Here is a 144,179-nt window from a genome sequence, read left to right as displayed (position 1 = left end):
TAGGAAATGTGATCAGAGATGTGTCTCTCTCTGTCTACATATACTGTATATATATACTGTATATACATAAATGTATTATTATATTTTATATAAAACATTTAAAATATATTAACAAATTACTTCATTGGAACGTATAGTACAAATTTTAATTGAAAAATTAATTAAAATCTAAAAATAATAATTACTTTAGTGACAGACTTCTTCAGGCAAACATCTCAGAGTAAAGTTTTGTTGAGCTTCACTTTGGCTCTTCAGAAACCTATTGATGACGTCACAGAGACTATACATCCATATTTTTTTCAGTCTATCATTTAAACCCAAATCCCGTCTTTAAGTAGTTCCTTCATACAAAAAGAGGGCAAGGTGGCAAGATGCAACTAAAGAGTCCTGTGCCATAACAACAAGATCCAAAGACCTTCTGAACTCATGTAATTCCTGGCTGACATGTCGTCTCTTCCATATTCAGCGGTGTCGGGACAGTTCCAGCTGGAGCCGCTGAATTCAACAGTGCTTCAAGGCTCTGATGCGCGATTCAACGCCACTGTGCAAGGAAACTGGCAGGTCATGACCTGGACTGTCGGAGGATTGTTGGTTCTCAATTTCCCCGTCACCGGTAACATAACCTCGTCCTCAGCGCAGTTCTCCGCCAGGTTGTGCTCCAGTGGTGACACCAGCTGTGTGGAGTTCACCATCCATAACGTCACCCGCAGTGGTGATGCCGGCCTGGTCGTTTGCAGGGTGCTGGGTGATTATGGATCAAAGACGGCACACCTTTACGTACAAGGTAGGGTCATCATCAGGCAGCGCTTGTTTAGGTTTGGTACTTTGAGAGATATGTGCTGCTTTGTGGCTCTCCTTTGACCTCTGACCTCACTGTGGTCAGATCACTGTGAAACATCTGGGCTCCAGTCTGGCTATGAATGGATATTGATTATTAAAGTGACGGAGCTTTATCTTATGCGGATGATTGGGACCTCAATGATTTCACACAGAGTCTCCTCGCATGTAGCAAAACCTGCACCCAAAGCTAATGAACCCACTCAATAGACCTGTCAGTTTAGCCCGTTGGTTGCTTTTCTGAAAAGGGATTTAAAAGGTTCTCTATATGAGATTCAGAGCATTAAACTCAACACTGTTAATTATGTAAAGATATAGTGGAGTAATGACCTGTACCTGAGCAGAGAATGAAGTGCTCCCTCTGTGTGTGTTGTAATCGTAATCAACACAGTTGATTACAACACACTGAAGATGTAGTTGAGTCAACCGCGCGTGCCTTTTAGTCCATGTAAGTGCATTTGTGCCCCTCTGCACTGCTTTCATATGGCGGTTATAGTTGATAACGCTGTCCTGACAGAAGCCGCCGTCAGCACTTTTCCCGTTGTTTGCACTGTTAGCTGCTAGCCGCCCGGCTCAGCCATCTCCCCTTTGAGAACCATTGAGAGGCAGTAGAAGCGCTGAGTTTCGAATTTAATAAACTTTAATGAGACACTGAAAGTTCAATAGCAAACACTGTTTAACGGTAAGCTAAGGAAAGTTTCGTATGAAAAGAAGACTTTTTTTTTAGACTGACTGATTAGTTTACCTGATTGTGGGAATGCTAACATGAAAATGATCCGTGTGCCCCTGAGTATCCATTCTAACACTTAGCTAACTATGTTTTTGTTTGACTTAGAGATCACTGAACTGTCTGAAACTATCATTATTATAAATGTTTAGCCATTTACTATCCCTTCCCAGTGTTAGCATGGAGCAGTGAAGCAAAACCAACACACAGGGACACTACATGTTCTCAACTACCACTCCTGAAGGCATGATGCATACCCTGACTTTACCTCTCCTCTGTGCCTATCTTTATTTCTCAGAGAGCGGTACAGTCAACGTCAACGGGGGAAACGTGACGGTGGTCCAGGACCAGCAGGTGGAGTTCCAGTGTGTAACATCTGCTTGGTTCCCCACCCCTACTGTCAGCTGGACCCTAAATGGCCAAGCTGTGAGCAGCAGCCTGTACAACACCACCAGCATGGCCAATGGGGATACCTTCAACTCCACCAGTGTCCTGAAGTTCCAGGCAGTCAGCAACGCCACGGTGGAGTGTCGGGCGACTGTGCCGTCACTAACAAGCCCGCAATCCAGCTCTGTCTTCTTGGTGGTTGGTAAGAAGATCTTCCATAACTTTCAATGTTTCTGGCACAAAGCTTCCTCCCAGCCTTTCTCCCGCCTCTATGTTAGAAAAATAGTTTTGCTGCTTAGTTAGTTGCCCATTGAATGCAAGGGTAGGATGTGAAAAGGTTCAATTACACCAAGTCTGCTGCTACAACATAAGGGCGCTGTGGGGCAGCATTTGGGAAAAGCTGTGCATTGAGCTAAATGCTAACATGCTCAAAATGACAATTGTCCCATGCTGAAGTTTAGCGGGTGAAATATTTACCATGTAAGTGTAGCATGTCAATATTTCCAAATTAGCACTAAACAAGGCCAACCCAGAGCCATGCAGCTAGCATGGCTAAAGACTGGTCAAGATGTAGTCAAAACCGCTTAAAGCGAGACCAAGTCATGACCAAGACCAGAGTGTACCGAGACCCGAGACAAGACCAAGACCTTAAGGGGTGGAGACAGAGTCAAGACAGAGACCAGTGCCAGTCCCACACCGCATGACACTCTTGCAATAAAATGGGGAACATGCAAACAGAAGGATCCACATTCCTATAACCCCCCCCCACAGAAAACAAATAACGATTCCTTTTATTCATTCACCACTTTCGTTGCCATATCTACCGTTTCTATAAGTGTACCATGACAATTGTCCAGATAAAATAATCAAGAGGCATTGTAGTGAATTTTATATGTTGGAATGTTCCTTTGTTTTCTATGAGCGCTCACAGTAATGATGTAAACAAATAAATCAGACAATGCCCAGGCAGTTAAGTGGAATCCCTGCAGTTGTGGTCTTGAAATAAAAGTCTTCTTTGTCTGAGACCGACACAAGGCAGGGTAAAAATATGTTTGATTCTGAGACCGAGACCTTCAAAAAGTGGTCTCGAGACCGGTCTCGAGACCAAGGCCGATCTTAAGTACTACAATACTGCACGTTACTGCTTTGCCTGATCTAGGATGATGTGATGTCTGAGGATCCACACATAGCCCCTCTCCATTCCACAGGTTTTTTAAATTAATTTAAAAAACAAACATTTAAGACATGCTGTATAAAAAAATTACATTAACGGGACAACCCTGAATGTACGGTTTCAACCAGGGGCTGCACACTGATAACATGTCTAAGCGGGATGAGCCAATAGTCATTTCTGGCAGGGAGTAAAACAGTCCTGCAGCAACCTGCATGTTGGAGGGGAAAGAGAAAGCCAGTTCTGACGCATATGAGAAACATGTTTTATTTAGACACATCTAAACAAAATGTATTAGAGAAAATAGAAAGTACCGCTTTTTGTGTTTTCAGTGTACTTCACAGTGAATATTGTGCTTCTTTTCTCGTTTTGGGAGTAGTCAGTATTTGAGTTTTGACCGTTTAATTTGACAACAATAGGCTCTTAAGTCTTTGAGTCTGCCCCTGAACGCTGGTTGTCGTCTCTGCGACAGTTCCCAAGCCTCCTGATTGGACCGTGCTGATAGCTGTGGTCGTGTCCATCGGAGGTTTCGCTCTGCTGGTTTTGCTCATCATCGGAATCATCTTCTGCTACAAGCGCAGGGAAGAAAAACGTATGGCCCTCATTAAATCTGTCTAACTTACACCGTACGGCATGTCCAAAATCACAAATGCAAAATCAAACCACTCACATGTAGTACTCAGCAAATAGTTATGTACAGTATGTCCCATTCCCATCGACTAATTTGCTATCTTACAATCCTCCCCAGAACCCAACTACCAGGATGAAATGAGGTAAGAAGCCACCAAATATGATCAATATTTTGTCAATACTTCTTCAATCGAACTTTCTTAAATCGAGTTAACGGCACGTGCTTCTACACGTTTCTATACAAAGTCCTCTGTTTGTTTGTAGCAGAAGAGTGAGGACGCACAGCCAGATAAACAGTGTCCACGCAGCGGGACAGAGACGGGGTCAAGAGAACGCAGGATACGCGCCGGAGGGTCAAACAAGTAAGACAATTTAAGTGCATTTACACAAAATCAATCTTTTACAACTTGGCACTCTATTGCCATAATATGCTACCATGCTTTACTAAGCCGGTATCTACTTGAGACACAGTAAAGTCACAACTTCTTTCTCCCGTCTCTCTTCTCCGTTCACAGGTGTGGCTCCCAGCGAACTCACTGACAGCGGCTTTTCCCAGTCAAACGGCTCCAAAGTTTATACGGTCGGTTTGTTTGTTTAGTGGTACACAATATGTGTGGACCCTGTTAGGTCATAGGGTCGAGAGTAAAGACGTACCCGTCGTTTATAGGCAATACATTTGGTGGGCACAACATTGGTGGGAAGGAAACAAAGAGCTAAGCTGTGAGAACTGTCCTCTTCCATTTGTGTTTGGCTTAGGGACTGTACACAAATTACAGGGGTGGTTAGTTTGACTTTTTTGGAGGAGGGACCTAGAATGGTTTTCTTAATATCTTAAAAACACAGACAGAAATCAAGTGATCTCAATCGAGGTGGGTGTGCTTTTCGGTATTGGGACAATGATGCTGTCTCTGTTTCAGGGATTCATTTTTTCCATCATGCTAAATGTTAGTCCTACCAAGACGTTTCCTCCACCACTTCCTTCTGCATCATATCAAAAGTTATCCTGCCATATAATTAAAGATCTGTCTTTCGTTATGTTTGCTAATTGCTAATTTCACCTCTTATTTGGTCATTGGTGGTAAAATGGTACTATACCTATATTAAGGTTCAAATGAGATTACGTCATCTTAAAATCTATATGCTTTGCTTTTTTACTTGTTAATTATCTAGCGAGTTGTACAAACCCAGTTCTATGTTCAGAGACATTAGGGGAAGGGTGTTGCGGTCAAAAGTAGCATCCAAGTACAATATTGATAATGCTGGGGAGGGAATTTTGAAAACTGAAATACAAGTTTTAGTCCCCTTCCCCACCCTAGTAACCTGTACACAGTACCTAAATTGGTATCATTTGGGATGTCTTTTTAATTTCAAGCAGTGCTTTGAGCTAAATGCTAAAGTCAGCATGCTAACATGCTTACAGTGACAATGCTAACATGCCAACGTTTAGCAGAAACAATAACTTCCATGTTCACCATCTTACTTTAGTGCGTTAGCATGCTAACATTTACTAAGTACAGCTGAGGCTGGTGGGAATGTCATTAGCTTTGCGGATATTTATCATAAAATATAACTAAAGCAACCAAAACAGTCAGTGTGTGACTCATCAATTATTTTAAAGATTTTTTAGATATTTCACAGGAGAAGTAAAAACAAGAATCTATAATGTGTTGCCTGCACTGTCCCACACTACACTGCCATACTCAATACATTATTCCCAGTAAATACGGTTTGAGAGAAACACTTTTAAAAGTGATCCTTCCCCTATGAGCTCATGCTCTAAGTCTGTAGGAAATGTGAATGTGAGATGTGGTGATTTATATGGATCCCTTAACATGGCTCTTACAAATGAAATGAAAATTACCAGCCATGTGCATTCATTATCTTTAATTACAGATGCTAATCATTTTAAGTGCCATTTATCAGGCATGGCACTGTACATATGGGTAATTCATTGCTTGATCATTCAACTAATTTCAGTGATGAATGAGGTACCTCAAAAACAAACACAGTATATCATTAGAATCCATAATTACAGCTTAGTAATTCCAAGGTGATTGCCTTTCAAGTGGAGCAATATAGTTGCACAGTTTATGTGTTCGATACATTTTTATTTGAAAACCGCAAGGAGGGAAAGTCCGGTGAAGTCTACACTGTTTGAAGTCTTTGCTATCTTTGGGAGGCAAATTAGATCCATTATTAATGTCAAATGTGTGTTGCTTTTGATTTTTTTAGGTGGCTGATGCTATCCAGGCTGGAAATGGCTATAGTGGTTCCCACATCACTGTGGGTGTATCAGGCGTCAGGAAACACAGACATGTCACCATTGTGTAAGGACAGGGAGAGCACCAAAACGTTTGGGAGCTTTGGAACAGACTTGCACAGCACCTTGGAGCTGCGCTGATTTTGGTCTCCAAACATTGGAGAAAGGTGTGAAGAAGGACTGAATCGTCCAAGACCAAAGACTTTTGGCAGAGGAGACATATTTAGTGTACTGCCTGTATAAAGCTGTATGTGCAGAATGAAGACCGTTAACACTTTCACAACTGGAGCAGGGATTGAGGCTGTACCAGCACTACCTGTTTTGGTTGGTCTCATATGGTTGACTAACGGGACAGGCTATTTTAGTTGAGTTATTTTAGTTTATATTAAGCAATATATTTGTATTAATGTGTTATGTAAATCAAATCAAATATTCAAAAAGAGACCATCATAAACCTACTGTGTTCAATGACATCTGCAAGTGTCTTAAATTGTAATCCTCTTTAAATGTAATGCTTCTCTGCTCGGTGGCCTATTTTTAAGATGTGATGAAATAATGAGTTAACCAATGAACCCTTTCACATACAGTGTTTGAAATAATCACCATGAAGAACATTTCACATGTATGAATTGTTAGCCCGTCATAACATTTCTGTTTGTAATTTATTAAAGGTGCTCAATATGGAATTCAGAGCATATCTGTTGCCTCGACACAGCTCTCGATATGGTGACAGCTGAGCCGGTGGCTAGTAGCTAATGCTGCTAACAGCGCAAACCACAGCAACAGTGCTGACATAGCTAACTGTGTTTACCTGAGGGAGAACCGGAGGGTGGGCGCTATACTTCCACGACGACACTGTGGATTCGGGCGGTGTTACCAGCTATTACCGCCGCATGAGCGCAGCGCGCAGCGCAGAGCGCAGCGCAGAGCGCAGCGCAGAGCGCAGCGCAGAGCGCAGCGCAGAGCGGCGGCCATTAGCTAGCCAGTGGGCACTGACAGCCTGGCTATGTACACAGAGCACAGAGATACTACATTTTACAGATTACTACACACAGAGGGAGAATGACTTCATTTTCAGGTAGACATTCCTTTAGCAAATTATTGTTTGAAGCTATATTAATTGTCTAAATCTCTAATTTAGACCTTTGAATTATTTTTGCACAGTATGTCTGCCTACATAAATATTAAAAATATAGGTAATTAAACTTTTACTTGTATAACCCCTGTAGCACATTTATTTCCCCCATATACACAGCATGTATTTTATCTCTCATAGGTGATAGTTATATTATCTGGGGAAATGGGAATGGAGGTATGGATGATGCATTTTACAGGGAGAAAAACACAAAACATGTACATTTTGGGGAATTCTTATTTTCAAGCAAGACCTTTATGACCCTCCTGAGATTGACTAGATACTGAATGTTGCAATCAAATAGTGGGAAATAAGCTGTTCACACATTTCTTCACGCCAGGAAAAGAATATTTTCCCAAATCCACTTTTTCAGTTTTCTTTTTCAGACAAATACACATGTATTCATGATAGGAATACTACAGATGTGAATGCAAATGACTTGTACTTTAGCAGAGTGGTTTTCAACCTTGGTTTTTCGACTTGTTAAATTGATAAATAAACTAATCTATGTATTGAAAGGTTAATTAACGAGAGTTAAATCATCAGATTTCCAATGGAAGTTGGACTTGGATGTTTCTTTTCCGATTGTCGTTCTATTTCTTCATCTGATTTACTTGATTATTTTATTATTTGGAACTATTTGGAACTTGTGTTATTATATTCAAATAACACAAGAAAAACGCGAAGATTGATGCAGTTGGTGATGCAGGGTCGAAGAGGTTGGGAATAACTGATCCAAAGCGTATCTATCATGGAAATGCATTCTATTCTCTACTGTCTAATGAAGTCAGTTTCAGTCTGACCACTCAGCATGGTTTTTGCGCTGCTGAGCCAGCTGAACCCCAATGACCTTTACTTGACAAGGACACAAATTACTGGACTTGTTGGCCAAGATGCACCAGCAGGGAACAAACTCACCCTAGTTGAGCTTTGGGATCAGATATAAGCCAGCGATGGCATCTCTTAATGTGGATCAATGGCAATGGCACAGTGAACATTGGGCCATTGGGCCAGTTAATTAGGTGTTTAATTCAATTAGTTGATTGGTGATTGGATTCAATGTTATCTTTTTTTCAAATAGCCACCGTAAGTCTGAGTGGATTGTTGGAGGGTCTGCCTCTTGGTTATAAGTTTGCTTCAGCCACTACACAAGTGTAGCAGATTTGAGGCTTAAGTCAGTAGATTCCTGGGTTCCTGGAAAAGTTCCTGCACTGGAAAGGTGTCATCACCAGCTGTCCATTTGTCCAAGGCTCACCTAGAGACATGGACACATCTCTTCTTGGTGGTCCAACAATTGTGCTTGGATAGATGGTCACCAATTCAATGAGAAATATTTAGATTTTATTATGATTTTATTCATGAGAATTTGTCCAATTGTCTAAGTATGACTATAAAGAGAAACCGACTTCAAATGATATTCGCTTCAATATAGATTATTATACCCTTGGTTTACTTAAACCTGCATTATTAGTCTTTTTGGCCACTTGGGGGCAGCAGAACCAGGCTGATTTTTTTTGACATATTATCAATGGCTAACTTGTTAGCAAGAACATGGTTACTTATGCAGATACAGAGCATATAGCATGCATTTGGAGTTGTGTTTCGGGCCACCTGATGAATGTAAGTCCACAATTCACTCTCTTTTAGCTCTGTTTTGGTCTCCACCAACTACGAGAATAAAAGCTCAGGCCTTTTTTGCCGTTAAATGCTCCACTATGATCAGAGTTACCAACTTTGTCTCTCTGCTGTTTGGTGCTAAACAGTAGGGTCGTTTTTTTAATTATTATTTTTTTTAAAAAGCTGCTTGCTGCATCTAGCAACAGTAAATCAAACAATATAGTAATGCTAAAGTTCTGTCTTGAAAGGATGGATAGGGAGTTACCATCATTCAGTGTAGAGCTCTGCATACATGCCCATTGTAAGCATAATGTCAGTTTTGCGTCTCTGTGTCTGGACAAATGATGGGAGTGATGCACATTAGAGTGCTGCTGTGTCAGCCTGACATGCGGAGAATGTTTGTCTAGACGGAGGCTCCTCTCTTACAGCCTGCAATAAGAACCCTTTAAGTCAGGGAAACGCTTACCTGCTCTATTTATGTTTCTATATTTGAGATGGGATAAATGACATAAACATGAGAGAAACTTTTCAACGTATTATCTGAGACACAAACATTGTTTGAAATGACTTCAGGTAAAGCAGTAGTAGCTTTTTGGGCTTGTTGATGTAAATATTATTTAAAGCACTGTAATTTGATCATACTTTGAGCAGAAATAAAAATAGTGCTTTCTTAGCTCTCCTACTCACTTAAGCAGCAGGCTGGCAGTAGCTGAAAGAGTTAATGAAACATCTAATAAAATGAAGCTGTGGTAATGACTATTGATAAGCCATATATAGTGTGGCTTGTCAAGTCATGCTGGCTTACAGGACCCTTCCCTAAGCACTTTCATTATCACATAGGAAATGTCTGGCAAATTAATCTCCCAAAGCACACCTCGATCCCCAAATTGGCTCTGTGCAGGGAGCCGGGATGACACGCATGCCTCCCGCTGCCATAAGCCACAGCCTGTCCTGTCAGAACATAATACAAAGTAAAAGTGCTCTATGTTGACCAGACGGGCTTAAATTGTAAAATATTGGCCGCTACGAATGAGTTAAAAGCAGCAGTTGCACCTTTAAAATCAGCATCTAAGCTGTTAACCATTTCTTTGGGCAAGACTTCTGTTGTTCCTTCATGCATGTTGGATTATTAACCTTTATCTTAATTTTTCTTATCATTTTATTCATACATTTAAAAGTAGAGGGTTTCATTTTGTAGTATCTCGGTCATAAATGACACAGAGCTGCAATAATTTCAAGGAAAAAAGCAACACAAATCAAGGTTGGTTGATGACAGTTGCTGTGGAGATGTTTCTACTTTCTTAGTCTGCTCAAGGATTTGTCTCGGGGAGCAGAAATCGCAGGGCAGCATTGACAATATGTTAACAATAGTCACGCATCACCACACACTGTATATAGAAATGAAGAGTGGAGATAATATATAATCAGGGTTTACTGACTGAGTTCAGCACAGATCAAAAACAAGAACAATCTGATACATTGTCTACATAGTCACAAAAAAATCAGCAATTCTTTATATCATTTTTTTTTTAGATGCAATTTACTGTATCATGCTGTGAGGTTCTGCAGACTTATCATATTAGCAATGCAGATGGGACAGATTTAGCTCTTACCTCACACAGTGTGATGCACTAATCAAAACTGTCGTAACAAGTTAGCCATTTTATAAAAAAAAAAAAAAGATGCTACAATACCAAAAATAGCAGGTCTTAAGGTAGCAGCTATTATCTAAAAATGCCTCAGCAACATTATAAGAGCCAGAGTGAAGCTGGGTGACAGACAGAGAGAGAGAGGGAGGGGGGGGGGGGGGTACTTTCCATGCATCTAGTAATGGATAACCCTGCAACTTGGCGTGCAAAGCTGCAGCACAGCTGAGTGCTCACTTTGTCAGATTGTCAATATGTCTTCAGTACATGGCGGCAGGAGGTTTAGAGTTTAGAAAGAGTTTGCAGATTTGATCCCTGCAAAAGCCGACATGTTCATCAACAGCTACCACTGGCTGCATCCGAATATCTCTACAACCCCCTGGATGGATATGTAGATTCATGTGAAAATATGTTTGTTGTAATTTTCTTTCAAGAAATCAAATTGATTATGATTCAAAGTCCCCTGTGTGCTGTAACACAAAGCGGTCTTCACAGCTACTGTGAGCTCTGGCTTCTTTGCACCAATGCCTCAAAATGAATGTGATAATGAATGCCAGAGTTAAACTATGGCACCGTAATGAGCCCTCACTTATTCAAAAATAAATGTCCCATCTACGGGCCGGAGCCCTGACTCATGACAGTAGATCCCTGTCAGCCTTGTTTGCATCATTATTTTACATTCTTATCTACTGCAGCTCTTTTAATGACCGCTTCGATCAACGTGCTGCAAATGAAAACGTGTCCGAGCTGTTTAAAGGAGTCCTGTGATCGCCTTTGACTCTTGCCAGCTGTGACAATGACTCACTAATATGCACACAGTCCTGTATGGGTGTCTTTACAATAATTGTGTTCATGATGCAACAAAAAAACAGATATCTGCTTGCTTCCAGACCCACAACTCAGGTTTTTTTCCATTTTGTTTTACAGTTTAATAATCAGGCTAAATACGTAGAGGGGATTACAACAGGAATGTGTTCATGGTCAGTTCACCAATGCAGTTCAACATGTGTTTCTATGACGGCAACTATTTTATCTTTTGTTACATGGTCAGTGGTCCTATGTTTCAAACTATGTTGCTTTATGTGGCCGTAGGATGGGAGTAAAGGCAGGAGTCAGGTGGCATAGTATGAAGAGCGACAAAGTCCTCATAGGGTGGGGGTCAGGGTGAATGAATAGATATAAAAACACAGGATTAACCCCCACGAGACCGCTGTCGGTGTCCAGTGTGATACCAATCATCAACATTGAGTTATTGCAACCTACGAGCGTAAATTAAAATTCATAAGTACTAAGCTAACAAATGTACTTATTTTAACCCAATCCTTGATCTTTTCCTAAATCTAAGTTGTTTCCTGTGAACACAGAAGTTTATTTAGAAAAAACAGCGTAACTGTCTGGAAACTGAAGCAAGAAGGGAACCCCAGAGCGTCATAGTTTAAATCTTCGGGCGACTGACCAAGCTGCTATATTTGATGACGGACAAAAAAATATGTAATGAGAGCTGTGAGAGTCAACCAAAACAGTCAAGTTGCTGGCCAGAAAACCAAAACAGTGTGCCGAAAGACACCAAAAACTACACACAGGTGATACTCATCTGTGTGTTTGTCAGTACAAGCAACATCTTTCACAGTCATTTGATCCACTGTTATTCTCAAAAATATGGATTTTAGCAGCGTTACGCCCACTGATTTTTCTCTTGGAAGGGAGCTGTCTCTCAGTGCCTGATCACCCGAAACTAATTCAGCAATCAGTGGAGCTTTCTATCTGCTCAGAAAAAGCTCTGTTAATCCTTGAGCCTTTGTCTTTGTCAGTCTTGGCAACTTTATTCAGGAAGCCGAGCAGGAGTTCGCTGTTATTATATTTGGCTCCTCCTTGTCTCCTGTTCCTGTCTCTCCAGGGATTAGTATTGTCTTTTTGTTTGATTCAGTAGAATAATGGTTTCATTTTCTAGTTAGTGTGGGTTTCATTTGTTTGTTATTTTGGCCTTGGAGCCCCCGTCGCCTTATATATTTCTCTGTTTGTCATTTTCACATAAAGAAAGGCCACTTATTGTCACACCTTTTTACTTGCTGTGTTGGTCCCATTTTCTGGGTTTGTTTTGTTATGATTCAGTTCTGTGATGAACTGAATCATCTCACAGAAAAAATAGACAGAAGGCCTTTACCCCACTGCAATTTAACGGTGCGTGGCACACAGTCATGTACAGTAGGAACAGGTTCACAGTAGAACAACTGTTCTGTCAGCTGAAACCTTCCACAGTGACTGTAGTCGTGTGCCCGTCCAGTAGGAGCCTCTCTTCTCTTTGAAGCGTTACACAAAAAGCCCCCTGAGCTGCTTGAAATGGAATCAATGCATTAGTGCAATGTGCAAAGCATTAGTCTTCTCACATGTATTGACAAGCAATGAGTTCAAAGACTTAAAAAACAAAATAATATTTCACTTTTTTTGTGGTGCGAGCTGCATTTCTACTACCTACAAACCCACAGCAATCTGTGACATCAGTTAATCTCCAAGTTTACATACATTTCTCAAGATATGAGGGATTGTCTGTATGACATGGCTCATGCTGAAAAACATTATTGGCATGACTTATTAATCAAATTCTGTAATAATGATGTGAACTGATGAAGAGTGAAGCTTTAATCCGAGTAGCTGATGAGATTCTGTGTCTACGGGCAATCCCAACGAATCGATGCTCAGAGTGGCTGGTGATCAATTAGGTCCCAAACACGGACCCTGAGGGACACCGGCTCAGTTGGATCTCGAAGCGGCCGAGTGCTCTGATTAAAATGTGACTTAGCGTGTGCCAAACTTAGCTTGATTAATGACTGTCCACACACACACACACACACACACACACACACACACACACACACACACACACACACACACACACACACACACACACACACACATGGAAAGATGTGGGTGTCCTCCGCCAAATCAATAAAAGCATTTAAAGAGAACTGCATTGGTTGAGGACAAGCAAAATATGTGAGCACAAAAACCGACAAAGAATTTTGTGTGTGTAGCCCCATTCTGAAATTGCTATAGAACTCTAGCGTGCTCTATAAACTATTAAAAACATATGAAGGAGCATACTGTCGGACGTGCTCTTTCATCGCCATAGATATGACGTGTCGTTTATTCCCGAGACAGCTCAGCATTTTTGTTCTCTGGAATGTAGAGAGTCCTCTTGAGAGGTCGTTAATTGGATTTGCTGATAGTAATAAAAAGATAATACAGCATCAGCTGTATGGTTTAATGTCAAAAAATAAAAAATCTGCCTCTTGAAATGCATCCAAATGAAGATGAAATTAAAAACGTGAGATAATTGATTGCATAAGTATTCGCTCCAGTCAAGTCAATAGTTATGCACCGTACACTCTTTTTTGCCCCAGTTCTTCTCTCAAAGTGCTAAGACTCAGTCAGATGAGTCAGATGTCATAACGACCATGAAGTTCTGTCTTATACGCCACTTCAGGACTTTAAACGCTGAATCAATTCCTGTGCCGCTTTGCCTTGATGTGTGGGGTCATTGATGGGAGAATCAATCTACTCCAAAGTGGCAGTTCTCTCTTTGCATTTTGCTGTACTCATTCCCCTTCTACCTCCACAAGCCTCCCAGGGCCTGCTGCTGCAAAGCATCCCCGCCATCATCACCATGCTGCTACCATCACATTGCATCCATAAACACTGCTGGGTTAAAAGCAAAGCTGGCTTGAGTCAGAAGATGATGATGCTGATGTGCTGTGTTTCCTTCCTCCTTGGGTCAGAGTCTCCCACGTGCCTCCTGACAAACACCTGCCCAGATGTCATGCGAGTTCCACGCAAACGGCCACTGAGCTTCGGCCGGTAAAGCACCACGGCAACGGTTGTTATGCACAGCATCCCTCCCGTCTCTTATGGAATCCTGCAGCTTCCTCACAGCGATAACGGACGTATTTGTGGCCTCCTTCACTACAGGAAAAGATCGGCATCCCAAAATCCTTAAATACATCTACTGTGATTTACAGGTCTAAAACATCCAAAGAAGTCCACGTGAGGATGATTCCATTTATAAACACAGTCAGTCAGTGTGGGGGTGTCTGCATGCAGATGTCCAGGAAAAGCAATACACCCTCTGACTCATTTTGTACTGTATAGTAGGTTACATGAAGAGAAAAGATGTAGCCAGGCTGTGGTGGTCCAAATGAATGGGTTTGTTAGGCTATTTAACACATGTGCAGTCTGTCAAATTTCACACCCAGTGGTCAATTTGGTCGGATTAATGTCTTCCTTACTCAATGGTGAATGTGTTTCAGTATTTTTCCCTGTATTTTCATCACCCCTCCACTGCCAACAATGAACTGAAAACAAGCCAAATAAAGTGGCAGATTATTGAAAATAAGAGGGGCTGGTCCACAGCGTGTGTACAGAGAGAGAGAGAGAGAGATAGAGAAGAGAGAGAGGAGAGAGAGAGAGAGAGAGAGAGAGAGAGAGAGAGAGAGAGAGAGAGAGAGAGAGAGAGAGAAGAGAGAGAGGAGAGAGAGAGAGTGAGAGAGAGAGGAGAGAGAGAGAGTGACAGAGAGAGAGGAGAGAGAGAGAGAGAGGAGAGAGAGAGAAGAGAGAGAGAGAGGAGAGAGAGAGAAGAGAGAGGGAGATAGAGAAGAGAGAGGAGAGAGAGAGAGAGAGAGAGGGAGAGAGAGAGAAAGAGAGAGAGAAAGAGGGAGAGGAGAGAGAGAGAGAGAAAGAGAGAGAGAAGAGAGAGAGAGAGAGAGAGCGCGAGCTGGAGGCGAGGAGACCCACGTGCCTATTGGTTTTCATGGAGACGCGGTTGAAGAGAGCGGCGCTGCCAGGGCTATAAAAGCAGACCGCGCGAGTGGTGCGGTTAGGAGAGGACTGTAGTGTATAGCCTTCCTTCAGTCAACTGGACGGAGCGCATCGCAGATCACCGGGAAACCACGCAGAAACGCACGCACGCACACACACAGAGCGCGCAGCCATGAGTGAGGTAGGTGCTTTTTTCTGCTTCATGTCATCCTGCGGTGACTCTGGTGTTTTAAGCACTTCTAAGTTAACTGAGCGACAGAAGCTGATGACATGTTAAGCTCAGTGTCGGTTGTTTTAAACATTCGCCTCCCGAACGTCGCGCTTTGCTCAGCAACCTGAACTTTTCATAGCTTTATTTGTTCAATTGCGTGCATGCCTGTATGTAATTGTGACACATTGGAGCATTTGGAGTAACAGTTTCTTTGTTAATATTGTTTTCCTGCGCACGTGCCATCGGACCGCGAAATCATACATGGCAGTTTACCCCGCCCTGCCCAAGTTGATTAATCACTCTGTTAATCACGATTCTGATGGAGACTGATTTGCAGTTGCACTCCTAACTGGCCAACAATAAATTAAGGACAGTGCCATTTGTTTATTTGTTTGAGGTAGGCAGCAGGTCTGAGAGGCAATTGTCAACTCTGAAACTTGAAATGACAGCCAGAGCATGTGACAGACTATTCGATATTTACATCCTTGTTGGTTAATATGGCTCAACTGTGACATTTCAAACTAAAGCTCAGCCCAGCATGAGCACATGCCGGATGAAGCAGAGGCAGTATTGACCTACACAGTTAGTCCATGCATCATTTCATTGGGGGCCTGAGCCATTACAACTTGTATGTAGAGTGGAGATTAGAAAGGACCCCCAGCGAGAGTCTTCCCTTAAAGATGATTCATGGGCAACGAGCACATCCAATAGTCACTGAATTATTCAAGGGGTTGCTGCTAAGCCAGAGAAATAAAACATTGTTACAAAGTGAGCCCTGGCTCCAATCAGACCCCATCATGTGTTCGTTCACCCCAAGGAGCCGGACCCACTAAAAGCACGAAATGCAGTAGAAGGCATCTTTGAATCTGGATCCTGCTGTATGTTGTTCGGTGCCAAGTCCTGGTGGTCTCTCCTCAGGTGCAGCATGTCGTCCTCTGTTGAAGCTTTATTATGTAGAAAACTGCTGAGACATTCCTCGATAATATGAAATAAAAACAAGTTGTTTGTGTGTGTGTGTGTGCACTGTTATGAACACCAGCTGCCACTTCAATCCTTATGAATCTTTTAACGCGGACTTGCGATGTCTCACACACACACACACACACACACGGGACACAGTCAGGTCGTCGACTTCTCCCCTACTACTGCTGTACAGAGTGAGGACTTATAAATAAGACATTACACATGAAAAAAAAAAAAACTCAGTTGCATCTCATGTCAGTGATGGATTCATGTGCCTATAAGGAGCCATGGCCTGAGACAAGAGTACGTTGCTCTGAATGAATAATTAAAATCAAAATCAATGGTGGTCTCCGTCTCCCTCCACGCTCCACCGCGCTGCCTTAACTAAGTAGCAGAGGGGATGTACATTTCTCTACAATCATGAAGATGTCCAGATTGGAGCATTTCCTCGATAAAACTGAGAAATCTTGCTCAATTGCTTCTCGCCGCCTGCCTTTCAAATCCTGTGGAATGACGTAGCCTCTTTGTAGCAGCTTGTTTCCCGAGGGGCCCTTTGATAATATCATCTCAGGCAAGAGCAGGCGTTTCTTTTATTAATAATCAGTTTTTTTAAAAGCCCAAAAGCCATGTTTCACTGTCACTATTACAGCAATGCACTCAATCCAAACTGCTTCACAACCAGAGAGATAACACATAAAAAAACCACAATAGTTGCTATTGTGCAAATCAATATAATTGCCAAATTAATTGTTATATTGCGCTAGGATACTGGGGCCATAACCGAGTCTCTGGTTGGTATTACTGAGGCTGATTCATCTTCAGCTGCGTCCATAATCATCAAGCAGCTTGAGGTTCCTGTGGTGACGGTAGCTTAAATGGGTGGACTGTCACCATAGTGATGAACAATTCAGCATTCCTCTGCTGCACTATCTCACAAATGATGACAACACGGAGGCCGGCGTTCACGCTTTGGAGTGTGGCTATTTCTCAAAATCAACCCAGTTTCCCACCTTATGCTGAGCGTGATTTGCAGTAGATCATCATTCATAGTTGTGTAACAATTTTGAGATATTGTGCTGTTTTGATTTAACAAAACAAGCATCTTTTCAACCCATCTGATGTGAATATTCACGCTGTCAATAGTGCCTGCTGTTGTACTGTTTGGCTCCCATGATCCTCTGGAGACTTACTCCCCCCTCTACTTGAGCCTCAGGTTGTTCAACAAAACTTTAATTAGATGGCACTCAGTGGAGAGGCTCCAGCCAGATGCCAAGCGGTTGCCAAGATATGTCGGTTCCACTTTAAAGATGTTCAGCAAAGGGTAATGATATCCTCTGTACCCCATTGCAGGTTAGCCACTCACCCAAAATCATATCTGCCTTGATCCACTGGTTCAGAAACGTCGACATTCAACGGATGCACCGTGGCATAATATTTTCAGGCGACTGGGTTGTTAGTCATCTGTATAAATCTGCTTGAAAACGCAATTATCGAGGATGCCCGCTTTAATACTGCCACAGGCGACCCTGACCTTCAATCAATGCATCAACATTTAAGTGGTCTCTCGCTGTGTTCACCCACCACGCATTGTAATTACAGTGAGAGCGGTGGCTATGGTGACTACTTGGCAAAGCCATTTGTTTCATCAACCAAAGTAGACTAGAGCCCTTCTTTTATCAAATTAATGAGATAAGAGTGTTCAAAGTTGCTGGTCAATGTAAAAAAGGAAAGCATGCTGAGATGGGGAAAAGTAGTCGGGGATGGATTTCCTTAAAACTCCCTTTTTGCTGACTGAAGACTTACAAAGCGATTGCAATCGGGCCCAAAGCGCTGATTATATTAAAGAGAAAAGGCCCTTTGCAACTTGGGAGTAAAACGTTTAAATACCATTCGAAGCGCGTTGGATTTTAATGTGATTCTTTTCTCACTTACTGAGCCGAAATGTAAATACAATTTAAATCCACAAATTCTCTGTGATTTGTTGCCAGGCTCGCAGACTTGACCTTAATCCGGCTTTAAACAATGAACAGAGATTATACATTGAAATAATCTGTAATCCATCTAAACGGTCAGCGGGCCTTCCCTCGCTGTAACACCTCAGGCTTTACGGAGAGAAAATGACAAACATCTGTGATTTAGGAGTGGGATGTGAACGGTCAACACAAGAGGAAAACACAGCAGATTACACCTCAATTGCCCAAATCAGTGCTATAGTAGCGTCACCAGCTTTTGCGTAGAACTCACAGGCTGTTCAAATGTCACACACCATTTCTCAGAGGGATTGTTTCTCATAAAGCTGTTCATATCACAGTCTGCCTCATAATACACTGATTCAATCTGCAATATTATATAGTCAGTTTAAAGGAATACAAAAAAACTGTGCTGAACACATAAGCATATACATTATCCGTATGTCTCTTGTAGATTAGTATAGTCTTATTGCACTTTAGCATGGGCTGAATGAGGATTAAAACAATAGATTCGTAAAGCTGTACTAAATTAAATCTACCAGTTGGAAAGATGTCTCCTCATCCGCTGACCCAGGCTTCACCTCCCCCTCTGTCTCCTCATGCTGTGACTGCCTGGACTGACACAAACAATAAAGTCACACTCAAGTGAGCCAGCTAATTAGAGCGGTGGTCCAACGGAAACAACACAGGATGTGGCGTACCTGAAAACCTCCTCCTCGTTTTTTGGGGGGAGGGGGGGCTTTTGATCCATGCATTTTGTTTTACAGTAGTGGAGAGTTTTTTGGACCTGGATGGAACGTGAGCCAGATCTGATCCCTGTCAACATCTGCAGATCGATTATTATAGTTACTTTGTGCAGCAGAGCAGTAAAAATGTTGCTCTTCGCCCTTTTAATTACACCCTCCAGATTGTTTCCAATTGCTTTCTGACAGATAGTGAGAAGGAATGGTCTGTGCAGTTTGATATATGCTGCTGGGAGGGCCATACTCTGCCTAATGCATGCTAATGTTCTATGGGAAAACCATGCTGCTATGCCATTAGTTTCACTTGAATAAATCCAGCTGGAAGGCAAACTGTACCTCCCTTACACTAATGATGCTGTTGTACATATTTAGGTGCTTGAAAGAAGTTTCTCCTTGGTATAGCAGATCTGTTGAGATTTAAAAGGAGCATTTTACCCAAACCACAAAAACAACAACAAATCTCACTATTACCTAGTGGTATGTATCATGCAGCTGTTTTTTTTGTGTGGCCTTTGTATGTCTCTTAAGCGTCACCATTAGAAAGGTAATAATAAACTCTATGGCATATAAGCATTACTACAATATCTAAACATTAGCCATTTTCCAGGCTAGAGAGAGTGATGGCAATGCTAACTTTATCTTATCAGTCAGTTGAGCTTCATTATAATTGCCCCCCCCCCCCAGTAGTCACTCCTTTTTACCCATCTTTTTCTTCCTCTAGAAAGCTGTCTTCAAGATTAATAGTACTAATTTAATTGAAGTCTGGGGTGTAACTGACTCACTGTAATTAGTGCATGTGTCAGCATCAGATAAAGATGAATAAGCGTTCATATTCTAACTTCTGTTAAAAACACCAGTCTCAATGCTCGAGAAGAGGACACTCTTATTATCCCACTGCTACATAAACATCCTCTTTCATCATATCTTTTTTTTTTTTACTGGGAACACAGTTTCAATTGTGGACAGACATTTTACAACATTACACCAACTTTCAGTTGACATATTTTCCTGAAGGGCTGGTAGTGAATCGGAATCGGCTTTCATTATTTTCTATATTGTTGACATTAACGTAGCAGATGAAGGAATGACCTGCTTTGTTGTGGACAGTTAATTAGTTGGGAAATGAAGTGGGTTTTGCATTCCTACATTAGAAGAAGTCTTAAATCTGGGGTCCAGTGTTCATTCGGAAGCGGTTTTGCCAGCTAATACTGTGCTAGAGATAGTAGAGCTTCACTGATTATACAGTGATAGTTTCCTAAACTACACACAGTGAGATTGTTAGAATGTGGTAACTCGACAAATTCATTTTCACATAGGCAGTATTATTCAACAGTATTAATGTTACACCCCTGTAATAACTGCATTTACAGAGGTCACACACTGCGATGCACTGCTATTCATTTTCTGTATATGAAGAGTGTTGGCATTTACTTTCATGTCTCGTTATCTCAAGTCAAGATGTCCCAGAGAGGACATCTCGTGTGAAACATTGAAATATCAAGGAAGACCTGTTGGAGTTACGTATTAATGTGTTTAAAAGCTTATCAGACACCAAAACAAAACAGTTTGTAACACAGACAGGATTTTAAAACTCTTGAAAGTAATTTATGCCGGCAAACGCGGCGTCTTGCCGGATGATGTCACATTGGGCGACGCCAAAAGTTGAATTTTGTTGCCGGGCAACACTGCATTGTTTTCCCAGAGCCACCTGCATTTGCACCATAGACTTCCTGTACAGTCTATGAACGTATTCTTCTTGACGTCCCCCATCGGTTTCTGAAGAGCAGTTGTAAAGCTAAAAGTGGGTTGCCGACATCGCCGCATGTCCACCATCTTGGCAGTGCGACAGAGCCGAAGTCCCTGCTAATCCAGAAACTGGTAAAGAGCGGAGGCAGGCCTGGGTGACAGAGCAGAGCAGACAGTTAGCCGATAGCAACATGAGAAGCCACCCACCTGTCACTCCAAATGGCCACTCCCTTAATTATGCATAACTTGAGGCCTTAATATGAATTTAACGATATATCAAAAAATGTAACCCCCGTACAGTTGTCATGAACGGGGATATTAGCTATAGAGACCAAAACCGTTTTTGTACCAAGCTGTAAACATGTTTAATTATAATGTAAAGTTTGGGATTTTAACATGGAACTTTTGGAGCCTTAAGTGGCCATTTGAGGAACTGCAGTTTTTGGCACTTCTGAATTTGATTCATTTTTCAGCATTTTTGGCTGCAACACACTGACAAAGACATTCAAAGACAAAAACTAGGCGATAGACTCCTTTCCCATTGCCAGTAGACAGGTATCCGACACGGTGGAAAACAGGGTTCGTAAACAGTAGGTTGGTTACTGGTTTTATATACGTTACTTATTTTGTCTCTTCTAACTCGGTGCTGACTAATTTGGAAGGATGTTCGATTGCAAACTGTACGGAGACAGACAGAATTTGTGGCTGAGATGACAAAGAAATTAGCTCGTTCACCGAGCTGTCATCAGTGCCGATCGGAGCTGGAGCCGATAAATACCTGTGACTAATGCAGAGTGATTTATTTCTGGAATTAATTCTTGTAACCTTTCCCACTAAACACAAAAGCCAGATGTTAGTGGGTGTTTCTGTTTTAGTTTTTTTTGTCCATTGCGAAAGGAGCGTCCGTCTTGTTTGAATAAGGGCTTAGTTTTAGCAAATGTTTTAAATCACTTATAAAAAATAGTTCTATTTTAAACTTGGTTGTAGTGCGCTGTAAATATCTCACTGTGACGTTGTTTCTTATACAGCATGTTACATCATCAAAAGAAAGGCAAGTTGCTGCTCATCTCCAAAAGCTGCTTGCGGTTTTAACAGAAGAGTCAGTGACAGCACAGTGTAGTCCACCATCGTGGCATCATCGCCCCTCGTTCAGTCAATCATCCCTCAGCAGTGTCACTCTTCCCTGCCTTCCAGTCTGCTGGTGGGGAGGCTGCACAGGAGTTACAGTGATGCTGGGATGAGCTGTCTGTGACCTAGTTTCGCTGTCTCTTCGTTAAATTGTTAATAGATCCTGAGTGCAGCATGGAGTCTCTCTGGGGAGCCCGAGCTGCCATAAGAACCAAAAATAGCCCCCCCCCCCCCCCCCCCCCCACACACACACTGGGAAGGTAATTTATTTATTTCACCAATTCCTTCCATGTTCACTCCAAGCCGTGCCAGCGTATAAGCATCACAAAAGGAAGCGGTGACAGAAGCGGCAGCAATTCAACTCATCCTGACTCTGGATGCACATTTGAGCCTTTGCTGATACTGCAAAAAACAATCTGTCAGCTGTAATTCATTTGTATGGATGCACTCTGCAGCAATAACAGTCCAAGTATTGCTGTTTCTGTTCGAAATCAGAAAACAGAAAACTAATCTAAATATATTGAACTATTATGCAATAGTCTGGCCAAAAGCATGCCATCTATTTCCAAAACATCACTGAAAATCATTTGAAAGGACGGATACTGTATTCTCAGTCATTTAAAAAAAACAGTAGCTCGAGGAAGAACAAAATCATAATTTCTAGTGTTTATCAAGCTTTGCACATCGTCAGTCACGAGCGGCAGACAGAGCCATATGTGGCACATACACTGTGCAGAAGGACATCATCATTAGCGATGTAATTATCATCATTGCCATCCATTTGTCAAGCTCCCTCTGTCTCCGGCATATGGGACCGGGAACAAGCAAACACGGTGGTTCGTCGTCGGGGACGGCACGGCATCTCTGCCTGCAAGCTGAGCACAAGCCCTGCTCAAACACCAGCCGGCAACACCAAGGGTGAGGCTCAGTTTGGCTTGCCACATTATTGGCACCGACGGCATGAGAGACTTGCCATCCCTCGTCCAGCCTCCTAATGAGGAGCCGTGCTGTTTGGCTGGCCCGAAAGAGTGTCTGTTGCTTTGGATTTGTGCTGATGTTTGTGTGTGTTGTGTAGCAGTCTGGTCTAGTATTAAATAAGCATGATAGTAGATCACTATTACGATGAATGGAGATAGTAAACTGTAGTCTGGATGTGTCCAGTGAGCTCAACCCTGAGTCCAAGCCATCACTAGACGAGAACATCAGTATTGGTTTCATCAGCTTTTTTTGTCAAGTGACAGCTTTCTTTTTAACTTTCTACAATATCTTCACATAACAACTGCAGTGTGGTTAAATGGCAATAATCAATATATTTATATTAAAGCCTCTGTAGGTGTTTTCACTTAATCTGGCTGATTCAACCTCTTCTCAGGCCTGTGTAGAGACTAATTGACTGACATCTTCCTGAGCAGGACAAATTGCACCTTCGTCATTCTTATTGGTAGATGAAGATCGACATCATGAATTACCATTAAAGCCTGAATGTCTAAAACACCTGTGTGAGTGCACAGAGGCTTTAACAATGGATCCCATGCCGCTCGTAGTGACGAAAGCGCAGAGAATCATCACCTCTGCAGTTCCTTTTAGCTCTACGGAGCTTTTCAGCTCGTCGTTTTTGGAAACAGCAGGTAGATGCTTTCAGTTACAGCTCTTAAAAACCCATTGTACACCACCTGCTCAGCGGCAAACAGCAGATAAACCAACTTACCGATACGCCGGTGCACTTAGTGGAGCATTTAGCAGCTAAAAAGTCATATATTTACCTCAGGAGACCAAAGCAGAGCTAAAACGTGAGTGAATATTGGACTTTGTGTGGCCAAAAACACGACTCCAAATAATAGATCATGCTACTCCGTAACTGCTGGATGTGTAAGTAGGCAAACTGTTTGCTTCATAACTTTGTACGGTGCATGTCGATGTTGTGTTTCAAGTTAGTTCCCGATCTGTGATTAGACCTCCAGACCGTCACTTTTGGACTCACTACATAAAGGTCAGTGGCAGGAGGGTGTATTTACACTCACACGGCTGTAGTCAGCAGTTTGCCTTCAATTTCACTCATGATAAGATGGTTTACATCGTGTTTACAACCCAGTCAACACAGAGCTGGACTAGAGGTAACAACAATATGGTGAGTTCATTTGTTCTAGTCTCTTAACTGTCAGTGCACTTGAGATATTTTTCAGTAATTGAGCTCTGATATAGTTTAAATGTATTTCATCAGCAGCCAGTATGGTGCAGCAGCTCAGATTCTACCTGGAGCAAAAATTCAATATGGCTCCTAATGTAGCGTGTTCATATGGGTTACCGGTTAGCAGAATTAGGATTTTACGAATACTGCACAGCAAAAGCTGGTATTGAAAGGAACGGATGCTAGGATGGATGAACGGTTTGAACATGTTGGTGATCCCAAATGACAGCAAGAGGTGTGAGGACAAATGAAATGTATTATTCTTAATGTCAGATGAAGATGGTGAATGTTTTAGATTGTTGGTGCGTTGAATGTGGCACTCATCCACTGCTCTAGCTCAGAAGGAGACTGATATATGCACCTTAAAGCTAAACAACATGGTATTTCTTTTAACACTCACTGCATACTGGACTATGTGGTGGCTTCCCAGTGGACTCAGCTTGTTTAATCACTCACTCAGACAGTCGGGTATCAATTCATCACATCCGCAGCACTGAGATGCTTTTCTGCCAGTCACCCCTGAAATTAATTTGGAGGGAACCTCCAGGGTACTGTAATGGGACACAGTTCTGTTGTGGTCCCACTGGGGGATTTAGGCCGATACAATGGTGGTATTTTTTCATAACATGCTGCTTTAAGCAGCTTTAGCGCATGGATAGCTCAGGCATGTCATTACACACACACACCCTTTAACCCTGTGTGAACCCGGGCAGGTTCCTACTGGCTGCTCCAAAGCCTAGATTAAAAGTGTGTAGGTCCCTCCCATCTGACTGCTCCCAAATGTAGATTAAAAAATGGAGTCTTCTGCCATCAGCGCTCTGACAGTTCACAGCGACCTGCCTGAGAGGCTTAGCTTGGCCAAATCTCATCTTCCAAATCACCATTCAAACCTGTTTTTGGGGTTAGTCTCACCTAACTCTTCATGCTTCTTCTTACCTAGCTGCTTCTAATTTGATCCGCTTTTAAAAGTCTTTTGTAAAGCGTTTTACAAAGCATTTCTAATCGCGGTGTTTCTAACACTGCTATAAACTTTCTTTTCCTTCTCCTTTGTTTCTTCAGTGTTTCTAATTATATACAGCAAAAGCTCCTGTGGCACCTGCTCCTTTGTCAGTTGCTTATCATCACGATAGCAGGCAGGCTGTGCCAGTGTTTCTGTTTCTTTTCAATAGGCTTTTAGCGAGGAACCAACGTACTGTGCATTCTGGCTGAGCTGACAGTGTTGCTATCAGTCACCACTGAGGGAAACTCCACTGCCAAACTGATCCCTTCACTGCCAATGACGAGTCAGTATAACTAACATACCAAGTACTGCTTAAACAGCAAAACCCCTTTGGGATTTTTAATATTCTAATTTTATTTTTGACATTTATATATATCGCATGAGCAAAATTCAATAATGAATTCAAAAGTAGTGTATTGCGCACTTTTATTTTAAAAGTACTGCTATATGAACAAAAGTGCATAACATTTGGTTTGCAAACACAAATCAGGTTCTTTTTCATTTTTAACAGCAGTATTCCCTTTACACAGTAGCAGTTAAAATACAGTTATAATGATTTCTGATACCTATCTACATCATGTTTTTTTCTTTTTTTTTGTTATATTTGTTAAATTCTCAGTAGCGATAACTAAATGATATGCTTATTATACATATTCCAAACACTTTAAAAACTCTAAAAAAAATAATTTAAATGAATCATTTCTTTTTTGCTTTTTTGGGTATTTTGGTCAGACACATTATGCAACGCTGATTACCGTAATAAGTGCGGTATATGTTATAAATGTACGTTGGTACATAGAGGGTGATAAGAAGCTGTACAGGGAGGGACTTAGGACCCAGGGGAATGTAGGTGAAGCATAGAACCTGTAGTCTGTACCGTGGCAGTCACGTGCAGCATGTGGAAGTTATGCTAATAAAGAGCAGTTTGTTCTCACGTGCTTATATGTTTATTTAAAACACGACAATATATATTTTGATATTGTCACGATCCTGTAACGAGACGATCGCGTATATATATATATATGTATATATATTTATAATGCTATCAGGTTGTCCGTCTGTTTATACATTCGTCCCATTCTCGGGAACGTGATATCTCAGGAACACCTGTAGGAATGTCTTCAAATTTGAAATAAACGTCCAAACCTGGACTCAAGGATGAACTGATTCTATGTTGGTGTTCAAAGGTCAAAGGTCACTGTGACCTCACAAAATCTATTTTCTTTGCCATAACTCAAGGATTGATATACAACTTCAACTTGACTGGTTGGTGGAGGCGTACAACCACAAGGCGGTAATTCTAGGTTTATTTTAAGAAGACTGTGGTCTTAGAAAAGTTACATAATCTTGCCTTAAAAACAAGACAAAGACAACGTATGAAGAAAGAAACGTCCTGCCATGGAGGAAATACCTCAAACATGGCGAAGCTTTTACTCGGACAGTTTGTGATGAGTTCAGGCTCAGAAGCTGTGCTGTGTTTGGTAAGAGGAAACATAATTTAGCTGTGATGTCGTACAGGGTATTTGATTTAAAATCACCCCCAAAAGAGGGGCAAACATTAGCACGGCTGTACCCACTCAACTACAATTTTCTCATGAGGTTTTGAGTCCTTTGTTAAAAATGCTGCTGGCAAACTGAGCGACGATACCTCCTCAGCTGCTAGAAGTGAATAAGTTATGGGAATCAAGCGGTGCTAAGCTCGAGCAAAGAGCGAGATGAGACACGACAAACATCTTATTTCAAATTCACTCACTGCTTCTGAAAACAATCAAATGAATTTCATGCAAATGCCCCTTTCTTCTCACTGTTTCCCCTTTGTGTTTATCAGGCACATGAAAGCAAAGCATGTGCTGCGATGAGAGAGATAGAACCTTCACCGGAGTGGAGCGGTTGAGCAGAAAAAAGGGAATAGTGTGGGGGGAAATGTGCTAATTATTATCCCATTGCACATTAGGACTGGAGCCGTTATGTAAGCCCCGACTGTATCCAGGCAGAAAGAGAGAATAAGAGAGCGAGAGAGAGAGGGGTGGAGGTTGCTGTAATAATGATGATCGTGATCTAAGTACTGTTTTGCTGCGAAAAGAAGAGCAGAAAAGGATTCACTCCCTCAGTATGAGAATATATACATTATTGTTGCTTTTAAGTCATAACTTTTGAGGTTTGCGGAAACAGTGTGGTATGACTGATAGAAAGACTGTTAGAGACTAAATTCATCCTTCTCAGGATACTTTTATAAACAACACCAGACACAAATAGCACACACTTGTCATCGTGGTGTGATCAAGGAGATATTTTAGCCCCCTCAAGAACTCTGCAAATATTAAAAGAAGTCTAACTCTTTGAAATGAAATAAGCTCCCCTCATATCTGTTGGTGTCTACCGCCATGGTCCATATGCTCATAGTGTGAGAAGACTATGAAGCTAAAGGCTAAAGCAGGAGAAACGAAAAAAATCACAAAAGGTTGCAGCTGGTTATTGATCTCAGCTTATGTCGCATTTGTCTTCATTTCTCGATATTGCGCCGCATCTTTCGACTGCGCCGAGAACAATCACTCAAACGCGACTGTCGCTCTGCTCCCGGAGACCTGGATTCCTTTGCCCGTGTCCTGGTGGGTGGAGGTATGATGTATGGTGCGTGGCACTGAATTCCAGAGCACAATCAAGCGACTGAGAGTCTGCGTGGTGCTGGGAATCCCGACGGCATTGACTCACTTTGAGTTCCGTGCGTAAACAGAAACAGATGGCCACGCTGTCCAACTAGTTTCTCTTCCACCGGCTCGCGTGATGGCACATGGGGACAAACAGGAGGAAGATGTCGGGTTCCTCATGCCAGTTTTATTTTTGCTTTGTTCCCACTTGAGTCGCACACATCGAAACTGCTTTGGCATTTGAAGTTCATTGTATTAATAATTCAGGTGGAGCACGGTGAGATGGAGAGATAGTCTTTGCTGGGCAGATGAATTAATGAAATACAATGTTCTCTAAATTAAATCACACAACACTTATCTGGCCTTGCATTGGTCATACAATGAATGTGGAAAAACACCAGATGTTAAGTGAATAATATGAAAATGTAAAGATGTGAATTGTGAAACTGCTGCAAACCTTCTCACACACACTGTAGCGTCTCTGCATTTGGAAGCTGAGTGCGTCTTGTAATGTTGCAGAGCAGCAGCGGCCTGTCAGGGGAGCTTTCGGGAGTTGTTAAAGCAGCGTGAGCGTGAGCGTGCCCCTACAGCAGAAACATGGATTATAGATCAGCATATCTCGTCCCAGCTCCCCTCATACAGAGCCGAGGCCGACCTGCAATATGTTCACTGTGACTGGGTTTAGTGAGAGGATGACTTCCTATGATGCTCTCTCTGTGGGGAACATAAGAAATGTCTTCCAATTTAGTTTACTGCAAATGAGCATTTTGTGGAATATTATCAAAATGAACAATGTCTAATAGAAATAAAGTTGCTAGTATTCCACTATTGACTCAGGATATTTGTTTTGTGTTTTCTTTGCAGAGACAAGCATCTGGAGCAATGACTGGAAACAGCAAACCATCTGCTGGCCAAGGTATTTTATAACCATCATGCTCATCAAGTATGCAGAAATACAGAATGTTACTAATGTTTTTTACCAATTTATTGTAAGGAGCAGCTTCTCGATTACATATAGGAAGAGAACAAAGCTTTGGCTAGTTTGCCCTTTTGTTATTTAGGAAAATATGATTTTGATTATCATGCAATAAAATACAAAACCCCACAAAAATGAAAACTCCAATTCTACAGCTCATCTGATTGTAATTTGATTTGAATAACAAAGTATATCTAGGAAATGGATAAGAATGTATGGATAGAATAGATGAAATATAATATATACTGTATATATATATTTCATACTAGTAGAATTATATCTTACACAAGCACAATCAATCACAGTAGAAATTGCATGCATTAGTTGATATAGAGACAGTATTCAAAGGTAAGGGACAATCCTTGAATCACTTATTGTTTTAGAATCATAAATGATCTCCCATCAGTCCTCGTGATTGTAGAACTCATCTGTTCGCAGATGACACAATTACGTATACATTAAAATCTCCAAACCAGTCGCTACAAATGAATTTGAATTTCATAAATGGTGTTAAGTGCAGAACTGTCATGCTGGCAAAGTTGGCCTATGCAAGAACAAAGTCCTGTTTCTATAATGAGATGAATCTGAATCAGTCGGACATTTCCTGTCTGGCTTGAATTACCAGTAGTTAACTTAGCTTTAAAAAAAACACAACTAATATTATGATGAATATACATTTAACAGGTTGTGTCCTGTTACTTGGTCTCCTAGTTTCAGCCATGCAAGAGGATACTGTATATCTTTTAAGTGCTTTCTGCAGTCTGCACATCCACAAAATTAGGTTTCACGGCAGCATATGATACAATACACGGAGGAATCACTGAGTGTAATCTCCTCCACTCCTTGAAGTGAACCTTCTCCTAACACAATGGATACGGCAGGTTAATAGCAGCCCATTCCCTGCTAAATGGCTCCGTGGCCCCATTCGGCACATAAAGCAGCCCTATGCACCTGGAGACCATGTGTCACCTCTCTCCTCTCTCCAGGGCTGCTGATAACGCTGTTAGGACCCCGTGTTGAAATGGATTTCTGTCCCAACTTCTGGGATGATGAAGTGTATTGCACTATGGCTCAGTCCGCAGGGAAACATCTCAACAGTGATCAGGAGGGATTTTAGGCAGCTTAATTGGATTTCATAGAGGCATGAATTGCATTCATTTGACATTTGCCCATTTCTACATTTATCACACACTTTTTCACTTATATTGCTTTTTGCTTTAGGAAGGTTACTGAACTCTAATTCACTCCAATAAATGAACAGTGTTGTAAAGCTTTGCATAAGTTTCTTCCATCATTTATATCATATTTATTCAACACATTATCACAATATTAAACATCGGAGAATCTACATTATAAAAGAGAGATGGAAAGAAATAAAGAGATGATGATCCCTTGTCAGTAAAGATGTTGAACACATACAAACATTTACATACATACACCATCAGTTACTTGTGTTTACCGGCAAATTCACAGAATATAATATTTTATCTCTTTGAATTTGAATTTATTAAGAGAAAGAGAACAGGACGCACAGAAACGTTTCCCCCAAACATCTTCATCATGAATATTGTGAATATTTTCTTCACATCGGTTTCACACGTTTTTCAATGGAAAGTTGCTTTTTACTTAATGTCAACTGGATAGCTGTGATGACCTGTTGGGACTGACTGAAAGGGCACCATGCCTGTATAAAAAATAATAACTTTTTCACCCTTTTCCTTCGGACACAATTGCTTAGTTTGAGGGAATAAATTCCATTGTTTGTTAATATATTGTAGTCGAACCCGTGGTTCAGTTTTTATTGCTTGACTTCACCGTTTTGTGGTTTAGTTGCTCAGTGCTCTTTAGACTGGGCCGTCATCAATCATAGTCCATACAATATTAGGAAGCTTTAAGTCCCACAGGAACCAATTTGACCGTGACCTTTCACAAACCTCTTATGGAAATACTCCCATCATTCATTGGGGCAATATGATTCATTCATGCAGCAGCACGACAAATTACTGAAACTGTGATGTGCCCCCTGTGGTGTAAAGGTCATCGATGCCGAGGAGCAGGTGTCATTTTAGAGAAGGAATGCGTGTGTGTGTGTGTGTGTGTGAGAGAGACAGAGTGTTTATGTGGCTTCTGCAATCATGAAATATGAATTTGTTTTCATTGCCACGCGTGTCATCCAAGGGCCTCAAGGTCAACAAAAGGTTCCAACCAAACGTAAGTAGGCCATTTGGAAAAATCCCTGTTTATGCTGCAGCGCTCACGTCCCACAGGAGGTCAGCACAGTCATGCACGGAGCACTGTGCTGCATGACAACTGAGTTGCTCCAATAAATAACTCACTGGGTCACATCGCATAAACCAAATCCTTTTCACTTGTTTTGATCTGCTTTTTGTCTGTTTGCACTGACTTGGCTTCAGTCTTCACTGTACACTCATTATTTGGGCACTTCAGGATGTGTGTGTGTTTTTTTTTACTGTATATTATGTTTTTTTTGTAATATTGAACCTTTAAATCTGCAGTTATTTTTCCTCTCCTTTCAACGAGGCTTGTCTTCACCATCTTCACACAGGATGGTGTTATACAGTATGAATACGTACAAGTTTGACTACAAGTCTGCTGCTATTTATAAATGGATGATTAGATGAGTCTGTCTCCTGTCATAAAAGACCAATGTGTTCTCTCTTAGACTGTGGAGGGCAGCGAACCTTCTTCGTTGATATGTGGGCTTCTGTACTGTCCTTTTATTGAATGTCAGACATCTGTAATGACATTTACATCTGATATGAGGTCACCCAACGAATGAACAACGGAAAGAAATGCACATAAAACCTGTTTTCTCTGCATGTTTTATGAGTGATCCCTCTCTTTGAATAAACTCTTTGTCAGTAATATACGTTTTTTTTTACCCTGACAAGGATCAAAATTAAGGAAGAAATAAAGAACAGACTAATTCTCAGGGCAAGATGACACAGTCCCGGATGGTTCCCATAGAAAATTGCAGGGAAGCAGCGCCATGCTGCTCCGTGCTGCTCTTTAGCGGAGGCGGGGATGCGCATTTGCCAAACCAAGCAGTTCCTCTTCATTTGCATTTTTTAATATGGAAGTATATTGATGAAAAAAACTTAGAGAGAGCGCAGACCAAATTCTGTACTTCTGTACTGCTTTGAGCTATATGCTAATGTCAGAATGCTAACATGCTGATGAAAATGAATCAATGTATCATATTCACCTTCTCAATGTGTTAGCATGCTAATATTTGCCGGTTAGCACTAAACACAAAGTACAGTACTGGGAAATATTTGACCATCACCCATAGAGTAGTTGTGCCTGAGAGGCAATGTGAGGGACATCTGCATTCTGCTTAGAAATGTTGTCATCATAAATAACATAAAACAAGTTTGAGTTCGAAGATATGCAAGTTGGGTTAATTGGAGACTCTACATTGCCAATGTCAATGTGAATGACTGTCTGTCTCTTTGTATGTCAGCCCTGTGACTGACTGGCAACCTGTCCAGGGTGCACCCACCTCTGGCCCGATGTCAGCTGGGATCGGCTCCAGCCCCCCCCCCCCCCCCCCCCCCCCCGACCCTCTAAAGGATAAGCAGGGATAGCTAATGGAGGGTTGACTGAAGTTTGAGTATGATCAAGAGATTTGTGAATCCCCCCCCCCCTTTCTCTACAGATGAGAAGAACAAGAACAACCTCCCCCAGGACTTCGACATCGACATGGAGAACCCGGAGACGGAGAAGGCCGCCGTGGCCATCCAGTCGCAGTTCAGGAGATTCCAGAAAAAGAAGCAGGATGTGAAGTCGTAGAGCGGAGTGCCGTCACTTGATGGACCTGGTCTTGCATGTCATTCAAACTGCATCGTCATGAACTGAAAAGGAAGGGTGGGGGTGGGGTTCCTGAAGGTGGAGGGTCGGGTGGTGGGGTGGGGTTTGGGGCTAAATAGTAACTTCGTGAAAGTCTGTGTGTAATTACAAACTTATAATGACTATGATATACAAAAATGATACATTATCAAATTCTGGGTGTGTGTATTTAAATCTTTGCTATAATTGAGCTGTTTTTGTTTTTTACTTCAATGACACAGTGGAGCATAGTTTAATAGTTGAATAGTTTGTCTTATGTCACAATCAGTGTAATATACCCATGTGAACAACAAGATAAAATAAGTCTTCTCATAAATTATCAAACACTGATTATCTATAAATCAGGGGGGAATATAAAGCCACATGCATTGCTGTGATTGACACTTTAACTGGCGTCACGATTCCATCAAATGTCTTAGCAAAGAGTCTTAATCAAAAGATTGTTCAGCTCCACTGGAGGTCTGTTAATGGCATTTCCCTCCGGCTGGGTAAAATGGTTCCATACAGTTACCAGTGCTTTCACGCAGTATGAGTGATGCTTTTAAAATCAAATCAATGTCTAATTTGTATTGGGACGTCGGAGGTCTCCCCTCCATCACTTCTTTTCATCTGATGACATGAACCTCTGAGCTGTGTGTCTTTCTTGAGACGCTAGATGTTGTGTTGGTTTCCATTGTTCTTGTTCCAACGTGATTTAAACCACTTCATTGTTCAGTTGCCTCACACATGTGAAACTGTACACACACACACACACACACATGTATGCATGCAACCCTGCACAGATACACACACACAACACACACATAAAGAGAAATAATTAAAGATATTGTAACGGAGTGCAAGTTGATTTACTTTCAACCAAATTGTTCCGGTTAGCGGAGGTGACTTGTTGCAGGGGGAATGGTGGTCTAGACCTGCTCTATATGAAAAGTTTGACCTTGCAATGAACTCAATCTTTTGTTTGTAAGATTGAATAAAATAATCAAATAAACGGATGATACACAGACCTGGAATATATCAACAACTACTTTCAAAAGAGAACTGTTCAGCGGTGTTGGGATTCCACCAGCCTGAATGAGTCAGTGTCCGAGTCACCTCATCCTGGTATTGCAGGTTGGAGATATGTAGAAGAAGGTGGCAAACACTGCAGCAAGGCCCGTCATAAAGGTTGGCTGGACCCCTGACATATGATCCTCTATTAAACATGGTATCCAACATAAGAAAAGGAGAGTGAAAATAATGATCATAGGGAAACGTTTTAAAATCTACTGCTGCATTTAACTTGACTTACATCCAAAACAGCTGTTAACTAGCTAAAAATAATCTCAAATACTGCAGCAGAATACACTGTTAGTTTTAGGCACTTTACTGAAAATGCCAACGTTAAATAAAATGAGTGGCAAAAGATAGTATAGTAAGATTCCAGTGTCAGAGGGTGGAGAGAATATCTGTAACAGAAAAAGACACGGCTAATGTGTCGGGTAAAAGCTTTGTGGGATTGGACGATCTGCAACAAAAGAGCAAAAAGGGTGCTAATTGAAAACCTTGATGTAATTAAGGAAACAGATAACTAAGACAATCCTTGATGCAGAGCAGACGATGAATGAGCTAGAAATAAACAGAACTAGAAACACAGCAACGAAGACTCACATACTTCTTAGAACAGAGAAGATTAATAGCGTCAGAATGGGTTTAGGAAATGAAGATGAAATAGAGAAATCCTTTAATAAGCCAATGACTCTAAGGACTGCTAATTCAAATGAATGAGATGCGCATAGCTGGAAGGTTAAAGTGGGGCCAGAGCTATGTGATTTGTTCGATACAGTTAACGGAATCCTCCAAGTATGTGTCATTAGTCCAGTGTTATTTAACATCATAGTCAATGATATTTTGATGAATCTATAGATATGCTCATCACTATATGCCGATGGCTGAGCTCTGTGGATCAAGGGAGAGATGACACAAGTGTGCTGAGAAAGATTATAATCTATAGGGAGGCTATTCTCAAGGTAGAACAATGATCATAGAATGGAAGATGTAAACTAAAACAGATAGGTTGATGAGCAAAAGCTCCATTCATGAGGGCAACCGATGGAAAAAGTAAAGGAATTTAACTACTTGGGAATTTGGCTTGACAAAAAGATGTACATTTAAAGTACATGCTGAACTAAAACCAGAAACTAAATGTTTAAAAAGTAATCTCAGTAGCAGCTAAACCTCTCAAAAAAATTCGGACTTCTTCAGAGTTCAAAACAAAGTCTTTAGAATTAGCATTGTGGCAGTGAGATCACCTCTAATATCGCTGTGTTGGTGGAATTGGGAGAAACCCCACTAGAGCTCAGAAGGGACAAACTTGCATTGGCTTTCTGGATTGCTCTTAAAGGATGTGGGGATGAAAACACCACTAAAATCAGAAGAACACGATGGTAGAAAAACAATGTTTTGATTTTCTTAATCTAGTAAGTAACGCTCTCCTCAGGCTAAGGTTGATTTTATTATCATGGAGCTGAAGACAGATTGGGTGGAAAGTGAAGGACACTGTGCAAACCAGTATATAAGGAATTGTTTTTATAATTACTTATAGATATTTACTGACCGCTCAAAAGACCAAAATGATCGTGCAGGAACAGAATTACAGACACACTATCGGTCTACATGGTTGAGACGATGGCAGCGATTGTTGGTCTCCAGTCGGTGGAGGAAGTGAGACCATAGGATGGTGCTTTGTATTGAATCTGCAGCAGTTCTCCTAAGTTTACGGACTATGAAGCCAATTAGGTAAGATATACTGTGAGACATTTCTCAGTGTTTGATTCAGAGATCACTAAAAGATTACTCAATAACAGTCATATAGGCATTGCATTTGGTAAAGGGGAAGGTAAAGCACGGATCAAAAAGAAAATATCTGAACTTTGGCTAAAAATGTATGATGAGGACACTGAAGGCAGAACATACCATAAAGTTCAAAAGACAGTTAGAACACAGAGTATAAAGGAAGAAGTAGAAGAGAGGAGGTAGTTCTACAGATTAAGGTTTGATCACACAGGTTTGAATAAGACACTTTCTATGGAGAAAAACAAGTACACATGTACGTGCACATTGTAATAGTTAATACATATTCATGCACCATGTCAAACTCAGAGAGGGGTAAAGGGTTAATTAACACAGGATTATTTAATAGAATATAGACTTTGTTTTTTTTAATGTTTTATATCATGTTACTTTTACAGGAAAACTAGATCCCGTTCTACATACACGGGAGGCAGGTGGCAGTATGCAGCTAAACATTGGTAGAAGAAGAAGAAGAAGAAGAAAAAGAAGAAGAGGAAAAGGAAATGGCGCACAAATTGAATGGAGTGAGTAGTGAATGCTGTGTTATTTCATTGTGCGTGTCCTCTGAGATCAGCACCGTCAAAGACAATGAATACGTGTCCGCTGCGGTCCGCGTTTTGTAAACGCTGTCATGCGCCCGTGTCCGCGTGCAACACAACCTGCACACATGCGCACGTGCCCAGTCTGCAACACTGATTGTGGACAGACTAGAGCGAATGCATCACGGATCATCTTTCCAGCAGGAGGCTTCAGCAGTGACAACAACTCCTCTCAAAGCAGGTGAATACACTGCTCCAAAGAAAAGAAGGGAACACTTTAATCACACCAAATATTCAAGTTGAAAATCTTTATTGACATAGTGATATCTTCACTTTTGTGCCTTTATTCAAGAAAACACAATAACATTACCAATTTGTGAAAAACTGCTGCAGGGGTATATGATCAACATATAAATAAATAAAATATGAATATATATATATATATATATATATATATGTATATATATATATATATATATATATATATATAATGTAAAGAAAGTCATAGCATAACATAGTCAAAAAAAGTTATAGTACAGCAGGTTAAAAATAATACTCAGAAAGTCATAGTGTAGTTTGCTGAAAAAAGTAAAGAAAGCCAAAGCATTGTGTTGAACCAGATGCTAGAAGGTGTAATACAGTCCCTGACAAAAGTCTTGTCGCTTGGGTACAAGTTGACCTTAAGTGCCCCTCAAATATATTTGTAATCAATTTTTTTTACAAGAAATGGCTAATTTCAATCCCAACAGCTTTTGAAATAATGTTTTGGTGCCAAACGAAACTGCTGAAAAGTATTCTAACGTTCACAGCTTGGTAAAGCCCACTGAGTCAGTTTTTGCAAAGACAAAAGTCTTGTCGCCTTGTCATATGATGCACCCAATCCTAGATTACAGTCTCACCTGTGATCAATAATTGATCAATCAATTAGTGGGTGTGTATAAAAAGAACCCCAGCACACCAGACCTTCACATCAACTGCAACTTGACCTCTGACAACATGCCTAAGATTCACCCTGAGACCAAAGCGTTGATTATCAAGAGGCTGAAGACCAGATCCACTGCTGAGGTGGCTGACACCTTCAATGTGTCTCAGCATTAAGTACAAAGAATAAGAAAAATAATTGAAGAGACTGGAGATGTTTTTGACAAGCCCAGGTCCGGCAGACCTCGCAAAACAACTGCTCGGGAGGACCGTTTGTTGGCTTGAAAATCCAAGGCCAGCCCCTTTTCCACTGCAGCAGAGCTCCACCAGGCCTGGTCACCTCAAGTCCCCGTGTCAACCAGGACAGTTTGTAGAATTCTGTCTCGAAATGGCCTCCATTGTCAAATCAGTGCCCAGAAACCATCACTAAACAAAAGGCAATTCCAAGGCCCACAGCCTGCTAAAAGGATGGACGGTGGAAAAGTGGCAGAAGTTGGATTTCTCAGATGAATCTTCGGTTGAATTACATCACAGCCGCCGCAAATATTGCAGGAGACCTACTGGAGCCAACATGGATCTGAGATTCACCCAGAAAACAGTTAAGTTTGGTGGCGGAAAAATCATGGTCTGGGGTTACATCCAGTATGGGGGTGTGCGAGAGATTTGCAGGGTGGAAGGCAATATCAATAGCCTAAAATATCAAGAAGTATTAGCTACCTCTTACATTCCCAACCATAAAAGGGGTCAAATTTTGCAGCAGGATCGCATACTTCCATCTCTACATCAAAGTTCCTCAAGGCGAAGAAGATCATGGTGCTCCAGGACTGGCCAGCCCAGTCACCAGACATGAACATCATTGAGCATGTCTGGGGTAGAATGAAAGAGGAAGCATGGAAAACGAAACCAAAGCATCTTGATGTACTCTGGGAGGCATGTTAGACTGCTTTCTTTGCTATTCCTGATGACTTCATCAATAAATTGTATGAATCATTGTCGAACCGCATGGATTCAGTCCTTCAAGCTCATGGAAGTCATACAAGATATTAAATATGGATCTCACAGCACCACTACTTAATTCACTGATGTTATGAAACATATTTTTGTATTTGAAGTAAATTATTTGTTCAATTTTCACATTACTCTCTGTAGGCGTCAAAACTTTTGTCTTGCCAAAATCTGACCTTTCTGTGTTCATTAAATGATCAATCTTTCTTCAGTGATGCAAATTTATTTTAGTATATCAAACATAATTTGGGAGGGTTTTAGCTTTCATATGAGCCATTTCTGAAACCAATGGATTAATTAAAAGTCAGGTTATAAGCTGTTGTTTCTACAAAATGGATAAGTGACAAGACTTTTGTCAGGGACTGTAGTATAAAAGGTCAAAAACGTCATCGTATAGTATGTCCAAAAAAGGTCCGAACAGATGACACAGTATAGTATCTCGAAATAAATCATAATAAAGAGATACAAAACTCTTTGGATAGTGTGTTGAAAAATTCATAGAAAAAGCCAAGTATAGTATGAAAAAGTTGTATTATTTGATATCGAAAAGCCAGAAATAAGTCACAGTTTAGTCTGTAAAGAAGTCATAGTATAGTATGCCTTAAAAACAATGATATGGAATGTGATAAAAGACATGTTCTTGTAGTAACTGGCACATTTATGTGAATGTGAAGCAAATTCTCACGTCGTCCTCTCCCCAGAGGAGCTACGTTTCCTGACCAAATCTGAGGATGACCAAGTTTCTTCGCTCACTTCATGCACTTCGTTTTCTACTCGATGAATCGTATCTGCCGCATTTACAATTCCATTTTTTTAAATTTATTTTTGGGGGTGATGACATCATAACATATGACAACAGAAATTCAAAGCTTCATTCGAAAACCTCAATAGAAGCTTCGAAATATATCATATTATTTTAATTCGGACAATAATTGATGAGGATGAAGAGCTTTTCACCTCTCCTCACCTCGATACCCTGGTCTCCATGCAGCCCATTGCTCCTCTTCCAACACCTTGTATCTTTTCTCTGACAATCAACAAAGAAGACAAATAAGCTACCTCAATGCTGCATTCTGAAGCTCTGGTCATGAGACACTATCACATTCTCAGGAAGTGTAAATCAAACTGAATGAGATCTGAATGTTCATGTCTATTACAGACCATATCCTTCATTTACATGCATTTTCAAGAAGTTTACAACGAAGCTAAAGAGTCTTGAATTTAAAATATGTTGTACGCTTTTCAATATTCAAACACAGCAATCACAACACAGCTGGTAATTATATTTAAAAAAAAATCCTACCTCAGAAGATGTTGTCTCAGTTGGTCTGCATAACCTTCCCCTTCTTCCCAGATGTCATCCATTGAGGCTGCATATCTATGACAAATAAAAGCACCTGTCATAACATGCAACATGGCAGACAGTTAAAATAAAAACCATCATAGCACAATAGTACTATTTTATAGAATTTATAGTTATATAATAGCCAGCATTAACACTGGAAAGTGTATTGCAGACTGATATTCTAGATCCTGTTCTACATGCTGTGGTCCAGTAGGTGGCGATACGCACATAAAGTTTGGCATTGCAATCGGTCAAAAAACTTGAGGAAGAAGACGAGTACGTTAGTTTACATTATCACAGCTTAGGAAACAAGTGATGATCATTAGCGACACACATTAGCTTTTAACAGCAAGCAGCAGCGCTATTTAAATGAATTTGTTTCTTAAACTCTACAATCTTACATTAATTGCGAGTGTTGCGTTTATTATCAGCCGTTGTTCTCCTGCCCATCCGCCATTATCTTTTTTCTTTCCCCAAGATACTGTTCACGAGCCTGTAATGCTAGGCGTGTCGCTTTAGTTTGGTGCTCGTGATACTAATCCACAGGTGGAGTTGATTACCTCTTACAAGAACAGTTGAAAAAGTTTAACAATAGCGATAAAAAAACGCCATGTTCCTTCTCACAACAATCTTGTATTGTCGTCGGGCCTCATTCGATAGAGGTTGACTGCTAGGTCTTAGCTGTTAGCTTACAACTGTTGTTAGCTGTTAGCTTACAACTGTTGTTCGCTGTTAGCTTACAACTGTTGTTAGCTAACAATAGACTGTAAGACGCAGTGTTCATGTGTTTGTTCAGCAACTATCTGCCCCAATCTATCTTTAATTCCCGCATCTCTGTATTCTTTACTTTGGTTTGTCGTTAAGTGGTTCATGCTGGTGGAGACGAATGAATAAAGTGAATCCGACTGGTCGGGTGCCATTTTGGATGATGGCTCCGAGTGGTCAAACTAAGACTGGCACAAACACAACATACCAAAACAATTCAGGCGAAAACACTTGTGGAAATAGGATATATGAATACATAAGACGTCATCCACTATTATCTCTTGTTTTTCAGTCATATTTGATGCAATCTGTTGAACTTCATTGTAAAGATTCTTCAGTGCCACATCAGACCAATATTAGAATATATCACTGTCCCTCAGTCAATAATCCAATAAACTTATTCAAAAGGAGAAAATGTACTCCAACAAATGAAACACAAATGCCTGCTATCAACTGCAAACTGTTCAGGAAAGTAACAATGCAATGAGGACTGTTTATTACATCTACGTTAAATGCTTCACATTTTCACTATCATTTTCCCAGCGCTGCGAGCGACAGCTTCATATTTCTCAGGCTGATCAGCAGGAAGGATTTATTTCACCCGAACCTGATTTCTGACAGCAGTTATCAAGCGCAATGTAAATCTGTTGCCGTGCTTAATTTGTTGTGCACTTAAGCAGTGGATGGCAGACATGATGCTGAGTAATGCATCTAATTTAAGACCATGGAAGTAATCTAGCAGGCCAGACATGTGATGCTGAGGCAGAAGCTTCAGGGTTGCAGGTTGGAAATCCATCAATTAATAAACCAGTTTAAGAAGGAAATCTTTTATAATGCTCAAAACGATATGACTGCACACTTTGGTAAGATTTAGATTCATTTTCATAAGATATTGGTGTCATTTGTGTGACATTTAAATGTGCAGGCTTTATGAAAGGAGACACTGATGGGTTTTAATGCTCAGCACAGTTTATAATAACTTAATCCTGGGATTGCCTACATTTCTTAGAATGCCTTTTGACAGCTCTACGTCATACATGTTGGTGACCAACTGCTTGAAGGGGTCATGGCTTTAACAAGTCTAGCTGCATTACATTCTTGTCCTCTGAGGCTTAGTTGGTGGGGAAACTGATTTCTCAGGTTGTCCAAACTTACTCAGCCATTCCTTCATTTCCCTCACCTGCTTCTTCTGGGTTAAGAAGGCTGGAGCTTATCCCAACATGCACAAGAAATGCAAACTGCATCATCATTTTATAAGAAAGTGTTCACTTTAGACTGCCTTTAAAGAAGTCAGGCTGCTGTAACATCACAAAGTGGCAGTTTTCAGATTGCACACAGCAGGCTTATGTTGGCTGCAAATATTTGGGATGAAATGAATGGAAGGAGATGGATTAGTGAGCACCGTAACTCTTTACAACACCATTACAGAATCCCAGAGGATGATTTGACTGAGCAACATTATCAACATCTCATTGCTGACTACGTTTGGGACGCCTCACTGCTGTTATGATGAAACTACGGGCGAGGATTCAGGGTCTCTCGATGAGATCTCGAACCAAACAGCCAGAGAGCAGCGCCTGCTTCTCCTCCACACCACCATCAGTCACTCATGTCAAACCCGTGGAGGACACTTTGGGGAACAGCCATTTTATTAATCAAATTTGAACTTTTGTGTTAGTTTCTCTTTATTCCAGTGCCACCATGGTGAACACTCATGTTAAAAATAAAAAGTGACATCTTTTTTTTTTTTTTCTCGTTAAAATGTATAATCATAATGAAGACAGTTAATCATAGAAACTAATCATATAAACTGACATAATGACCTCACAGCATTTTGGATCAAACTCTTCTCCCTTCAGGCTAACTCAAAGAAACAGAAAGAACAGAAATGGGCCAGGGTAGACAGGAACAGAAAAAAAACAGCTTCTTACGTATATCCACATTTTTTTTTTTTAGATATTTCCCATAGACATTATAGGTTTGGTTTGAAGGGGGGATTCTGCTGGATTGTCTCACGATTTTTTTTTTCCCTGTAGAGGAGCATCACTGCAATGCAGTGACAGTAAATCTACTGAGGAGAGTGAGAGCCCTGAAGACTCTACCTAGTGCACTGAGAGTAAGGGGATCTATCTGGACACACTTGAGTCGGGTGTTGTGAAGTGCAAACCATTAGTTCTCTAAACCCTCCCTATTCTAGCTAACATCATTTACCACCCTGGCAAACAAGCAGTGGCAAACTACACCTGAATACATAGCTGGAGTGTGACCGGCCCTGTAAGTATACTCACAACATAGTTATTTTTCATCATTACAGTACAGTATAGAGCAATAGTTTTCATATACTTTTCATATCTTTTTTCATATTGCACCATCAGAGAATGGGACACAGAGAAAGATCAACAGAGACTCCATTTCCTAATTAAAACGAGATATGTGCAAACATGACTAAGGACTTTATTAACCAAATCAATTCTTCCCTGTAATATCCACAAATAAAAGTGATTTCTCTTTTTATATATATATTTATAGTAATAAGAATAATAAATCTTCACATTGGATCATTTCATAGTGTGACAAAATGCTCGACTGGGCTGTCCAGCCTCGATCGTAATCCTCATTGTCTTTTAATTGGTCAGTCCCCATGCATCCATAGGAAATAGATTTTTTTTTTCTTCAAAAAAAGTAACAATTTGAGAGCAGCTGAAAAGTTTGGACTGGTGTCAATTGCTTTCATTCCAAGATTTCTCCCGAGTTTCATTCAGTGTTTCAGAAGGATATTCCATAGGAAAAAAACGACTCCAAAGCGTCATCCTCCACTCCAGAAAAAAAAGATGTCCGGGTTCTTATGAAAACATTGTAGTAATGGTGGTAATAGATCATTTGGTAATCAATAATTAATGATCATTAATAGCTGACAACTAACAATTAATAATCACTGATTAATTATAAAGAATTAACAATAATCAAGAATAAATAACGCTCCCTCGTTACTCAATTAGTTTGGCAAAACTCTGGCTCGAGTCGTTTCCGATGAGTGAATTTTTTCTCAAGTGAAACAAAAAAAAAAGAAATACAAAGAAGAGATAAAAGAAAGCTCTAAAATAAATAAAAGGAGATTAGTAAAAGTGACCCCGCCCTTGGAGAGAGGGGGAGGGGGGGGGGCGTATATACAGAACTGCGTGGTGAAAGTCAGTTTACTGCACTTGAGTGTTAAGTCCAGTGTTAGAGTGAGTTCTAGTCCCGCCCTAGGTGCCCCTGCTGTTATACCAGCGTGTAGGACTTTGCGTAGGGGTTGCTGCACGGTTTGAGATGTCCTCGCGAGTCCAGCAGGGACTCCTGGGAGGTGCTGAGCTTGGCGGCCTGGGCCAGCTCCGAGCCCTCTCTGTGGGGCAGTGTGGCTGCGGAGCCAGGCTGCCACTGGGCCACTGGGTCCCTGTTGGCCTGAGGGGCCTCTGTGGGCGTCGGGGGCGCCATGCGCGAGGGCCGCTTCAGCGAGCGACTCTTCTGGGGCTCCAGGCAGGCCTGACCCATGGCCGCTCTCTCCCCGCTAGCTGTCCCCCTGGATGACCCAGAGCAGGTCATGCCTCGGTTTAGCAGGAAGTCCATGCGCAGGTAGGGAGGAAGGTGAACCAACTCGCCACCTGCAGGACAACACACACAGATGAGATTTAAGTATAAGAGAAAACATTCCTGTATGATATTTATTAACTTCAATCTTAAATGTAAGAATCTAAAAAGCATCAAAAAGCTGTTAAAAAACACCAAGTAGCTGTAGCAAGCTAACATTCCACGTGGAGCTGACTCCATGTGTTTGTTTTGGAAGACTTTGTTCATAATCTGGTCCACAGAAGAGTCCATCTTTTTACTCACCTTCATAGGTGATGGAAATACAGCTTTGTCATCATCTTATGAAGCAATAAATCAAGTGTTTATTCAGTATGACCGCACACACATTAAAGCTGTCCTCTTGTGTCCTTGCTCTGAGACCGACCTCATCTAATTTAATGGTAAGATCTCACCCTCAACCTTCATCCCCTGTCACTGTTGACTTACTATTACAATATTACTATTATATGACTATAGGCAGGATACAAATCTAAATCTCAAAAGATTGTCTGGATGCATCGTCTCATTAGCATCTTTATTTAGGTGTTAAAACCTCAATCAATCAATGTTGGTACAAGAAATGAAATTGACTTTCACATTCAGTTTTAACAAAGCGTCCACAGGTTCCACCCTCAGATTTGCAAGATTTGAATTGAGCTCTCATGAATATTTTAGTCAGCGGTGTGAAATATTTATCTACTTATAATCTGGGATGTCCAATTTTATTTAACTCGGTTTGAATTTTCGATTTTATGGCTCCCCAGTGTCTTTCTTTCTTAAAGACTTTGAGCTCAGTCTAACTGAGACAATCAGTAAATTGAAAACATTTTGCAACACTTCATCTGGATTCACTGTCGGTATCAGTTAAGGGTTGGATATTAATATTAGACAGGAAGTTTAAGTTTAGGGATTAGTGTCATAATGAGGCCAGTTGCAATTAAAGGTTAGCATGCCGTGGGGGGCTCAGGCAGAGACGGGTCTGTGGCCTCACCCGGTCTGTGGGCCTTGGGCACGGCCATGTTCATGACCCGGCTGACGTCCTGAGGCTTTGGCGGGGAAGCAGTGAAGCGGCAGATGCCCGATTCGGACGGCGTGCTGGAGGTCAGGCTGTCCGTGTAGTCGTTGGTGCCCGCCGTCATCTGCTCTGAGGAAGTGTCAGAGATGAAGCATTCGGTGATGGTGAACTTGGCGTGGCGCAGCTGCTCCTCCATCTTGGCGTGCTCGTAGGCTCTGGCGAGCTCCTCGTAGGTGGAGGACGCGCTCTCTGTCGACACCATGCTGCTCCGCGCTCGGTCTGAACATGGGGCCGGGGTTAGTGGGGGATTAGTGTCGAGAGTTAGTGGCAGAATTGTTGGGATGTCACTTTGTTAAAGGTGTCAGACAACGGATACTGATTTGCTGTTAGAGATGACGAGTAGCGTGATACTGGTAAGCTATACGTTTCAAAGGACGGTGTCCTGATGTGTTGCTTACCTGTGTCCTGAGATGGGCTGACGCTGTAGCTGTCGCTTTCCTTGTCGACGGAGCCTGCAACTCTGGGGGTGGGCAGCCTCCAGTCGGTGCTGAGAGTGTGGGAGGAGACAGGGGGGTGCGGGCGGTTCAGGGTCCACTGGCTGGCGTAGCGGTTGCGAGCGGCTGGTCCGGCTTTGGCTGTGCGGCGGGCGGTGGGGTCTGAGAGTGAGGAGGAGAACGCAGAGTGTTTATGCGGGTCATGGGAGAGACTAAACTCAATGAACTGGTCATGGAAGCAATAGTAATGGTGATTAATTCCCCGCATCGGATATCAGCAGCCACGACAATCTGGACACACATGGAGCTATTGACTGACGTTATCAACCAAAAGTCACACCTTGCAGTCATGTCGTCATGCGAGAAATACAGGAATAACAGAAACTGACACACGTAAAATAAGAAAATAAAAATGTAAAGCACTAGAGACTCAGACCTGCCAGAATGTTAACCATCATTACCATGAGTCCAATCTTTCCATTAGAAATTATAAATTCAATGCAGTTGAAGGCTAATGTGCAACAGCTCAGTCAGTTAACTTGTGTTATTATTATGTGAACGCATCTAGGCCCTGACTTCATCACTCCCCACAGTGAAGATAATATCTTATATGCAGCTGGTATTGATGCTCCAAAATATGCAACCATGTGCCAGCAAAGGCAGTGAAAAAAAAGATGGCTGAACGCCAGTGAACGGTGCAGGATGTAACATTAAACTCTCCCTTGCAAATGTCCTTCAAGGAAGGATATGATCTATAAGATATGTAAGATATATGATGGTAAACAAAAGGCCCATCAACAGAGGAAAAATAGAAAGGGAAAGAAAACACTGCTTGGAAACGTATCTGGGAAAACAACAGACACAAACAAAACTCATGTACATTTTATGCATTTGAAAAAAAAAAAAAAACGTCCGTACTGGACTTACTGGTTCCTGGTCTGGCATCGGACACATCCACCAGTGGACCAGTGGCCTGGGACAGGGACTGGTAGTGGACTGTGTGGGTGACTGTGGACGACTTCTGTTTCTGGGTCTCCCCGAAGTCGTTATCAGTCAGTAACACAGTGGACCTGTCGTCTGTGGGACAGCGACAAAAAACAAGCTCAGCACCACGATAACCAGGTTTATTTTCTGTATGAATTACTCTGGAGTTTCTTATATGGCAGCGGTGCACACTAGCGGTGATCTTACCAACAGTTTCCATGGTGTCTCTCTCCTCGATCAGGAGCTGGGCTCTGGGGATGTCAATGTGCATGCGGAGCGTCTGTTGCTGTTTGTTGATTGGCTCTGCTGGACGTGTGTTTTTACTGGGGAGCACAAACAAAAAAAAACACTTAATTACGGAATCTCCTGTTGCTATTTATTAATGTCAGATAGTTGTTGACCATTCTTACCTCATAAGCATCTCAGCCAAACTTTTAGCATCTGGGAAAACAAACGGAGAAAACATCATATTATTTGTTGAACCTGAGAAAAAAAGAGGCTAAGATCCGTCCCGCTAGATGTACTCTCGTCTCACCACGGAGCCTCTTGAGCCTCTGCTCCCTCCTCCTCCTCCTGAACACCAGCAGCCCGATGAAGATGACGACGATGGCCACCAACACGCTGGAAATGGTCACCATCATCTTCAAACCCTCGCCGCCCCCGTGGTGGTCCTCGCTCACATTGGGAGCCTTCACCAACGGTGCGATGGTACCTGGAGGGAAGTCAATACGGTGTGCGGGTTATGACAGATACCGGTGCTCCGCCCACAAGGGCTTTATGACATTATTCCCATGAAAGAGAACTGCGTTGTCGTAGAAATTCCAAAAAACAAAACCATTTGATTTGTGTCATCTAGTGACCGCTGCTGAATGACAGCTATCATGTTGAGTTTATCCATTGTAAACCTTTTACAAACTATTTCACTCACTGTGGCATTCAGTAGGCTTGTGATGGAGGTATCATAAGCAGCAACACACAAACAGCCACTGGAGTCAGCATGAAATGGGTTTTATATCGTCCAATTTATCAACCACATTGAGTTCTGCCATTACCGGAAAAAGGGATTTATCCCTCTTTGCATTAAACTTCTATTGTTAGTCAGACTCACTATGCTACAGTTCCTGGAAACATAGGTGTTTTGTCACAGATTCTCTGCTTGCTCAACCGTCAGAGTGCCAGTGTTACTATTATACTACCTCTGGAGCAGACAGTGAATCATACACTTCCCTGACACTTTCAGCAGGCCGTGACAGATATTTCCGTGGCTCCGTTCCCTGTGAATAAATGAGTCGGAAACGGTATTGGTGTGTTAACTCACTTCCATCATAGCTGAGTGTCGCGAACTTGACTCTCTTCTCGGCGTAGCCGGCGCTGTTGTAGACTTTCATCTGCAGCTCGTACCAGGTGGCCTCCTGCAGGTCGTACAGGATGTAGCTCTTGGTGAGGGAGGTGCGCTGTGCCGTGGTCCACGAGGGCGCCTCGACGGCCCGATACTCCAAGGTGAAGGAGGTGATGGGGCATCCGCCGTTATTCCAGCCGTTCAGGTTGAGCTTGACCCGGGTGACGTTGATGCTGGTGAACAGCTCCTGTTCTTTAGAGTACTGAGGTTCTGCAGAGAGCGGAGAAGGAAAGCCTCAGTGTGTTAAGATAGTAAGAATGAACCTGCTAACCAGGCCACATGTGCTTAGTGCGGACAGAAACTTAACAAGAATAAATGTTGGGCTCCAACTAACACATATTTTCATTATCAAATAATGTGCCAATTATTTACTCAATTAATCATTTGGTCCAAAAAAACATTTTTTTTGTTAGACCAAAAATGTTATACTCGATCCATTATTGTAGAAGACTAAGAACACTATTTAACTTTTTAATAAAAAATGCAGATAGCAATAAATCGATAATCAAAATAGTTGCCTATTCATTCCAATCATTCAGTTCTTATTAAATGTAAATGTAATGTACCATGTGATTTTAACAAGTTACATTATATTTTGCAGTATCCTGGTTCATCTAATAATCAATTACATAATTGGGAAAGAAAAAAGCAACATGTGTGGAAAGAAATAACTTTATCATATCATAATTCATTCTCATAACAGGTGTTTTTCTTCTCATTTAGAAGGACGTTATATAATATGTTTTAAGTAATTGGAAAACTACGCTGCGTTTATCACACGACTACAAGGTTACTGCGAAAAATGGCACTAAATAAAGCCTCTGGAAAGTGTTAATAAATAAATAAACACAACTTTTGAAGTTTGCTTCCACTACATATGTGAATCCTCCACTTATAAAAATAATAACTAAATACTTTGATAGTGTAATGTCTCAAAATCTATAGAATCAATAATATAATATTTGTTTATACCTTTCCCATGAGTCTTTGCCTCAATGATCTCACTGATGCGTCCCGGCCCCACTGCATTCTGGGCTGTGAGAGTGAACTTGTACCAGGTGCCACACTTGAGGTTCTCCAGCCGATAGGAGCGCTCACTGGGACTGATGGCGAAGTTGCCCCACTGCTCGCTGTTATCCTCCGAGTACTGCAGGATGTAGCCTGGAAGACAACACGTGGGGAAATAAATGTTAAAGTTGCAATCTTGAAGCTCTCCGTTGGCTGCACCTATGGCGATAAGGGGTGGCTGCAGTTCAATACTTGAATGAACAGGAAAAAACAAAAACAAAAAAAAAAACACTTAAAAAGACAAGTAGGGTTGTGTCTGCCTGACCTCTTATGGAGCTGCCTCCGTTGTCTCCAGGGATCCAGGAGAGGGTTATTGAGGTGGTGGTCGTCTTAGTCACTGTGAGGCGAGGCTGGTCAGGTGGAACTGAAGCAAACAGAACAGACAAATGACTGATTGTTAGGACTAGTTTCAGGAGAAATAAATGTGTCCCACAAAGAGCGTTTACTGGAAGCATCAACACCAATCCAGAGGATCTCAACATCCCCTGTGTGAAGCCGTTAGTTGTTAAGGGTTGATACAGAAATGCAGATTTGTTTGAACATGTTGTATGTCTTACCTTGAACCTGCAGGTTGAGGACGATCTTGTCCGACCCAAAGCTATTGCTGGCCACACAAGTGTAGTTCCCAGAATCCTCTGCTTTCACGGTGCGAATAACAAGGCTGCCGTTGCCGTGGACGCTGCGCCGGCTGTCAATCGCAACAGGTGCTGGTGTTCCATTGCTGAAACAGACACGTTTAGAATTAGCGTTGTTTCCTGTGTCGCACAGTCACTTTGAGACAGGATACTACTGTTTGAGACCGTATTCACCCGTATTTATGTATTACAACACCTTCCAGTGTACTCACATCTCCTTCAGCCACTTAATGGTTGGGGATGGATCACCCACTGCTTTACAAGGCAGCACAATATCCCTCATCCAGGGGGTCGTAACGGTCCTGTTGAAGGTCAGGATCCGAGCTGGAGCTGCAGAAACCCACACGTTTCATCAGCCCACAGACGACACGCAGTAACAAACACACGTGTTGTTGTTTTCTAAATGACTTCAGATTCCTTCACATTTGTTGTCCTTTCCTTCAATCTAACCCTTTAGCTCACCGATTTAGGGATACAGGTCTAATGGTGTTTTCCTTCTACATCTGAGCAGTGGGAGAGGAGGGGGGGCCTAGACCTCAGACAGAATGTGAAAGTCCTGATAGGAGCTCTAGAACTCCAGACACCACGGGGGTCTATCGTGTTAAGTGTTGAAACGGTCAATTGCAGTGTTATTTACGTTCAGCCGATGCTCCCCTCCCGGTCTTCTTATACAAATGAGGGGGAAGCAGAGTATCCAAAAAGGGATTCTGATGAATTTGAACTTGCTTGAAAAATCTCATGGCAGTAAAAGTCACTAATTGGTCTTACTGCAGTAACATGGTATACGTTATATTATATGCTGCCAAATGCTGTGATTTCCCTCCACACTTGTGTTTCAACCTGAAGTCTCAAAATGATGCATCCCATCTTGCATAGTATAGTCCCATCAGGCACGTAGACGAAGACACCATTTGCCTTTTTCAGGCAGACATAGGCAATCTGCCTTTAGATCAAATGTGGAGCAAAGTTTTGGTTTTATTCAGCGCTGACTAACAAACTGCACCAAAGATGGGCTCCACCTACCCTCGGCCATGGGTTTGACGGTAATGATTTCACTGGCGTTTCCACGGCCTGCAGCGGTGACGGCCACCACCCAGATGCTGTACTGACGGTTCCTGCTCAGGTTGGGGATGCGGTAGAAGAACACGTCTGGGGCCGCCTCAAACTCACTGCTCACCTGGACGAGGGAAGACATTCAGGATGGTCATAACTTGCTGCTGCAGATCAAACATATTCTACAAAGTCATTAAATGCTGACTTAATATTAAAGGGACAAACGGATGTGGCAACGGCTGGAGTAAAATGGCTCAAGACAGACAGGGATGGCACCTTTTTAATCAATGGACCTATGTTCCGCCGGGAATACAAAGGCCGAAGTAAGTTAAAGGATAAGTCTGGTGATGTTATATATTTTTCATATTTTCAACAAATCCCAATAAAAAAATAAAAACCAACAATGAATGTATCCTACTAACAAATATTGTGTGTGTATCCAACACCAGATCTATCTGTTTCCTCTGTGTGACAGAGCTCCACTCCAAATACTCTTAAAAACAAATCAATGAGCTATATAGTTCAGTTTGTGGATCCCGCATACACCGACCAGACCTTTCAGCCTGATTACTCTCTGCTGGAAGGTTCCAGCTGTGATGCACCTGTACCCATACCCAGATGTGATGTCACGTTATACTGACACACCCTTTAATATGCGTCGACATTACTGAAGCAAGGTAGAAGTTAAACCACTGGGGGTCAGCAAAGACAGGATGTTCAGCTGGCGTCTCAACAACTGAAAATGTAGTTACCGATTAATATCAGCGTTCATTTGGCAACTTTGGCTGCTAAATGCTCCACTATGATCACTGGCTAGTCTCTAACGCAGCCTGTCTGCTCTTTGCTGCTGGGAAGGTAGGAGGGGCCAGAATACCAAAACAATGACTTGTAGGACACTATAAAGCTCAGTAGAGCTGAGGGGAACTGCAGAGTCTGAGATAATTCTGACAATAAATGATCCTTGAATCTACAAAGCCAATCAATCCACGATGGAAATATTAGTTATAGCTGCTTTGAGTTTTTAGCTTTTGAACCAAAGTGTGTTAAAAACGACACTGTCCACCAGTTTGAGGAAAATACTTTACTTTAGGAACAAACAGCTCGAAGCTGAGAGCCACAGACAGAATAACACATGGTTGACCGATTGGGATTTGTCGACAATAAAAAAGAAAAAAATGTCAGTTATGCTAGTTGAGTTAAAAAGCTCAATGATCAATGGCCTGAATGATCAGTTCATTTGAAATTCAGCCGGCTCAAGATGCTAAATTGCTCACAGCTGCTCGTACCGTGGGGTGTGGGTTGGAGCAGAACACGGTGTATTTCCTGATGATGCCGTTCACTTTGAGAGGAGGGAGCCAGGACACAAACACCACGGAGTTTGATGCAGCTGCTGCCTTCACGCCCGCCGGAGGCCCGGGAACTGAAAGGAAAAGATGATCTGGTTGATATATTTCCCACATTAAGCTCATATTGTTACTCAGGAGGATTTTAATGGTGCTTTTTACACTGATTATAAAGCAAGGTAACCAGATGGCCAAATATGATATTCTACATAACTTCTTAACACGTCACAATAAGTCACACTTACAGCTCTCCTCTTAGTGAGCACGTTGCTGTCTTTTTGGCCAGGTCGTCATTGTTAATGAGAACTGGTTCTCAATTGACTTAGGTAGATAAATAAAGGTCAAATAAATTTGGCAAAGCTGACATTTCTCCATTTAATGTTAGGATCAGACATACTGTAATTCCTTGAGGCCCCGCAGCAGCGAGACTAACTCACCCTTCGGCACAAGTCTGAGCACAAGCTCGCTTTAACAAGTGCAATGTGGCTGCTGCCCTTGTGATTGTATTCCGAGAGGTGACTTAATCTTCCTACCGTCCTCCTTGGTGCGGGTGTAAATCTGTTCACTGCGAACGCCGTCTCCAGCTCTGGTGAAGGTCAACACCTGGATGCTGTAGTTGGTGTACTTCTCCAGTCCATCCAGATCCAGAGAGGGCTTAGAGGTTGTCACATTCCTGATCTCTCCGAGCTCTGGTGGACAGAAAACAGAGGACAGAAGAGAGATGGGGGGGAGTAAAAGTAAAAATTGAGGGAGGACACCTCAGGTCAAAGGCCTTTTTAACAATGCATGTGTCTTATTGTAAATAAACCCAGCGATATGACAAGCTGCCGCTGGTCTGCCATAGGACTCGTATATATTATACAGCAGATCACATACATAAAAGTAGATGTCAGGCCCAAGGGTGTCATAGCACAGCCTTGGACATAATGCCATATTCAATCACAAAGTTTAAACAACCATGCGGCCAAGGTCTGCTGCAGTGGCCGGCCTTGACTGGCAACCTGCTGCTCTCAGCTGTTAGGGTTTGAATTATTGAGTCAATCTCTGTCCATATCACTTCTGAACAATGTTTCCTTTCCCTCTTTTCACTTCTTGCAAGAGCTCTATGAGTCCAGCTGCACCTCTTCTTGATGATTGTGTGTTTGCCTACAGTGTCTTGATATCCAGTTATTCTGGCCACATCCCAAAAATGAAAACAACACTTAAATTGCTCCTGTGTTGTTTCTTTTCCTAACTTTGTTATCTTTATTTCCTGCTTCTGAGACTTAGTTTGTGTCTGTTTGGTAAACGGAGAAAAACGTATTTAAACGGGGAACACTGCTCCACTTGTGTGTCTCATTGGACGTGTGACGGAGAGTCACACGTCCCATTAGAGTAGACGGGCGGTGACTGCTCCACTTCTGGGAAGTGCTGGACAGTGTTGGACTATTACAGGTGAAACGTGTACATTTAGAGGATTTTTTTTTCACGATAAAACCAACCAGAAGTGGATACAAAGCGGACCTGTCGACTGTTGTCATGGCTCACAGCTCATTAGTTTTATATTGAATCGAGACTGACAAATTATTTTATGGTGTTTTATAAATTCACGTCATTTTAATGAATGCAAGTAGCACACCTGTATGTGTAGCAGTCCATTCACAGGAAATGATTTAGTTATTAACATTACCATAAATCCTGAACTGTTACTGTCTAAAAAAGTCACATCAACCACTGTGACACCGAGCTAACTCTAGCAGCACTGGTGCAACTGGTACAAGCTGCAGCACTGTTAGTTAGAAAGGGCTTGTGTCTCCCTCTGCTGGCCGATGACATCACCTTCTCTCATACTGATGAACAGCTCTGGTCTGAAATTGAGTGGCTTCCATAGAATAGTGAAAAGTCTGACCGCAAAAGATACATGTTAATTGTAAAGAGGCCGTAATTATATATGTCATATTTACATGCAATATAATCCAAATCATTTATAAATAATAACACTGAAATCTAACTTTCAGCGCTCGCCCACGGAGCTACGGACTGTTACCATGCAAACTAGCCCTGGCTGTCAAGTCTGGAGCGTTCATGCTCTATAGGCAGGCCAACATGATGTGACAGTGCAGAGGTCAAAGGTAATCGTGCTGTCACAACCAATCCCACGGACACAAACCCGGCATGTGACAATGGCATGACATGCTGTCTGACTTCAACACGACCATGCAGACTTTAAGCCAGTCGTGGAGGTTACCCAGATACAACATTATCCTGGTAACTATTAGCTGTAGCTTACTTAGAAGCATCGATGGCAGTCCGTCTTCATTTATTCGGTATTTACGTTTCAGTTTGACACCATTGAAACACCAAGGTTGTTCTCTGTTTTTGTGTTTTACAGAATTTCCGTGAGGTATTTTAAATCAATATGTTCTTGTATAATAGTTTTTTTCTTCTATTTTATTCCTCTCCATATGTGGTGTGTGGATACACTGTAAAGGAGTATCAGACAGTGTTAATGGAGCTCTGCTCTGATTGGTCCAGTCTGAGAGCCGACTCTTAAAGGGGCCCTGTGGAGTTTTCTTGTAAACAAAGAAAAGTTATGTTTACATTCAGTGTTATTTACCAAAATGCATTGTGTATGTCTAAGAAATGTGTCGCGGGCATTTCCTTTCTCAGAGAACATTTGCAAAGCAGTATTTTAAGTCCAGCATTGTTTAAGGCAAGACTAGAATGAAGGCTAGGACGCGGTGCTAAGCTACGGGACATGGCACATGCTGCGATGTTGGAGGTTTTACTGCAGACGGCAGTAGAAATAAAGGGATTGTGTTTGCTCAGATCATCCTCAGATCATCCATCATCCTCATGTTCTACCATCATGTGCCAGTAAGTGAGCCTCTCCGCAAGTGCAGACCGGATTTTACTGCGCATGTGTTGAACCCCAATGGTTTGACGCCATATGAAGCCGTGGCATTTCCTCTTTTAGCATTTTATATATTGATTGTTTGTTGTTGTTTGGTTGTTGCATTTCAAGAACCCTTCCAATTCCTTATTAAAAATGCAATAAAGCAGCTCTTTACTTTATTCTAAATATGTTGATGACAACATATATACAGTATATATATATGCAGATGCCCAAGGACAATTTACACAACAGTTAATGTTTTTAATAAGTGAACAGATATAAATGTGTACCTCCATCGGGCAGGTTGGCCCAGTAGATGACCCTGAAGCCCAGCAGGTTGCCGTTGAGAGCGTCTTTGGGAGGGGTCAGCCAGGACAGAGAGATGACCTCCGGAGACGTTGCAGTGGCCTGGACGTTCTCTGGAGGACGACTGGGCACTGAGGGAGGAGAACCAGAACACAGACCGTTAAAAATAGTGGACTCTCAGTCGAGACCTGAGGACTGACAACGTGTGGTAGCACCCTCTGATCTCCACTAGGCTGTGATAGATCCTCACTAATCTCTTCCAAAATAAACCATGCTGCCTGTCTCTCTGAGAACGGTGAATTCACAGCCGTGTTGTGCTGGCATCATGACAATAAATCCAAATATATTGAACACATCTAAAATCTAGAATACTTTTAGCAAATATATATATGTTGTTTCTGACTTGCTTTACTTTAAAGTTATGTTGTTTGCTCAGAATATTCTGCATATCACAGCTTCTCTGGGTTTGATATCGTATTCCTGTCTTACCGTCTTCCAGCGTGGTGGCAGCCACCTCCGTGGAGGAGGGCCCGGTCCCGGCGCTGTTGCTGGCTTGCACCACGACTCCGTACTGGGTGAACTTCTTGAGGTTGTCCAGCACCAGGCTCTCTGCATTGTCCCCTGTGGTCTCCAAGCTGATCACACTGAACTGGTAGTTTCCACCAGAGCTGTACTCCCTGTAGCCCACCTGGTAGCCTCTGATGGCTCCGTTCTGGAGGTGCTTCTTAGGGGCCTGATGAGGGAATGACAACAGGTCTTTTGAGGCAATGGGGTTGAACGTTCCTTGCTTTATTTTTTTTTACTTGAGTGCAAAAGTATCAGAAGACAAATTTAAACATTCGACGAAGAGAAAAATGAATAAAGTAGCAGGGCAGTCTATTTTCATGAAGACAGAAAGCGTAGTACTTTTCTGAATGCATTTTATTACGTTCTGGTATCATAAAGCCACACCTAACGCATAAATACGGTATGGTGTTAGCTTGTGATCACTCCCCACACTCACCTAGATATACGTACCCCCAGAGACTGTTAGAGGAACAAGACCCTCTTCTTAGCTCTCTTGTCAACAAAACCAGACAAGACCAGTTTCCCGTAAGAAATGAGACAAGGCATTATAATCTGGGACCACTTTCATGTCAAAGGGTGCGTAAAGGTCTCAATAGCCCCTTTAAGTAATTAAAGTGATGATTCAGTAATTTTCATATAAACGTTAGTCATGTTATACTACAGAGACTAAAGAGGGAATGCTTTAAATGATACCAATTTGTAAATCACTCTTTTAACATTATTTATGTTGTCTGTCTTCCCCTGAGTGCTTCGTCTACCCGAGAGCTTCAAGGTCCAGGTTAGGCGCCCTCTTTTGTTTGTCACTCGTGCCCCTGACAGCATCTGGCAATAAAATGGCTCTTAGTTAATGGGATGACATAAGGAAAGCTTTATATATATCCCCCGAAAAATTGTAATAATCCAAAAGGCAACCAACACAATCCTATTCTCTCGCTGCATGGTTGAGGAAAAATGTTCAACTTTTTATCTATTAAGAAACAAACAAGTGTGAGAGGGAGGAAGTAAAATGTGATTACAAGTCATTATTTGAGGCAAACTGTATATTCAGACGCATTCTGATGCCACGTGTGGAATGAGTATGTCTCCCTTGGATCTACAGACGAGGCGTCACCTCACCTAAACCACCAGACGTGAGAATAAGGAGCGATAAGGGCAACAAATACCCCCGATCGTACCTTTCTGGACACAGCTACGCACTCACCTCATGGAAATGTACACACATTTTGAACCCACGTAGTGTTGATTAACTTACCCGCCAAGAGACTCGGATGCTCTGAGAGGAGAGGGCTTCCAGCTGCACTTCCTGAGGTGGTCCATCAGGAGCTAAGATCAGATTCGCCAACATGCACACATTATAAAACTGTACACATTCCACAATTTCAACATTGTTTTGAAATAAAGTCTGGCTACTTTACCAAAAAGGATGGTTGTATTTATAGGTGGGTGCTGAGGGTGAGGACAGGTGCTCTGTGGGTGGGTGGGGGTGGTATTTGCAGATGGGGGTCCAGCCTCAGTCTATTGACCGTGGTGTGACATTTACTACTGAGGCCGCTAATTGAAAATTTCTGCTTTTAATGTGGGGTCAGCGTGTGTTCAATAATGCAACAGAGCCAACGGGGCTGATGTCACCAGCCTGGTGACATCAGCCCCGTGAGTAATGAATTGACTCAGCTGGCCCTTTACCTCCTTTTGCCCTTCACTCACCTGCTTTTGTTGCTCTGATTTGTTTTGTCATAGTGCCAAATTAGACTTACTCTCATTACTGTAACTCTTTATGATTTATGTACTTCAAAATAAGAGGGAAAAGCGAGTGTCTGAAACGTGTGTGCGTGATCGTTATACTGCAGAATACCACACGTCAGTCATTTCTCACCTGCTTCGTCCGTGGTGATCGTGAGCTCGTTGCTGGCCTCGCTCTTGCCGATTAGGTTCTTGGCAAACATGCGGATGTTGTAGGTGGAGGAGGGGTGCAGGTCGATGATGGTGGCCTGGTTGAGCTGAGGTGAGACATCTTTGGTCTTTTGAGCGGTATCCCAGGAGGCTGTAGAGGGGAGAGGACGAGGTTTATTGGGGTCGCTGAAGTCAGGGGAGATGTTGGAGCTAAGTGCATTAGACTGGGCGATATTAAGTCACATCACAGAGACAAAGTGAATGCAGGGATAATCAACCAAAACACATTTGAACCAAATGCATTGTATGATCATACCGTCAATTTTCTTTTGTAAATGTCTTTTCTAGTACCTGATTTGTTCTTGCTCTCAATATCGAAGCCTGTGATTGGGCTGTTGCCATCAAAACCCATAGTCCAACGCAGTGCAATGGTTCTGTCCTTCACTTCTCTGATCTCCACCTCTGGGGGGTCCGGGGGCTCTACAAGGCACAACGGTGACCGACACTTTGTTATTTCAGTGGTAATGAACTTCAAAATGACAGGTAAAGGCAGGCAGAATGGCATAACAGCATTATCTGCAATTGTTGTGTCGGCTGAAAAGTCCCGTCAGAGCATTTTCTGTTTTCCAGCTGAGGAAGGTGAAGTCATACCTTGCACTGTGAGCTGTATGATTCCTCTGTCTTCACCAAACGAGTTGATGGCGTGGCAGGAGAAGAAGCCGGAGTCCTCCCTCACTGTGGGCATTATCTGATGGATGCAGACGAACGACACGAGTTTAAATAAAAACAATACTAAGCAGGTGGTGTCCACTGGTCACTCATAAGACTCATATATTTTATCATTTTTAATCATGTAACAAATAATAAGGAAAAACAGCCCCGTGAGTAATGAATTGACTCAGCTGGCCTTTTACCTCTTTTTGCCCTTCACTCTCGTGCTTTTGTTGCTCTGATTTGTTTTGTCATAGTGCCAAATTAGACTTACTCTCATTACTGTAACTCTTTATGATTTATGTACTTCAAAATAAGAGGGAAAAGCGAGTTATACTGCAGAATACCACACCTCAGTTATTTCTCACCTGCTTCGTCTGTGGGGGTGAGCAGTAAACACATTCTACAAACTCTAATAAAGTAAATATATAATATAATATAATATAAATATATATATATATATATATATATTGTGTGTAAAAAGGAGCATGCCGTAGTAAAGGTATCTTTATTTAGAGATCTTTATTTTAACGGAGATGTTTTCTGTCCAACTTTTGATTTGTGACCCATCATAACACGTCATGGTCTTAGTGTAGACACGAGTAGTGAACAGTTCAACCAAAGAGTCTATCAAACTATGTTTTAAGAAGGATTTCACAGTCATGAATAGTAAAAGTTTCAGCATTTAATAAGAAAAAAGTCAGAATAAATTGAGATAAAATCTTTCAGCATGCTGTGGCTTCATATATATATATATATATATATATATGTATATATAAAAAATAGTAACAAAACAATATATAGTCCTAAATTGAATTTTACACTTCCAAGTGTCACAGCCTCCTACCTGCAGGGTGGAGATGACTTCGTCGCCCACCTCCTTGACAGACACCACGTAGCGGCTGGTCTCGGGGTTGATGATGCGTTCCTCCTTCTCCCAGCGTACCATGATGGGTTTCTCACCGTGAGCCGTGCAGCTCATCTTCTTCTCTTCACCCTGCGTGGCCAGCGTGGTGTTGGGGTAGGACGTGATCATGGCAGGGACTGGTGCGAGAAGTAAGGTGGAGAGGAAGAGAAGAAGATATCTGGTTAGATTTCTTATCCGGATGAACCACATTGGTACATGTGTTAGCAGAGGACCCATTTCTCTAATTCAACTATTTTTTGATTATGCTAGATCCCCAAAGTGGTCCATATTAAATAAATAAATTAGACATTACAAAATAAATATTCATATAAATATATAGTCAATGTGAATGGCTGAAAGGTGACTGGTGAGAACATAATAGTCACAAACAGTGACATTGTGAAATAAAAGTGTCATTGGGACATTGAATGTGCAAATTGATTAAACTGACAAAGAACCAGATGAACCTGAAGGAAAAACTACATTTTGTAAGTCTTGGGAGGCGAAGTATCCCGGCATCTTTGAGGTGAACAGTAGGATCTTAAAATACTCAAAATATAAGGTTACTAATAATGACCACCATATTTTCAGTTTTGGCAACCAAAAGCTGCCTGGTTGCCAACCTGGCAATCACTTTTCAAAGTTGGTGTTGAGTCTTGTAATGCAAAAAGAAGAAGCTTACTTATTGTCCTTTGTTACAGTAAAAGTAAACATTTTGACATGTTTTATAGCAGCTGCGTGAACAGCTGTATAGAGTATTTCCCAGCATTGTGAATGTACTGTCACTGAACGTACAGCTTTCCTTTAATGTTGCGTTGAAGACGAGCCTGCCTCGGCGTGTATCTTGTATCTGAGGGCCCTAAATGGTACAGTGATGCTCTAACAACACTCTGAAGACATCACACTAAACGCACACTAACGACATACATGCCTCATTACACCCACAGCAGAGTGTATAACAACCCCATGCTCCCAGATGATCACACACACTCACACCCACACACAAGCTTGTGCAAGCACATAAATGTGTGTGTGTGAGCTCTCGCATATACACACACACGCACACACAAACACAAACACACAAAGCGTGACTTCAGTGATGTGATGGGAAGTGTCAGGCAAGAGGTTGCAAACATTTAAGCCTCATCTCTTATTCACTCGGCAGCCATTTGGGGCTCGGCTATGGAAAAGAACGCTGATTTATTTTGCATGACAAGTATGAATTTTTTGTGAGACACATTTGGAAAAGTGAGCGGGGAAGGAAAAAAAAAAGCTCAGGCTTTATTTAAACGTTATCGTTTTAGTGCGCGGCTGCTTTCATTTTTGCAGCGTGAGCGGCTCAGAGGTGGCACAGGGCGATGTTGTTGACACTCCTCGCAGAGCGGGACACAGTGCTAGGTGACAAAAAGCAAAGAGTGAGAAGATCAAGACGGCTACGCCTCGTGTAGAGGATGTCTGCGCAGCATCCGGGCTCTGGAGGGGAAAGCTACAATACAATTGTGGTTGCTTTTACAGTTTCCACTTTTTTCTTATATCACATCCCGACAAATACTGTTATTGCATATACAACGCGGTAATAGAACGGGTTATTAACATTGAAAAAAATACTGCATCTAGAAATAGGTAGTGTGATATTTAATGTATTCTTTGCTCAAAATAATAAAAACAAATGTTCCCTATGTGTTGTTTTTTAAATTATTTCTTATATTTGTAGAAAAATAAGAGCTCAAAGGGGCAAGTCTGAGCATGATCTTGGTGTTTTGAACCAACTGGTGTCGACCAATCAGCTTAGGTTTTGTGTGTGTTGAGGGGGGATTCAGGGGGGTTGGCTTTTGATTTCACAGCCAATCAAAGTGGTGGGTCTTCCTGGCTGCTCGTCACGCCTGAATAGAGCTCTTTCGTTGGGACAGGGACAATAGAGAAAAAAAGATCTCATTGATTGAAACGTGACACAAGCATTGCAGAAATTGAAATTGTAGAAAAGTGAAGAAAAAAAATCATCCTATGGCTAGAAAAAAAGATGTGATGACTAGAGATGAACAAGACTTGCATGGCTTAATCTTTGAGACAAGCAAATGCTACTGGCAGGATCAACCAGGTAGCCAAACAGATACTGGGCTTTTTTCATGTTTTTGAGGGGACACATTGATACATTAATCAGATAAATTAGAGTTGAAAAATAAAATGTAAAAAACTAAATTGTTTGAAATTCTTATACTGACAAAGCCGACTTTCTAAAGAGCTGTCCATCCTTCATTCAACCAATGAAGAAAATGTTAATTTAATGTTGATCTGAAGCATTGATCATCACCACTGTTCATTTATTTCTCTGAATCAGTTGCTGACATCAGCATACAGAAAATCAATTTGCAGATTTGTACATCATCTGATGTGCTTCTCTGACTTCTGAAGTCACATTTATTTTAATATGTGAGCCGCAAACATCGAACTAAATCTATTTCATCGTTCAACGTCTTGATTTGAGATGAATGTGTAGGAAGGCAGAGGCACAAATGCAAACAACAGGAGTGTCGATGCAACATGAAGAGGGCTCAGAGGTGAGGCGCATGCAGTTTGTATGTCAGAGTCTCCGTGTGTTTAAACCGTGTTTAGCTTGTGTCTACGTATATGCATGTGTGTACAAACGTGTATGTGTGTGTCTGTGTGTGTGCGTGTTTGTGTGTGCAAAGCAGCCCAGCTGAGCCAGCCCTGAGGCACACTTTGTGGCCCTGTAATTGTTGTGTTGATGTATTTCTTTAATATCCAGTGGAATTATGGGAACGGGAGACGACGGGGAGGAGTGACGAGAGAAGGAGAAAGAAAAGAAACAAAGAGGCAGAGAGGAGGTGAAGGAGGAAAGAGGGAGTCCCCTGTCTCATTAGGCATCAGCTCCCCTGACATCTAATTCAGCCTTGAACACAACACATGGGGCAAAGCGCACAGCAAACACACAGCGTGGAGCTGCCGGACAGAAAAGGGTGATTTCATCATTAATCTCATCACTGTGAGCCACTTTGAATCATCCGGCCTTCATCTTACCATCACAATCTTTGTTTATATGTCTCGCACTGTATTATTAATAACTTGCTGTATGAATACGTATGAATACGAAATACTACTCTATAAGACGTATTGACGCGCTCAAATGAAGCAGAAATGGCGAGCGCTGTAAGAGACTAACAGAGTGCTGTCACAGGCGGGGAAAGCACTGCTCCAAACAGGATCATTTTTCGTACTAATATCATTCCTGTGAAATGTGGTGCTGCATCTGTAGCTTGTGTTGGCAAAGAGAAAAGAAAACATCCGCAATACAGCGTTTGGAAAACCTAAGAATAATAAGCAGAGTGAGCGGTGTGTGTTTACTGCACGGCACAATGTGTCTTTCATGTGGAGGTGAGGAGAGCCCTGTTCCTCCACAGCAACCCAGAGGGCAGTGATGATACGCTTAAGCCTGCAGGGGATTGTGGGGGATAGGCTGGCTGCTGATAGGCTACTCCCGTGAGACAAAAGCACCCCTCCTCCCTCCCTTCTCCCAGGCTCCCTTTCACCTGGCCAGGTTACCATGCCAACCAGCATCGGACAGTCTCTCCTCTCCTCTCTCTACCTCGCCTCCCTCCTCCCTCTCCTCCTGCCTCTCTCCCTCTCTCTCTCTCTCTCTCTCTCTCTCTCTCTCCCCAGTCTCCACTCTTCGGCAAAAGGGCCATTTCTAGTAGCCAGGAATAGAACATGGACCTGCCATTGATTTTCACAGGAGTATGATGATGATTACACAATCACGCCCTGAATGTCGCAATGCAGGGCCAAAAAAAAAAAGATACAAAAAGAAAATGTTTGTAGTGTCTCTAACTGGTGGTGTTAGTGATGTGGAAAACAGAATTAGTCAAATGGAGGAGTCAGGAGAATAATAATAACACATAATTATGTCAGAACGGCTACACTGCTCTAGTGTGGGGCTATTCATCTGTGATCAAAGAAAGAGAGAACTGAGACCATCTCAGGTTCAATGAGATGGGATGAAAAGGGAGTACGTTGTTTTTTTAGAAGCATCATTTGAGGCAGCTTGATAGTTATTAAAGACCAAAAAGGAAAGGACTTCATCAAGCTCCATTTTGGAAGTCCACTCGGTCTACAGATGAAGCTATGAGGTGTCTGATGTTAGCAATGCACTAAACTGTACGAGTTGTTTTTTTTCTCTTGATGAAGAATGACTTCCTCTGCGAGGGCACTATTTTCTTGATCATCCGTATCTGATTGTCAAAGTTGAACTCGATAAATTAGTCTTTTTCTAACATTCTTTATGTGCTGAAAATATTTAATTAAAACAAAAAAAAAAACTCTGGTGTGCCATCTTCTCTCCTGATGAGCTGGCGTCATGACAGTATCGCCCACGTTGAGAGCGCTGGGATGCGAGCCTACATTTCATCCCACACTGTGTCACTGACTGCCTGGCTGGCCAGTGTTAGCCACAGGGCACCCACGGCTCGATGGGGCCACGAGGGGCCGGACGAGAGACGACGAGCTGAGATGCGTATAGCTCCCTGCCCCGGAGGCCCACTGTAAGTGGGCTGGGGAGGAGACGGTGTGGATGGGATGCGGGTGGGGTAGGGGGTGGGGGGCAGCTCTGTGGCGATAGCACAAAGATGACTGGTTCACTGGCTGCCCGCAATGTACTGAAATAATTCTCTTAGCTGCACAATTGGCTTGGACGTGGAGCATGAACCAATGTATGCTCACAGACTGGGCAGGCTTCTGTGGAGAGGAGGGAGGGAGGGAGGGAGGGAGGGATGGGGGCTTGGATGCAGATGAGTAAATAGGATGAAAGAAACGGAGATCATGAGAAGAGGGGGCTTCCTTATGCTCGTCTGAAGGACGTCGCGCTCCGGAGGCCGCTCGGCGACCACGAGGCCCTTTAACCCTTCTCTTCAGTGAAGCCTCATTAGATGCTCTGCCCTCATCACCTGTGTCTGCCAACATTATGATGTCTAATAGGCTTGATTGGTCTTAATTGGCCCTGATAAACATTGAGTGGCTGTTGACTGACTCTGATAGTATCCGTTGTAGATTGGTAATGAATTGACTGAAGTGTGTCTGTTTTGGCGGTGGGGCTCCTGGACTGGAGATTGCACAAAAAAATAATTTGTTTAAGCCTCCACCTGCAACCAGTGTCACGACAGTAAAAAAAACCAACTGATTACTACTCCTATAAAGAAGCGTAGGAAAGATAATATAAACACAAGTGCATCTGCGCACACAGGCAGACGTGCAACTCAATCCTGGTGCGGTGAGTGCAAGCAATTTCTACTGGCGGAATGATGCATGTTGTATTATGACGACGCATTAGCCTATGCACAGACACTCATAACAATGAAAGTGCCAAGCTAGGACATCACAATAGCAGCAATTCATTTCCCAGGGAGTCCGCCACAATAGCCTGGCGGAGAGGGCTCTATCTAAACCGCTGCATTAGCCGCGCGGCCCATTACTCTTTTGTAATGGGCCGCACTGTATCTGTGCCTTTACATTACGTCTCTTGCATCGACGCGTGCGGTGCTTTGTCTGTGTGTGCGTACGGGCTCGCCTGCTCACCTGTGTCACACACATGACCTAACAGCCTCTTCTCCATGCATGCGTCTATACCAGACATCTCAGAGCTCCTGATTGAATCTATTGATCCCCCCCCCCCCCACTGTTTGTTTACTGATACATCAAGCCACACTTGGACAGCCAATAATACACAGCGAAGATCATACTATCCATCACGTGAGGACTTCAGCGTGCGTCAGCTCGTGTGCCTCCCTAATTGGCTCCTAAGCCTCTTAAGAAGCTGCCGCTGCTCAAGTGGTGTAGGCTGGCCTGGATAAACAACGGAAAAACCAGCACAGAGTGTACAGAACATCACAGTGTCCAACATTACCGAGCATTACGGCCTCGGACGTACTAGTGGACCGCACAGGCTCAGCACTGTGCCTGTTAAGTACATGGAGAGGCTTTAAGGGATCCTGAGCTTGTTGTCTGCGCACGCACGCACACACACACACACACACACACACACACACACACACACACACACACACACACACACACACACACACACACACACACACACACACACACACACACACACACACACACACAGGAGGTAGGATGAGGTGTGGCTCCTCTGGCTCCCGGGGAGATTCGGGTTACCACAGAGAGCAAAGAGACACAAATGAGGACAGCGCAACTATCACAACAACAGCCTGACACTTCAGGAGCAGAGCACGCAGCTTAGGGACTGCTGACACGCACAAACACAAAGCCCCTAAGACATAAAAAGACAAAGATCAATAATGCGTGCATAACAAAAAAACAACAAAAAAAACCATGCAGTGTATTTGTTTTTCCAGGATCATATATCACACAGGGATCTGGTTAATGTAGAAGTCTGCCACAACAGTGAAACTACTTCCAAAACTAACTAGTCGCCAAAATGACAATGTAGATGCATTTGTCTCCACTGAGTGACTGTGAAAAACTTTTGCCAAATACTGTATGCCTTGATTAAGTAAACATGTAACGTGTGGCTTGTTTTGTCTGATCAAAGTGTAATCAGGTTACAATGACATAAAACAGGAAAGCAGTAAATCCTCACACTGAAGAATAAACAAAGAAGTTCAAATGTCTCCACAAGATTTGTACTTTGCTGGCTGCAGCCTGCTCTGTAAACCAATTCATGCTAATTATTCTGAGCAGGGTTTTTTTTGCCATAGAGTGCCTCTCCACCTGTTCTGTGGTTCTATCAACCATGAAATACTACATCTGACTGTTGGCCTGCAGTAGTCTATACCAGGTGTTCTCAACCTTCTGGAACTTCTGATTGTTTTCCGAGGAACACCTTTCCAAATAAAGGAGAGAAAAACAAAACATGAAGACAAAAGGAGAAAAGAATAAACTGGGCTGTAAACATTTAAAGCTGTAATGACCAAATCAAATATTCTGCTCAGCCTCACCCATCACTGCCTGCCAGTAATCCGCATTTAATAAACTCAGGGTCATATTTCATCACCAAATACTTTGGAGCTTTTACTGGTGCAGGGTAGTCTCACACATTACTTTTTCCTTTCAAAAAACAATCTACAATCAGCTATATTATGTTTTTAATGGAAGTGAAAGGAAGAAATACAATTTAGTAGTTTGCTAATCAGCTGGAAATCCAAGGACTTAAAGAGTAAAAACCTCTTTCTTCCATTAAAGGTAAGGATTTACAAAAACTTCAGACCAGACTATGGAGGACTAATCACCGGTAGCATCCTACACTGGGAACCTTCAAAGATATTTGATTGTAAATCACACTTGATTGGCTGAAGAGACTGTACAGAGAGTGTCTGTGCACGTGTTTGTCTGTGAGGGAGCACGATAGCCAGACAGGAGGGGTCATGGAGGAGCGGTAGCCTATTTTGGCTGAGGCTGGCAGACACTGAGACACTCAGCAGGGGAGCAGAACTCTGCTCCGGCTTGATAAGAGCCACGGGGGCCTAAGCCTCATCTAGCAGCGACTGATCAAAATGAGCGCCGAGCCACGGCGGACTGGCTCGAGATCGCACTTGCACATGTAAATCCACAATCACGTGCACAAGCTCAAGACTCAGAAATACTTGCGACACAGTCGTTCGTCACAGAAGAAGTATGTAGACTGTCAAATCTATGCTTTTAGCGTCTCTCTCTTTGGGTACATATGGCGAATTATGTATTAGACTCCCATAGTTTATTAAGTGCTCTTTCAACCTGAGGAGGGCAGTATTCATGCTGACTTATCTTACGACAAAAACACTTTGAAGGAAGCAAACATTGAAATGTCTGAGAATTGCACGACTTCAAAAGCTACTCTTCAAAAGAAAGCACATGATTTATGTTTCATGATTGTGATCGTACAGTACAAAGCTCAATAATATTACCTTAAAAAGTAATGTGTTGTTCCTGGTCACAAAATAAATATACATACTGTAAGTGTTTTTAAAGGAACTAAAGAAAAGAGGAGAGACGTAGGGAACGACATGTACATGGATAACCCATTCCTCCTCTAACCCTTTTTTCCCTCCATCCCTCAGCCCGCTTTTCCACATGGCAGCTCCTGCCTCCATGCAGAATTCAAGGCTTAATGGAGGGGAGCTAAGTCCGTGGCCACACAGCAGATAAATGCTGTACTTTCTTCGAGAGATGCGGTGGCACTGGCTATGCGCGTTGCTTTCGTGGGATTCGTTCAGGCAGAAAGCACAGAGCGGGCACCATGACAGCATCTTGCTGGTGGCCTGACTGTCGCGGACAAAGCCGCGACAGTTCAACTCACTTAACCTTTGTGCTTTAGTGTTTACTTTTTACTTTAATGTCACCGGCAGCATTGGGCATAAACAGCCAGAGCATGGAAAGAGAGAAAAGTATTGGTGGAAAGCTGGCTTTAAGAATACACTCCATACAAAGATAATCAAATGCAGACCTCACCGCCTGCAGCATTCTTAGATGCAGGTTTCACGTTTACATTCTTGGGTTTTAGGTGGTGTTTTCCCATGAGACTTACTTTTGACATTGAGATACATGGACTTGCTGACATCAGCTCCAACGTCGTTGCTGACTCTACACAGGTAGAAGCCACTGTCTTCTTCCAGCACATGCTTGATGAACAGAGAGCCGTTGACCCGCACCTCGATCCGAAAGCCTGAGTTGAGGGCGATGGGTTTGAACTGAGGGACCCCGGCGCCTGTCAGAGGGGACAGAGTGAGTGTTAGTGTTAGTGTGAGGATTAGGTCTAAATACAGGAAAACACATGCCGGCTAGTTAATATTGTACGCCTTTATGTCTAAGGATTTAGAGCTAGCCCAAACACAACCACTGAAATTCATTCAAACAACATTTCTGCTATAAAAATGATGGTGGATCAATTTTCTATGACTATCAGATATGCTAACACCCCCAAAACAGCTAAATTAGCGTGGGGAAAAATACAACATTAATACCAATTGCTGACAACCTTGTAAACTGCATTTTACCACTATATATTATTACAATGTATTCATTAGTGGAGATATAGGGGTCTGTGGATGAGATGAGGGGGTAATGGATGTCTACATCCACGCCTGTGGCTTCATGAGGCTGTAGTTAAGACACAGTGCTGCTTAGAACCAAATGCTATTGCACAATAGCACAATGTATGTAAGCAGAACGCTTACATGCTGATGTTTAGCAGGTATAATGTTAGTCACCGTCTTCGTTGAGCATTTGTAGCATTCAAACATTTGAGTCTGGTGAGATTTTTAATAGTTTAGCAAGCATTTGGTCATAAACCAAAGTATTGAACAAATGATGACCTGATGATGGTGCGACATGAAACGTCAGAGGATCACCAACGTTATCACAATTCAGGATTACTGAATGTGTGTATCAAACGTCATGTCAGTTCTTCCAACAGTGCTGGTTGAGATACTTCATTCAAAACCAAAGATGTGAGCCTGATGGTGGCGCTAGAGGGAAAGCCAAAAGGTTCACCAAAGTCATTAAGTTTAGCTTTAGATAAGCTTTGCCTTACAGTAACAGCAAATGAGCCTCGGTCATAAATCATAGTAAGCAAGCAATGTCATAAAGATCCTTTTTGTTTTCAAGAGTCACTGTTATTGTGTCAAGCCAGGATGGGATCCTGTTAGTTTACTATTTACATCATCTCTCTCCCGGGGAAAGGAACAGCTCTTGCTTCTTATCTCACAGTGCTCGTGTGGACTTGAGGTGGGTGTTATTATGCGTTCAACCTCAAGGCTGTGGACATTATATTTGTTGTGTTGGCTTTCAAAAAAAGATCATCTACCACAGAGAATAAGCTTGCCGTAGGACAGAAAAAAAGTCTTAACATACAACTCAGCGTGATTGTTAAAAGAGAAGACAGGCAAGTTATCCAGTTAAAAACACGTCCAACACTTTCAACGAACCTGGAAGAGACAGCTGTGTGTTACCACATGTAATATATGTGTGAGTGTGTAGCAAAAAGGCACATGTATAGTAATACGTATATTAATGTGTGTGTTGTGCTGTACCTTTAGAGTACTCCCACTGGATGGTAGGAACAGGATAGCCTTCAGCTGAGCAGTTGAGTATCACTGCCTTCCCATAGATGCCGTCCTGGTCCTTCGGTTGCACCACAAATTTGGGAGGAACTGCAAGACAAGTAGACATTACATTATACTTATTCCTCCCAACATGCAATATATATGTCTACTGATCAATAACAGCTCACTTTGAAAGAAATCTCTCGAGGTCTTTCACTAACCAATCCTCAGTCTTAAGAGTGTTTTTCATTGAATTCGGGGAGAAAGATCAAGGACCAATATAAACCTCACAGATAATAGTTGGGTGAAAAACTGGTCATTTGGATCTGATACTGACACCCACCACTATGTTTTCTGTCGCCAGCATTCACTCTGTTTTGTACCGAAAACGTATATCTAAAAGACACAAGGCTTCTTGCTCCTATCTCGTCACCAACCCGCCTTCCCCTTACTCACCTCGGACGATGAGCTGGCTCTGGTGCTCCACGGCGGCGGCCTGGTTGCGCGCGATGCAGGTGTAGTTGCCGTTGTGCATCAGCGTGAGGTTGGAGACACGCAGGGAGCTGGTAAAGTCTATGTTGTCGATGGTGACGCCCAGGCTGGCCGGGATGGGCCGACCGTCCTTCTGCCAGGTGATGAAGACAGGTTGGTCGCCGGACATGACCACGCAGGGGATGAAGACTCGCTGGCCGATGGAAAACCGAGGGAACTCAAATGGGTGGATGGTAGGTGGAACTGGGGATGAGACATTCAAATTAAAATGCGTCACAGGAGTTTGACCTCGGGCCTGTCGGTTACATACCTACAATGTAGGTTTAACAACTGAATTTTCTGTGTAGGCTATTTTGTTTTTTTCACAATCTATTGATCTTTTAGTTTTTAAAAACGTGGCTGATGTGGTCACTGCATCTTCAATCATTTCTTTCTTGTATGGTGTAATGCCATTGATAAGCACTGTTACTTATGTCATACGTACATAAAAAAAGACGATGTCTAAATATGTACACGGCATGGCTAAACGACCTAATAAAGCGTTGTCATAGCAACTCATTAGTCACAATTCTCTCTTTATCACCTAGTTAGTTCCCGATATTAAAACATCACGCTGTGACTTTGCAGGAACGAGAACAAATATTTTAATACCTCTACAAACGTGAAGCGGCTGAATTCTCACTCAAACAACATGTAACCTTCTCTCTCACTGTCTTTCGCTCTCTGGGGACACCGTAGCCAACGTGAGAACCAGACGCTTTGGAAAATTAATGATTTAAAATAACATTGGAATAAGCTGCACTTCAGCGCTTATTTAATTCACAACAAAATAGGCATAATAGGCTCCTGGGGATTCCCTCTCGGCAGCGCTGGAATGCTGAGCAGCCGAGAGGCAAATTAGCCGAGGCGGAATGGCGGTATAGCTTTGTCTACGCTGTGTGCCCCCCCCGTCTCGCACACTTGTTAGCACGTCAAGACCCGCCACAGAGAGAGGGTGGGGGGGGGGGGGGGGGGGGGGGGGTTGCCCATCCCGACATTTCAAATCATGCAGCGTCATTGAAGAAAGAAAGCCATCTGAGGTTATCATCATCCAGGCTCAGCTCAGCACCGCTGCATATTCAGATGAGCCCCGGATAAGCTGGCTGGGATGATGGAGATGGTGCTTCGCTATCGGTGATGTGAGTGTGTTTTCATTACAGGCCGTGGAATACAAATATCACTCTGCATATCTGTGTTGTCTGCGACAAGGAAATGTTTAGATACTAAGGTGATGGCTTTAATGTATCTTTTAAATGCGATGAGCTGCATGTACGCCAGATGGAAAGACACGGGGTCAGTGTGCAGACTGATGAAGAGATTCCGTCTTAGCATCCAAGAGATTAATGATGGAGTAAACATGAACGTACTGCTGTATGATTCCGTGTGTATTTACATCTCAAATAAATGGCCTAAGCTGCTTACTTGACACTTCAGGTTGATAATAATCCTGATGGAGTACCCATGATTACACACAGCTACGGCACCTAAATCTTGTGCTATTTTTCTTAAAATAAAGTCCCGGCTTAATATCCAGTGTTGAGTCATGAACTGTAACTGACAGATCAGACAGAGGTTCATACCTTTCACAGTAACATAGACGCTCTGGTGTGTGGAGAGCTGTGGCTGCACCAGCACGTTACATGTGTATTCGCCTTCATCCACATCCTTCTGCACGTCAAACAGCTTCAGGGTGCCGTTGTTCTCGAAGGCCCGCTGGCGGTGGTTGTATGGCAGCAAATTGGAGTCCTTGTACCACTTGATGGAGTAGTATGGGTAGCCAATGACGCGGCAGTGGATGTACATGTCCCGCCCAGCGATGGCAGTGAGATTTTTCATTGGTCTGATGCTGGCAGGCCCTTGAAGGACACATTGGAGAGACAACTCTCTTAAAATGATTTTGAGGCAGGGGGGGTGCTCAAAAAGACAGCTGTGCTGTGTTGTGTGTGTTTTCAGGACACCACAAACATGCCGCTAACGTGCCTTGATTCATTCCGACAGCAAGAAATCAAAACGTAGCCAAAACGTAGCCTATTTAGGAGATCCAGACCGCCTGACTAAAAAATTCCTCATGGTAAGTCATAGAAAAAGCAAATCATCCCCAGTGGACCCGTTCTGCTCTTCATATCACATGATGCTTTTTGCCTTATGAGAACCAGGGACTCGTGTACCCTTCTATTTGAGCCTATAGTGAATATTACCTTGCGCTGCCACCTCTTCGGTGCCGGCTGTGATTGCCTCTGACAAGCATTAGAGTGGAATGGTCCCTCTCTCCACTCATGAAGCTATTATCAAAACCATTACTCATGTTGCCAGTTTTCGCACACACTTGTGAAAAACCAACAGAATAACCAATGGGCTTCCATAGCTCAGTGTCTATCAGGGAAATGGACTATTAGGCTTCTCTTTAAAGCACTATAGAAGACAGTTTAACTAGGCTCCGTAGTGTACTTTGAGCACAAGCATATCCTGGGTTGCTACTCTCTTTAGCACGATTAAGGAGCCAACGATGTGAGAAACAGTCATTACACTTTCTCTGCAATGGCACCTGTGGAGATTTATCTTCATTGCTTGGCTGCATTCGGCATCCACGGACCCTCGCTTAAGGGCTAGAGGATCGCCCTATTTAGCCTTACAACATGCAAGAGTGAACACAATCAAATTAAACCAATCAGTGCACAGAAAGTGCCATTCCCTCTCTGCAATATAGAAATACTAATAGCCTTGAAAGCAAGTGCAGAAAGCTTGAGCGTATTACCGCTACATGACAACAAGTAACCCAGCCAACCATGTCCCTGTAGAGAGCAGATAGCACTACAGTCATACACTGGAGCTAACACTAAATCACCCTAATGGCGTCCCAATATAAAGCTATCAGCAGGTGTTGGGTAGGATGCGGGGCATTAGAAAAGTTAATGCTGACAGCAGTGACTGATGATAAGAGGAGCCAGTGCAGGAGGCTGTAAAAGGATCTGCTGTATTCTGAGCACTGAAGCTACAATATCAAGTTTCTAAATGGAAAAACTAGCAGCGCATCCGATGACTAAAAATAAAAACTAATTGTCAGATTTAGTCAGGCCTTCTCGCTACATCTGCACATCCCAGGCACTTTAAACATAGCCAATTCAAAACCAAATAAATCAAGACACGTTGATGTGTATATGTGATGGTGTGTTGGAAGAGTTGATCTGACAAGCACCTCTTACGTTTATTCGCGCCTGGTAGGAAACTGTCCCGGCCGAGTTGTTGCAGATGCAGCGATACACCCCTCCGTCGGGCACCTGGGTCTGGCTGATGTTGAGATGGCTGACCACGTGGCCCTCGGCGTTGGTGTAGTGGGAGATGCGGTGGCGGCTGTCCCGCACCACGGGTTCGTCGTCCAGGGTCCACGTTACCCGGGGCTCCGGCGTGCCCTTCACAGTGCACGACAGCGACACAAACTCGTTGATGTTGTAGACCTTTTCGCTGAATGAAGCCAGAATCTTGGGGGTGCCATCTGGGTAGTGGAAGGAGACACACATGGTAATGTGACATTTATAGGACTTATTTAATAGTTAGGGCTGTACCGAATATTTCAAAGCATAATTCATAATGTTGACATTCAACTTCTAAATAAAAATGTAAATGCTGCAGAACTGTCTATTCATTCTGTTTAAATCCAGTATTTCTGCACAGTTTCATATAAATATCAGGCTAAACTAAGTATTATTAGTATTGTACTATTTGTAGAATTAGATTCCTGAGTAAGATCGTTTCTGACTTGAGTGATCCAAACGTTTCTAATAACTCCAGAGCGTTTTAAAGTCCAAAAGTGAATTATTTCTTTCACTGCAGTCAAACATGCGTTTGTTCCCCCTGCTTGCTGCACACAAAGGGAGCCGGCACACGGAGCAGCAATCTAACAGCACCATTCATTCTAAATATTTGATTCTATTTTTTTAGGGCGATGACGTCATCACACACAACGGCAAACATTCAAAGCTTCATCAGAAAACCTCAATAGAAGATTCACGTTTTGAAAGGAAATATATTGGGTACAGCCCTAACAATAGATCCTTTTATAAATGAGAATCTATTCAGGATTTTTTTTCATTGCAATACATTCATGTCCGCTGCATAAAAAGCTAAATCAGAGTGTAAAGCAGATTAATAGAGCTCCTTTCTCTGGCTCCACAGCTTCATTGATTATCAATATTCTCCTTACATTGGTGTGGTCATGGGAGGCAGACACTGCAGCAACCCAGGTTGTGTAACAATATGCAAGCCTCTTTCAGAAAATCTAATAAAGCCGAGCTGTACTGCGGCACTGCAGGGCAGTACCACATACTGTCTGGATTTGAACATGAACACACAGTTTGGATTCACACGTTCATACACAAATACATGTACACGCAACAAAAAGACATTATACATATAAAGTACTGTATGATTACTGTGCTCCCACCCTCACATCTCCAGTAAGATCACTGTGAATTCTGACCTTCCAGTATGACTTGGACAAAGTCCTGGGCCGATATCTTGCCGTGTCTGGCGAAACACTGATAGGCTCCTCCATCGCTTTTGGCCATACCACCCATGACCAGGTTCTCCCTGTTTTGGCCTGTCATGCGAACGCTGTTACTGGGGTAGATGAGCTCTCCGTTGCGGTACCAGGATAACTGGTACTCCTCGGAGCCGGTTACACTGCACGACAGTGAAACCTGGCTTCCCACGCTGCCCTTCACCTTCCGCGGGTTCACCACGACCTTCAGGGGCTCTGTAGGTTAGGAATTGTTGGTATTATTTGTTTTCTGTCGTTTAAACAAGATGTCATTAGTTTGCCAGTGAAAGATTCAAAATGCTACGTGTAGAACCATACAAATCTGAAGCAGCATCTTTAGCTTCCTAGCTTGTCAGTGTTTTGAGGCATTATACCACTAATAAAAAATAAACCCAAATGACGTATCACCAGCCCATAATATTGACCTTTTACCAGCAGCCTGCCGACCACCTCAGCATTGCCGTAGCCATTCCAGACCTCACACACATACGTCCCTGTGTCGCTGGACTGCGCTCTCTCTATCAACAGGCCTGTCACACTCTGTCTGAAGCGAGTGTCGGGCTCCAGCGGCCGGTTGTCCTTCAGCCAGCGGTATTTGGGAGCGGGGTGACCGGAGGCCTTGCAGGGCAACTCCACACGATGAGACGCCATCACCTCGCGCCGCTCAAAGCTGTCCAGGATGTGTGGTGCTGAGTTGGTGGGGTCTGCATGGGGAAAATAGGGTGTAGTAGAGGTTTGAGTTATTTTTGTTGTCATTTCTGACCAATTTCCAAACCCTAGTTCTGATGCCCATCAAGTTATATGGGGAGTTGGGCAAGTGGGTCTGAAATCTACTTCCCCAAAGTACATTTTGTCTTGCCCCTATACAAATTGCTTTATTTATCAGTGGTTAACAAATAACAATAAAGAAAGTTAATTACAGTAATTGGCATGTTAAATCTTTATTGAATTCAATTCTCTCAAACTTGCGGCAAACTGCGCCAAACATTGTTGGAGTTTTGACCACATCCTCTCTAACACGAGCCAACTAAAGTCCTGTTTCTAGGTTCATTGATGTGCTTGCTTGCGCATCACCGCCATTTTCCCACGAGGGCCCGATCGGTACTGTGCATGTTCAACGCTCAGCAGAGATGAGAAGGAACAAGATTGGCTCACTTCATCATCAGCTGCAGAAAAAACAATCAATGTCATAATGTTTCCCCGCTTGACCGATCTGGTGAGTATCTAGGTTTACTAGGCTGATGTGGCCTTTTACTTGCCCTGGGCAACCCTTATTGTTGAGCCCTGTTTCTGTGTTTTTATTTACTCACATAACACAGGTTTATGGCTCAAAGCTAATATGTATTGTGTGTGTCTAATGTTTCATGGTTATCATGGTGGCGGAGCGGGTAAAGGGGAACGAACTCTTGTTATATTGTGAGTTTCAATGTGTTCAGGTATGGTATCCCCAGAATTTACGAAGAGCTAAAAGTAACTTTAAAATTGTTGTTTCAATAGTTATTTTGATCAAAATCTTTAATTTCACTTGGTGGGATGTCCTACAGAGATGCATGGTCAAAATTGAAGACTATTATATTAACTTTTAGTCCTGATTAAAAGCTCCAAAAACACTGGATCCTACAATTCACATAATGCAACTGAATCTCTTCTTTGTTTCGACCCTCCCTTGTCTTTCGGTAGTCTGAAACCCAGTCCGAGATGACCACGATGACACATTTCACATTTTCACAGGTTGAATAGTACCCGTCCCGACAAGTGAACTGATCTTCATGTGTAAAATCTGTCCCTTTAAATGTTCGGGGTAAGGAGGGCGATCTTCTGTCCTCAAGCCGTCCCCACAAACTGTGTTGGCACGGTTCTGATGACCTTTATCACATGTCATCTCCTCTTTAATTCATGAGCTTTTCCTGTCACTCTCCATTCTATTCACTATATCTACATTTGTTTTTCACAAGCACAGATTTATTTCCATATGGTCCTCTGTCGCTTTGCACTATCTTTGAAACCAAACAAAATCAACAGTTGAACTAAAAGCTAAATGAAACCAAAGAAAAGAGAATAAAATAAAGAACTTGATAAGCAGATAGATTTAACTACATGTCAGGACGTGATGTTGTTGCTGATGTACAACATGAACATAGATTGCTGTTCTTCTTACCTGAGACAATGAGGCGGGCACTATTGCTCTGTCGGGTCTCTCCTGTGTACCGGTGGCGTGTCATACACCTGTAGTTGTACAGCCCGTCCTCCATTTGCACGTCGAGGATATACAGGGCTCCCGTGGATGTGATGAGAAACCGTGACACTGCAAATAAGTAAATAAACAAAACATATGAAGTCGCTGCACATTATCCATGTATTGTGCAATTTTAAACAGCTGCAGTACGGGTCTTAAAGTAACAATGAAACCAAAGCAACGTTTTTAAATGACAGTCCTCTGAACGTTGTTACTGCCTGTGGGCCAATCGGCACCAAATATGTCACCTTTATGTGAGCTGTATATTGCCTCTGGTCAATCAGTGTAGTGGTGAACATTTTGGAAAAGCGATCTGTAGCGTACAGATTCTCTACAAGACAGATGTCTTTGAGAGCGTCTACTGCCTGCAGACGGAACCTTCTTGAACAGAGTGCAGGATCCATCATTTGTTCTCATTTAATTAGTCCCCACTGACGACCCGCTCATCTTAATTGTCTGGTGCAACAGGACTTTAGTGTAGTGTGCATATTTACTTTTGTATAAAAGAATTTCCACTAAAAAAACATACATCTTCCCACTGATGAAGGCAGACCACTCCGGACCGAACAGTAACTCAAACGTCACCTTGTCCTGACCTGTAATCGAACCCCCACAATCAGTGAATGTAGTCCTGCACATGCCTGCTTGTGTCTCCATGTTTTTACCAAAAGTGGCGTCTGAAACCCTGCGCGTGTGACTCATGAAAGGAACAAACAAAAGGATCAGTTGCCTCCGGATTTCATCCCAGGAGACGTTTTTACAACAAATAATACTCTACAATCACACTGTGTGTATTCATTCTAACTGGAATCACTACCTTACGCATTCCAAAAGACGATATAGAAAAATCCAATTTTGAAGTCTCTTAGCAAATATTTGCAAGTCAAGTGAGGTGCGTAGCTCTGTGTGGTTGTAGTCACCAAACATCTGCTGCAGCCCATTTAGCTCAGCAGATGCGTCACTGAGCATTGAGGCTCAGTGACGGCTGTGTGTTGTGTAGCAGTGTAACACAGCTCGTTATCATGTAGCTCATCGCTCTCTCCTCTCTCTGTCTCGGGGGAAACTGTCTGTCTGTCCCCCCCCCCCCCCCCGCTCCATCAAAAAGTGCAGGGAGCCGGGGATCACAGAGCGCTTTGATAAGGCACGGCAGCGCAGGTCGGATGTGCTAATATCATGCTAATATTATGCTAATTTGCGTGAACACATGGAGGTAGAGAGAGGTAGTCGGTGTTTATGAGGAGTGATGTGCGCTGTAGCCGGTGGCTGCCGGGGGTATTTTTATGTCACAGATGATGGAGAAGCCAATCTGAGACAGGGATCAAACGGGGCAGCCGTACGGTGGGGGATTCTGGTAGAGATATCATAATGCACACTTTATGGGTTGTTGAATTATTCTCATTTAGTCCCGTCATGACAGTTTAACACTGCTGGTACAGGCCCTTGCACAGTGCATGAAATGGAATTACCACCTCATGGTTGTAAGCCTCCACCAAACCAGTCGTGCTGCAGTTTACATCCATCTCTGTCGCAAATGTCATCACTTTATCATTTTAACCTATTGGGCATTTGTCTGAAATTGTCATAATTAGCATAAGAATGTTTATGTTATGGTCCAAAAACGTGTTTTGAGAAGTCACTGTGACCTTTGACCACCAAATTCGAGTCCAAGTGAACGTTTTATGCCACATTTGAAGAAATTCCCTCCAGGAGTTCCTGAGATATCTGCTTTAGGAGACAGGACAGACAGGTAACCCCTAAAACATACGGCCTCCAGCCGGAACATAATGAAAAAAGGTGTTAATTGCAATCTATGATCTTTGTGTTTATCTGCAACATCTCAACAATAAACAAATCATCATTACTGCAAACACGATCAAAATGATATTTGGTGACTATTCGCCTCTACATTCATGCTTTGAATATCACAAGGAATCTGTTCTGCACATCGATAGTTGTGGTAGGATTTGCACCAAAAAGAGAAAAAAGGATCTTTGAGCTTTGAGCTACAAACAGCGGATAAAGCGAACGACAGAAAACGACTTCCAACATGTTTACAGATCCCAGTAATGGTGCAATAAGAAAGGATGAATGAGAGCACGGGGAGAAAACAGAGAAGGAGAGGGAGGAATACACAGAGGAGGGTGGTGAGGATGCTATTGTGAGCAAGTGATGACCTAGTTAGAAATGAGAGACCATGGATTTGATATCCTGAAGGTTTTTTTTTCAGCTTGAGGTCGAGGTACTCGAGTGTGTGACCTACCACCATATAACCACAGACAAGCAAGAACATTACCACATTTTTTATTTTGTTGGTTGCATATGCAGTTCATTTTGAGGCGAGGAAGAAATTCAGAGAAAGCAGATATCAAAGGGAAAAGCAAAGCAGGCTGTCTTTTTCCTTCCCCCCCATCTTCTTCCCCCTTCTTCTCCCTCTGAAAGTTGTCCGGCATCAGACGTTGACAAGGCAGGCTTATGAATGAGAGCAGCTTTCATTAGAACAGACTGTCTGTCACTGTGACAAAAGACCAGGGCTGGGAGAGTACGCCTGTGTTTTAAATGCACGTTAAAACAGACACACAAGCTCACGTGTGTACATGCATACCGTGTGCCTGTTTGTCTCTTGTCTACCGAGCAAATCAAACTGGATCTGGTCAGAGGATGACAGGTAGGCATATATTGATATTAAAATGGCAATCTTCACTATAATAACTGTGTAATATGCTATCCAGGAATAGTAGAAAATAGGTTGTATTTGCTTTCTTTTGAAGAATAAAATTAGAAGTATTTACACTACTTTTAGAGTTGAGACCGGGAGAAAGTTAATAATCTGTTGTTGTTTTTACACTTTGTTTTTTGGGATGTAATTTATGAATTTGTGAGCTTTAGCAGTGGACTATTTACTTTTGGCGATGCTAGCTGTTTCCTCTGATTTCCGGTCTTTATGCTAAGCTAATCGATCTGTCTCCTGGTGTCAGCTTCATATTTAGTGTGAAAACACGAGAGAGGAAAGAAAACGTGCATGTTTGCGCAAAATCGCAACAGTGTGGAGCATCAGTCTGTTTGTTCAGAGTAACTACTCAGCTCCTTAGAATAGAGTTTGACACCTTACACTTTTGCTATGCCCAAGTAAAGCAGCATCTTGGAACTGTTTTTCCTTCTTCCTTCACTGTGAAAATACAGAACATCATCCTCGAGCGTTTGAACCTTGACGATTGCCACGACATCATCTCAAGAAATCTTGTACAGCTCCTGGGTGCTGTCTGCTGTACATCTAGAAATTTAGCAGAGACTCTTGTGTTTAGAATGCTACAAATCTGAAATGTTAAACGACCCCATTTCAAAAAACGGTGAGTAGATTTTGCACCTTACAGTTTGAAATCACTGCTGTGCATCTTTTCAGCAGGAGGTGAATTGACATGTGAGTAAAAGATGTTTCTGTATTAAGACCATTGCAATGATAACAGAAGGTGCTGGTGGTTAGTGTTCATTTAAAATCTAAACTCTTGTAATTGATTATAGTCTTGATTCTGGATGAGATTTCTTTCTTCCCAGAGCCAGCTCTTGCTCCCTCCCAAACAAACACAATTGATTGCTTTACGCAGAGACACAGGCCTACAGAGCTGTGTTGTATTTGCATGTCCTTGTACAGTAAGCTGAGGGCATTTTCTGCGTATGCTCGGACCACTGCAGTCATCTCGAATCCCACTGGCTTGTGTGTGTATATTAAAGTCTTTGTGTGAGCGAACATGTGTGTCTCTCTGCGTGCATGCGAGTGAGTGTGAGTGTGTCCATGCAGCACGCTGCTGCATGGAGGAATGGTCAATAATAACGATCGAAGGCTTTTCCCTGCTCCTCTCTGCTCCACCTACTGCATACTAACACCGCCTGAGACACAGCCTCCGCTGTTCTCGCAATGCGTTGGTGGGTGTGTGTGTTAACATGCTAGACACATGAGCAGGCGTTTGTGTCCACACCTGGAGTAAGCCCCTTTCCCACAGGACAAAAAGCCCACGAACACATCTGCTTTTTGTCTTCAGTGACAATCGGCGTTCATTGCACGACAAATGACTCTGCAGTAGTTACAGCTGTTTATCGGCTGGAGATCCCATCGCCAGTGATGGAGACATGACACCCGGGTGGACACGCTCATTTTCGTCCCTTTTCCGGTGTGATGCTATGTGACGCGTATTGAAATGAATATAATGAATAAAATCAACCGGGATTTGGACAATTATTATACTCTATTAACGTAGAAAGCCTACATTTGATATGCTCTCCTTAAAGCCACCAGACTCCAGTCAGAACACATTTCACCCATCGAACAAACCGTGTGTTGGGGAATTTATGTGTAAATTTAAATGTCGATTGACTGAATCAAAAATCCTAAAGGCCTTAAGGGAGCCAACACAAAGTGATACGAGGTGTTGTCTCTATGGTTTTGAAGCACGAGTAACCTTTGAACTGCAGTGATTATACCTGTGTCTTGGTGTCCTTGTATTGTATTGTATTTATTTGTTGTTGAATGCGTTTGTCTTTTCTTTCTCTTTTATATGGACTGATGTGTCTGAAATAAAGTTGAATATAAACCGGAAATAAATAAAACACAACTTATCAAAACCATCTTTGTCTGTTCGTCTTTCCACTGTTCACACTATCACCAGCTCTGGTTTGAGAGTTTGAAAGAGAGACTAAATCAGTAACAGAAGAAGAAGAAATAACTGCTGTTACATGTTCATTGTTTACTAACCCTGCGTCAGTGACTTCAAATGAGACACAGCAGGAAAAAAACCCCCAGTAAGACCAGTGCAACAGCTCGGTATATACTCGCAATGGAAAAGGAGTCTTTCGGCTATTTAGAGCGAGCGTTCCTGTGTTTAAAAACACGGCATACGCAAGCAAATTTGGGTGGGATAAGGGTATTAGTGTATATTTCTGAAACTATGGCTTCACTTCATCCCAGGTGGCCTCACTGAACTGTGGGTCGTCTCCTCTTCCCTTCCTCGGGGCCCGCCCAGCTGCTTTGGCATCGACTGTGCCACACAACACAAGTCCCTTTCTGTGGCTCCACCACACTCAATAGCTACAATTAATCCACACATAAGCCACACTGAGCCTGCTAGTGGTCTCTTTGTATATTCAAATGGGGATCGGCTCAACCGTTTTTTTTACTGAAACCTCTGAGACATAATAGAAACACGGAGAAAAGGCAGAATCATATCCGTATTACAATACTATTGTATGATTCTAGTTTGCACTGGTGTGGAGGTGCTGCCACTGGACACGCAGGTTTATCCTGTGACAAGGACTTAAGAGAGAAGGATTCCCGATAAGGTCGAACACGACGACACGCGGTGACATTGAGCACTTTGACCGGCGCTCGCCGGGGCGACCATCTGCTCCAAAACGGGCTGAGAAAGTTAACTCGGTTAGCCTGAGTCATTTCAATATTCCTATAATTGAGACATGAGTGGTGGAAAGATGAGATGGGAGGAGGGAGAGATGAGAGAGAAAGCAGGCAGCAGAGAGAGAGAGAGAACAAAAACAAAGGATCAAGAGGGAAAGAGCACCTCTGGGATACAACCGCTCTCTGTCATCTGAAATGACTTACAAATTAGCTTACAGCTATGCGCTCCCAGTGAAGGCAAAAAAAAAAGAAAAGAAGACAACTTTCATATGCTAATTCAGATCATGGCTAGGCAGAGTAATTATCAAAAGAAAACCTGTCAGCCCTGTCTGTCTGACAGATCTCAACAGGAACCCGTTAGCTCTGTCTGCTGTCTTCTTCAAATCAAACATACGATGACTAACGGGAGCGTACTCAAACCAAACGTGTGTATCTTCGCATCTCTGCATGCGGCACAATCCTCGAAGTATAATATTCTAACACTATGCTGTTAAAAACACGCAAACGTTGGGACACATAGTACAGATGAGACAAATTATTTTCCCCCGCGACCTTGAACACCTCAACCTGAGGAACTCCGACCTATCAACGCCGACGGTCTGGACGCCACTTACAGGAAAACCCACGGAGTCAGCTAAACAATGCTGATCATTCTTTTTTTTTTTTTTTTAAATGTGCTTCCTCATCACTCTGCTGGCAGTGTCCCCGCTGTGCGAGTGTCTTGGAGTGTATTAGTGAGCGTAGAGTGGTCCCCTGGAGACAGCCGGGGCCTACGGTGTCACCGTAACCTTGGAACGGTCAAAGGCAAAACAGCTTGACAAAAAAATGAATGAATAAAGATAATGCACGCTGCTCATACAGTGCAGTTGCACATTAACAAAGAAACACCTTTCTGTATCTAGAATACTTGTTTTACTTGAGGTGATACAGCATCTCCTGCTCAGTTTAACAGAGAGGAGCATCTGCATGGTTATCTATTAATATGATCACAAAGGGGAACAAATATATAAAAATAACAAACTGGCTGATGATGACTGTTTTTTTGTTTTGTAACAGTTACAAATGTAACACCTGAATTTGTGAAATGCGCCGTCAAATGGAATTCACCGGCAGTGAGTAATAATAAGTGTATGATGAGGCCGGGAGGAGCCCGTGTTGTAATTAGGCTCGCTCAGAGTTATTGGCAGAGTGACTCCGCTCGGATCGGGCTGGGATAAGCATCTCCGTGGAGAGGGGGGATCCCACCAATTTAGAGCCCCTCTAATAAAAACCATTTGTCATTCCTACAGGAGGCACACTGACAGCTGCTGAGGGTTGGCATGGCAACGCACGGGGCCACCATTCGCTTACCAAGCAATATTCCCAGCACTGTAAATGGTGGAGAGGTAGAAAAACACACACTCACACGTATACTGTCCAGTCAAATGTTTCAATGCTTACACATGCAATAAATACTGTATATGAATTTTTGATTATTATACTTTTGATCCTCATAACTGTATGTCTCACCTTAAAAATGCTACCTTGTTTGCAAAAACGCGTTCTGTAGGAATTCTATCAATTACTTATTCTTCATGTATATTTGCAATTTACTTCCATAATATTGTCTGTACTCATGTTATTTGACATCTATTGCACGTCTGTTCTTTCTGGAAGAGGGAATCCTCTTCTATTGTTATTCCTGATTGCGCTTATTTTTTTCCTGGAGTTTTTTTTTAAATGCCATAAATCTTGCTCTCCCTTCCAAAAATAACCGTCTGCAGTACATTTGCAGTACACCCCATACAAGTACGCAAATTCAGGAACACACACACACACACCAAGTGCCTGCCCTAATTTCTCATCACACCTGGACTACAGACTGGAAGCAGCCTATCTGGGGTCCGGACCCCTATCTGCTCGCTACGGAGTCGAGTCAGAGAAGAAGGCTGAGAATTTGTTCTAATCAGCGGCAGCATCCCTCTGCTCATTAACTAGACACACGCTAGCCTGAGGCTAACGGCCTCATATGTCAACCACAGATAAAGATGTCATCTTCTGCTTGACTGAATAAACCGCTATTAAAACTAGATGCAAATGGACGCTGAACGATATTCAAATCAGGAGGCAACAGGGAAGCTTAAACCCTGAGGCGCTTTGGCCTCGACGGTGCCCCACATTCCTCTGTCGTGTTAAAAGGAAGAGAGATTTTAGATACTGTCGGTCTCCGGAGTGATGTTCTACGAGACATCCCAGATCACTGCGAAACGATACCAGAAGGAGATGAATAACAATTCAGTAATGATTCATGGTAGATGTTATGGAACATCGGGACATGTTTTCTATATTAGACTCCGTGGTGAAAGTGCTTTTAAAGATTGTTGGACCCTCATCTTGGAGTGAGCTACAGAGACATTTTAAACTGGATTATTTTATAGTGATGCAAGTTTTTTAAATCATTTAAGAACTGAATGAACGTGTCTTGACAACACATTCTCCCGCTTGGTCAGTGCTCCTAAGCTTCAAACTATGACGTTCTATGTCCCCCTCAGTTTTGGACGTGTCAGGGACGGTGTGTCAGTTTGCACTCTTTACACACATGGTGTCTCTTCAAAATGAACTGCCGTCTCCACAGAAAGTCAGGTTTAGGCAACAAAACCACTCGGGTTTAGGAAAGTTTAGTTTTGCACCAAAGTCCCGTGTTTGTTTTATAGTTTTGGACGACAACTGGTCATCTGTTTAAGGTTCAACATTTAAAGGGCAGAAGTGTCAGACTCCTTTTCAGCTCAGGTTTTGCTTGAGACTAGATATTGGACGTACCAGGGACACCTGCAAAGTCAATCCCATATGAGCGCCACAGTAGACGGTTCTTAAACCAAGGATCAAAATCGGTGCAGCAGAACCAGAGACGTCATCCTTTTTATTCCACGCTTGGCGGCTGACAGACCGGGTGTGTTATGCTAGTCGCTGCTAATCAGCAGCTAGCTTTAGGCAGAGATGAGGAGCTACTGGTAAGCCCACTGCTCCACACTCCTACACCCACATTTTCAAATTTGTAGTTTTTTTGCACCCAACCGATGCCGCCTCAAGTTTCCACTATGCAGAAGTATTCCCCGACACCCGTAAACTTGGATGTGTAATATCGGTTCCGCTTTAAAGTCATTGTCAGCAGCTTCATGTGTGACGGCTCCTGACTAGAACTCCATCTCATCAAACAGACTCAAACAATGGACGCTGGAAGAATGGGGTTTATTTGTACGGGACTTATTTGACATACTATGACAGGATGTCTCTATTCTCCACGGTTTTGAGGCAGCTGTGTGAGCACTTTTTTTTTTTTTTTTTTTTTTTTTTTTACCAGACAAATGTTTGTCTGCTGAAGTAAAAAATGAGGGAAATCTCCACCTGCAATAGCTTTCAAATCTGCACCTGTGTGTGTTTCTATCAGGTGTGTGTGTGTGTGTGTGTGGCTGCATGTGCGCTGTAATTAGCCAGTACTGGAGTCGAGCTATTAAACCCCCGATGGTTGTGTGTTTACAATGCTATCATTGGCCTCTCTCTGGCCAACACTAAATGAAGCAGTGTTGAGCCTCAGCTGTATAATCATGAATATTCATCTCTCTGTCTGTGAGAACCTCTGTGTGTGTGTGTGTGTGTGTGTGTGTGTGTGTGTGTGTGTGTGTGTGTGTGCTGCACTGGCAGGCATTAAGGAAGCTATTACTATCTACTCAATCACAATCCATCACTTTGTCTGGATGATAAGTCAAGCTGACAACAATTCTTCTTATCGCCAAAACCCAAACAAAACAGCCTTTGATTCGGGAGCGAAGCCCGTATCCAGTCCTGCAGCTTTCCACTTCAAAAGAGCACCGTGGCAGGTCAGGGTTATCTTAGTGGATCCCCTACAGTCTGTTCTCAATATTTTGTTTGATAACACACACACACACACACACACACACCCTTAATGCTTCCCCTTTCACTCATGCTCGATGAAAGCTCAGGATTAAATAAAAAAAAAAAAAAAGAAAACTTGAATACCACCTGGGAAAGACAAGCGTCGACCGCATCCAACAGCAGCACAAGCTCAGAAACGGCGAGGGCCATTTTCAACGCAAAGACATTGCGGTTTTCACTCAAACGTATGCGTCTCACTGCGGTTGTTAATTATGTTCCCTGCGCGAGAACACGGCGAGCCTTCGAGCCCCTCGCTAAACTGTGATAACTGTGAGTGGAAAGGAGTTTCCTCCCATAGCGCCATTCCCATGGGAACTTCATGGCACCACATTCCCGCACTATGGAAAGGGCCTTAAATACAGTGCTCATTGGTGTTTCATGGTAATTTGTGCTGGCAAGTGGAGCGGGCGATGGCGCTCTGTGAGTAAAGCAGAGGGGGCAAGAGGAGGATTAGATAATCAAACAGTGTGCCACTTTAAATAATCTCTGGCTCCTCTGGGGGAGGTGAGACTTAAAGCCGAAGCCCTTCTGATTTAATTGTCTGATTTCCCCGTCATTACGGTTGAGGGCCTCGGTAATTCAGGCTTATTAAATATTCAGCAGCCACGCTGAGGAAGGGGAGGGAACGGAGGGAGAAGGATGAAGCCGGAGAGGAGCGAGAGAAAGAGAGTGGGAGGAAGTTGCGGCGAGACGAGGCCTGTGTGCACTGCTTGACGAAGATTCAGACAGAGATGTACTTTGATCCACACTGTGAAGAAAGACCCCTGTTTTATTTATTAAGGAAGCCTGAACAGGGGATGTTTTTTTTGCAGATAATGACTGGTTGTCTTCACATCGTCGGTGTAGATTTGGGCAGATTTTGGGGCAATGTCAAGGCGCTACTGAACCGTAGGATGGCGTCATTTTAACTGTTGCCAGGTTTGTCCGTTTCCTGTATGAAGGCTACTTTAATAAAGAGAAAAAGAGCGAGGAATACCACCTCAATGGCCTGGTAACCCTCAGGCCGGACAGGCTGTTAGCTATAGCTGCAACACTGGGAGCATGTCTGTGAGATGAACAACGGTAAACTTTACAGTTCAAATGTATCAATATTATAGAACTTTAAAGAATCACTCTGTTGGATATAATCGTGCATTAGCAAATCCTTGTTCATTTTAACATCAACCCACTTTATCATTGGGATTAAATGTTCCAATAAAAGCAAAAGATGGAGGACATTAGGTCCTTGTTTTAAGAAGAGCCAAAGTGGAAGAAACAGCGTGGGTTTGACATCATCAACATGTGTAGCCATCATGTTTATTAAACGCCATCGCCCTCTCCTCCCCTTGTTCAAGTGTGGATCAGGATTTATGAATTATTACGACGTGGACATTATCCGTATGCAACGTCTGCCACAGCATTCCCAGTAGACACATCGGTTTGTGAATGTCATTTTATCAGCTTAATCCTGGTAGCAGCAGCTTGACCAGCAGCACAGACACACAGCAACACACATGGTCTACATGTAGTCAATGCTTTGGGTTTTTGCTGTGGATCTGTCAGTATGTTCACTATTTCATCTCTTGAGTTGTGCATCACTGCGCTGAACGAGGCGACAGAGCTACAGAATCTCAGCTGAGGTTATGAAAGGCCTCACTGGACACAGTCAAGTACAACTCAATAACATAGAACATCGCATGCAAGTACATTTTAAATAATAATTCAAGTATCCACTTAACAATTACAAAATAAAACACAATCAAACGTATGTCATCATGTAAGCACTATTGCAACTGTGCATATTGGTTGAACGAGAAAAATCAACCTAGCACATTAACGCAGTTATATAAAAATACTAGAGTAAATCATTCAACTTTTATTTATGTGTACAGTTTTTGTCACTTTCAAAAGCTCAATAAACAACAAAGCAAAAGATAAAAAGCAACAAAAAACATGTTTAAAACTATTTTAGTTAAATTGCACAAAAAAAAGAAGAAGAGAAGAAGAAGAAGAAGAAGAAGAAAGAAGAAGAAGAAAAGACGACAGAAGAAGAAGAAGAAGAAGAAGAAAAAGAAGAAGAAGAAGAAGAAGAAGAAGAAGAAAAGAAGAAGAAGAAGAAGAAGAAGAAGAAGAAGAAGAAGAAGAAGAAGAAGAAGAAGAAAAAGAAGAAGAAGAAGAAGAAAAAGAAGAAGAAGAAGAAGAAGAAGAAGAAGAAGAAGAAGAAAAAGAAGAAGAAGAAGAAGAAGAAGAAGAAAAAAAGAAGAAGAAAAAGAAGAAGAAAAAAAGAAGAAGAAGAAGAAAGAAAAAAAAAAAAGAAGAAGAAGAAGAAGAAGAAGAAGAAGAAGAAGAAGAAGAAAAAGAAGAAGAAGAAGAAGAAGAAGAAGAAGAAGAAGAAGAAGAAGAAGAAGAAGAAAGAAGAAAAAGAAGAAGAAGAAGAAAAAGAAGAAGAAGAAGAAGAAGAAGAAGAAGAAGAAGAAGAAGAAGAAGAAGAAGACGACTCTCGTGGTTAAAATGAAATGTTTTTGTGTCAAATCTAAAGGAGAAACCAGACTCCACTGACAGACATGATGAGTGGAGCTCTCCGTGGTGCTGAACTCTGCTGCGGAGCAACAGACCAACTCAAACAGGAAGCTGGAACCACCTCAAACACAAACTCACCGAGGACAATCAGGACTTTGCATGGACAGGATACAGACAGTTCAATTAAACATGAAGTCTCTTTTAAAGACAATTTGAGAAAAACCCATCTCTGCTCTGTATTAAACTGACAGTGCTGATCTATTAATGGTTCTAACTGTTATTTTACGTACTAATGGAACTAGTCTGAAGAATCCAGACAGGTTAAAACCACTCTGACATGCTGTGGGTATGAAAGTCGACAAATGAAAAGACTGTAAAACCACATTATAGTGATTATGTAGAAGGAAGTGACGAGACGGAGTGCAGCTCTCTAATGAGTCACCCTGTCTGATCGTGGCCCCGGAGCTGCAGCCTCCATCCACAACATTACAGAAACTACATCTTGACATGACATTTTCTCTTGTATTCGGTCCATTAAACCCTTTTTATGTCATAAAATTAGAATCATAGTCTGCGAGCGAAATCAGTTCACTAACCTCATATGCAAATCAGCTTGTTTAAAGAGTTTAGTTTGAATCAAGAGACATTATCCAGGTCCTAACATACTAGTGCATTACTACAGTCTAATTTATTAAAACACATACAACTATATATATTATCAAAAATACTTATGATGGAGCTGGTTGAGGTGGAGCTAAGTCGCACAATTGGATAAAGTGCTGGGTAGCCTCACGGTATTGTCACTTATTTCACCTGATTAGACCTTTTCTCAACACCTCTCTCTCACTGTCCTCTTATTTTGGTGCGGGAGAAGTTGCAACTTGAGCATTCTTATACAAGGAGTTTCATATCCCTGATTTAAATCCCAACATACTGCAGCTTTGCACAACTCCAACCTGCAGGTCCATTCAGCCACGATGAAAAAAAGACACCTGTGTGGGTGTATGCAGGGGCGTAAATCTAATCTAGTGGATCATATCTTAGAAGTTGACTGTATATTTTGCATTACAAATATTATTTAATACGAATATAAATCAAGAAATAAATAATTATTGTATTTTCAGATCATTTTATTTATTTGTATATCTTTTTTTTTTTTAAATGAGAGAACACAAAACATCACCAATACCACCATTCTCTATCCATCCCATATAAACCCAATTTGAAAAAAGTAATTCAGTTCATTGTTACATCCTTTCAAGAGGCCCTCTGGCTGAATGGTCACAGCCCTATGGTGATGTCATTGATGTACAGATGTCCATGTCACTGCTCAGCATCTCCCCAGTAAGCAATGCTCAGGATGCAATGGGGAGGTAACTCGTGTGATCTGGGTCAAAATGCATTCAAAATGTTTACATATGTTAAAGCCGTGTAGGAAATTGGGGCATTTACAACATTTTTGGGGGGCACTTAAAATAAATGAGTAATTAGTGCACAGAGTTGTTTTTATGTGAAATGAGCCCAGATTAAAAATCATACACTAATCAACACCTTGTGCCAACATCAGTAAATGAAAAGCATACAGTTGCTGTTTCAAAGAGAAGTGTGCAATCATCTGTATGTGTAGAGAATAGCAGGTATACGTGAGGGAGAAAGCAGAACACAGTTCTAACTGTTCTAGCCTTCATATATGAAGAGTGCAATCGTTTATAGAAAGTTCTGGAAATAACTGCAGTTCAAATATTTAGCATGCTTCATTTTATCCACAAATTGAACCCTGCTAACATTTGGAGCATGGCTGAAATAAAACTGCATCATTGGTTAGTACTGAAAAATGTCGTTCTAGATTTGGGAGTTAAAAACTCAACTTGGTGCATTGAGCTTAGTAACGTTAGTCAACGTTGCCACATAAGAAGGCAACTTTCTTTACCATCTTATTTGCTTGGGGCGGCGTTGGTAACGGCCCAGAACATATTATACTGTTGTTATTACTGTTACATTAACAGGAAAGCAGCATATTAATGTAACTGTATGAGGTGAAGCTAATTCTAGCTGTTTTATATACTGTTGGCCGGTTTAATTTACTGTATTACAACGCATTGTGTTTTAAATGCTGATTACAAATGGTTATTTGCAAAGTAAATATAGCTGACGGATAAAGGGAATAAAAGTATAAAGTAGCAGAACATTTAAATACTCAAGGAAAGTACAAGTACCTCCGAACTGGATTTAATTACAACACTTGAGTAAATGTACTTCATAAACATTCCACCAGTGGTAAACAATGATAAATGCAAACCCTGTGACTGACTCACACACTTAAAGTACAATTTGTTTGCTTTCACCAAACCCTTAAAATAATAACAATGTGTAAGTTTATTTCACTATTACTCAGAAAAAAGATGCAAAGCGAGAGAGCAAGACAGAGAGGAGAGAGATTAAGGCGTCTCAAAAACAACTGATTATCAAGCTTATTATGATGTTTGTACAAACTGCTGCCTGGTTTACCTGCTTCAACATGTTTCTGCTTAATGAAGATGACAACCTGTAGTTGCAAAACAGCCATTATTTATGAGGATCCTCTGGAACATCAATTACATATACATGTCGGAGTAATTATGGTTGCAGATGTAAACTGATAAACAATTCTTGGCAGACAACGCATAACGAATGTACTGGAAAATTAGCAAATAAAAATGTGTTCTCCATGAGAGATTGAGGAAGGTTCCTGGCCGGCCTGCGAGCACACACTCCTCTCTCAGCAGCACTGGCCTTTTGACCAACTTCTGTGGCAACATTTAGATTGCAAGGTTGTTTCTCTGAGGCCAACATTCATTTGTTTAGTCCAGCTGGATATTTACGGCAATGCAGATTTAGAGGAATCTCACATTCAGACACAAAGACCTGGTGAACGTCAGTGTTCTAAATCTGTTCAGGGTGATTCAGACAGCTTTGTAGGTTTGAACAAATAAAAGATGAAGACAATCAATTTGGCCATAATCTAATAATAATAATAATTAAATGAAAAATGTCAAGTATTGTAATAAGTAAAAAAAAAGTCCTAATCAGGGCTTGACAGTAAGGGTTCTCAGTTTAAAAAATAAAAAAATAGTCATTTGACATTTATCTGCATAGTGTTGAGTCCTGTTGATCAGAGTAAATTGAGCCAAAGGGCTTCAGGCTACCGGAGTGATATTGTACAAGAACGCAACAAATAGGACGACTACATCATGTTAGCTACATTCAAAGAGGACGGCCAAAGCTGAACGCATATCAGCTGACTGACATCAGCGATATGAGACTCCACACCGTTTATCCCTTTTACATCTCCAGAGGAGAGGATGGAGACACGCCCCTCGTTTACAGGACCACTGCACCGCCACGTAATCGAATTCCCACGGCGGCCTCCACCTTTTCTGTAATGGCTCAAAATCACAATACAAAAAATATCTTTCCTTCCCTTCATGTCATGGCTTTTCAATTTCATCCCCTCCCCTCCCCGTCTCTGTCACCGTCCCCTCTGTCTCCTTGCTTTTCATCTTTTTCCTTTTTTTTCCTCCTTGGTGTTTCCCTTCCCTCCAGCTCCCCCTCCCCCCTCGCTCTCTCCCCGCAGAGCATTAGCTTGCAGTGGTCAGGCCGCTTGACAGCTGCTCCACCTGAAGAATATCAATCAATGTTGCTGTGGAGACAGAATCAGGCTCCCCCCTCCTTTATTTTCCAGCCCTCTTTTTTCCTTTCCCGTCGTCTTAGTGGTTGATCGTGGACCCAGCGTGAGCCCTCGTTTGTTTGTTTCTCCACAGTTGCGAATGGATCACGGAGCTCACACAGGGTGCGAATATCTAGATACCATTTAAGATCTTGAGCTGATCTATTACATCAGAATACGTTGGCACCTCTCGCTGCTAATTTATTTGAGGTGTGACTAATTGAGCTGCGGATGCGAACCCCTACGATGTCTCAGACTATCACTCCAGATGAGCCGGGCAGACAGGCGTGGGATGGAAGTGTCTATCACTGCTAACACATGACAGAGGAGTGAGCACTGTACAAATCATGCTGCTCAATATAGGACCACAATCAAAGCGCTACTAATCACCATTAAGGACTCCTTTGTTCATCCATGAAGAAAAAAAACTCTGTGCCGAAATACTTTTTGAAATTTCTGTTATATTTTATCAAATATTTAGCATTTGGTTGTTAGTAGGAATCCAGTAAGAAAAATACAAATCCTACTATTTTCCAAATCGGTTGTGATTACATCACCTAGCAACAATTCCTCCTGGATGGCCAAACTGTCAGGAGACCAATCACACTCTTCCCTCTAATTGCTCCAATCTACTTCCCATACGGCACACACTCCCCACTCTGAGCCTGTCCCCAAACATGGCCCCAACCCTGCTGCTACACATAACACTAAGCAGCGAAATGACTCCCCACAGACCCATCGTCAGTGGCACTAGTGCCAGGCCCGCCAGCGGAGGGTTAAGTAAATATTGGGCAAAGCAGCTGCTCTCAGAGTGCCGTCGTCTGCCTGTGTTGCTGCCTGGTCCCAGCCTGGTATAAATCACACACAGCAATTAGTGCCACGCTGTCCCACTGCCCTCGTTAAACAAGCCTGCCCGCTGACTGAGCCCATGCACATCAGACACATGCCTGCATGGGCGGAGGAAGGAGGGACAGACGGGTGGATGGATGGACACTCAGGAGAAGGGTCGGTGTTTTAAAGAATTTGACTTTTAAGACCAGCGTTTTTAACATTAACCAGTGGGGCTCTCTGGTGCTACGATGCAATCACGCCAACAAAAAAAAAGAGTCTACAGCCAGAATAGCAGCTCTGACAGCTGTGCTTTTGTCATTAGTTCAGGTATTTGGTCATAAACCAAAGTAATAAACAAAGTAAAATGCTCTGTGCCAATCAATCTTGTAGATGAAAAGAAAATACTCAACGTATGCCCTTGCAACTGCTTGTGTGATATTTTATGAAAAGTTACTCCTACAAAAGCCAGCAACACGTGTTGATTCCTGCTCGTGAAATGCAGTCAGTCTTTTCAAAATGAACTTCTGTCTTTACGTGAAACAACTCAGTTAGGTTTAAGCAAAAAAAAAAGACTTGGTTAGGTTTAGGAAAAGATTGTCGTTTGGGTTAAAATAACCTTGGAAGTGCCGTAAGTATGTTACGCAAGTAACGTGACAAATAAATCAACGTTGACTTCTCTTTTCACACAAACAGCAGTCTCCTGGCTGAAAGATCACTGGTTGTTGGATCCAACCACCTCCACTCCCGCCTGCACTGTGCCGGCTTCAGCGGCCTTTATACTTCCTCTTTCATGATTACATGGATAACATACGAAATAATGGAGTATATTCCGTAGGTATAGCTATGAATGCAGGATGAAGCCAGCTTGAAATACTTCAATGAGTACAGGTAAGTACTGGTGGTACTACTTGGACTATAAGGGGATCATATAAGTCAATAAGATACGTAGTCTAAGTACCATGGACATTTTTACCAAATGACATGACAAATTACCAATAGCTGTTTAGATCTGTCAGTCTGGACCACAGTGGTTGATTGGCAGAACAATAGACTGGTCTTCCTTAGAATCATATAGCGGCTAAAACTCTATTATGTATTTTCACTGTGTTTCCCAACCTAATGTAGCACGTCTAAAGAACTGCAATTTTAAACAAGTGGCGTTATGACAAATCTCGATCACTGGAAATCCACTGCTACCTGGACTTGCGCATTAGAGATGATGAAACATAGGTCGGGACCTTGGTGGGGAACTCATTCTGTAGCAACAGCTGGGTGAATTGTTCTATTAGCTACTCAGATAAGATGAGGATGAAAAGATGAGACCATGACAATCAGCAATTGACCATATCACTAGCTGTTAACGGAACACAACAGAAACGTTCATATGACTATGACTGTATCTTCAGTTCAAGGCTTAGGACGTCTGTGTTTTTTACTCTCGATAAAGAAAAAGGAGAAGTTGAAGGATAACTGAATCCAACAGCAGGTGATTCTTCCATGGTTACCTTTTCTTTTTTTTAGACCCATTAAGGTGTGTGCAGCCTTCATTCAGGAGAAGAGTGGTGTCTGGCAAGAGATCAACTGTGCAATTAAAAGCATTAGTGTGTGGGCAGAGTGGCTGCACTTTGTTTCGGAAAAAAAACTTTCAAATGAGCGCGCTCAAAATGAAACTTGACCGAATCAGGAAGTGTCTTCTGAGACAACAGGAACGCGCAGCGAGGGAGCCAAAGAGAGGGACAAAGACACGCTTGGGCAGGTGCAGCAGCTGTGACACTAAATGGATCAGGATTTTCAATGATACTGTCTGTTTTTACCTTAAATGTAACCACATCATTAAGGTATATGTTTCCTCTGAGCTGTGATACCATTTAATAAACTAAATAAATTGATAAAACAGTGATCGGTGGAGAGGATCTCTTCACTTGACAATGATCGCGCACAGATCATGGGCTGTGCCTTTCCAGTTAATGCCTCATTTGCATATTAAACAACATTTCAGAGAACTCGTAATGCAAAAAAGAATTGTCTTAATGTAAGTAATCAACTGGGGAATGTCCACAGTGATATCTTTGTGTTATATTTCTAACCCTATCCACACGTCTGCCCTAAAGAGCAAGTGCTCCCTGCTAGTCTTATTTAGCGTATATGAATAAAACAGCATGAACCAATGACGGTCTAATTTATGATGCATGCTCTGAAAAGTGATAATCAGTGATCACTGAGCTGATTTTTTAGAATCCATCAACTGTGATCTAAAATAGCCAATTAAACCTTCAATATAATTTAGCCGACAACAGCTCGTGAAAGGACTAAAACAGCGTCTGGTGAGAGGAGAAATAGCCATCAGCACCCCTATTACCATATTGCTCTAAATTACCACCATCACCAGGGGAACATTTAACATGCCACCACCCAGTGTGGTGGGGGGGGGGGGGGGGAGTCCCACAAATAATGTCAGAACGAATGTAGCTGATTTACATTCTGCTCTCTTTGTGATTGTGCTACCAGTTGCTGTTGTGTCCAGGGTAATTAGGAGGTAATGACAGTGTAATTGGGCATTGGGCACATTTGGAGACAGACAGACAGACAGACAGACAGACAGACAGAGAGGGAGATGTGCTGAATGACTTGTCTAAAAAGGGATGACGCTGTATGGGCAGACTCTCCACCACCACCACCACCTGAGTGCCACTCACAGACGACAAGGCAGAGGAGAGGGGGGATGAAGGAGGTGGGCCTGATATGGAGGAGGGGGATGGGGAAATATGGCTGGAGCAGGTGGAGGACGCTAGTTAGCGGGCATGCTCCTGGTGCTGTGAATGTGACAGAGAAAACCGTTTGGTTTATACACGCGTTGGTCTCGTGGATATTCGTATTCATAATTCTCTCTTTTATTTCACCTCTTTTTTTCCCTATGGTTGGTTTCCTCCCGGTTTTGTTCCTGTTTTCTGTCTCTACAATGCGTGCACAGATAAGGATTGTCGAAAGGAAGACAATTGTACAATCCCTGTAGAATCCCTCCCCCCCGCCCCAATTTCCCTTCGCTCTGCCTCTGACGGACTAAGACAGATTCTCCTGTATAGGTGAATTGTGAGAGGGAGAAAGACGGGGCGAGAGAGAGAGAGAGAGAGAGAGAGAGAGAGAGAGAGAGGGGTGAGCTGGTTACTGTGGCAACCAGGAGAGTGACTCTTGCAATGGCATATGCATGGGGGGGGGGGGGGGGTAGAGAGGAGAGTGCTGGTGAAGGGATGTAGTAGAGGGAGGAGTGGGCTTGGGGTGGAGGAGGTGGAGTGCAGGAGGCAGATCAGAGGGAGGTGTCAGTGGGTTACTGCGCACAGAGAGATTCACCCTCTTTTTTTTTTCTAACCCTGGCAGAAGAAAGGAGGCAGAAACAAAAGGGAGCTGTCTTTTGAATGGTCGCTGCGCTGGATTGGACTGTCAGCGCTTCCTCCTAACAACCTCACTTAGCTCTCTACTCCCAGACACTTCCTTACTCTGTGTCTCTCTCTGTGCTTCCCTTTCAGAACACGATACACGCTTCAGTCTGTTGCATGTGCCTCTCAGATTGAAATCTACCACTGATAAATTACGGCGGTTAATTGTTGGGAATTAACTGCTGGATTTGAGCTTTAAAATGAATAAAGTCAACTTCACACTTGTGTACATTTTGACTCAATAGTCAATTATTTCAATTAAGGTTGCAACTAACATTTATTTTCCTTTTTGATTCATTTGCTGATTACTTTCTCCAATCATTGTTTATTCTATAAAACATCAGAAAACCCAAAGTGGAGTCACTAATTGTGTTGGTTTGTCCGACCAATAGTCCAAAATCCAAAGACATTCAGTTCGCTTTAATGTGCAGACGAGGAAAAGCAGGAAATGATTCCATTTGAGAGGCTGGAACCATCAAAGCTTTGCTATGTTTCCTTGATGACTAAGCTAAAACGATAAAACTTAGATGTTTTAACTAATGTCGACTTATGCTACCATTAAACTAAGCTAGCAAGAGTTTGTGACTTTAGTTGAACACCAACCGTTGTGGCCTTCAAGTGACAATTGTGGAATAAATGGTTTGTGGGCAGATTTTGTCACCGCGATAACGTCGCAACCGTGCAAGATACAGTCACGAAGCTTTACAGGTGTGCAGTTGAAATGAAGGTTGAGTTGACGATGGGTGTGGTCTCAGCAAGGACACCGGGAGTAAGGGTTGTAGGAAGAGGGAAAAGTGACGTTTCAATATACCCCTAGAATGTAGACATTTTCGCGCTATTCATTTTTGCACGTTTAGATAAACATTCTGTGTCGCTATGGCAGCGACTTATGTCGACTACTATGCGTAAAAGAGAGAGAGCTTCATAAATGTAAAGACTTGCTCAATGCATTGAGTGAAGAAGAGTCAGATGGTGGGATGGAGATACTACAACATGAGCAGTTTGTCATACAACCCTGTGTTATTCAATAGCACATAAAGGACCTTGTACCTTGAAGATCAATGCATTCCAATAGCGGTGTTTAGGTATACACCAACCCCTGGCTGTGTTCAATTATTATTCAATTGTCAAAAAAGTAGCTGATCCATTTTCTAGGAGAAAATGTATTGTCCTTGGTTCTACTTTAAGCCCAAATCTTGCTACATCCGCATGCAGGACAACTGGATTATTCCAGATTTTGCCCCATCTGTCGTGTAAACTTTCCATTTTTGCTTAGATAAGGGCAATTAACCTGTTTTTTAAAAACTCCTTCCAGAGACGTTATGACTTTGCTGGCCCGTTGTGAAGACAAGAGGAGGATGAAAGTAAGTAACCCTCTGACCTTATGACAGGAGCCCACAGAGAAACAGACTGCCAGAGACAAACAGAGCCATGGGGTGGGTGTAATGAATATGCTGCCCCCTATGGTGGGGATGACCTTATAAACAACAACAAACTGTCACTGTGGCCAGGCCTGCTGGGAGCTGCCCTCTGTGCAAGGGCAAATGGCCTGGAATTCACTGGACAGGACTGCCAGGGCTCCGAGAGGAGACAGTTATTAGATGTTGTAACACAAGCTTGTGGCCATGCATAGTCGTTTTTTTTTACTGTGCACTCGTTTTAACAATCAGTCAAACGTTTAAATTCCTGCTTCAACTAGCTGATGAGGCCACACGAGTACTGCGTTAGATGCCGCACACAGTAGTTTCTCCGTTTGTACGACGCTGTGTGTTGGCACATCATAAGTTATTTGTTGTGTAACCCAGGTAGATCATCAAAAGTCCCGTTGATGCCGCAGCGGCGAATGTGCTCCACTGTGTCGCGTGGCGCTAAGTGACTGCTTTTATTATACGAGACAAGCGACACGCCTGCGATCGCTGTGATCTCAGCCAAGCGTTTCCGAATCAAACGGCAGAGGAGAGACGTCCTCGTGTTTCAAGGAGGGACTTTCATGTCACCATGAAGGAGACGGGGGGGGGGGGGGGGGGGGTCAGAGCGAGGCATATGGCATCTTGAATTTGGGCGATGAGAACTGACAGGTTAACTGAACATTTGGCGGGGGGATGGTGAGTGGTAGGGGTGCACGGGGAGAAAAATGGGTAGAGGAGAGGTGGGGGAAAAGAGGTGTGGGTTCTGGTACGTGTGTGTGTGTGTGTGTGTGTGTGTGTGTGTGTTTTGGGTGGGAGGGGTAGGTGGGTAAGGTTGCTAAACACTTCCATCTGTTCGTATCCCGAGGCGCTACTGGGGCAGTTAGCTACTGTCTTATGCAGATGAGGTGTTGCTGGGGCGCCTCCTTCCGCTAACAGCAGATAAATAATGATATAAATATATTTGAATAATAGAAATGGCAGGACGGGGGGGGGGAAACAAGGAGCAGAGGGGTCAAGCTGTTTCCGAGGGAGAGCTTGTTGTTCTTTTTTTTGATCACAGCTCTCTCAGGATGTGCGAGCGCCGTAACTACGTCCTCGTTAGGGTCGGCCTTCCTCACCGTCCCATGAGAGAGATCTGCTTAACAGGGGTCCTCCACGCACACCGACATGCATAATAGGAGCAATGAAGATATAGTGGAATTCTAAGCATTGCTGATAATGTCACTGTGTACTTTGGTACTGTTAATATACAGGATATAAAACCTGTTTTGTTTCTGACCAGTGACCAGGTTTTCACCGTCTTAATCCATTATAATAAACCTGTAGCTCTTTACGTTATTATTCTAAACACTGGCTAACTGGTAGGTCTTCCTCAGGGGGGAATATCTTGTGTGAAACATTTTAGGTTTCTGTTAAGAGTAACTTTTGACTTCTTTGGGATAAACAGAATTAGATAGTCAATGTATACAGTGACAACAAGCTGAAAAGACTTTTTCAGGAAAGAATGTCACGAACACAAAAGGGGCGGTTTAGAAAATGGAATTTGCTTTGTAGACCCTCTGTTTATTAGACAAGTAAAAGTAATATATTTGTGTGAACATAAGGTTTGCCATTGGTTTGTTGATCTTATTGGGTTCCCATTAGCATCTGCCATAATAGTTGCTAATCTTCCTGAGGTCCACGCTGTCCTTGGATTTCTGTCTACAGTCCCGTAAACACTGATTCCGACCTACGCTATAGGCTTTTCGGATTGAAAGAGGTTTTAAGGGGTAATTGAGTGAGATTCTTGAATCCCACACGTCCCTGTTCAGTCATACAGTCATGTCATGTGTGTGCTCCAACTAAATTATCGCATATTCAAATGAGGATAAGGGGCTTTTGTTAGAATGAGGGGGATAGGAGAGAGAGAGAGAGAAAAAAAAGGGTTGAAGAAGTGGAGGAAGGAAAGCAAAGCCCAGACTGATTTGAATCTGGTAAACTGTCAGAGAGAGGGATTACCCCACCAAATCCCTGGCGAAAATAGAGGCCCGAGTTATTTACTAGCCTTACAATCAGCTGCAAACCATCTGTACTTAATTGTAAGACACAAACTTTATGAAGATCAACTGGGGATTTGGCTACAAAGCCTCTTACGCCGCTGAATTGGTGTCCCTGCCTCGAGGGGGAGAGTATGGGAGGGTGCTAGAGACACGTCACATGTACTTTGGAGGACGTGGACTCCGCTGCTCTCTCTAGTATCTATCAGTGCCCCGTCCTGCTATATACATAGACAAACCCTGTGCATTATTAGAGTAAGGGGGGGGGGCGAGGGCAGGGAATTAAGATGAGCTTTACAAAGTAAGCGTGCAACACTTCTGCTTGCTTAGAAGAGAACCTGGACAACACAGGCACACACAGAGATATATACATGGCTGGCCACGGCCGGCACCAAAACATTTAATTGGCTTGAGCCTGAATTGCTTTTAGCAGAGGCCAGTCATGAGATCCCAATTGGCCACGTAATTGACCTGGTAACCTACACTTAGCCATGGAAATCAGCATGGGGGGAAGACAACAGCTAAGATAAAAGGCCCGGTGCAGAAACCCTGCATGCGGTGGCATTGTTTAATGTAGGTCGCTGTGCATTCTGTTGTTCCTGGCAGCCATCTGAAGACAGGAGATAAGAAGTCCTGTCCAAGCCACTGAATGGCAGAAAGCCAGCTTAATCCTATTTAACGAGAGATCTGGGCTGAATCTAGGGTGGGGCGTGTTGGTTGGGGTCACGCGAGGAGCGCGTCAGGGTCAGGCTGTGGCTTTGTTGGAGGTGTGGTCCCCGGACATTGAGAATCTTCAAAAACAATGTACACCCCACCTCTCTGCATGCACTCATCCATAACCACTGACATAGATGCTTATTGAGTGCTTGGGAACAAAAATGTGAGTGTGTGATTTTTTGTTGTTGTTGTTCTTATTTTGTTGCCGAACAACAAGAGCTTAATAAAGGAGGAAAAGACTGTCCTCCACGAGCGCACCACTTCTAAGAAACTCACAGAAGCGTGACCCAGGAACAAACATTGTGGGATCTAAGCTGCTGGCCTCTTTAACTCATTTATTTTCTTCTGCCGCTCTAATTACCATCTCCATATGTTGAAGGGGGAGGGGGGGGGGGGGGGTGTTGCGGGTGTACGTGTATGGACATAGGGGGTGGCGGGTGTCAGGGATTAGGCCATCATGTCTGGACATACGCTGTGTGTAATCACGCAGGAAGGCTGGTCACTGTGCATCTCTGTGTCCAGTATAAGTCCGTGGGCCCCGGGACTCCACGTCACTATCTCAGAAACTCCTTTATATTACAATATAAAGTAGATGTAAATGTAAAATGAGCTAAATAAAATGTTATAATAGACACATAAGCTCTGAAACTCTGTCTCACATAGAATAAATTCAGCATTATTTTTGTGTTTTCATGTTGTGTTAGTTGGAAATTTGTTGGGATTTGCTAATGAGACTGTATTCATTTCTCTGCAACTCCCTTCAGAGCTTCACAACAAAGCAAACTGCATCACAGAAGCTATAAACTACAAAGCAAACCGCCTGTAAATTACAAAATAAACTGTTAAGATAGAAACTGTCACACGCGGTTTCACAAAGTTCAGAGAAGCACCTGTAGTTTTGTCCTCTGCTCGATCACATCATGACTCTTAATGAAGCTTCCCCCGCCCCCCCCGCCCCTCCACCCCTCTTCATTAGAAGGTATAATCCCCGATGGCCCATCTGCCAGACGCCAAAGCCACAAAACACAGAGCAAACAAGGCTGGGAACAAGCCGGCCATTATGGGGCCTCTTTGAATGGGCCGAGCGATCGCCTACACACTCGCCGTGTTTGCTCAGGCCCTGCACACGCTCACCACAGCGCTGCTATTTCCACACAGAGAGGAACTATTTGAGTTTCAGGAGAATGATTGCTGCTGATGAGCGGTGCACCTGCCACTAAAGAGGATAGGTGTGTGTGTGTGTGTGTATGTGTGTGTGTGTGTGTGTGTGTGTGTGTGTGTGTGTGTGTGTGTGGAGGGGAGGACTCTCCCTCTCTAGCTCAAAACTCAGACTTAATACTGTAACATGAAATAAAATGGTGCTAAACTTTGTAGGACACAGTGGATGCTATATTTTTTTATTTCATTATTTGCTCATTTTAGGCAGCAGAATTGGCTCACAACTGCTTCAATGTATCTCATGCTTTCCCCACAAACAGCTTATATAATAAGACCGATACAAGCCACTTTGTCCTGTCACTATACAGCAGGCTTTCTAAAGGGCCTCCACCACATTAATAATACGCTCTTCTAAATGTCCTCTTTCTAAGCAAAAAAAAAAGCCATTTTAGGAAAAAAAAAAGAGAAAAAAAACCAATTGTGCTATACGTTCATCAGCTCGTGTTTTTCAGTGTTTACTGAGGAGAGCCAGCACTGTTCTAGCAACAGAGACTGACGGACACAAAATGGCTGCCTCGGACTGAAAGAGGCAGTGAGCCAGAGCAGCAGCAGCAGCAGCAGCAGCAGCAGCAAACCTTTTACTGGTCTCCCTCTTTCCTCACTCTTATTGAGGGATTGACAAATTGCCAGCACACCACCACTTGATTGCTCCCCCCGCCCACACACCCTCTCCAATAGTCCCACAGCATCGACATATCGGGGGGGGGGGGGGGGGGGGGGGGGGGTTGCAGCGCAGTGTGACCCCCTTTGCCGCCCAACCGGGATTACACTGTGGAAATGTAATCCTGGTTTGGGGGGGGGGGGGGGGGGGGCTAAAGGGATCAAGGCGCTAGAGGACACAATGTAATCAGGGACAACGTCTACACCCCAAGAATCAGACGGCAAGATAAGTCCAAGCAGAGGTTTATCCACGGCGTCAATTAGAACATATGTTGGGACACATTAATTGAGGCGCGACACACTTACTGAAAGTCGGCCCGCTCATGCATGCCGAGAGCAACGCACACTTTTTAATTTCTATCATTTTATACACTTAAAAAGATTTTTTTTTTCTTTATTAAAAAGACTTTTTGAAAAAATATATATATTTCATTGCATGAATATATTAATGTGTGAAAGGCAATTTCACCTCCCAGGATATATGATGGTGAGAGACAGTATATATGCTTATAATACATGTGTGCTCCTCAGTGTAGGAGGGTGCCCAAATTAGTAAATGCAGCGGATGAACTGAAGAAAACTGTCTGTGTCTGTGTCTCCCCCCCCGTGTGTCTAAATGGATGCACAAGGTCACGTGATCTGGTCTCCATTTTGGAGTGCTGTGCATGTGTGTGCAGGTACAGCAGCCTGTCAAGACATGCCTGGGACACACAAAGATAAAACTCACACACACACACACACACAAACACACACGCTCGTTAACTACACGTATAAGTGACCTCGCTAGCTTAGAAAAATCAAGCTAAAGTGAAAAAAATAAAAACATAGAAGAAGCTGGCTAACATACAGTGAGCTTAATAGCTGCTGAGAGAGAGGAGGCTTATCTTCCACCACAGCTAATATGAGCTTCTCTATTAGATGAAAGGCTCTTTGCCTTTCTCTAATTTTTTTTGTACAATTTCTCCAGGCAATTTATTTAGGGTGGGGGTAAAAAAAAAAAGAAAAAAAAAAAGGGGAGCGGAGAGGAGAGGAGCGGAATCCGAGCAAACCGTATTGGCCCAACGCACGACGAGTCATAGCAAGCTGCAGCCAATCAGGCTGAGCTCACAGCATCAACTCAGGCCCTCAGCAACAACATGACTATTTACTGTATGCAAGAGAAAAATCTATTTGAGGTTCATCACTGCTCGCCCAACGAGCCACATGCACACAGAGTTTGTGTTCGATTGTCTTTACAAATGAACGTAATATTTGTATTTGATTCATGAGGTTGCATTTAAAATCTGCACTCTTATTGTCAGTAAGTTGGAGGGAAAGCTGTGTGAAAACTCACCCTGTGATGTTATATTTGATGGCTGCAGAAAAGAGCAGAGGCACCAAACATGCAAATGAAACCTGTTTCCTTAGCTTTCGGAAGGCTCACTCTGTATCCTGCATTGTGAATTAACTCGGATTATGCAAAGGACCTTTTATTCGCTCACTTATCAGTTTAATTTCTTTGTCCTCAGAAGTATTTTTACACAGACTCCCTCCGTATTGTACCTCTCTCTATAGTCGCTGAGTGGAACTAAAGGATTATGCAAGCATCTCCGAAGAATTAGGTTTCCTCAGTTTAGACAAAATAATGTAAAGAGTAGGTTGGAAAGACCAATAGAACAGTTTTCTTCTAATGTTTTAAATACCAGGAGTTTGCATGTAGAGTAAAAATATTTGAAGCCGTTCAGCTCAAACGTGTAAATACATCTTGAACGAAATATTGCATAATTATTTCAAATCTTGCATTTAAATAACAGGAAAGTCTTGGTTCTTATCACAATAATTAGCTCTACAATACACATAAATGTCACTGTACACCGTTTTAATTTGATTACATTTAAGAAAAGATTAGTAATTCAGTACATTCCTAAAATATATATATTTTTGGTTTAATAAACCAGATGAATCCTACATTTTATAAAAACTGAAAATATGAAGCTTTGCAATTTCTTTTTGGCCTTGAATATGTAACAAATTTGCTTTTGGTATTTTTTTGATTAAACATTTAAATAATGTTTAATATCAAATATTAAAAATACAATACAATAAAGATAATCAAAAATCTGTATTTCCTGTCCGATTATAATTTATCTTTTAATTCGTGGTAACTCAAAAATGAAGTTCAATCAGTTTTAGTTGATAAATTAATACCATAAAGGTGAAGAAATGTTAGATAACAAAAAATAAAGAAAGAAAATCTTCCTATGAATCCCCTAAAATAAACACATGGAGTCTGTCTCATCTCAAGGCCAGATCTGCTGCTCCAAACCGATTCTTAATCATCCTTTCTCACCATCTGCTCCTCCACTCTGTATTTCAGAGTCAAGGTTACACATCACAGCTCGAGAAATACTGCAGCAGGAGTGTGGCGATACATGACAGGGCACCGGGGCAAAGACGAAGCAACGCGTGCAGCAACGCCGCGCTGAGACGTCCATCTATCAAGGTGATTTCCCACGGCGACTCGTCTTGGTTATACTTTTCCTCAGGTCACCTTTATACTGGCACCGCGGAATTAATTCACTTCATTATCTGTAGTTTTGATTAGCATTGCGGAGCAGGGGGAGGAATCTTCATCCCTATTATCTTCTGACTGACTTGTGGGACGGCTAAGGTTGGATCCTCAGTCTTTACCTCTGTGCAAGTTTTGCTTTTATTTGCTTGTATCTTAATTGTCATGCGACAAATTACTGTCATCATACTTGCGACGAAGGTGATTCTGTGGAGAGAAAACAATCTGGTTGAACTGAAAAAATAAATCTCTATCACAGCAGCACAAGCTACGTTTGAGGCCTGCTGACGTAAACAGCTGTGATTTATTGAAATGTTAAAAATGTGTGTCAACAAAAGGGAGGCGCCGGGCCGGCGTTGCCCTCGCACAACCAAAACGCACTTCAGTCGTGGCGACGTCCACCAACATTTCATTTGATTGCTTGTCCCTTGTTGTGAGGATGTGAAAAAAAACGGAGGGCTCGCATGTCATGAGTCTGCATTAAAGCTCAAGTCGTGATGTTTTTCCCCCCACTTTCTTTCGCTCACTTCCTCGGCGTCAAATACAGCACAGACGGGGACAGAAAAGGGAAAGAGAGAGAGGGAGATAGAGGGGAACAGAGAGAGGGAGGGAGGCTGTGAATAGGCAGAGTGAGTGGCATGCATGGACAGCCCCTCTGTCTCTCAAAGACACTGCAGCAGCTGCATGCACGCGATAAGAGCAACCATTCACAGCCCCCCCCCCGCCCCCCTCTTTTTCCTCCTCCTACACACCAATACCATCTCTGTCTCTCTACAACACACACGTTTCTATGTACATCGGCCTCTCTGCAGGTTCCTACAATGATGCTGAGATTTCAAGCAGTCTTCTGTCGCCAGTCAAAGGTCTTCCCCCACAAACTGTTTTATTTATTTTTTTCTGTGACGTCAAAGTACAGCAGGGTTGAACACGGATGAGACTGGAGAATTGTGCGGTGGGGGGATCACCTTTCTCTTTTATTTATTTTTCAAATCGCTGACAGAGAGCAATCGCATAGCGCTCAGCGGGCAGCGACACTGACGCTCATCTAGCTGTCCACCACACTGAGTCTGTGTTGTGTGTTTTCTATGTGGCATCCTCAGGTGATCTCACATCAGAGAGAGGATTGGTTAAATCCCTGTCCCATAATGACAGCGGGATGTTTGACTGACTATCTCTGATCAGCGTCTATGCACCAAAACCGCAACTTGCATTATGTCACCTTGCATTCCAAAGACATTTACGCCTTAATGCATCATCCATGTCATGTTGCTTCTCCCCCCCCCCCCACCCGGACAGGAAGTGATCCAACATCCCTCCCTGTGAACACACACACACACACACACACACACACACACACACACAACCTGGCCCAACTCATCACTCTCAACAGCTTTCAGGCTTGTGCTTTACATACAGCTGCAGCCTTATCACACATGCAACGACAAAAAATTGTTCCTCAAATATATGACGTGAACCGCCAGTGACATCCATGCCAATCACTCCAGATCCACTGATAACATCCTGCCCCCAAATCCATACAGTCCACGGAATGTCTTAAGTGCCAATTAATTGGCGGCTCCGTCCGCGATTAGCTCGTGTTGCGCTTATAGCTAATCTGTATCTTGGCAGGGAGCCACGCATGACCTGGCTTCCATCCAGGTCTGGGAGCCTACGGAGGGAAGCAGCCGGGAGCCGGAGCCCCGGCGCAGCACTGAGCGGCCCCGGAGAAGATGTGCCAAACTGCGCCGGCACAAAGGAGACCTCACTGTTTATCAAAGATTAAGCAGTGTTTAGTATCTCTCCCCCGGCCCTCCTCCTTCTCCTGCCTGTGCTCAGATATATACGCATGCATGCACACACACACACACACACACGCACACGCACACGCACACACACACCACCTCCAGCTCGCACCCTAATTGTTTCCCAGCCCCGAGAGTTTAATAAAGAACAAATTGCGGTTATTGGTGAGCAAACAGCACAGTACGGAGGTTGGAGTGTGATCATTGCAGTGCCAGTGCAGTATAGAGACGGAAAGGGCATCAGCCAATTTAACTAATATCTGTGTGAGTCTGGGGCTGGAGCAGCAGGCTGTGTGTGAGAGTGAGAGTATTTAATGCTGATGTCTTACAGTGCTGCTGGACACTTGGTGACTTTTGTGACATTGGATAAGCATGTAATCAAAACTGCAGAATCATACACACAGTCATGTTTTCTAATGCTGTAATGTAGTGTTCCAAATATTGCTTCACTGCAATGTGAAGTCTGACACAATCATGATACACATGACTTATTAGACATTCATTTGTGCAGGGAGGCATTGAAGCAAATGAACTATTACTTGTGTTTTGCTTCCATAAAGCCACTCATATGATATTTGTGGAGAGCTGGACAGTTATAGTTATTACACAATTTACCCACTCAAATTCACACAGGTAAACATTCTATTTGATCGGATATTTTTGTATTCTTATCGATACATTTTCTTTGATTTTTTTGGTCCTAGAAATTAATTAATAAAATGATTATTATATTTCAGATTTCTTATATCAAGCCTTATGAAGACAATATTCAAATCTATAAACCATTATTGTAGCTGCCCAGGTTAGGTTTAAAAGAATTACTGTTAAACCTTTGTGACAGTGGTGGTCACCCTTACAACATGGTAACATATGAATATTTATAACTAATAAATACTTACATCTATCTATGCTCGCTGCATATCAAGTATTTTTTTGTTTTTCACCAGCTAGCTTATCATGCTGCCTGCAACCTGCCCAGCCCAAGCGTATCTACCCGTCATGTTCCCATAATGCTTTGTTGCAGCTGCAGCCAGATTCATGCACACAGGTATTGATTTTCTTCCCAGTTTTTTCTTTCAGTGCAACCCTTTATTTATCTCGCTAAGCCCCTGCCACTGGGTGTGAGGAGAGAACCAGCTCGCAGCTTGTGAGAGGACACACTGAATTCAACGCGAGAGAGACGCTTACCACGTAACGTGGATTTATTTTCATTTATCTGTCATTTATCTGCCACCGCCGCTCTGCTGCAGAGCATAATCCTAGCTCTGTGTGGGATGCATGTGTAGGTATGCATGTGTGTGCGTGTGTGTGTATTTGTGTGCTGTCCGTCCACACAAACACTCCGTTCTCCACAGGCCACCTGACCCATTTTTCTGTGTGAATAACAATACTCCAGCCAATCATGGAGGGAAGGAATGGCAAGAGCTGGAAAAAAAAGACTCAACATTCAGCCTGTCACACGTCAGAGTCCCAACCCTGCCTGTCGACAGAGCGAGGGATAGAGAGGGAGGAAGGCAGAGAGAGAGAGAGAGAGTTAGTAATCCTCTCTCTTCTCTCCCCCTCCTTACCTCCTCTCCCTCTACATCTCCACCACAGAGGGACCAGTAAAACCATTACCCACCCAGCCCCCAGCTCAAGGTTGTGCAGCGCCAATGGCTGTGCTTCCTACGTAGCATGCTAAGAAAAGGGCAAAACTGACAGCGAGGGAGCTTCAAGGCTGCTCTCAACAAAAGGCATTCACTACACCAGGCTACCTCTGGCTACAACACACAGTATATATACAGAGCGAATGATTACCTCCCATTCTACCCACTAGACAAATATTTACAGTCGGGCAACAGTGATACTGGAAAGTCACTATTTCTCTAAAACACACTTGAGCTGTGATGCAGGAAGGAAAAAAATGTCAATGTAACATACCTCCCTTTTATATTATTTATGCTGCATGTTAATGAAGCATTTATGTTAGCTGTCAACACAGCGTGGCCCAACACGCCTGCCTCAAGCCATCTCAGAGTTGACTGTATCCTTAGCATAGACTCTAACAAATAGACGTAGTCGCTGCGACGCCACCCATTGGTTTGTGGAATACCATTTTGAAGCCTCAGGTGCGGCAATTTGGTCGTGGCCATCTTGTTTTTTGCAACCAGAAGTGACACGAGGGTGGAGCTAAGTACAACCGAACACTTGATAAGACAGTTTTACGAGACCAAAAAGGGAAACAAAGACGAAAAAAAAAACTGACAACTCCCGGACCAGACAACGCCATGGTAGCGACCTGCCAATCACAAGGTAGCCCTGCCCTAAAGCATACTCTGCTTTATGGTCTGTTTGACTCTAAATGGACCATCATTTACTAAATGAACATCATGCTGTATTGAAGACTTGAAACTAGAGATTGAGATCATAAACTCATGTTTATAATGTTTCCTGAGGTAATAAATCAAGAGAGAAGTAGAGTCATTTTCTCATAGACTTCTATACAATCCGACTTATTTTTGCAACCAGAGGAGTCGCCCCCTGATGGCCACTGGAAATAATGCAAGTTTAAGGCACTTTTGCATTGGATGCACTTTGCCGAACCGGAGCTTGCCGCCTCATCCATACTGGCAATTTGAAAACACACAGATCAGCTTAGTTTTTGCTTACATCAACGGCCATCAACTGTGCGACCCTAAACCCACAGGCATTAATGGCTACATACCAGCTGGCTTCATAGCTGCCTTTAAAATGGAGGAGAAGGAATGGAGAAGAAACAGTGGGAACTGTGGAAACACATGATAACGTCCAGCAGCCTTTTGATGGTAACTCTTGATATTTACTTAAATTATGCACAGCCAATTAAACCTACATGGTGTGGCTGGCTCTTCTCCCTCTGGGCGATTGCTGCGGGGAATCGAGGCTGGCTGCAGAAAAATAACTCCCAACACACATCCCCAAATGTCAACACACATGAAAGAAACTGTGAAATGCACAAGATGGCTCAGCAAATGGCCGGGCTGAAAGCGTTGGAGCAATCTGCAATATCCTTAAACAAACTGTCTCTACATGCAACCAAACCCAGCAGTGCTGGTGATGGTTAATATATTAAGTGGGTAACCTGTAATCATTGTTCTTGACGAAGAAATAGAAGGGCGTTCAAGGCATGTTTAACAATGCAACAGTTCATATATGTGTGTATGAGATAGTGAAAGAAACAAAAAGACGGCTAAGAGATGAGGGAGGACGGAGCAGAGCAAAGGGAATCTGTGTGATGGCCGACGGCCCTTGTGCTTAGCTCGTGTGCTGCATGAAAAGAAGCCTCAGTGTGGGTGTGTTTGTATGTGTGTGTGTGTGTGTGTGTGTGTGTGTGTGTGTGTGTGTGTGTGTGTGTGTGTGTGTGTGTGTGTGTGCGAGTCTCTGCAGTAGTTCTGGGGGGGTCGGCCGCCGCTAAGCCCTGCTGGTGCTGAATGCAGAGCAGCCAGCATCAGGCCAAGGCAAACGACTACAAGGCCTCCTCAGTGACTGCAGCGCAGGCTGCACCTGGGGAATGGCCCTGCACAGCAACACAGCCGCAGCCAGCCACGGTCCATCACGACGCATCCCAAAGAGCAACCCGGCAGGAAGTAAGCGCATGGTCTGTAACTGAAGTACAAGGCTTTTTAATAAAAATGATAATCACAGTGGGCCTTCTTATCTGTTTAAATAGCAGACGGTGCTACAAGATGTAGAATATTTGAAAGGCAAGTCAGCCAACTGTAGTTTAGCTCAGGCGTACTATACACATACACGTGGACTTCTGATTAGTCAGAATGTTTTTCTACTGTCGAAGCTTCTTTTGAGGTTTTTGAATGTCTGTTGTCATATTTTATGACCTCAACCCCCTAAAAAATACATTTGGAATGAATGAGTTTGTCCTTTTTATTGAAATCAACTTTCTTTAATGAATATAATTTGTATAAACTGTTTTTTTGACCACAGTGAAAATGTTGTTTCTGAAAGGATGAACGCTTATAAATATCTATTGAAGCAGGATATTTTGTTAGATAGACATTTTATTCATTTTGGAAATCATTACATCAGACTTTTTAAAACTCTATTGAGTTATTGGATATGATTGGATCACACAAGTTGGAAACAGTCCTAAACAGCAACCGCTGGAATATTAGTGGAGTCTGATCTTTATCTGCAACTGTGCAGGAACACTGAATTTAAACATAATTAATAGAAATGCTATTAAAAAAAAGCATTTTTATATTGATTTAGGATTCGAATCCCAACATTGTGAATGAAGCGTTGAAATGATTTGGTACTGCCCGACCAACAATGGTAGAAATAGTAACATGATGAAGTGAAAACACATTTAAGTATTGCCAAAATACACTAGATATTGTATTGTCAGTTAAGTTAATTCAATTATAAAGTGGATCCAGTGTGTGGCATCAAACGTAGACTGGGGTCAAGGTTGCTATTTGCATCCCTCCTGACGATGGGCCATCTTTAAGAGCCATATTATACAACGACAGATTTCTCTCCATTGTGTCCATAAATCATAGTAAACCAGTAAACCCATCACGATCACACTTGGTTGGCTCCCCTCTCTAAACAATAACTGAAATCCTCTTAGTCAGGACAGTTTGCAGCTTTTGAATTGATGCATTCCCTCAACTTGCCTTGATACTCACATATATTTATATATGTATATATATATACTGTATATTTCATACAGTAGTTTGTCACAGCTAAGACAAACTGGTCACTGCTTGAATCCAGACATGTTTCCGGTTTTAAAGTGATTTCATTGGACAAAGTGATTCGTAAGTCCAAGAATCAGTTTAGCTGTACAGGCATAGCTACTGAGACCTAATCCTTGTTTCCACATATTTTGGTTAAGTTGTCGCATAGAGTAGAATACAAAACAATAGCCATCTTTACTAAGACGTGATATAGTTTAGTATTGTATTAGTGGAAATGAGAAAAAATGTGTCCAGTTCGGTGAAATAATTAAACTTGTAAAAAGTTTCTTTATACAAACACAAGAGAAAATACATTATAAAAATGAAACTGTGTTGCCTCATTGGAAGAATTTTTTCCCAGATAAAACAAGTTCAAGAGAGCATGAACTGAACATTTTCTACATCGGTTCCGTTCAAATCCCAGACCACTATAATAACACTGTATCAGGCAGCTATGCTGCACTGTTACTTTTATTGGACGTCCTGACTGAATGCATTTTTCATCATAATTTTATATTCTTTTCTAATGGACACCAGGGTTCTTTAAGTGGTGCTTTGTTAGTCTACCCTGCAACAGCTCAAAAAGGTCCACGTCCAGTGAGACTTACAGAGGGCCTGTCTGACGGCCGCTGCACACCGTGCTACACCTTCCCGACTGAAAAGCCAATTCAATTATTCATAGATAAGACAGAAAAGCTATATTTCACTTTTTTTTTGTTGTTTAAAGCCCAAGTGTTGATATTGTTTTTGTTCATTAAAAATTAAAATATTGAAGCTCGGTCATCGAGATGAAGGGGTCAGGCCATCTTGCATTGAGCTGTCAGTCACTGTAGTGTGCATACAGACTCACAGACATGGACACACACACACATAGTGCACTTAAAATGTGTGTAGAAGAGGATGAGGGGAATGGACGGTGCGTCAGTAGGATGCGTGCACTGAGACGTGAATAAAGACCATTTGCTCATGGATTCATAGGCTTCCGTCATCCATTATTTAGCATGGAGAAGAGCAGTGGATTGGTGGCTGGCTGATTTTTCTGACAGCGTTTACATGGCTGATGGCTGCAGATGTGATGATTTTTACAGCTCTAGATAAACACTTTGTTTTGACAGTGCAGACCTCTTTTTTTTTTTCTGTAAGATTCAGCATTCCAGAAATATTCAAACTTCTTCGCCGTACTGCAAAACTATTTGACGATTCAGTGATAAGTTCATAACATCCAAACACAAATTTTATTAAAAATGAGAGAAACCTACAGTGTACATTCCATCCCTGTAAATAGCCATATCTGAAAACACGCTCGCGGCAAATCCATTTAAGGACAATTAAGAGATTGCTATAGATTTCAACTTGGCCGATTTCGCCTCATCGGACAAATGTGAAACGTCAAAAAAAACAAAAAAAAAGCAGTCGCTAGCCAGCATTTGCCCTCCATCCAAAAGCAAAATGACATTAGCCCCTGTCTATTGAGTTTGCTAAATGCCCCACATAAAGTGAATTTGCCCCCCAGGGCTGGGAAACAATCACGCAGGCGAGCGTTCCATTTAAGTGATTTGAATGATCGGAGTGCTGCGGTGCTTCCTATCAACCGGAGAAATGGGTCAATACACTGAGACTAAGTGACATGGCTGGCAGCCTGCGCTCCCGTGGAAGACCAGGCAGAGGAAGAGGAGCGGGACCTCACCGTCATTAGGTCAGACCGACGTGGACGCACACACACACACACACACACACACACAGGATGGGCCTGGCTGGCTGGTACAAGCAAGGCCTTTGTGCGGGTTCACGTCAGAAGATTCGTACAGTTAGCTTGGACCAAACACACCTCTGCTGTCACAGTGCTCAACACAACTCAGCAAACAAAAGCCTCATCGGCGACTAAACACTGTGGAACAAAAAACACAGACTTACTTTCAGCGTTGATTGACAATGTGTCTTTCTCCCAGGACACAACGGTGATGTAGGCCTCCACTGAGGCAGGGATAATGCACTTGAAGACCGCCACATTGCCTCTCATGGCTTTCTGGTCCTCCACCCGGACTGTGTAGGGCTCTCGTAGGACTGCGGAGGAGAGGACAAAGAGGTGTTGTGCATAAGACTAATACTGAGCTACAGTAAGACGTGCTACTCCTCATAATACAACCACAAATTGCTTGGATTGCAACAAAGCAGTAGTGCAGACATTCACGAGCAGAGGAACTGACCAGCCTTAATGTGGACATCTTGGCTCCTGATTCTCCCTGAGGGGTTCTCCGCTGTGCAATAGTAGGTGTTGTCATGGATGAGTTTGCTGAAGCTGGAAGGGGGGATGTGGAAGATCTGAAGGGTGCCATTGGGGTGCACATGGCGGATCCCTGGCACATCATAGATCTCCTCGCTGGTGGCCAGGTACCAGCGCAGTGAGACAGGGGGCACGCCTGCGGCGGGACAGGCCACCGATGTCCCTGTGGTGCTGGCAAACACTACCTCTTGCACAGATGCATTGACAAAATATAAGCTGGAACGTAGATCTTCACAGAAAACTGCAGGGAGACAAATGAGATTGAAAAGAGGAATGTTAGATACGTTGGTTGTTGTTTTTTTTAGCTTCCTATCAAACTTGAACATTGTATGTCAGAGGTCTTTAAATAATGAAACGGACAAACTGTACCCACTATTGTTAAACCCCACCACATAACAGAATGACTATCATATAATCTGACAGAGTTGTGCTATCCTGCATCTCTGGCCGAGTGTGTTTGTCCCTGGTTGACCATTGTGTTTGTGCTCACTGCAGTGGAGCGAGGCTGCAGGAGTCTCTCTTGTTGTCTATGAAGAGACATTGCAGCAAAGCTCTGGGAGAGCAGCGATGGATGTGAAATAACAGAGCTGGCAGAGCGCCAGACCCGCCTTCACAACATGCATGTCTGTAGTCACACTCTCCCTCTAAAACATGCACATGTGTGAAAACCACACAGGACACTAGAGACAATAAATCAATTTATCGACGAGATTTAAAAAAAATAACAATAATAATGGGCACCTATTTTGATAATCTATTAATGTTTTCAGTCATTTTTCAAGAAAACAAGAAAAGCCAAACATTCTCTCACATGAAAGAATTTATAGCTTTTCTTATATCATCGTAAAGTGAATATTTTGGGGTTGTTTGAAAGAGTCTGCGTGTGACTTATGAAGGGGAGACAAACCTGATTGGCTTGTTGAATCACGTTTTCTGATCTAGGCAGCCCATAAAAAAAAACTGACTGGGTCGTCATATTTCACAGTTTGTGGGTTGGTGATATATCCCCATTAATTGTAAAAAAATAAAAAATCTGCAGATTTATCAGCCCGACATACCACACACAAATATTCATATCCACAATCCTTTTCTGCACAGAGCGAAAGGTTCTAAGGGCAAACAACCCAACAGAGTTCTCGGAAATCCACAGAGTTCTTGTTGTCAGTGGCTTCAGGGGTCATTTTTTAACATCAGCGGCATTTCTTGTTAAACATATGGAGGAAAAAACGCATTACTATTCAAGTTTAAGCAAGCATCCTGAACACACGCGCAATAGAAGTGGCCATGTCACATAGTGTAAGCAGCAATGTTCACAAGATATTTTGGTGTTTTAGAGGTGTTATTTATCTTCTTTTCCGTCGCTTTTGTGTTTGCCCTCGCACGGCCGAACAACCATACATTCTCTCTTGACAAACTCATTTGCATCTCTGCTTTCATCCGAATTAAAAGCTGTCATGCAGCTTCTGTGGCATCCAAAAAGGTTCCATCTTGGATCTAAACAGGTAATCTATCACTGTAACAAGTATATTGTTGCCGTGGTGTCAAACACTTACTGAGAATCAGTTTCTGTAATTACAATTTGGATATTGGCAAAAGAAATTATAATAATAATAATGAAAAAAAGGTCCTAAAAGCTGATATGCAGTCAATTTGTCATGTTCACCTACACAGTGTGCAGCAGAGGATGTTTCCAAGTCATCTTAACTAATGAAGCGAGTCAATGTAATGCGATGCACTTCCCCTGTAGTACGTTACTGTGCTGGATAAAAACTGACAATGCAACTCTTTGCTGTAATGGAAAACCCACAGTGTTGGCACGGAGCCAGGATATATATACTGGCTGGATCCCAAGGAAGGATGGAGGACTTGTTTAATACATCCACTGTCTTTTGAGTATTTTCCCTGTTGTGTTTGGTGGAGAAAAAATAAAAAATAAACAATGCGAGATAACTGCAGCCCCCCGTTTGTGGCACATTTAAAAAAAATCTGGAAGATTCTTTGTGTACCGTTGTAGTAGCTAATATCTTGAATGTGTCTACACTTCAAGAAATGGTCGTAACCTTCAAACTGCATTCCTCCTCACTGCACAAACAAGTGATCTCATAGCTGCTTCTTCTTTTCTGAGGGACAGGTATCTAACGCAATCAATCATTTTTTATCGACTGACTAAATGAATAGCTTGAGCACTTTTTTATTAAACATGCATGTCTGTAGTCATCACTTACTCTATGACTTAGCATGATACAGGCTATGTTAGCCTGTACACTATAAAAAAAACAGTTGCCAGTTTAGTCGGAACGCCTCATTAACACAAATGAGGTCTAATACACCTTCTAGAAGGTTATAGATTTCAGTTTTCATTGAGAAATGATAGCAATGAAGGTAGGCTGGTTATACAGTATTGGACTGCGTAGGTTTGAGGTAGGTGTACCTCGCTCCTCGCACTCAGAGCATGGTTTTTCCTTGCAGGCTGCAATTTTGCTCGCGTGAGCAGAGATATTCTGCGCAGAGTAATGTGAAAGCGTTCGTAAAAGTAATATACGTGTGTGGCTGTTTGAGTTGCACGAATGAGATCTCGTAAATGAGATGTTTGTGCTTGCTATTCTATATCTGTTTTTACATGTACTGCATGTCAATGTATCAATGTATGTTTTTGTCAATTTGCTAATTAAAAATGTCTATGCAGCATTTTTTGTCTTAATGCTAGTTATGTTTTCTTCATTTCCTTGTGGTATTTCTATTGCTGTGGGTTTTCTTCAGACGTCTCTCAGGGCGATCACACTGATGGGCCCCAATGTAGAGTTTTGCCTACTGCAGCACTGTCATCACGAAAGCTTCTTTAGCTATGAAGTTGGTGATTCAAATCTTATGCTTGAAAAGATTAGATCTGATTAAATTGTGTCTCTATAAGGCAGTGGCAGATTGGTACTGCAACAAAAATATGAAAGTATCTTTCATGGATAAACAATTCATTCAGAACGCTTATTTTAAAATGATGATTCTACAGTGAACAAACAATGATCATGTGATAATATTTATAATAAAAAAAGATGTACAGTGTGGACCTTTAAAGTTTAAAAGTCCCTCACCGACTGTAAATATTTCAGGCATCTCTACTGTATCTCTTCAGCCTCTGCTGTCTGTGTTGTGGGCCCGCTCTCCCTTTCCTGTCGCCAGCCTGCCTGTGCGACAGCTGCCAATCCCCCCTCCCCGGAGACCCAACATTTTAGCGCTTCATAAATTCCTAATGAGCGAGCTCAAATCACCGGCCACTTCCACCCACCGGTCGTTCAACCTGTTAAGACAAACAAACACTGCAGAGTACACATGTTTCCGCGCATTTCTAGCAGGCACTCACTTCACACATGCGGTGCTCTGAGGGCCAGGCCTGGAGGTGTTGAGAGGCAGACAGTTGTAGCTGTCGACGGCTATAAGACTGTAGCTCCGTATCCAAGAGGAGGTGAGATAAAGCAGAGGAGCCACGACACATGTCACGTTCTGGAGGATTTTTCTATTATTGATTGCCGTTTTTTGGCCTCGCTAGAACCTGAACCTTAAACATTCAGGTGTCATTTTACCAATACATGAGTAACCTGACGACAGTGTGTTTGCATCCAAGTGTGCATGTGAGGTTGTATTTTGTGTGTACATTGTGTCAGTCGATCCTGTGTTGTAGTTGACGCGCAGATAAATAACTGTAGTCTTACATGACATCACATTACTAACCGAGCTACTCTTACAACGATCAATCATCAGTTTGAAGGGTTCCTTTAGAATGTGTTGCAAAGACCAAGCGTGGGTCCATTCTGAGCATTAACCTTCAAATTACTTTTATCATTATTTCTTATTTCCTCAAAATGATGCATTTGCTAAACTAACGGGTTTAACGTAGCTGCACTAATGCAGCACATATACAAAAAAAAGCATCGGCGAAAACGCCATAAATCGTGAAGTACAAGCAAAAAAAGGGACGTTCTAAATGTTTCACTACCCATAATGATACATAAAGAGCTTATCGAGAGTTAATTTACTTGTAAACACAGAGTAACAGCTTGTCAGTGGTTTCCTTAAGTAGGAAAATCTGCCATCAAGATGATCATAAAATCTCAGCATCTGTTAGGAATAGCAGGGAGCCACCGTGTGACTGTTGCTCCATAACAGACAGAGCGGCTGGCAAGCGGCTGTTATTGTGACACCGTTTGAATCCTTGTAGTTACAGGCAATTAGCAATACACTACATCATCCATACTATACTATGCAGTAGCTGATTTTTATTGATTTTGAAAGCCACTGTCACAAATTGTATAATCTAAAGACTTATCTTAGTTCATTAAATATGCACGCTAAGAAAAACAATGTCTTTATATTTCTTTCTTAATGAAGTACGATTGTGTCACAGTGAAACTATGGGTTGGCAGTAGTCAGTTGTGTACCTGTGTATTAGTATTTCACATTACAGTAATGTTAAATATGTTTTTTTCATTGTTCATCTCTTTAAGTCATTATCTGTTTTGTTCCACAAACAGGTCTTCTCCTTTTAGCTTAAAAAGTTTAAAAAAATACAGTGAAAATGAAGTAAGGTAAATAGCGGTGAAATTCAAAGCTACCATTTGTGCCTAAAAGGATGAAATAATAACGCATGATTTGTATTTGAACCCCACCATTAACAGCTGTTGATGGTGGAAGTAGAACAGGAGGTTTTAACAGTGTGATGGTGGCTGTGAACCAAAACAAACAACCATCACGCAGCCTCCGGTCTGAGCGTGTTTGAAAGGTGACTGGGCGAAGAAGAGAGGCTGCCTCCTAACTGCTTTTGTCTCGATTCGCTTTGCACCAACTCATAAAAAATTGAGACCCCCCCCTACCACCTCCACCTCCATCTCCACCTCCACCACCACCACCACCCACTTCTGGGTGGCTGATTCCTTCAGATTAGAAAGCCTGATGGACGCAAAACCATGCCAGATCCCAACGGTTCAAATAGATACAGTGGGAGTGCTTGTATTTTTTCAGCACAGTGCCATGGAAAACAGCGGGGGCGGGGTTTGAGTGGGGAGGCGGGAAAGCTGGAAAGCACTCCGACGGGTGACGAGTGGGCTGCTATTAACAGAGATAGACTGGAAGAGAATGTAAAGAAAAGGGAGGACAGGAGAGATGCCATGACAAGAGGTCAAAGACGTGCTCCGAGTCAGTTGTGTCCCACAGCCTCCTTCAAATGAATACTTTTTATCCTTATTCCTTTTCTCTTCACTGTCTTTCTCTCCGAGCTCTGCGTTCTTTAGTCACCTTCATCTCTCCTTCACGCTCCTCTGGTCCCGTCTCTCACATTCTGACCCGCTCCACCTTTACACCGGGATGCAGGTGCAAAACAAACAACGCATGCCAGAGAGGAAGTCACACCGCACTCCGCTGCCCGCTGACCGACTCTGCTGCTGATCTGTTTTTACCGGCCGCTGGACCTTCACGAGTCCCTGCGACTGAAAAAGCAGTGCAGCCCTAAAATGTTTGGAAAACAGAGAATACACTCTGCTGTGTCCTGGTTTAAGAGCAAAGGGATGCTGTCTAGTAAAGTGATTTGATTTAAAAGGTGCTACATTTATTATTCAGAGCTTTAATATAGCAGCAAACACCTTATGACACGTTTGCTCTGTTACCGCTGTTATCACAGTTAGCTGCGAGCAGCCGGCTCAACCGGCACAAGGTTGTGGAGGCAACAGAAATGCTCCCGCTCTCAATGTTTAGCACCTTCGAAAAAAAATCAGACGTTACCCAACTTGGACCACTTATCCAATAGTGCATTCAAATCAGTTTAATGGTAGACACTGACTCCTCACACTTCATTTCCTTTCACAATTATTTAATAAAGCAGAAATTACAGAAACAGAATTTGTATTTTGCCAGGATATGACATGAATATTCAGTTGGAAATAAATAGCCCAAGACAAACCGGCCTAATTTATCATACTGCTTGCTTGCAAGCAAAGGAGACAGTATGTGGGTGGCTGTTAGCTGTCATCAAGTGTGTTTGTGTACGGCACCGTTAAATAAAAATAATCTCATTAACGGCTGTCATAGAATAGTAAAATGTAACACGTACAAATGCGCATCTCGGAGATGTGAAATGCATTGTTTTTGCAGACTGAAGAGGCCGCACGTTTGAGGAGCTAGTGATAATGCTGGGTGAGATCAAAACAAGAGCAGGCTGAGTCTTGAAATGGGAGATGAAAGATTTATGTGGACCCTATCGATGGTCGGTGAGACGTCAGCCCGGTTGGCAGATTAAGACTGCAGTCTGCAACGCTTTGGTCCGCATCTCAAAGGGTTTCTGTCTCTGTTGATCGTGCTGGTTTTCTGAATCTTACTGTAAAAATGAAGTATTCTCTTAAGATGTCACGGCGGCTTATTGAGCGCACTGAAAAACTATGATTGGGCTGTTTCTATACCTCCTTTTTCTTTAAAGTTGGTTCCTGAGATTTGTTGCTGCATTCTTATCTCTATATTTAATTCCACCAATGTACAAACTGTACAAATCCGACGAGTCATTCTATCTCAGTCTCAGTCTGGTACGGCTTTGGCATCGCACACATTACAGTAGTATATGCTGAAAACGAATGCACTCCCATGACTATCATGCCCCCACACACACACACACACACACACACACACACTCTCACTAGCAGTCACCATATGCCTGCCTGTGCCAGAGCACATCAGCTTTCCATGAGCCAAAACCACAAAGAGGAAAAAGTGATATTGTTTAATTATGAATCCCATAAATGTATAATAGATGCACTCTCTCTTTTTTCCTGTGTTTTTGGTCTGAGCAAAGCGCGGGGGCAGGAAGAGGGGAGGGGGGGTCATGTTGGGTTAGTGAAGGTCCCTTCTTCTTGCAGTGCGAAATAATGCTTGGCACAGTCCCACATGTCAGCACCTATTGGTGGCTGGGCGTGCTGAAGCCTCGAACCGTGGATTTTGCAGGTGACTCCTAATGCGATCCTCCGCGGTTGTGGAGCCTCTGCTGATGCGTTTGGAGCTCAAGGGCACCAGACACACTTTGGTCAAGGAGAGTGCACGCGGGCGTATCAGAGGGATGTGGAGGGGGGGGGGCGTTAATGTCTGGAAGCACCCCACATACATAGAGGGCTGACATGGCTGACAGGTGAGACGGTGAGGAGTTGCTCCAGAGAGTGTTGTGAGAGTGGGCACCGGCTGCAAAAATACTCAATAATATCCCGATTCCAAAAGAATAAACAAACAAGCCTTTTATTTCCCCCGGTATTGTGTGTTCAGTAAGACCCGTGATGCTCCACTACGACGGTGCCCATCAGCGGTTGCTTCCAAATCACCCAGGCAATTTATTTAAGTAAATGTCTGATCAATACAGGTCCCACCAACACACAACATAAATAGGCCTATGCATTAGCCCGCTGATGAGAGGGGCTTTTTGCTCAGCCTGTGTTTACCTCAACCAAACACCATTAATCAACCTTCGATGAATGGGCTTGGGCGCCTTTTGTTTTCTTGTTGAAAATGACAAAAAGTCATTGGTGCTTCGCCATTATCACACAATGTGCTGGCTCACTGTTTTGTTCTCGGCGATGGCGTTCTGACGTTCACCTTTTCTCCTCTGATTTCATCACATTGAATTAGCTATTAGCCACTGCACCCGCCCCAATGCCACTGATGTGTTTAAACGTTAAGAGTCCATTTGGCTCTCAGCCACGGTGTGGCCTCCGCCAGGTCAGAGATGTCTGCGGTGCTACGGTGGGTACCAGGGCATCAAGACATTAGGGCAACTCCACAGGGGGCAAACAAGCACTGAGCCACACTGACAGCTCATGGCAGCCGATGCAGGTAATTAAGGCAGAGCTCTGCAGAGACTGCCTAGGGAGGGTGGAGAGTGGGGGCTAGGGGGGGGGGGGGGGGGGGGGTCGCAAAAGGAGGAGGGATAGTGGGGACGGGGGTTGGGGGACGGGAGGGCCTCGTGATGACAGCGAGTAAGCATCCGAGCCCCCTCCTCTCCTGCCCTAGGGGCTTACACAATAATCATAGAGAGGAGTGCAGCGCCGATCCGAGATGCGCAGATCTTAGAGCCCGGGTTCCCCTCGCACTCCCAAATCACCGGCTCCCATTTTGCCCTCATGAATAATGTTGAGCAGCGCGCTCAGTGCCACGCAGCCGCTATGTAAAACCAATGATACCCTCCTCTGATGTCAACTCTCCGGAGGGCGAGATGAGAGTCGCCGTGGAGTGGATTAGTTGATGCATATGAACGCTCATTTACATGAGCGCCAAACGGTAGAGGTGGGAGTTCCCACAGACGGGGCGCTTTGAAGACCTTAATCAGTTACATCACCGAGGTGGAAATGGACTAATACTGCAAATCAACTGAGACAGAGAGACAGAGAGAGAGAAATAAGAGAGAGATGGCTGAGGAGGGAAAGTCCTGAGAGCGAGTAAACAAACTCCAGCTGCTGCCGCTGAAGCTAATATGCAAAGGCACATCAAGGGAAAGAAGCAAAAGAGGTAAAAACAACCATATGAGACATTCATAATGCTCCATTAGCCTTCCTGAGAGACACGGCGTTGAAATAGCAGGACGTTCCCGAACGTAGCAACTTCTAATATATATTCCACATGAATATCAAAGTGTGAATCAGAGCTTGATGTAGACGTCGGTTTCGTTCCAGGAGCCACAGCAGTCAGCTCACATATTGCATTACAGAGCCATGTTAAAACCCAGAACACACCCTGCTCATGTATGTACAGTACATGTGTTTTTGTCTTCTGAACAAACTAATCATAAATAATCACCGTTTTCTTCCCAAGCAGGTTGAAAGCCATGCTAGCGACGTGGCTCTACAAACAGTTACGTTGGTCTGTCAGTCCTCCACTTTGATCCAGACTGAAATATCTCACGTATTGGACAGTTGTGATGCTGAACATTGTGAGCATGTTAGTATTCTTCTGTCAGCATGCAGTTCAAAGCACTGTTGTGCCTTTATATGGGCAATGTAACCCTGACTAACTGCAATCTGTTGTTTTTACGTTTTAGTTTTAAACTAGCAAGGTTTAACATATAAACTTTGGACCTATTAAAAATGAATAAATAGGGATTTGGACAATTAAGCTTTGTTTTAACTCCACAGATGGCACGTGATCAACGAGGTGCGCTGTTCGTTGCATTATTCTGTGAAATGCCAGAGGGCGTACGAACAAAATGTTCTGTGAAAAAGCTAAAAGACAACGAGTGTAATGGGGAAAACACAGTAAACCAACCTCCACAATGCAGAGGGGGAATTGTAATTATCTGTAAACTAATATCACATATTCATGGGCTACTTTATTGCCTTTGTACAAGCCCTGTAAAGAAAGCAGTCAAGTATTTCATGCATTATAAAGAAACTAAGGTTGTATATCCTCTAAACAATTTAAATTTGGCTGGAAAAACATTTACTCAAATGAAGATTTTTAAGACCTCCTGTTTCTAAAACCTCTAAAAACAAATTGGCCACGAGAGTACAACAATTCAAAGCTGCATACGTATCTGCTGATCAATCCGGGCATCCCTAATAATAAAGATCACATTTATTTTTCACTAGCCTGATCAGACAACTGCATCAGGTATTCCACTTGCAGACTTGCAAACGTTAAAGTCAAGTACTCAGTGAGCCTCAGAAGTGCTGATTTCTGATTTATTTTTACCTTTGGACAAAGCCAGCGCAAAGCTGAGCTAAAGAGCTCCTAGCGGTAGCTTCATATTTACCATACAGACAGTATGACATATAAATCATACAGTAGCTCTCTGCAAGAACAGGAACGAGCATATTTCCAGAAATGTTCACTTTTCCTTTAGCTTTAGCATTTTAAAATGTTCCTTTCTGCTTTACATAACTAGAAAATATAGCTACCTATAAAGAGACAATGACACATTTTCAGTCCTGGTCTTTTTTAGTGAGGGGATCTGTAGTTGGAGCTGTTAGTTATTGACTTTTCTTGCCTGAACAGTTGTGCAGTACTTGACTCAGATTCCTATGTAGCACAATGTCCACTGTGTGCATGCTTTTAGAGAGTGCAGGAGAGGCATTATTTCCGTTTCGCTAAAATTCCTTCCCACCTGGGCTCGCTGTACTATCAAGTGCAACTGTGACTGAGCTGATAGCCGGAGAGAGGGGGAGAGGCGCTGGAGCTCAGGTGAGCTGAGAGAGAGGACATTAAACTCAGTGGGGGGGATGAGCGAGGAGATTAGCTGAAGGAGGACGGCAGACAGCTTGAGGATCGCCTACATATTATACTGTAACACGGCACAGGAGCCTATAGCCGATACATACGTTTCACGATTAGAATAATTACAATATTGAAATAATCTGAGCAGATTTTTATGTCATTTCTGCTGTGAGGGTTCCAACACTGCAGCAGAGCAACAGCTTTAACGTAACGTATTGAATTCTACATTTAATTGTGGTCTTTGCCGTTAAAAACACTTTTAATGCTTTTTCTTCTAATGTGCACTTGTATGAAGAACTCTGTAATGCGCTTCATGACTAATCCGTTTTTTTCCTTAAATTACTTTCCCATAAATAAATTTGACTCGATTTGACGTATGACTGAAGGCGAGCGGTGACGAAACATGGTGACATGAATGACTGAGAGCTAAAAATGCAACATGGCTGGTGAGCAAACACCGGGCAAATATATGTGACCGGGAAATGTTCGGGCAGCACTGATATGTTCAGGCTGTCTGCCGTTGTTTAGTTTGACTTGTTGTTCAATAAAAAGCGTCCATCTCTGCCAGATGTGGGTCCATTTAGACATATTTCTGTCCGATCATTGCAGCTGCACCATCAGGCCGGCCAAAAGCTCCGTGAAAGGCCCCCCCCCCCCCACCATCACAAGTGTGTGGGATTTGAGAAAACACATACATCAGCTTTAGTTCCTTGGGCCTTGTTTGAGGTTTTGGACCAGTAATCAGGGGAAGCAGGGAGATGCTGTAACGGCGTACAATTGGATGAGAGTTAGCTTTTTCTAGAATAGAGTCTCAAAACATGCAAAATACATTATTCTTCCAAAGAAAATACATTTAGCACTTCTATTTTGCAGTTAGGTGCATCTAGCACCACTACCGGAAATATGTAATGTCCATGCAAAGACACTTTTCTGTATGCAAAAGTGTGAGTGCTGCCCTCGCCCCTCGTTTTACTTATATTTAGTTACAGGATTTATAGAGAAGAATGTAGAATACATGTGCTTACATCTTTATCACTGCAGTGTTTTCTGCCTTGTTAGTTATTACAAGAAAACCTATGGTTTAATTGCATCAAAATGGTTAAAACGAAGGACTATAGGACTATAAAATATTAAAATATTTTTTTTTTTCTCTGTGGCTCTGAAAGAGGCTGCGGTAGGAATTGCCGTGTTGCTTTGCATCATCTCGAGGTGGTGAAAATAAAAAGCCATTTGCAGGAGAGAAACAAAGAGGCGAAATAAGCAGTTGACAGTGGAGGGCAAATCAAAGTCCTGGGGTTAAATGGGATTGTGGGTCAGATGACTAGACACGGTTGTCTTTCTGCCCACAGCCATCCTCTTCTGCCTCAGAACCCCCCCCCCCCCCAACACTCTCCCCCATCCCTGCCTCCACTCCCCTCAACAGCCCTCCATTTGCCTCACAGGCGAGAGTATTTCATCTTCAGTAACCCCACTGCAGGAGAGAGCCCTCCCTTATTGCTACGATGCAAACACATAGTGAGCCAATCTATTCAGATGTGTACTTAGAATATTTTCACTTTAACCCTTTCATTTACCTTCAAATATAAACATAATAACAAGACTGGAATAGAGGAATCGTCCAAACTAAAAATACACCTTGAGATGCCAGAGGGGCATTGAGTCCTACAGTGGGCATACAGCATAGGACCCTCATTTTAGTCCTACAGGAGCCCGTCTATGCAGCGCTACTATAAATCACCCTGATGGATACACAGCCAATTGAGAGTAGCAGGGACAGGCAATGGGGAGAGAATGGCAGCGATCTGCATTAGAGCCGCACTCAATCTACACACATTCGAGAGTGAGCCTTTATTAATCATCATGTTTCCATAAAAAAAACAGGGTTTCGTTCCTGTTCATAACTACGTCCCCGTGTAGCCTTACATACATCTCTCCCTGTCCCATACCTGGGTTGTGTGTATCAGACAGCTTGGCTGGTGATGGGGGGGGGCTCTGCAAACACTGCCAGGCAGCAAAATACACATCAACGTATTCAGAGCGTTTAGTGCCCGGGATTAATCAAATTATAATTTAATCATCTGATCAAACAGCAATTAGCATAATCACTTCTGGGGAAGGCCTGATAGAGTGGAGACTGGAGCGGAATGGAGCTGGGAGCGAGCAACACTTTAATGAAACATTCGCCATAATGTTTGAAAATGTTACACATTCGGGGCTACAGGAACAGAGCTGGATTCTGAATGCTAATCAGCACGGTTTGGTTACGCCTAATGAATCTGTCCAGCAGTCAGCCACAGGGGGAAGAAATTGCAAAGTGAGATCCAGATTCTAGATTTTTTTCTTTTTTTTTTCCAGGAAAGGCTTTTACAGTTTAATATTCATTTATTTTCTTCATAAAAAATAAAATAACATGTATCATCACTATGTTTTTTGTTCAATTTCATATATTTTTGTATTCTTGTTCTCTGTATTCCACCCAATGAAGCCACACCCAGCTCCCATAGAGCATCACGCTGGTATTTGAACCAATGATTTGTTATTCCAGTTCCAGGTCACCTCTACCTTTTTTTTGTTGCAAAGGGACCTCACGTTCAGAATGCACCTGCTTTTACTAATTACATTTTAAGTATCTTGATTGAAGCCTTTTGTCCTTTTTTTACCAAAGTTTTGTTGATGAATTAATTTTGTGAATAGTCTCATTTATCAGTTTACAGGCCTCGTTGCCCACGTACACGGAAAACAGTGCGCTCATATCTTAGGCTAATTGTATATCTACATTGAAAACATTATCTTTTATATGTGTGTCTTATTAAGGCAAGGTCAGGGTATTATGAAGAGGGAAAATAGAAAAGAAATAGCTGGGTTATTGGTCTTTATTGGCCTTGTTAACTTGTTAAGAAATCATTCTTGAGTTTGTAATTGAGGAACAAAAATTCTAAAGTATATAAATTATGTATTACACACAAGTAGCAATTTACAAATCAACAATGGCATGAATTACATGTTGTTTGAACCGTTAAAAGACAGCAGTATTTTTTAAAATATTTTTTATAAATTCGATCTCTAAAGAATTGCAGAAAATAAGGTGAGTATTAATCTTTGCAATGCAAGAGAGCCTACATCTCGCAGGAACAAAGTGACAGCAGACCCTCTGTTAAAGGCTACAACCTTTGGACCTCAGCGAGAATCTTACTCAAAGTCGTACCACAAAGCTTCTCGGTACAGTTGACACTGATATATAGTGTCTCGTTAGTGATACGGTATCAATAGGGTTGTCACAAACCACTTTTGTTGGACAATGAGTGATATAACAGACCATTTTATGCCACTGATATAAATATAATGAGACATAATAACATCAAATATAATAAGTCCATAACTAATATTTATCATGGGAAGTATAACCAGAAGATGATGACAAACACTGCTATGTGAGATATGCAAATGCTTGTGTTGTATATCCTTGGTTATTGTTATGGTAGTTAAAGGCCTTTATTGAGTTGACATGTTTTTATGTAGAGCAGTAGCACCTGCTCACAGAGCACCATCTTACAATACATACAGTACGCAGCTGTACTAAGCAATAGGATCTTTGGGTCACTACTTTACTCACTTCTTCTCAGAGATATACAGACAAAGTAATAAAATAAGGATGCCGTCTCTGTGCATGCAGACAGGCGTCTATATCCAAGTCTTTGTAGGAGTTGTTTGGCAACCATTCTGTGACCCAAGGGACCAAACTTTTCTCCACACAATAACAATCATAATGTAACATTTAGCATTAGAAAAACACATTTCTGGGGAGGGGGATAATGGAGCACCACCTATTCAACAAACATATTCACATTGAACTCATGCAGAACGTCAACCTCTGACATATTCTTTCAGATATCTTCAAGGTAAAAGCAATCACAGAAGGTTACAAAATTTGCCAATTCCCCATCATTTCTCAATTTTTTATTCCATCAGAATCAAGCATTTTGCACCTCTTCTGACCGGAGATACGGAGCTTCCAGAAATAGTGGCTTTGATTGAAGAACATTGGCTTGAGGCCACTAGAGTGTGATGAGGGTTCAGGCAAGTAAAATCATTTGGTTAGACACACACAAACCCTGATCTGTGGCGTAAGGTCAAGCACCATGTTTGCCCATTTCGCGTCACTTTCTGAATGTCACCCCGATGCCGAGCCTGTGCTGCCAGTAAACATGAATTATTATTGCAAATTGCGTATGTATAAACGTGACGCATAATGTGCGGAAAGCTTGAGAGGAAAGCCCCCTGATTCTTCATCCTATATCTTCGCAGAGCTTCCTCTGCTATTGAATAGTTGCAGTGGGTTGTCCTTGTAGGGGTCTGAGTAGATCTGGTTTTTAGATTCTAGACATACAAAAATAAAATTTGCCTGCTTGTACCATCTCCATCGTTAATGTCAGACATCAAGTGTAAACTAGACAATGAGCACAAAGCATTGGCCTTTACTTCTAGAAGAACCTGAGCTCCACCTCGCTTACGTCTTGCTGTACCTTTGAGTCCACAGCATGAACCTGCTGCCCTGTTTAATGGTGAACGCCTACAGACACGAACAACACAACTAATTGTCATCTTGTTAAGTCATCGGCCCCGTAAACGGATGCCAAAAAACTCACTTGTTTTTACTCAACAATACTGTTTCACCCATTGTACTATTACACAAGAACACTGGAAATACATGTCCCACAAAAAGCCAAAGGAATTCTGGTCCCACGCTTTGCTAGCTCACTGAATAGTAGTTAGCATTGGTCAATCACTGATGTACAGTATATGAATGCCAGATTCTGGTAAGCGCCTATTACAATGTTCATTTTATCTATAAAACATTCACAAGCTGGGAAGTCTCTTAATAGCTGTTCGTATCTGGCTTTCTAATGATGGCAGAGCGTTTTTCTACCCCATTTGCTTTGACCTTATTAAATTCAACTTCATATCTTTCCTGACATTTAATAAATCACACTGTTCTCTTGTCCGTTGCATCACGGATTGTCGTCAGCAAAACCAGTACAAAGCTTTGTTTTGACATTATTTAACCTTGCATACGTACAAGTGCAAAGACTTGTACCAATTAAAGTAGATTGTGGCACTCAGTATGCACTGTGAGCTTTAACTGGACGAAATGATAAAGTAAAAGCCTCGGCTTTTTCCGATTGGATGTACAATAAAGATCGTTGAGTCTTAATCGGTGCAGAACAATATGACTGTCGGATACATATGGAAGTGTCTGAAATAGCCTGGTTTCTGCATGGAATCATGGATCAGGCAGATTTGATATGATTCTTTGAGCTTTAGATACTGCATAACACACGCTGACTCGCTGTCCCTCTTCCCCCCTCTCTTCCTCCTCTTTTTCTGCCTCACTACACACTATCATCTCCTTAAGCATTCTGGTCTGGGTTAAATGAAACCTTTAACAGTTCAATGTGCAACCATTAACATATGCTTGAGTCTACTCTCGTCGGCCAAGGCGTAAGCACACACAGTGGAGCGGCACAAAAAAATCTTGACCCGATGGCACCGACAAATCCTGGTGTGATTAGTGATTCCGTAAAAACAGCATGTTACTAATATTAATCCTGATGCATAACATTAGTTGATAATCAAGACAAAACACAAACTTGACTTGAACACCTTTAGGTGCCTGAAATATAAAGTCAACAAGAAATCAAAGCTCTGACCTAAATACAAACAATCAGATTACATGTTAATAAATGTGTTACTAATTCTTTGTGAAACATCATTTAAAATATTCAGGACATTTAAAGTGTTTCTGTATTAAAGTGAAGAAATACTTGGTGATTGAAAATGATCATAACATGGAATGCTAAAGATGTGGGTTGAACACATAAATGGATCAGTAAATACATGCCAGGCCTTAAACAAGACATCTCTACGACTTACCTAAAAAGAACAATCAAAGCATTTTCGGTGGCCTATATTGTGGTGACTGGTGTGCTGATATTAATGTGCGGCCGAGGATTTGAGCTCAGTAGTTGTTTTCTGATGCGGGTTGCTGTGGCTCTGTCAACCCCGTCCTGGCTCTATGTGAAGTGACAGATGTATACCAAAGGCTGCACAGACCTAGTTTCCCACTGGCCTTAATGTGACCTCTAAGCAACGCTGTTTTGACTGGCCATAATTGGCCAAAACAATGAAATAGCAGCAAACTTTGTAAGCATCGACAAATGGTCAAACTCCTCTTGAAGACTGGACAAATGTTCAAAAAAGACATTTCAATGAACGTTGAGTAAGTAAACTGCAAACTAGCCGAATACAAACATAATCTCTGCCCGAATTATGTTCACTGGTTGAGTGAAGGCGGTGCTACGTTTCTGTGAAACCCACCAAAGACATGTTGTTCGATGTGTTCGAGTGGATGGTGGGTGATCAAGTGCACTTTGACACTGGAGACCAGGGTTCGCCTACTGATTGGTTAGTTTTAGACAAAAGCACTTTGGTTAAGGTTAGGGAAAGGTTGAATTTAATTAAGTAAACTTCATTTTTTAAGTCCCTATTTACTTTTTCCCCACCATCTTTCCAGACCCAGTAAACTGCAGGCAGATATTAAAATCAATCAGTTGCCCTTAAGTGGTATAATTATATGGATACACACCGTGGAATGAAGTCCACATGTGTGATATCTTCATTGTGAAACCACCTCACCTCTCTGTGCTTGACTGATTCTAATCTCTGTCCTCATCAGGGTCAGTGGCGTGCCTTCGTTACTCCTGATCAAAGTGAACAGTCTAACTGCTGATGACAGGTATTCAGATGCTCCACTGTTTTCTGTGTTTGATTTGTTGCTATGATGATCTGAACTGGGAAGAAAATGTGGAAAGAAACTAAATTCTGCTCCCACATTAATCATGTTTAAAGTCTGGATCAAGTCTTACTGAAAATGCTTATGTTTTAATAAGCGGAGGTACCGTTTCTCCGGCAGCCCCTCGTCATCCTAAACTGCAAGCTAAAAATACACATGCACAGAATGATACTAAGAGCCAATTGAGGAGCTTCGCTGTATATTTACACAGCTTATTAGCGTCCAATTGAGCATGTGTCAGATCCCCCCCCCCCCCCCCCCCCCCCCCCCCCAGCGTAGCTGAGCAAAAACAACATGCCATTCCCCCAATTTCATCTCTTCATAACTGGAATACGTTGTTCCCATTCCATTTAGGTTTTAATAGACACTTCTGCCAGAGCACTTTAAAAGCTCAAGCACCACTGAAGTGAACTCTACAGCAGATTTTACTCTCTACAGCGGTGAATTGTTTATATCTACTGTAGATGAGCTTGCAAATGTGTCCTCAAATTGGCAAACGCCAATTCAGAGCAAAATGGAGTTTGCACAGTTGATACTATACATAAATGACCGCTGCAAAGCCAGAGCAGTGGTTGTAATCTTCTATTCTATATATTCTACGGATGGGCAACGCAAATATCAATACCTACATAAACAGTCATAAAATACTAAACTGACAAAAATCAATTTAAGCATTTGAGCAATTGAGTCTTTTCAATCAGATTCCAAGTGATGAATTGAAATGCGACTCCCAGAACTATTAACACAGAGAGAAAGAGAGAGAGAGAGACAGAGAGAGGGAGACAGAGAGAGAGACAGAGAGACAGACAGAGACAGAGACAGAGAGAAGGGCTGAAATCTATCAGGAAGCATTGCCAGGGTCACCTGAACAGAGTGCAGTGTTGCTCAAGCCCAGAGCCCACACTGCAGCAGCACTCATTACCCAGGTCTCCATAGAGACAACCTCAGCAGCCCGCACTGGACCAGAGCCCTAAAAGCCTTCCTTGCTACGTGTCCAGAAGAGGTGCAAAATGAAGCTGCTCATTAAGGCTAATCTTTGCAGGTCTGTTCGGGGTGTGGGGTGTGTGGGGGGGTGTGGAGCAGAGAGAATACCGTTGAAGATCAGCAATCGCGGCCCTTTTATTCTGCCTGCAGTCGACTTAGCGTGGCGCAGAAAGGAACAAAATACAAAGAGGATTGTCATAATGCACTCTGGGTAATTCTAATTGCTACCACAAAAACATTTGAATCTCTGAATCAATAGAAAAGGTCAGTGTCAAATGAGCCTCGAGTCTGTCGATATATGAATGACGCGACATCGGCCGTGGCCACAAATGTGGCGTTCATCACAATCACAAGTGCCGCTGCTGCCATTCAAAGTTTCCATGTAGATGTCTCTAGCAGCAGCCATTTTGCAACGCTGTTGCCTGGACCAAAGAGACTGAAAAAAGCCATTCAACAAGCAAAGCAATGGATCGTTCTCAGCCAACAGAGATTTCAGCACAGCACCGTGCGGACATCAGTGTCCTCTGTTTCTTGAAATTGTCTCGCCTCAATCACAGAAAAGGGGTCTTTGCCATACAACCGTCACCGCTTTGACTCCATTCTCTCCTATAAATAACCACTGCCTTCATTGAACCCTCCAGCATGGCCACAAAATGGTTTTCCTGTCATCTTAGCTTGACGCATCGCCCTCTACTCTCAGTTTACATTGTGTCCAATTTAGATTTTTTAACCTCTTTCGTTTTTCGTCTACCTTTTAAAAAGGTCTTCTAAATACCCCCAATATTCTTTCGAGCTCATTTCTGCCCCCCAACACGCGCACATCCCACCCCCTACCCCACAGCCCCTTGTCCTCCTTATTGCCCCCCCCCCCCCCCTCCTCACACACCCTTCTTGTATCCGCTGTAAAAAATCTGTCACCCTTAGTCCAAAAACACAATCGCCACCTATCAAACATATCTTTTGAGGGATTCACTGTGCACAAAAGAGGATTTGGATGCGTTTTGCGAGATGTGGACTTGGGCAAGGGTGATAAGGGCTCGTCTATTTTTTTTTTCTCCAATCCAAAATGACTCCATGTCTGTGCTTCTAATATGGCGGGTGCAATGCCAGAAAAAAAAGCACAGCCAACCTAAGTAATCCTTTTCGAAGAATACTCTCGACAGATCTAACAGAAAGCATGCAAACATGCAATCAGATGTGCAAGTTATTTAATACCTGAAATTATATATATTTTTAAAACATGTACACATATTAAAGCGTGCAAGTAAATATACTACATTTTTTCATTAACATGGTTGGTTAAGGACTTCTGAACTGAAATTTTTTTTTACGTCCAGAAAGAAATTATTTCAATTTCATTGAGTGATTTGAATGAAATTCACAGGCAGGTTTGAAGATTTATAACAAAAACATGGGGAACACACCAGGTGTGGGTGCAAATGTGTTACAACTCAATTATTCACGTAAGGATAATTATTAATGTGTGAAACTGTGAAAGTCAAACTGTTAATATGCACATTAAGCATCTAAAAACGTTGTAGGAAAATGCACCCAGGCTGAGGCCCAATGCAGTTTAATGAGGAACAATAAATAATCCTTCATGTATGAACTGAGAAGGAAACAGAATAATTAAGAGGTTTCATTTTTTGGCCTAGGATTCCCCCCCCAAAAAAAATGAATTGCACGAAAACTAAAAATAACAAACACATTTAAATGCCCTGATCCTCATGCAGTACAGGCTAGACCTTAACACTCAACCTACAGCTCTCCTCTCTCCCTCTGTATGTGTTGTGTGTGTCTACATTTGATAAAAGGCTAATCTTAAATGTTAAGAAAATGCACGATTGGTTAAGCGTTCATACATGTGGATGTAACTATCTAAACCCACAAAAAGCCCCACTGCCTGTCAGGACATGGCAACAGCCTGTTCCTGCTTCAAATTTCCACGACAAGAAAAGAAGAAATCTATATCTTCAATATGGAAATGCTTACTGGCTATTTAGGACAATATTTGTACACTGGGATAATTTAAGAAACACGTGAAGTTTAATTTGCACAAATGCAGCACCTACCATTCAAGATGCACTGGGAAAAGATAAGAGCCAATATCCACATGCCCCGCTCCGTTCAATATCCAAGCTTATGCTTTTTCTTCTCTCTCTCCCTGCACTCTTTCTTCTTGTTATTTCTTCCTTTTATTTCTTCAACAAGTCAATTGCAATGAAAGAAAGGGGAGCTTGCAAATATCTCTCTCTCCCTCTCCCTTCCTCTCTCCCTCTCTTTCTCTCAATCCTTCACGTTGGGAAGAAGATGAAGAGGAGGAGGTTTGAGCTTCTTTCCTGCTGCTGATTGTCTTCTGCTACGGTGGGAGATGGTGTATGATCCACAAACTGCGCGTCTCCCCTTGTTTTTTGGACTGACCGCACCGCACCGCGCCGGGCCTCAGTGCAGCCGTCTCCCCGTGTCGGAGCGCTGCTCTGCGTGGAACATGGGGGAGCTCGGCTCGGTGCGCTCCGGTCCAGGTGAGCTGTGCCGCTGCTGCTGCTGCTGAGTCAGAGGCTGGAGACGCATAGGACAAACTGCCTTTGTGCGCACGTAACTCCACGGTTAAACAATTAAAAGAACAAAACAAAAACAACAAAAACAAAAAATGCTCCAAAATCGGAAAACAATCAATAAATAATGAATAAATAATTTAGAAGTCTACGCACGGAAAACGGCCGAGCATATCATCTCAGGTATGTGGGGGGAAAAATGCGTAAAAGTTGGATTTTTTTTCGAGGATTAAAAAGCGCGTGGAGTTGATTGTTAGCTGCGCTGAAAACTCATTCTCTCTTCGCCGCCTCTCTCCGTCCGGCGAGCAACAAGCACACGCATCTTCCCCCCGCAGCCGCACACACAAACTGCGCACACTGGTCCCTGCGCTTAAAACCTGCCCTGCCTCAGAGCACTGTGGAATAAACCCTCGCCTCCTTCTCCGCAGCCGATTGTCTCCCTCTCCATTGCCTTAAAGGTGCAGGGGTGGGGGGGATGAGGGGGCGCACAGCTGAGCCTCTGAAGGTGCGTTTAGAGACAAAAACAAAACAAAACAAAACAAAAATCTCTCTTGTTTTAACACAGAGGTGGAGGATCAAGGTGTCCCACTCAAGAGAGGGGGAAACTGCATTAACATAAGCAGGAGAGAATTAGCCAATGCAGGACATCCTTCTGTGGTTGGTTTGCTGGTGCTGCTGTGGTGTAGCAAGCTGGAGGATGGATGCTGAGGGAGGCAGGGAGAGGGAGGGATGGAGAGGGAGGGGTGTAGTCTACACCTGACTGGATACGGTGTAAGCATTTGGTGAGGGGAAAATAAATGCTAAATTATCTTAATTGGAGGAGATCAGATCCTGTCTTTTAATGTGTTTTCTGGATAATTTATGAGCCCTGGGGGCATTTTGGGGGGACTCCTGACAGCCTCTCGCCTGCATTCATTAATTGACCTTGACAACTATAAGCAGCGACCCCCCCAATGCACCAGGGGGCATCAAACAGCGGCCATGTCAGACATCCACAGCCCCCTTGCATGAGTTTGCCCCCCCCCCCCCCCATTCAAGCCACACAGGAGGAGGCGTCAGAGTAATATGTGAAAATTGAACGGTGTCAATATCTCATTTAAATGAGGTGTGACCTCCATAATAAAATGTATCAATGAACAACAAAGCTGAATCTGCAGATTTCTTTCATGATCATTTAAGCAAACGTGAGTGGAACTTGGACACAATACATTTTGAATCGAGCTAAAAATCCATGTTGTGTCTCTCAGGTACAGTGTTGTGATGGCATTTTATGCAGAATTTGAAATGATTTTGTTCAAGGCACTGACACGACGGTTACTGCGGCGACATCCGCTGCCATGTGACTGTTTGAATCTAGCGTGGCCCTTTTATGTTCAGATACAGTAGCAGACGAGCCGGGCTTCAGCCCCCCCACGCCCAGATACAGTGTCTGTCTCTTAGACTTAGCGTCCACATCATAGACCCCCGCACACGAGTATGCACCAGGAATACAGGAACCTGTCACCGCCTGTCTGGGCCCTGCGTGGCGCTTCTAGCCAGGCATCCCCCAAAATAAAACAGATCATTATCGCCGACGCCAACCATCCAAAACCAAGACAGCGGGATTTTGTTTTCACACATTAAAACAAAATTGTTGTTTTTCTTGTTTGTGTTGAATTTGCCTAATCCCCCCCCCCTCTCTGTCATTCTCCCTGGCTCCAAGCAGTGAGGGGGTTTGTTGGTCTTCCAGCTCTGGTGCTTATTGTAAAGTGCACGCCTCCTCCTCCTCTACTCGATGCTGTATTGCTGGTCAGCAGCCTGGTACTCTCAGCACCCCTCTACCCTTTAAAGTATTATTAGAAACCAAACACATTTTGCTCCAGTTGCAGGCGGTGATAGTACCTACTGTCTGCAAAAAAATATTAGGAAAGTCTTTCGATAAACTGTCTTCCACGTTGAAACCTATTGATATCCACACTTTGGTGTTTTATTCCTTTTTTTTTTTGGTGATATACAACATTTTTTTTCTCTATCACCTATTTTTCGGTCAAAAATGCAAGTGAAGAAAAGTTGTGTAAATACTTGGATTACATGCAAAACAGTAAAAAAAACTCAGACAATCATATTTAATTGCTAGTACATGAGCAAATACACGAGACTGAGCAAAATCCAAACAAGTAAATGTAACGTATTCACAACAGACATGGTTGGTTTGTGCTGTTGACCAAACACACACACACGCGCGCACAAAGCAGAGAGTTCTTCACCAGTCTTGTTGATTCATTGCCTCTTTTTTTTGTCTTGTTGTGTCCAATCACTCAGCCATATGGTAAATGATTCTCTTCGATGTTCATCCTGCTGGACCGTTCGGGCACAGGGATTGGATTAAAATCACTGCTCTGCATGGTCATAAAGAGCTCAATCCCTATTTCTCTAATCCCCGCTTTAACTCCATGATATGTTGTGAGGTTATGATCAAATCAAAAGGTATTATCCTCTTTAAACCCTTCTGTTATTTAAACGTTAAAACCTTCCCAGACATTTCTGGGACTTCTGTTTTCGCACTGATAAAGAGGTGTGCTTCGCTGAAAAAAAGTTGGATGGACTTTTAAACTGCTGCATGCAAAATAAATTGAAAAAGTAAGAAATTTCAAAGAGAAATTACAACTTTGTGAATGTTTTCAAGTTTTGAACATCTTCAACATCTGTAACAAACATTATATTGTTTCATAAGGAATGAATACTTCTCCAAAGTATTACAACATACAGTATGATGGTGAATGGAATGTGCTTACACACTGACTTAAGGTGTTTATTATGCAGTTATGATGCTCCACGCTGCGGTTTACTGAGAATACATGTCCCGTTACCTGCTGTCGTGACAAGAAATTTGTCGGTCAAGTCGGAAAATACATTTCTGGTGTTAGGGTTTCATGTTTCGTGTAAGAATTGTACTGAGACTAAGAGGCCGTCATGCTAGCAGCTCTGTACACAACCCTGCCTTGCAGTAGCTACATGCTAATGTTGCTCACAGTGACAATGATGTTTAGCAAGTGTAATGTCACTTGTCAAGTTTATTTTCCACTGGGGACTACAGGTGTATATTCTTTAATAAAGATGTATATTGTTCACCATCATAGTTTAGCGTGTTAGCATTCTAAGAGTTTCCTATTAGCACTAAGTACAGCCGGGGCTGATGGGAATGTCAATAGTTTTGCAGGTATTTGGTCATAAACTAAAGCATTGGACAAATTATTTAGGTCCTGATGGTGCTAGGTTAAGGGTCAGACGTGAGACAATTGGTCTTGAGGTTTGATGAATGTGTGTACCACTTGTCAACCTCACAAAGGTGCTGCAGGAGAAGTAACGGGATCACCTAGGATACATCATCAGGGATTGCTGAGTGTCACACCAATCCACCTGATTGTTGTTGTAGGGATGTTTCAGTCTGGAGCAATGTGGTGGACCTAACCACAGAAACTGCCATCCAGATAGAGAGTTGTAGAATAACAGTGGTCAGGGCCGTATCTTGCCGGAAAAGGATCCAGGGCCTCCCGTGGTGCAAAAACAAAAATAATAACATAATAGCAGAGCAAGAGTCTGTTCAACGTATCCTCATACAACGATTTGTATGATATCTTACAAAAAGTTACTGCTCATTCTTCATGCGTTTTCCTACGAAAGACAGCAGCAAGTGTCAATTTCTGCTCAATACATGCATACGGTCTTTCCAAAATAAAACTCCGTCTTCACAGGAAACTCAGTTAGGGTTAGGCAACAAAGCCACTTAGTTAAGTTCAGGAAAAGATCGTCGTCTGGGTTACAATGACCACAGAAGTGCCCGAACTAATTACAAAAGTTAAGTAACAAAAACCTCCACATTGACTTTTTTGTTTCACATGGGCAACGAACAGCTGTTAGCATGACTGTTAGTTGGACCCATCCGCCTTACTTCAGCAGGTCTTTATACTTCCTCGTTCATGATTACATGGATAACATACAGAATCATTTCGTGGGATATCTAGGAATTACGGCACATTACATTTGGTTAGTATAGCTTACGAATGCTGAAAGAGACCAGCCGGAAGTTTGTGCTTTGAAACGGTGAACTGAATATGGTTGAATTAATGGGTGCGTGTGAGGAGATCAACAGAAAGACACAGTACAAGTCGCGGTTTCTTAGCCTGCTTGCTTTTCGTGGTTGTAAGCTCGAACTTTTAGCCCAAATGCCATTTTCCACCAATTGTAGCAAACCACACATAGAAGGAAAACAACACCAGAGAGAGACAGATCTGCCAACTGGCATTAACAGCTGTTACTATGCCGCCGCCGCCCCCCCCCCCCCCCCCCCCCCCCCCCAATGCTTTGTTTGTGTGGACAGTTTTGTTTAGTTTTAACAGCCAACATTTGTCCAATGTGCTCCAGGCACTGAGGGTTTTTGATGATGTATAAATTAAACCCGGTGGAGGTGGTGAAAATCAAAGGGTGAAGGTTTACAAGAGGGTCGGTAATACTGTGAGCAAAATGTGATTACAACAGGAAGTCTGTACTCATTATTAAACACAGAGACCAGCGCAAGGCCTATTAAAAACCCCACACAGCACATATTGTGGCAAACGGTTGTCAGGTTTGGTAACTACATTACAGTCGTAATGAAAAGAGAACAGAGTTGTGAAGCTGCTATGCAGGCAATCTCTAGACAGGTTTATATTCATAATACAACACTTTATATTCAGCAGTTTCAAAATAATGTTCAGTAAAGCTATTTATATAATAATGTTACTTCAATTACTCTGAGATTCAGGTTTGTAGCAGCTCATTTACAACATAATGTATGTACATTATAATCATATCCATTAATCTTAACTACAAAGAGCTGAATACCCCAAGGGGATCTTTTATGGCTCTTATTAACAAAATACTCTCAAACACTTTGATGATATTCAAACAACTCAATAAAATATATATATATGATAACGTCTTAAAAATGACCAATTACGGCAGGTTCATCTCAATGTGTGACTCTGAAGGAATAAGGGAGCTTTGTTGCCTGGGTTCGACTGCTGAATAATTTAAACCACGTTACGAGGTAGAAACGGAGGAACAGTCGTCTACCGTACATCCTGACACCCTCATTTCATTAGATCATCTTTGAATCCTGCTCTCTGCCCATCAATTCTGAACGGAACGTGAGACAAAGTCACAATTCAAGTTGAATGAGTCGACATGTCTCTAGAATAAAGAAATGTAGAAAAAGTGTTCTCCTTTCAGAGTAAGACCATTAGAGGGTGGAAAGTGCTGTGTCTATGTGCGATACGCTTTCCACTGAAGGTTGCACAAAAAGCGATTGAGCCTTGGATACTCCAACAGTTGAGATCATCAATCTGTTGATGTTCCTCCAATCAACAGAAAGACACATCTGCAGCATTTGTGCTGTGCTGATGGAGAATTTAAGTTATTTCCATGATCTATGATGGATTTGTTGCAGAGTAATTGATGGAAAAAGGTAAAAACATGACATGATGGGACCATGAATGTATACAATTTCATGAAAATCTATCTAGTGCAGACCAAGCGTTGGACGGACTGACACTGGCATTTATAGATATACTATGTTATATCGTATATACTGCAATTACAGTCAGGATTGGGAGAGTTATTTAAATGTAATCCGATACAATTACTCATTACCTGTTAGGAAATGTAATCATTAACCTATTCCAAGTATCACTGGTTGTACCTAATTTAATGGTTTTACATTCAAACTTCTTTTGGGGTTTTTGAATGAAGCTTTGAATGTCTGTTGTCAGATGATCACTCTAAAAAGATGGCAAAAATATGATTTCTCAATATTGTGATAATATACATGTACTGGAATTTATGTTGCTGCTAAACGACCCCATTAATACAAGTGCATGCCTCCCTTTGCGGTTCTGACTGCAGTAAAAATGTTTTTGAAAAACTAAACGCCACCAAATATGGATTGAAGCAGAGTATTTCATGAGATAAAAACAAGTTTGAATTTTGGAAATGATTACATCTATCTTTGTTCAATACATTTGGGCTTTTGCACAGAGGGCTGAGACAATTACAAAGACAACTGAGCGGTGCGTTGCTCACTGTGTGTGTGTGTGAGAGAGAGAGAGAGATAGGGAAAGAGAAGGTCGTCCAAACATGCCATGTTTCTGTTAAAAGATTAATAATTCAAATGTTAACGTTATGAAGGACATTTTAAAGTTTTCAGTACAGCTCTAGACATTTCCTGGTTTGTCCTTTATTATGTCGGCTCGAGATAACATTTTCATCGTCTTTTGATGCTGGGATGTCTTTTGGCAAAAAGAATAAACGTGAGAACTGAAAAGTGCACAAACCATCCTGCTTTGTGTTAACTTGCACTGTACTGTGATGTTGTTCCCCTTTCCTGCTTTGCATAGAAAATAACTATTTTTTCACTAAGAGGGGCCACATTGCCTCCCTCTAACCTGACAGCTCCCTCCCTAATCTGCCTGTCAATCACAATGTACCCTGAAGCATACCCTGCTTTATGGTCTATTTGACTCTAAATGGACCATAATTGCAAAATGAAAATGCAGTATTGAAGAAGACTTGAAATTAGAGATTGAGACCAGAATCTCATGTTTACAATGTTTACTGAGGTGATAAATCAAGAGAGAAGTAGGTTTGTTTTCTCATAGACTTCTATACAATCGGACTTCCTCGTACCCTAATACGTAACGTCGTTCTATGTTAACCCCCGAGCCTGTAAATAGTGTTCAATAACATTCATAAGACAAACCCAGAATTATGCTGTGCTTTCAGTTTTAACATATTTATCTTCCTTTTGTTTGTTGATTGATGACTGGATGAGTCCACAAAGGCCTTCACAAATGATTCCACTCTGCCACAGACGCAAGGACTTATATCTATTTTTCCTTATATGTTAGCTGCAGTAGTCCACATATGCATTGTTGTTCTTTTTAGGAATAGAGAACTAACTTAATGTCTGGTAAAACCCTAATTTTCCCTCTTTGGTTTCCATAATCACCTCGCCTTGTGAGGCAGTGCCTAATTGAATGGACAGAGCAGAGCTCCTTGATGGCCAACCTTAGCGGATCTATACATTGATCAAACTCATTGACTACTTTGCATCTCTCGGCTCAATGCTCTCCTGTCCAGTCCTGATTGAGTGGACAGCAGGGTCATCCAGAGGTAATTCTAGGATTCAAAAGATTTTAAGGAGCAAAATTCACAACTGGTATGATTATTGAGGCGCTGATTCATAAAAATCTATTTTGTACGTGCAGGACATTCCTCACCGGTTTATATCTTTGGAGTGTTAATCCACAAAAACTGGCACTATGGAAGTGAACTTTATTAGGTAGAAATGAATAGACAGTTTTCACATGCTACAATGACTTTAAGATTTTTACAGGTACATTGACAAATTGAATATGATTCTAATAGAATAGTTTGGAATAACAAATTGCGATTGACTTTGCTTGTACATTTTACGACCACTACCCTCAAAACAATAGAAGCATGAAAGAGAAACGTGCCTGTCTGTCTTCATCAGTCCCGCCCCCACATGCCACATTGCATATATGTAAGTGCCCTACGCTGAGAGGTTGTATTTGACAAATCTTAGCAAAATAATTGAAGACAAAACACATTAAGAAATGCATTAATTGGCTAGAGATAGTAACAAGTATCAAAACAATACTGGTTTTTGAAATTGATTATAGTTTGGCACAGTATTTTGAGGTAATATACCAACAGAAAATAACACTCTGGACAAGTACCTTCTTAGGCTCGGTTGCACCAACAAGGATTCATTTCATCTAAGATTAGTTCTAATCAGAGTTTTGCAAAACTAAGTACTAAATTAGTAAATCCAGATTTATGCTTACTTACACAATTTAAATAAACACATTTGCATGCTTTAGGGACCGAGTAAGTAGGCTGTAAAAAAAGAAAGGAAAACCTTCAGCCACTCTGTATTCATTAAACATTACACATCGTTTGCTAGCTAATCAAAACGTCAGTTAGTTAGCCGAACGTTACTCGTGATGGCTCAGCAGAGGAACTCTCACGTCTTCTCCTTGGTGAAAAAACTCTTTGGCCAAATGAATAGAGCGATATGGTCGATTCATAGAAGATAAAACGGACAAACAGCACAATAAGTGCAAGAAAAATTTCATATTTTTATGTGCAAATATGTACGTAAATTGAATCATTTCCATCATAGATTTCATATAATTACCAAAAGGAAACTCGAGATGGTGTTCCCACCTCACGATATTTGCTCTAAGTTGGACCATGACTTGCACGATTTTACAACAATTTTGACGCCTTGTTAGAAAAATACTGAATGTTGAGCTTGATGAACTTTTACATCTATCTATGAATTCACTGATCCTCTGGAGACGTTTAGAATATATTCCATAATTTGGTGCAATATCGGATGGGATGAGTTCATGTTTGTGCTCATCTAAATGAGACTTTGATACGACGTTGACTAGATGTATCTGGGAAGCAAGAGGCTGGTTGACTATCATTTACAAAGCAATAGTAAACATATGAGTTTGACTCTTCTGGTCCGTAACTGTCCAACATGGGGTGGCAGTGTTGCTTAGTAACCACAGCACATGACTGACCTTATCGGTGCGGTCATAAAAATGTATGAAGTCCTTTTATTCATTTTGCCTTCTGCTCTCTCTCTCTCTCACACTCACACACACACGTATGTATGTGTGTGTGAGAAAGCAGCAGGGTGGTAATGAAGGGAATACCTGACACATGCCACAGACTGCATCAAGCAGCATGCAGGGAGTGAGGTGGGGGTGACAGGAAAATCAGCAGCCATCAGCAGCCACAAGCCACACAGGGAAACAGCAGAGGAGTCAAGAGTGAGAGCAGCTTCGCATTCACTGAAATATCTTCATCATGTCAGTAAAGATTAAAAGAAATAAAAAAACATACAAGGGATGCAGATTTAAGAAACATAATGATATTTGGATTATGCGTTGTGTAACCTATGATCTTGTTGTTTTCAGTATCACATCACTGTGATCTACTTAGTTGATGTAAATCTGCTTAGTTTACAGTGTCTTAATCTGGGTTTAATCCCCAGAACATATTTATGGAACTGGCGAAGTATTATGCCGTGGTGGCACTGTGTGTGTGACTGTGCAGGGTTGTTCTGAGGCCTTTTACGAGCTGATGATTCCACACAGGAACCCTAAGAACCACGCCTGTCAGCTCATTGACACAGTATAACAGCGACTGGCTTCCTCGCAAAGTGCTGCTCGGTTGTTCCCACAGGGAGCACAGATGTTAGGCCTCGCTGTTGCCATCTTGTTTGCCCCGACAACATCTGCACAGCTGTGTTGTCGGCTGCCACGCACAGACGGGAAACGCCACAACCCGCTCTTGAACTGTTGACAGCTAGGGGCAGGTCGGCACAGATGGCAGAAGGGGGTGTCAGGGGACTGGCACCGGGTGGAGGGGACGGGGACGGGGGGGACGGGGGGGACGAGGGGGGGTTAGGCAGGTAGAGACTGTGGCTCCCATCTGGCCTCGGTGCTGGCACTCTGCCCCAGGCATCTTCAGCGTTTACTCGACAGAAAGCCTGTCAGGAGTTGGAAGTCACCTTGCGCAAAACATTGTACTCTCTGGGCGGTTTCACTGGAGTTGAAAAGGGGGGGGGGGGGGGGGGGGGAGGCAGTGATATGGTGCTCCGCCTCTCGGAAAATGGTCTGATAGGATGTTGCAAAAAATACATAATTTTCCTTGACTTACATGAAAATATTACCATATGATTAAATATGTTTCTCTTGGAAGGTGTGTTTATCCTTTGACTAATCTTTCATAAACTTGATTCATATTATTGTGATATTTATTTGGAATAGAAAATGAGGTGAAATAATATGCACTTAGCATTGCGCCTGAATGTTTTTCAAACGTTTTTCATGACTTAAAATCACGTTTTGGAATAGCTGGTCTGCTTTGAGTGACCTGACCAGCTTTCCTGTCATAGTCATTTTCCATGCTGGAGGTGGATATTCTTGGAGGGGGTGCAAGAGTTACCTG

The 144,179-nt window shown here is 42.5% G+C and overlaps 3 protein-coding genes across 5 annotated transcripts in view; 2 read left to right on the top strand and 1 right to left on the bottom strand.

Annotated features, from left to right (window-relative positions):
• igsf5a (immunoglobulin superfamily, member 5a) overlaps window positions 1–7,661 on the top strand; it is a 9,790-nt gene extending 2,129 nt beyond the window's left edge. The window contains exons 3-9 of one of the 2 annotated variants that reach the window (XM_079171218.1): window positions 467–784; window positions 1,863–2,153; window positions 3,595–3,714; window positions 3,871–3,895; window positions 4,020–4,114; window positions 4,268–4,332; window positions 5,985–7,661. In XM_079171218.1, coding sequence (XP_079027344.1) covers window positions 467–784; window positions 1,863–2,153; window positions 3,595–3,714; window positions 3,871–3,895; window positions 4,020–4,114; window positions 4,268–4,332; window positions 5,985–6,083 — 1,013 coding nt within the window. In that variant the 3' untranslated portion in view covers window positions 6,084–7,661. Of the gene's footprint in view, window positions 1–466; window positions 785–1,862; window positions 2,154–3,594; window positions 3,715–3,870; window positions 3,896–4,016; window positions 4,115–4,267; window positions 4,333–5,984 lie in introns of both variants that reach the window. The other variant, XM_079171217.1, reaches the window with a different exon arrangement.
• A 21,027-nt stretch (window positions 7,662–28,688) lies between these two features.
• Window positions 28,689–32,608, top strand: pcp4a (Purkinje cell protein 4a; the record flags this gene model as incomplete). The annotated part of the gene is made up of 2 exons (XM_079172185.1): window positions 28,689–28,735; window positions 32,475–32,608. Exons 1-2 carry the CDS (start codon window positions 28,702–28,704, stop codon window positions 32,606–32,608), a joined length of 168 nt encoding a protein of 55 aa, XP_079028311.1. The 5' UTR covers window positions 28,689–28,701.
• A 10,725-nt stretch (window positions 32,609–43,333) lies between these two features.
• LOC306704555 (cell adhesion molecule DSCAM-like) lies at window positions 43,334–133,671 on the bottom strand (the record flags this gene model as incomplete). 2 transcript variants are annotated; one of them, XM_079170953.1, is made up of 33 exons in its annotated part: window positions 43,334–43,713; window positions 44,670–44,972; window positions 45,152–45,349; window positions 46,106–46,264; window positions 46,379–46,494; window positions 46,582–46,612; window positions 46,707–46,883; window positions 47,490–47,780; window positions 48,543–48,731; window positions 48,904–49,002; window positions 49,196–49,359; window positions 49,486–49,603; window positions 50,297–50,450; window positions 51,613–51,746; window positions 52,203–52,358; window positions 54,835–54,981; window positions 55,340–55,583; window positions 56,670–56,740; window positions 57,291–57,458; window positions 57,659–57,787; window positions 57,959–58,055; window positions 58,866–59,062; window positions 67,480–67,659; window positions 68,984–69,103; window positions 69,452–69,730; window positions 71,107–71,382; window positions 72,723–73,019; window positions 74,004–74,279; window positions 74,489–74,767; window positions 76,222–76,368; window positions 113,126–113,275; window positions 113,419–113,736; window positions 133,629–133,671. In XM_079170953.1, the coding sequence occupies 33 exons, from the start codon at window positions 133,669–133,671 to the stop codon at window positions 43,334–43,336; spliced, it is 6,087 nt and encodes a 2,028-aa protein (XP_079027079.1). The 2 variants fall into 2 exon arrangements, with proteins under 2 accessions (XP_079027079.1, XP_079027080.1); XM_079170954.1 differs by having other exon boundaries at window positions 46,115–46,264.
• Between the last annotated feature and the right edge of the window lie 10,508 nt (window positions 133,672–144,179).

This window comes from Pholis gunnellus, assembly GCF_910591455.1.
Source record: "Pholis gunnellus genome assembly, chromosome: 13".
NCBI lineage: Eukaryota > Metazoa > Chordata > Actinopteri > Perciformes > Pholidae > Pholis > Pholis gunnellus.
The sequence above is the reverse complement of the archived record's forward strand: the minus strand, read 5'-3'. Positions and strand labels throughout refer to the sequence as shown.